The 141620-nt window shown below is 49.4% G+C and overlaps 4 protein-coding genes, 6 long non-coding RNA genes and 1 pseudogene across 26 annotated transcripts in view; 6 read left to right on the top strand and 5 right to left on the bottom strand.

The window, feature by feature from the left end:
- Positions 1 to 31306: 31306 nt before the first annotated feature.
- Positions 31307 to 100270, top strand: LOC308460283 (uncharacterized protein). The gene is made up of 29 exons (XM_080976425.1): positions 31307 to 32204; positions 66944 to 67069; positions 68252 to 68370; positions 69220 to 69278; positions 69751 to 69881; positions 70628 to 70687; positions 71125 to 71302; positions 71440 to 73865; positions 74325 to 75287; positions 75748 to 78852; positions 79424 to 79549; positions 80178 to 80296; positions 81146 to 81204; positions 81420 to 81550; positions 82297 to 82356; positions 83047 to 83224; positions 83374 to 83563; positions 84092 to 84122; positions 90741 to 90962; positions 91503 to 91628; positions 94458 to 94576; positions 95115 to 95173; positions 95384 to 95514; positions 96435 to 96491; positions 96830 to 97007; positions 97366 to 97539; positions 97702 to 97823; positions 98501 to 98598; positions 99198 to 100270. Exons 1-29 carry the CDS (start codon positions 31436 to 31438, stop codon positions 99231 to 99233), a joined length of 10152 nt encoding a protein of 3383 aa, XP_080832551.1. The 5' UTR covers positions 31307 to 31435; the 3' UTR covers positions 99234 to 100270.
- Positions 32968 to 38954, top strand: LOC308460284 (mucin-17-like). Its single transcript, XM_080976426.1, has 8 exons — positions 32968 to 33562; positions 34370 to 34428; positions 34648 to 34778; positions 35881 to 35940; positions 36410 to 36587; positions 37287 to 37460; positions 37922 to 38013; positions 38661 to 38954. The coding sequence occupies exons 1-8, from the start codon at positions 33506 to 33508 to the stop codon at positions 38777 to 38779; spliced, it is 870 nt and encodes a 289-aa protein (XP_080832552.1). The 5' UTR covers positions 32968 to 33505; the 3' UTR covers positions 38780 to 38954.
- Positions 51874 to 55376, bottom strand: LOC308460286. The gene is made up of 2 exons (XR_013978534.1): positions 55047 to 55376; positions 51874 to 54044 (listed from the first exon to the last, which is right to left on the bottom strand). It is a non-coding gene; the product is annotated as an uncharacterized lncRNA (long non-coding RNA).
- LOC308460289 lies at positions 53863 to 54937 on the top strand. The gene is made up of 2 exons (XR_013978538.1): positions 53863 to 53966; positions 54792 to 54937. It is a non-coding gene; the product is annotated as an uncharacterized lncRNA (long non-coding RNA).
- Positions 59431 to 66015, bottom strand: LOC308460285. 8 transcript variants are annotated; one of them, XR_013978526.1, is made up of 3 exons: positions 65940 to 66015; positions 64356 to 65411; positions 59431 to 63299 (listed from the first exon to the last, which is right to left on the bottom strand). It is a non-coding gene; the product is annotated as an uncharacterized lncRNA (long non-coding RNA). The 8 variants fall into 8 exon arrangements; XR_013978527.1 differs by lacking the exon at positions 65940 to 66015 and having other exon boundaries at positions 59431 to 60395; positions 60660 to 63299; positions 64356 to 65667; XR_013978528.1 differs by lacking the exon at positions 65940 to 66015 and having other exon boundaries at positions 59431 to 61093; positions 61358 to 63299; positions 64356 to 65667.
- LOC308460287 lies at positions 97807 to 111047 on the bottom strand. Of its 2 annotated transcripts, none has more exons than XR_013978535.1 (3): positions 110272 to 111047; positions 101857 to 101944; positions 97807 to 97940 (listed from the first exon to the last, which is right to left on the bottom strand). It is a non-coding gene; the product is annotated as an uncharacterized lncRNA (long non-coding RNA). The 2 variants fall into 2 exon arrangements; XR_013978536.1 differs by having other exon boundaries at positions 110332 to 111047.
- Positions 106328 to 108405, top strand: LOC308460288. Its single transcript, XR_013978537.1, has 2 exons — positions 106328 to 107386; positions 107485 to 108405. It is a non-coding gene; the product is annotated as an uncharacterized lncRNA (long non-coding RNA).
- A 1154-nt stretch (positions 111048 to 112201) lies between the features above and the next one.
- On the bottom strand, positions 112202 to 116523 carry LOC308461738. Its single transcript, XR_013978962.1, has 3 exons — positions 116474 to 116523; positions 113520 to 114528; positions 112202 to 113344 (listed from the first exon to the last, which is right to left on the bottom strand). It is a non-coding gene; the product is annotated as an uncharacterized lncRNA (long non-coding RNA).
- A 275-nt stretch (positions 116524 to 116798) lies between these two features.
- LOC308461737 (E3 ubiquitin-protein ligase TRIM56-like) lies at positions 116799 to 131235 on the top strand. Of its 4 annotated transcripts, none has more exons than XM_080978859.1 (3): positions 117699 to 117837; positions 119071 to 121267; positions 131130 to 131235. In XM_080978859.1, the coding sequence occupies exon 2, from the start codon at positions 119102 to 119104 to the stop codon at positions 121217 to 121219; it is 2118 nt and encodes a 705-aa protein (XP_080834985.1). In that variant the 5' UTR covers positions 117699 to 117837; positions 119071 to 119101; the 3' UTR covers positions 121220 to 121267; positions 131130 to 131235. The 4 variants fall into 4 exon arrangements, with proteins under 4 accessions (XP_080834984.1, XP_080834985.1, XP_080834986.1 ...); XM_080978860.1 differs by lacking the exon at positions 131130 to 131235 and adding an exon at positions 122524 to 122730 and having other exon boundaries at positions 119071 to 120989; XM_080978858.1 differs by lacking the exons at positions 117699 to 117837; positions 131130 to 131235 and adding an exon at positions 116799 to 116886 and having other exon boundaries at positions 119071 to 122190.
- Positions 127376 to 131132, top strand: LOC308461736 (E3 ubiquitin-protein ligase TRIM56 pseudogene; annotated as a pseudogene). The gene is made up of 2 exons (XR_013991530.1): positions 127376 to 127470; positions 128831 to 131132. The product of XR_013991530.1 is annotated as an E3 ubiquitin-protein ligase TRIM56 pseudogene (transcript).
- Positions 131236 to 137723: 6488 nt separating the features above from the next.
- LOC308460725 (E3 ubiquitin-protein ligase TRIM56-like) overlaps positions 137724 to 141620 on the bottom strand; it is a 6217-nt gene continuing 2320 nt past the window's right edge. For 3 of the 5 annotated variants that reach the window (XM_080977242.1, XM_080977239.1, XM_080977240.1), the window contains exon 2: positions 137724 to 140474. In XM_080977242.1, the coding sequence (XP_080833368.1) occupies positions 138281 to 140443 (2163 nt within the window). In that variant the 5' untranslated portion in view covers positions 140444 to 140474 and the 3' untranslated portion in view covers positions 137724 to 138280. The remainder of the gene's footprint in view (positions 140475 to 141620) is intronic. The other 2 variants (XM_080977241.1, XM_080977243.1) reach the window with 2 other exon arrangements.

Here is a 141620-nt window from a genome sequence, read left to right as displayed (position 1 = left end):
TATGTTAGGTCCGCAAGCTGCGCATATTCAATCAAAAATATTCAATTTTGCCATTCTTCTTTGATTGGGACCTCGCTTGTTTTCCATTTTGGGGCGAACGAAACACGGGCTGCCATAGTGGCATACATAAATAATCTTTTTTCACACCTTTCAATCTGAATTATCCCCATCTGGTTTTTAAAGAAAAGTACTTTTAAACATTTTTTTCAATTCATTATAAATTATTTCCCAGTACTCTTTTACCTTTTTACAGGTCCACCACCTATGAAAGAACGTGCCCTCGACCTCTTTGCATCTCCAGCACTTAAATGATTCAGTCTTATACATCTTAGCATGTCTAATCGCACTTAAATACCACCTATAAATCATTTTCAAGTAGTTCTCCTTCAGGAAATAACATGCTGTAAACTTTAGATCGCTCCTCCAGAGTTTTCCCTAGAGGTTAAAATCTATATCGTTGCATTTTTCTAAGACGCCCCCATGTATAAGACGTCTCCTATTTTGGGGGACTCATATTTTAAAAAATGGGGGAGGGAGATGTATCTGTGTATAAGACGCCCCCTAATTTTTGACTTTATTTCTTAGGGGGAAAACCTAGTCTTATACACGGAAAAATATGGTATGTCCTATATCTATTGCCCAGTGTGTCATAGAGGCTTTGACAAGCTCGTCTTTTGTTTCCCAGTCTAATAACAAATTTAGGCACCAGGTGGGCAAAAGCTGCTCCCTGCCCTCCACTGCCCCTTGCCAGCTTCCCAGCCCCACAAGAGCCCAGGTGAGGGCCATCCAGTTCTTTCTGCCAGTCATGCCATGTCAACAGCAGGAGGCGAGGAGGCAAACACATATGCCCACACTCTCCCCCTGTGCATGCCAGTTGCTACTGGCTCAGAGGAAAAGGGCCAGACCCGGAGGTCACAGGATGACTCAGCGGCACCGTTAGGAAGCCAAAGTGCTGACCTCACTCACTCAGTGCCACTCCCTGCCATCAAATTCCTTGAGAACCCAGGAGTCCTGGCTGGCACCCTGCCCTGTGAGGCCTGAGGCCCACTGCCAAGCCTGCCCTGCCCTCCACCTCTTCCCTGACTGCCCCCCTCCCAGCTCAATCACTCCATTGTGGCTCTCAGGGACCCAGGAGTCCTGTCCCCTTTCCAAACTCCTGAATGCCACTCCTCCCTTACTTTATTATTTTTTTTTAATGATATTTATTAAAGTTTCCGATAAAAAAAAGGACACATCAGTAAAAAAGAATTAAAAGTAAAAAGAAAAGTACACAATACAAAAATACACAATACAAAATACAAAAAAAAAACAACAAAAGAAAAAACAGTTAAAAACAATACCACCTTTTCATCACCACTTTTAAATTTACTTATTTTCTGGACTTCCTCATACCTCCCTCTTTTGTATTCCAGTTCAATTTGTTTGTCCAGCAATTTCTTTCCCTCTTTTTTAATCCCAATCCTTAATCTTAATATAATATAACATTAAATTTTTATCTATTAATAGCCAATTTTCCATTCTTTTAACCTTTTGATTCCTAATCCTTAATCTTAATCTGTATATAACTTTAAAGCCTGTGCAGCTAGAAACCATTTAATTTCAATCCAACATCACTCTAACATTCATTAATTTTGCAATATTTCTGTAAATAATCTTTGAATTTCTTCCAATCTTCTTCCACCAACTCTTCTCCCTGGTCACGGATTCTGCCAGTCATTTCCGCCAGTTCCATATAGTCCATCAGTTTCATCTGCCTTTCCTCCAGTGTGGGAAGCTCTTGTGTCTTCCAATACTTTGCAATGAGTATTCTTGCTGCTGTTGTTGCATACATAAAGAAAGTTCTATCCTTTTTAAACACCGTTTGGCCGACTATGCCCAGGAGAAAGGCCTCTGGTTTCTTCAGGAAGGTATATTTAAATACCTTTTTTAATTCATTATATATCATTTCCCAGAAAGCCTTAATCTTTGGGCACGTCCACCAAAGGTGAAAAAATGTACCTTCAGTTTCTTTACATTTCCAACATTTATTATCGGGCAAATGATAGATTTTAGCAAGCTTGACTGGGGTTATGTACCACCTGTATATCATTTTCATAATATTCTCTCTTAGGGCATTACATGCCGTAAATTTCATACCAGTGGTCCATAACTGTTCCCAGTCAGCGAACATAATGTTGTGTCCAACGTCTTGTGCCCATTTAATCTTTAACAATGGAGAAAGAGTCTCCTTTGCGCCCTAACTCACAACCTGGATCAATTTAAGGGCAGGTCCCTTCCCGACTCTGGCTGCTGTTCACCCCAAATGTCCTGCCCTTGGGGGGGGGGTGGACCGGCCTGCTGTGTGTCCCCTCCACTCTGCCTGGAGGACTCAGGCTGCCCCATCCCCATCTTTGTGACCCCCCCACCTTCTCCAGGCCAATACATACCCTCCAAAATCCCACTGATCAAAATTGGGTTGCTTGTTTTTTTTGGTCCTGAGCAATCTTGGTAACCAGCTGATTTGCATGAAAGCACGGTGTCAGAGTTGCTTCCAGATCCTAGCTCACAGAGGATCACGCTAGCCAGCGATCATTAAATAAAAGTCTTTATTGAGTTACAGTTTCCATTCTCAAGCTGCTGCGTGCAACCCTACGTCTAATGGTTAGATCGGCGAAGCTCCGTCTGAGTCTCCGCCCCTTGTACACCAACTTAATATCCTAGCCTTGCTCCACCTTTTCCGCCTGACTGTTCTTCTCTGGGTCCCTCTGCCCCCCGGGGTCTCTTCCTTCCGGGATTCCTCTGACGCTGACGCTGACCCCCCTGACTCTTCTCCCTCCTTTCGGCGGGCTTTAGGACCTGGCTCCCTTTCCGGGCTGCCTACTGCGCCACCTTCCTGTGCATTTGAACTTGGCGCGCGCGCCCAACCTTCCACCTTCCGTCTGACCGTTTCTTCGCTCCCCGATGGAGGTGTGGCCACTCCTGACTCGTGCCCTCCCCCCTGTTGTGAGCTGCCAGCGCTTGATCCCTGGCGCCCTTCTTCTTCCCTGCTCTCTGGCGGTGACGCTGGTCCCGATTTCCAACTGCTCCCCTCTGAGTCCCCTCTGGCTCTATCTTCCTGGGGTGTCCCCCTAGGCTCCCCCCTTGCCCTGGCCACTGGTGCTCCTTTCTGTGAATCTTCTGATTCACTGGAAAGACTCGGAGATCTCGGGTCGTCGTCATCACTCATCTTTTCTTCTGCCTCCTCCCCCTCGCTCTCTGTTTCCTCCCTTGCCCTTGCCTCTGCTCCTGAACCCCTGACATCCATCCCCCCCTCGAAGCCCCCTCTTCCCCCCTCCCCTCCTTCCGGTGCGGGATCTGGGTGCTGCCGTGTCAGGGGGACGAATGTCGGATACAGTTCGCTTCCCGTGGCGGGCCGCCATCTGAAGTCTTCCGGTTCTTCCTCCCTGCTCTCGTTGACGACGGTCACCTCCGCTTCCATCTCTGTGCCGCCGTGCTCGAAACCCGGGTCGTCCCCGAAAACGTCCATGTCCGTCTCTCCCTCGTTGCCTTCTGGAGACGTTGCTCGTCCTGGACCCTCCAGCCACCTTCTGCGGAACTGCTCCTCTGGTCGATCATCCCACCAATACGAGGGTTCTGAAGCAGATCCCGAGGGTGACCCCTCCGGGGAACGGGCGTCTCGTGTCGGTTCCTCGTCCGAGTCGAACCCCCGGAACGTGCTGGCTGAAAGCGTGGGCGTGAAAAGCCAGTCGTCGAAAAAGTCTGCTGGCATTGGCCTATGTGGGAAGAGGGCATGAAACTCTTCTTTGAGCAGAGGTTCGTCTAAAGCGTAGCCCGGCACCCAGCTGTTGGCACTGGCCGGGGTGCCCTCCTTGGCGAGAAGGTATTCTACCCCCTCTTCCCCCCATCTGGAGTCCAAAATCTCCGTGACTTCGTTGATGCGCTCCTCCCGTGCCACTCCCCCCTGCCCGGTTCTCTCTCGGCGCGGACCCGGTGCCGTTCCTGGTTCCTGAAACCTGTGAGGTGCCTTGTAGGGAGTGAGCACCGATCTGTGGAACACCGGATGCATTCTGGAACCCTCCGGAAGAGCCAGCCTGAAAGCCACCGGGTTGACCTGTTCTTCGACTTGGTAGGGCCCCAGTTGTTTATGCCCTAGTTTCTTCTTCGCCAACGACCTGGCCGGCACTGCGTGGGCTGCTAACCAGACCCAGTCTCCCACATGGATCTCTTCGCCAACCCTTCTGTGTTTGTCCGCTTGTACCTTGTATGCGTGTTTAGCCAGCTCCAGGTGCCGCCGCAGCTGATCGTGGACCTCCTGCAACTCCGACGCGAATGCATCTGCTGTCTGCGGCTCCCCCTCCCCCATTCTTTCCAGTCCCGGGAAGGTTCTGGGGTGCCTCCTGCGTGGTCCGGGGTCTCTCCCCCCTCGCAATTTCATCTTTAACCGAGCCGTGCAATCCCTCCCAAAACAGGTCTCTTACAGGAGCCGAATCTCTGTCCCATTCCAGAGCACTGACCAAAGCGAAAAAGCGGGCATGGTACTGCCTTACGCTGGCCCTCCCTTGCTTCAGTCCATGTATCTGCTGCCGAGCAAGATCCACGTCAATGCTTGATAAAAAGCACCCATCCATCGCTTTAATAAAGGCATCCGCATTTTGGAGCGCCGGATCCTTATCTCTCCACAAATTGCGCAGCCATGCTTTAGCATCTCCATGCAAATGGGACATGATGAATCCCACCTTCTCTTGCTCATCTCTAAAGTCTTTGTTCAGCAGTTGCAGTGCACACATTACATCTGCTCTAAAGTTGGGGTACTGTTGCAAATTCCCATCAAAGTGAGAGACCAGACCGCCTGTTCGTCTCCCCAACCCAATCCCCTCCGGTTTGGGTGTCAGTTGCCCTTGCTTCGTAAGCACTTCCAACCTGACCTGGAGATCCCTGTAGGCGGCAGCTGCGTCCTCCTCTCTCTTCCTGGATGCAAGAGCCTCGGCATTCAGTCGTGACACTGCTTCTCTGAGTTCCGCTATCTGCTGTTCGGCCGTCATTTTGTCTGCCGTTCGTGAGCTCGCTAGTAGGCACCCGCTTTCTCTCCTCTCCGTGAGGCTTGCCCTGGCCACTGGTGCTCCTTTCTGTGAATCTTCTGATTCACTGGAAAGACTCGGAGATCTCGGGTCGTCGTCATCACTCATCTTTTCTTCTGCCTCCTCCCCCTCGCTCTCTGTTTCCTCCCTTGCCCTTGCCTCTGCTCCTGAACCCCTGACACACGGCATCAAAAAACGAGCATCCTTTGGTCGGCGCTCTGGCATGAGTCAGCTTTCTTGCACCAGAGCACCAGACCAAAAAATGGGACATTCTAGGATCCAATCAAAAGCTGGGATGGCTTCTGCAATTCTGTCCCACTCAAATCGGGATGGTTGAGGGTTATGCTGCGTGGTCAGCTGGGTCTTCCTCTGGGGGAAAAGTGGCCTCAGAGGAAGAGTGTGAACATGGTAGGATGAGGTGTCTGCATTTCTGCTGATGCACAGAGGTGAGTGCAGGTGCGGTGGGTTCCCCCCCCCACCCCTCTCTGTAATGTCAGATGAAATGGCATTCCTGCTTGGCACAAAAGGCCCACATATTGAATTGATGGAAAGCAAGGAGTTTCATGCCTGCTGAGACCCCTGTGGCCACGATCAGGCCTTGCAAGGAGTCCCCCTTGCCACGCCCTGTGCAACCAATCTTGGCCCATCAATGTAATCTTAAATAAACAATTTGAAGAAAACCTGCTTAGAGTCTTATCTAGGGATTGGGGAGGGAACTGCAGAACAGTGCTGTGCTCATATACCCAGCAGTCCTCCTGCCACCCCAAAAGGGGATCTCAGACTTCCCGTGAAGGAAGACCTGCGCTTTCTCTCCTCTGTTATTAACCCCACCACCAACATGTCTGGTTTGGGTTGAATTTGCCCCATGGCTGAATCAAGTTTTGGCTGAATTTGCCCCGTGGCAAATTTGCCCTGCAGGTAACCTTCTACCATGCGCTGGGTCCCTGCACTTGGCACCCCTTGGGCTGTGTTGACCTAAACAAGGAATGCTATTTATAGCCCTTGTTTTGTGGCTGCTCCTCTTAGATAAACAGCTTCTTGGGGAGGTTGGTGCTCAGAGCCCTTTCACCTGGGCAGGTAACACACCCCACCTCAGAGTAGGCAAGCAGCCAAAATGGGCACTGCCTGACGACAACCTGAATTTATCAGGAAGCGATACAGCAGAGACAAACACACGCTTGCTCCTGGTACAAGGGGAACCAACACCTAGGGTCATGCCCCAGAGCTCCAAACCCCACAAATGAGTTTTGCTTTCGTTCCAGTGCAAACAGGGCACTAGAGAGATATTTGCAATAACACCTGGACTCAAACAGAGATTGCTTTCTTTTCCTGGGGCTCCAGAAACATAATCAGATAGGATTGTGGGAGCGTAAGAGCCTGCTGGATCAGGCCAGCGGCCTATCTGGTTCAGCATCCTGTTCACACAGTGGGCCTCCAGATGCCTCAGTGGGAACCCTTCAAGCAAGATTTGAGCAGGAGCCCTTTCCCCTCCTGTGGTTTCCAACAACTGGTATTCAGAAGCATTGATGCCTCCAACCGTGGAAGGCAGAGCAGAGCCATCACATTCACCCGGTGCTATACCAGCTGCACTGGCTCCCGGTGGAGTACAGAGTCAGGTTCGGCTTGGCAAATGAAAAAAAGACAAAAATTAAATACTATTACAAATTTAGAAGTGGAAGGAAAGAACATACACAACCCTGCTGAGATTAGAAACTGTTTCCAGAGGTACTTTAAACAATTATATACACAAGGGCCACAGAAAGAAATGGATATAGATCGATTTTTGAAGATAAATGGACTACAAAAAATCTCTCAAGAAAGCAAACTAATGTTGAACTATAAAATATCTGAACAGGAAGTAGAAGGTGCCATTCAAAACATGCAACTAGGCAAATCTCCAGGACCGGATGGGCTGACTTCTAGATACTATAGATCCTTGAAAGAGTGGTTAGTACAACCTTTAAAGGAAGTCTGCAATGAAATATTGGATGGGAAAAGGGCACCAGAGTCGTGGAAAGAAGCGTATATTACACTTATACCGAAAACAGAGACTGAAAAGACTCAGCTTAAGAACTACCGCCCCATATCATTACTTAATGTGGATTACAAAATTTTTGCAGATATTCTGGCCAAGAGATTGAAAAAAGTGTTGATGGAAGAGATTCATAAAGACCAAGCGGGCTTTCTCCCGGGAAGACACTTGTCTGACAATTTGAGGAATATAATTAATATTTTGGAAAAATTAGAAGTGAACATAAATACTAAAGCTGTTTTGATATTTGTGGACGCGGAGAAAGCTTTTGATAATATCTCTTGGAGCTTTATGAAGAAGAACCTACAGGGGATGGGGGTAGGCCAAGGCTTTGAAAACGGTATAAGTGCAATTTATTCAGAACAAAAGGCTAAACTATTTGTAAATAATGTGGTGACGGAAGAATTTAAAATAGAAAAAGGGACACGACAAGGTTGCCCAATCTCCCCATTGCTTTTTATATCGGTCCTGGAGGTTTTGCTGAATATGATTAGAAGGGACCAGTTGGTTAAAGGTATACAAGTCGGAGCCAAACAGTACAAATTGAGAGCATTTGCAGATGACTTAGTATTGACGTTACAGGAGCCAGAATCTAGTACCAAAAGGGTTTTAGAACTGATTCAAGAATTTGGTCAGGTTGCAGGATTTAAACTGAATAAGTTAAAAACCAAGGTTTTAGAGAAAAATTTAACACCGATTGAGAGAGAGAGGTTTCAGAATGAGACAGGTTTAACAGTGGTTAAGAAAGTTAAATACCTGGGGATTAACATGACAGCAAAAAATGGGAATTTATTTAAAGACAACTATGAAAAATGCTGGGCCGAAGTGAAAAAAGATTTAGAAATCTGGTCAAATTTGAAGCTTTCACTGCTGGGTCGTATTGCTGCGATAAAAATGAATGTATTGCCTAGAATGTTGTTTTTGTTTCAAACATTGCAAATTGTGGACAAAATGGACTGTTTCAAGAAGTGGCAGAGAGATATTTCTAGATTTGTCTGGCAGGGCAAGAAGCCTAGAATAAAATTTAAAATACTAACAGATGCAAAGGAAAGAGGTAGATTTGCCCTGCCAGACCTTAAACTTTACTATGAATCAGCAACTTTTTGCTGGTTGAAAGAATGGCTGCTTCTTGAAAACACAGACATTTTGGATTTAGAAGGTTTTAATAATGTATTTGGATGGCATGCATATCTGTGGTATGATAAGATCAAAGCACATAAAGCATTTAAGAACCATATTGTCAGGAAAGCATTGTTTAATGTCTGGATAAGATATAAGGATTTATTGGAAAATAAAACCCCAAGGTGGCTGTCACCGATGGAAGCGAAAGCATTGAAAAAGCTCAATATGGAGGCCAAATGGCCAAAATATTGGGAAATTCTGGAACAAGAGGGAGACAGATTGAAACTGCAGAGTTTTGAGAAACTAAAAAACAAAGTGCGAGATTGGCTTCATTATTATCAGATAATGGAGGCATATAATTCGGATAAGAAAATTGGCTTCCAAGTGGAAAAATCAAAATTAGAAACAGAACTGTTAGAACCCAAAACTAAGACTTTATCGAGGATGTATAACTTGCTGTTGAAATGGAATACTCAGGATGAAATGGTGAAATCCGCTATGATTAAATGGGCACAAGATGTTGGACATAACATAATGATGGCTGACTGGGAACAGTTATGGACCACAGGTATAAAATTTACGGCATGTAATGCCTTAAGAGAGAATATTATGAAAATGATTTACAGGTGGTACATGACACCAGTCAAGCTTGCAAAAATCTATCATTTGCCCGATAATAAATGTTGGAAATGTAAAGAAACTGAAGGTACATTCTTTCATCTTTGGTGGACGTGCCCAAGGATTAAGGCTTTCTGGGAGATGATCTATAATGAATTGAAAAAAGTATTTAAATACCTTCTTGAAGAAACCAGAGGCCTTTCTCCTGGGCATAGTCGGCCAATTGGTGCCAAAGAAGGATAGAACTTTTTTTATGTATGCCACAACAGCAGCAAGAATACTCATTGCAAAGTATTGGAAGACACAAGATCTACCCACTCTGGAAGAATGGCAGTTGAAGGTGATGGACTACATGGAATTGGTGGAAATGACTGGCAGAATCCAAGACCAGGGAGAAGAATCGGTGGAAGAAGATTGGAAGAAATTTAAAGACTATTTACAGAAATATTGTAAAATTAATGAATGTTAGAATGATGTTGGATAGAAATCAAATGGTTTTTAGCTGAAATATTATAAGGGAATATGAAAAATGGATTACTAACAGGTAAAAATTTAATATTACAATACTTTAAGATTAAAGATTAGGATAATCAAAGAGGGGAAGGATTTGCTGAACCAACAAACTGAACTGGAATACAAAAAAGGGAGGCGTGAGGAGGTCCGGGAAACAAGCTAATGAAAAATAAGTAATGGAAAGATTGACTTGTTTTTAACTATTTTTATTTTGTATTTTTCTTTTTTCTATTTTTATTTTGTAATATTTTGAAAACCTTAATAAATATCTTATAAAAAAAAAAACAGAGTCAGGTTCAAGGTGCTGGTTTTAACCTTTAAAGCCCACGTACCTGCGGACCGCCTAGGACCCACGTACCTGCGGGACCACCTCTCCTGGTATGTCCCACGGAGGACCTTACGGTCTTCAAACAAAAACATCTTGGAGGTCCCAGGCCACAGGGAGGTTAGGTTGGCCTCAACCAGAGCCAGGGCTTTTTCGGCTGTGGCCCCGATCTGGTGGAACGCTCTGTCACAAGAGACCAGGGCCCTGCGGGACTTGACATCTTTCCGCAGGGCCTGCAAGACAGAGCTGTTCCACCAGGCCTTTGGCCAAGGCACAGTCTGACCCCCTCTCTCCTTCTGTAATCCTCACAGAACTCTAACCCAATGGTTGCCATTAATGTGACTCTGAATTGATTTTAGAATGTATTTCAATTAATTGATTTTATGTAAACTGTGTTACTTTTACTGTTGTTAGTCGCTCTGAGCCCAGCTTCGGGATATAAATTATTAATAGTATTATTATTATTATTATTATTATTATTATTATTATTACTAGATTTTAAGGTGAAGCAACCAGATTTGTACACAGTATTCCAAATGCAATCACATCATAGATGTGTAGAATGGCTTTATTATATGAGCAGTTTTATTTTCAGTTCCTTTCCCAGTGATCCCAAGTGGAAATTGCCCTTTTCACGCTGGGTTGACGTCTTCATCAAGCAGTCTGTTATGACTCCTGGTCTATCACCTCCAGTTCAGACCCCGTGAGCGTATATGTGAAAGGAAGATTTCTTGCATCACCAGACATCACTTTATACTTAGAATCATGGAGTCATAGAGTTGGAAGGGACCCTGAGGATCATCTAGTCCAACCCCTGCAATGCATTTGTTTGCATTGAATTGCATTTGCCATTTTGCTGCCCACTCATCCCGTTTGGAAAGGTCCTTTGGAGGCTCTTGGCAATCTCTTTTTGTTTTAGGGGTACTGAACAATTTATTATCATCAGCAAACGTGGCCACCTCACAGCTCCCAATATGGATCCCTGGGGGACTCGACTTTCTACAGAGCTGTCCGCTTATTTCTGCTCTCCGCTTCCTACTACTTAACCAATTCCTGATCCGCAAGAGGTCCCCTAAACATCCTTGGCCCTGTATACCAGAAGAAGCGTCTCCACCCCCATCGTTCAGCCCGGACACTGAGGTCCAGCTACGAGGGCCTTCTGGCGGTTCCCTCACTGTGAGAAGCAAAGTTACAGGGAACAGGCAGAGGGCCTTCTTGGTGGTGGTGCCCGCCCTGTGGAACGCCCTCCCACCAGATAACAACGAAATGAATAACTATCTGACTTTTAGAAGACATCTGAAGACATCTCTGTTTCAGGAAGTTTTTTAATGACTCATGTTTTAATGTATTTTTAATCACCTGTTGGAAGCCGCCCAAAGTGGCTGGGGAAACCCAGCCAGATGGGCAGGGTATAAGTAATAAATTATTATTATTACTGTTATTATCTTACTCCATGTCAGCTAAGTTTACTCGACAGTCTTTATTAAAAGCTTTTTTGGAAGCCCAGGTGTACTATGTCAACTGGATCAGCTCCGTCAAGATGCTTGTTGACACACTCATAGAACCCTAATAGGTTCATGAGGCAGGACTTGTCCTTCCAGAAGCCATGCTGGCTTTTCTTCGGAATGGGCTTATCCACACTTACCTTTTGTCCCCTTTTTGAGCACAGGCCAACGCTTCCAAGTGCCCTTTTACCTGCTCCTGAGCTTTCTCCGCACTTAAAGCCAAGTGCAACAAATGACATTTCAGGTTTCCTGCAGATTGCAGTTTGCCCTGATTCAGCTGGGACACAGAGCTTTAAAGCACGGACAGCACCTAGAAAGCCCGGAGTAAAGGGAAGTGTGGACAAACCCCTATTTTGTGCCACATTTCTAGGCACAGGTCTGGGATTTCCAGGTCTGTATCTGAGCGGGTTCTTTCCACTCGAGATTTTACCACTGAATTTGAGGAAATGGCAATTGGGATTCCCAAATATTGCTGTTTGCTCTGATCCAGCAGTAAAATGCAGGTGTTCCCAGATAAAGCGTGAGAGTAAAAGTAATAATAAAATCACACACATACACATGGACCTGGAAATCCTGGGGCTGTGCTAGAAAGCAGGGCACGAAATGAAGGGTGGATGAGCCCTAAGTCTTGTTCTTCTACATGCCTGGTTATATTATCTTTAACAATACTTCCCACCAGGATTGCCCTTGGAAACACCTTTTCAAAAATTGGTGTTACGCAGGATACTTTCCCGTCCTCAGGTGTGGAGGCAGAGCTGAGGAACAAGTGACATAATTTTTGTTTGTTTGTTTATAAAAACATTTCTATACCACTGTATCATAAAAAAATATACCACAGTGGTTTACAACAATATAAAAACATAAAACCAAGCTAAAAAATCATAAAACGTTAAAAATGTTTGAAAAACCTAAATTAAAAACAAACATTCATAGGGCGTTGTGGGGGATGTATCCTTGATTGCCTGCTTGGGCCTTGCGGAATATAAAAGTTTTCAGCAGACGCTTAAAAGTTGGCACAGAAGGCCGTCTGGATCAGGCATCCCAATCCGGTGATTTGTCAGTTTTTATTTTGCCTACCAGGCTCAGAAACTCAGCTCCCAACACCACTATCTGGCCCAGTTCCTCCTGCAAAAGTTAGTTCAGGTGCTGAGCTCTGTTCTAGATCTTCCACGGCCAATAATTCATTCAGCTTCTCTGCCACATCTCCTTGACCTCCTGGAGCACACCTTGTCGCTGACGGGTCCAACCACCTCACAAGGCTGTTTCCTGCTACTCATATATTTAAAGAAGACAGAGGGAGAGAGGCGTGATCCCACGGTTGGAGCCACGTTTCACCCACTCACCCACAGGTTTCCCCAGCCATTCTGGGTGGCTTCCAACAAGAGTAAAAATACATTAAAACATCAATCATTAATAACCTCCCTAAATAGTGCTGCCTTCAGAAGTCTGTCTCTCTTTCAGCCTCTCTCTCATGTAGAGACACACACCTCAAGGGCCAAGCGGTGGGTTCTGGGGCTCAGATTGTTCTCCTCCAGCTTTCCATGGGGCAACTTTCCTAGGTGCCTTGCAGGATAACAAACCGCAGTAACATTGGATCTGCACTCAGCAGCAAGGTCTCTCACTGGAAGCTGCTCATGCTCACAAGTCCAGTTGTGTGCAGATACTGAAGCATCACTTGCACGGTGATTGTGGAAGGCGAACACGGAGGCCACAGGAGGTCTTGCAGACCAGAGGAGCATCAGAGCTGCAGCGAGGACCAGACTGGTCTGAGACGGAAGGCCAGATGTCCTCAGCCTCCTGAAGCCAGGGAGGCCAAAGTGGGTCACCCAAAATTCATTGCTGGATTTTTGTGGCCTCTGCATCACTGCTGCTGTTCTCTGCCTCTAATCTCCCCACACCCTAAACCTTTTATTTCTCCTCAGACTCCCCAGGCCTTCTTTCCTTTTCCTCATTCTCTCTTTCTGCCTGGATGCCTCTCCCTGAATGTGACTTGTCCCTGCCCTTATCAGAAGCATCTGGCAGGATGGTGTGGCTAGACGCCCCTTCCTCCTCCTCCCTCTAAAAGCTCTCTCTCTGGAGCTTTGAGCTTCAATCCAGCTTTGGTGCTGATCGGAGGAAGGTGCGCTCCTTGACCTCTGCCTGGAAAACCCTCTGGCACCTGCCCTCCCCTTTGCCAGCGGCCCCTGGTGCCTCAACCCATGAGACCCAATGACTGGAGAATGGGGGTGAGCCTCTTTGCTCTCTGCCTCTGGACGGGGCTGATCATGGCCTCCTCCACAGACGGTAAGTATTTGGGAGCACAGGAGCCTTCGGGATGCGGAGGGTGTGGCGGGGTGGGAACTCTGCCGCTTGGGCAACCAGCTGTGTGGTGGGTGCATCTGGGGAAGGGGTGGAGTCACAGGAGAGTCGCCAGCCCCCTTGCCAGGGCTCAACGCATGCCAAGGCTCCTGGCAGCCCAAGCCCAGAAGCTGTCGCTCATCCACAAAATACCTAAATCATTTTTTTAAAAAGAGACTTCCCTGGAGCATGTGCAGAGTCCCATTCCCTCCTCACAGAGAAACTTACTCTCAGTCAGACAAGGAACGTCAGGGGAGCCAGATTGCTCTTGGGTCAGACTAAAGTTCTCTCTAGTCCAGCTTTCCATTCCCCACAGTGGCTGACTAGACGCCCCAGTGAGAAGCCTGCAAGCCAGGACAGGAGAGCAGCAGCCCTCTCCTGCTGATTTTCTCCCCACTGATGATGAGCGTCCTGTGGCAGACTGCCTCTCATCCTCATACACGACCATTATGACTATTAGCTACGGAAAGGCATGATTTTGTCCAACCCTCTTCCAAAGCCTCTCATCCTCATACATGGCCATCGTGATTAGTATCCTCCCTCATGAAGCTATTTAATTCTCCTTAAAAGCTGTCTACATTGGAGGCCATCACTGCCTCCTGTGGGAGTGAGTTCCACAAGCACTGCATGAAGCTCAGTTGGCTACGCCATTAGGTCATCTGCAAAGAGCCCTAATTTATAGGTTCTGCCTTTTATTTCCACTCCCTTGATGTCTGTGGCTGCTCGGATGCGGATTGCTAGGGGTTCCAGAGCCAGGATAAATAAGAAGGGAGACAGTGGGCATCCTTGTTTCGTGCCTCTTTGGATAGCTATAGTGTTAGAATCCATATTGTTAGTTCTGCATTTTGCTGAGGCTTGGGAGTATATTTGTTTGAGGATTTGTAGGAAGTTGGGGCCAAATTTCATGTTAGTTAGTACTGCTAATATGTATTTCCACTCCAAGCAATCAAAGGCTTTGAGGATGTCTAGGGACATAATTGTCAATGGGAGTTTGGTTGCCTTGCTGTGTTCGATCAGGTTCAGTAGTTTCCTGATGGGGTCTGTTATATTGCGGCCAGGGACAAAGCCAGTCTGGTCTGGGGCTATTAACTTGTGTAGGAAGATTTTTAGGCGGTTGGCCAAGATTGATGTGAATATCTTGTAGTCTTGGTTTATTAATGAGATTGGGCGGTATGATTCTACTTTGAGGCTGTCTTTTAGTGGTTTTGGGATGGAGACTACTTTGGAGTGGGTCCAGGTTTGGGGGATGGGGCCCCCTTTTATGATGTCGTTGAATAGGCGGGTCATGTAGGGCATCAAGGGTTCTTTGAATTTCTTATAGAATTCTGCTGTGAAGCCGTCTGGGCCTGGGGCTTTGTGTGGTTTCAGGTTTTTGAGGACCGCATCTATTTCCTCTGGGGTGCTAGGGCTGTCCATGAATTCCTGTTCCTCATCAGTTAGGGTAGGCATGGTCAGTCCTGCTAGAAATGTTCTGATTTCCTTCTCTGGTGGGTTATGGGAGGTGTATAGGTTGGAGTAGAATTCTGCAAATTCTGAGGTTATTTCTTCGGGGGAGAATGTTATGTTGCCGTCTTTTTTGGTGATGCAGTGTATTCTTGTTTTGAGTGCTTTTTTCCTACATCTATTTGCTAGTGATCTGGAGTTTTTCCCTCCATGTTCGTAGAAACGTTGTTTAGAGTATAGAATGTTGATCATTGTTTTGTTAATTTCTAGGGAGTCTAGTTCTCTCCTTTTTTGTTCTATAAGTTTGAGGAGTTTTTTAGATCCTGTTTGTTTGTAGTGTGATGAGAGGGCTGTGATGTCTTGTTCTATTTTGCTAATTTTTGAGGAGGTTTGTTTTTTAAGGAATGTTTTCTCTTTTATGCAAGCTCCTCTGGTGACCGCTTTCATTGCGTCCCATAGGAGGGGGGTTGTTATATTGTTTACATCGTTTTCTTTGAAGTAGTTTTGGAGGGTTTTTGTGAGACTCTAATTTGTTTGTTTGTAGTTAGGATGGGACTGAAGGACCATGATGGGGTGGTTTGTGTTCCTTCTATTTTAACAATGACTTCTACTGGGGCGTGGTCTGTGATTTTAATGTTACCTATGTTTGTTGATTCTACTGAGGGGATCAGACCCTGTGTGAGTAGAATGCTGTCCAGTCTGGACACTGTATCATGGCGTCCTGATTGGAATGTATGGCTGATGTCTCCCGGGTTTTGCTCACCCCAAATGTCGTAGAGACCCCTGTTTTTTAGCATTTTTAGTAACTTGTAAGAGTTCCTGGTTGTTGGGGGTTTCCTTCGGAGGAAGGTTGCCCATGGGGTTGTGGGGTGGATATCTTTCAGGGATATACCTTTCATATTTAGATTGAGGTCCCCTCCTAGGATTGCTTCCCCTTCAGAGAAGGAGAGGAATTTGTTTAATGTCTTCTGGAAGAATTCTAATTGTTTCGTGTTTGGGGCATATATGGAGCCGATTGTCAGTTTGATTTTGCCATCTAGTGTCCCTTTAGCGAAAATGAATCTGCCTTTTTTGTCCTTGAGGACTGTTGTGGCAGTGAAGTTCAGGTCTCTACTGAGTATTATGGCTACACCACGAGCTTTCCCTGAGCCTTGTGCGACCCACTGTTGACTGAAGCGGGGGTCGCTCAGGAGTTTGCTGCCTTTGGGTAGGTTGTGTATTTCTTGTAGGAAGGTGATGTGTGGTTTCATGGTGTTTATGTATGAGGTGATGCGTTTTCTTTTGATGGGGTTTCCCAGCCCCCTCACGTTTAATGTAATTGCTTTTAGGTTAGCCATCTTGCTTATCTATTATGTGGGGTGATTCCCTGCCAACCCGTTCGGGTTGTCTTGTGTCTCTCTCTTCGTGTTGTTTAAAGAACCAGTGGGGTTGCGCTGACCTAGGGTGTGGTGGGTGGGGGGCTAATGGGATTAGAGTAAGATTTGGGTTAAAGAGTAGGGGGTAAGTTGTAGAGAGTTTCCTATATGTAGTCATATAGGTGTTTGTTTGGGGTATTTTGGGCCATCTGGCATTTAGCCAGTTGGTCCTAGGTCTCAGCTGGTGTGGAAGGCCGTGTTCAAGGACAGGCCATCCCCCCTGTTGTTTGCGATAGGGGGTGATCAATGAGACAGTGTGAAGTGACTTTGTAACGTCGCTGTCAGGTATAAGGTTCATAAGCAGTGTTGCCAATGTTATGAGCAACATTGTTGGTGTGTTGGGGTGGGGATGTGGGTGCTGGTACGCTCTGGTGCCACCATAGTGCTGGTTGGGTATCAGATTTTAGCCTGATTGTGGGTTGTGTTATTCAGGTTGGAGGAGTTGTTTTTCCCTAGTATGGAGTATGGGGGTGTTGAAGGTGTGGGTGATGGGGAATGTGGTTGAGGTCGTCTGGACTGGTGTTGGGGTGGGGATTCCTGTGGGGGTGCGGGGCTGGGGGGGATGTTGATGGTGTTAACTAAATCTATGTTTTGGGGGGGGGGAAAGGGGGGGAAATCACCAGTCCTTCAGTTTGTGGTTTTTTCCTGGTTGCTTCATTCAGCTGGGGTTGTTGTTGTTGTAGGGTTGTCCATCTGCGATGAGTTGGTTTGGTTAATCTTGGTCTGGTTTCTTGTGTCGTATGGCCGGCGGGACAGTTCTGAGCATGATGCTTGCCTGTATTGGTTTGCGTTGTTGTGCCGCTTCTGTTGTTTCTTTTTCTTCTGTACCGTTGTCCAGTTGTTTGCTGTTGTTTCCTCGTGGTTGGGGCTGTCACTTGGTGGGTTTGTCGGTTGCGATTCCGGTGGGAGGTCGAGTTCAATGTTCTTTAGTAGTTGCAGGGCCTCAGGTATGTTGGTAGCCATGTGTTGTGTTGTATTGGTTGTTACAATGAGGCGGAAGGGGAAGCCCCATCGGTATTTGATCCCTGCTTGTTGGAGACGCTGGGTGCATGGGCGCAGGTTTTTCCTCCAGTTTAGGGTATCCTGAGATAGGTCCTGTAAGGCCAGAATGGGGGTTTCTCCATATCGAAGGTTGGTTGAGTTTTTGAGGTGGTTCCATACCTCTTCCTTCTTTTTGTAGCGTGTGAAGCATACAATGATGTCTCTTGGGGGGGCGCTGGGTTTTGGCATCGGTTTTAGGGCTCTGTGAGCCCTCTCCAAGTCATCTGCCTCAAGTTTCAGGCTTGGGATTGTGTTTTTCAGCCAGCGTATAATTAGGTCTGCTGGGCTTTTCTCCTCTGTTTTTTCAGGAAAGTTGCGGAAGCGGATGTTACAACGTCTATTGCGGTCTTCAAGGTCGGCTTGCTTAATTTTCATCTCTCTGTGTTCTGCTTCCATTTGGTTTACCAGTTCGTCCAGTTTCTTGTTCACACGTGTGTTCTCCTCCCGGTATTGCTCCATTATTCTTTCTTGCATTTGGTTCTTGTTCTCTAGAGCTTCCACTTTGGAGGTTAGATTGTTGATTAGTACCTGCATGGGAGCCATTGTGGCCTTCAGTGTTTCTTCTAATCGTGCTTCTAATCTTGCTTCCATTTCCCTCAGATCTCGTTTCGTTATTGGGTGGTCATCATCTTGAAGGGGAGTTACCATCTTAGCATTGTTTACCATCTCCCTGGTTGGTGTCATCTCGGTCTCCCTGATGGTTTTGGTTTGAGGTTGGCTTGGCGTCCTCTTGGAGTAGGGCGTGTGGTGGTTAGATGTTGTGGCAGTGGTGATTCCTGGGTATTGTTGGGTTGCTGAGCTGATCAGGCTTTGTTGGCTGGTGGCTTTTACAGAGCGTTTGGATTAGGTGGTCATTTGTGTCACTTCTAGCCTGTGTTTTAAGAACTTCTCTAGGGCTTCTGTAGATGCCTCAGCGGTGCCGCCGAGGTGGGGGGGGCAGGTAAGCAGAGATGGGTAGACTAACGGACAGACAGTTCATATAAAGGGAGGGGGGTTAGCAGGTAGAGATGCAAGAGATTAGAGGGGTGGGGCCAGGGGAAATATGTGTTTAGGAGGGGGTTGTATATGCCCAAAAGGGGTATTGGGGTCCAGTTAAGGTGGAAGTTGGGGTTGGGAGTGCGCTCAGAAACAGAGACAGACAAATAGGCTATATGTAAAGGGTGGAGGGAGAAAAAAGGGAAGAAGAAGAAGAAAGAAAGAAGAAGGGGGGAGGCGGGGGGAGAGGGGAGATTGGAGTAAAAGAGAAGAGAGAGAGAGAGACAAAAAGAGAGTTGAAAGAGAGAGGAGAGATAGTACAGTAATATCAGCGGTATTAGAATGCAGCAGTAGTTTTAGCTATAGTATGAGGGGGGCAAATTATGATAGGGTGATATGAATGTGTGTATGTGTTTCCTTTAGGGGAAGGGGGGGATGGAGAGAGGGAGGAGGGAGAGAAAAGGAGAGGAGGAGGGGGAAGGGTGGGAAAAGGAAGGAGAAGAAAAGAGAGGGGGAGAGGGGAGGGAGGGTGAGCTGCTGCAATGGTATGGGGGAAAGTCTTATTTTTAAAGAGGGGGTGGGGGGGAAAGGGCTCCCCTCTCAAAAACAAACTGACGAACAGGCTAAAAAGGGGGGGTTGATTTTAAAAAATAAAAGGGATAGAAAACAAAATTGGGGATGGAAAATGAAAGGTGGGATAAAAGGAAAAAATGAGGAGGGGTGAAGAGAGAGAGGGGAGAGCAAAAAGGGAGAGAAAAATAAAAAAGGGGGGGAAGTTGAGGGGGAGAGTATCAATAGCAATAGCAGTGATATGGAGGAAATTTTTGTTTTAAAAGAGAGTGGTGGTCGTAGCTGGGGGTGAAAGATTCCCCCCTCAAGAACAAGCCAACAAATAGAAAAGAAAGGGCTTTAAAAAGAGAAAGAGGGAAAAAGAAGAAAAAAAAAATTGTATGGTTTTTTTTAATATATATATATATATAAATAATATTTCCCCCTAATTATTGTTATTATTTTTTGTTTGTAAAAAAGTAATTAAAAATGTACGGGTAAAAGATAAAAATGAGAATTAAAGGTAAAAAAAAAAGGGGGGTTGTCTTTAGATAGATAGATAGAGCTTTTTTTCTTTTTTTTAATGAGTAAAGTATAGGTAAAAGAGGATAGGTAAAAGAGAGTGGAAAGTCTGGGGCAAAGTGGCAGTCCCAGGAAATGGCCTGTGATGGTTCAGGGCTGTTTTCTGGGTACTGCCATTTTAATTGTTAAGAGGGGAGTTTGAGGTGGAAATAAAATGAGGTTTAAATTGAGGGTATGTGTGTGTGGAAAAGTGTGTCTTTAAATAGTGTGTAGAAAAGATAGAAATAAAAATAAAGATTCAAATGAAGGGTGGCTGCAGCAGCAGTGGCCCCTCTTTTAAAAAGAAAAGTGATAAAAGTAGGTATATGGGGGGGGGGAATAAAAAAGATTTTTTTTTTTTTAAAAGGGAGAGGGGGAGGAAGGGGTTAAAAAAAAGGATTATTATTTTTTTAAAAAAAGGAAAAAAGAAGGGGGTAGTTTCTTCCTTTCTGCGATAGATCTCCTTTGTCATGCGGCTTTCCTCTGTTTTCCTTGCCTTCCTCTGTTTTCCTTGCCGCTGGAGGCCACGTGTTTTTCCGGAGCCTCTTTTGCCTTCCCATGCTCACCTACCTCCCTTCTTCTTTCCCGTCGGCAGAGATGGGGGCAGCAGTGGTAAAGTTGGGGTTCCTTTTTCTTTCTTTTTCTTCTTCTTTCCCCCTTTTCTTTTTCTCCCTCTCTGCGTTAGCTCCACTGTCCTCCTGGTTTTGGAGCTCCTCTCGGCTGTTGGGGGTGGTGGTGGTCGGGTGCCTTTCCGGCTCAATCAAGGTCGTGGGGGGTGTGTGTTTTGGCTCCTTTGATAGGCGCCCCGGGCACCCCCGATTCCTCTCCGCTGGCAGTGCTGGCGGCAGCCTTTTACTCTGGCTGGCTTCAGGAGCTCTTTTCTGCTGTTGCAGCCGCCATGCTGCCTCGCCGGAAGTCCCATGACTTTCAGTTCTCATCCATGCCAGTGTAGTGGTCAAAATTTTGGGTAAGGAGCTGGGACACAAGAGTTCCATTCCATGCTCAGCGATGAACCTCACCGGGTGACCATGCACTGCCTCTCAGACAAACAGACCTCGCAGGGTTGTTGTGAGGTGGAAAGGGGGAGAGAACCATGTATACCATCTTGAGCTCCTTGGAGAAAACAGTGCTATATGGATACAGGAGAAAATAATAAGAGGAGAGACTCACTTTCCCAACCACTTTCACTGGTGTAAAGGTAAAGGGACCCCTGACCATTAGGTCCAGTCGTGGCCGACTCTGGGGTTGCGGCGCTCATCTCGCTTTACTGGCCGAGGGAGCCGGCGTACAGCTTCCAGGTCATGTGGCCAGCATGGCTAAGCCGCTTCTGGCGAACCAGAGCAGCGCACAGAAACTCCGTTTACCTTCCCGCTGGAGCGGTACCTATTTATCTGCTTGCACTTTGACGTGCTTTTGAACTGCTAGGTTGGCAGGAGCAGGGACCGAGCAACGGGAGCTCACCCCATCATTGCGGGGATTTGAACCGCCGACCTTCTGATCAGCAAGGCCCAGGCGCTGTAGCTTCAGGTCCATTTGACGATAGTCACTCCTTGAGGTGTTTTAATGCCAGAATATTAAGCACAAGCCAAAGAAAAATAGGCGCCCTGTTTAAATGCTAAAGGTGATGTGTTGAATGATCAAAATGCTTCCCCTTAAAGTTTGCGTTGTTGATGCTGCAGCAGCTGAAGCTTCAGAACTGAATCTGAAGATGTATGAGACCCAAAGAGGAGCCGCCCTGATCAGAATCACCTGGATCTAGAAAGGTTAAAGATGGCCAGGAAGGGAAAGCTGGCAAAGTAAAAATGGCTCACGGGTGTTTTATATATATATTATCATTAAAGCACTTATAAAATGCTTGCTGATTCTAAATCCCTAACTGGAATAAAAGGGCACAAAACTGCATGTTCTGAAAAATAAAAACTTATGATGATATTGTGTTTATTAAAAAATATATTGTTTATAGATTCATTGCTTGTTCTTTCTGTAACCGATTTGAATGTTTTGAAATTGCAGTCAAATCAACAGAAGCAAGCCCAACTACTATGACTAGTTCTTCCACTGCAACTGGACCCTCAATTCAGAGTACAGCAGAAGACACTGGTAGAACACAGGCAGTGACCTTCGCTTCTCCCACCGCTGAGCAACCATCCACCACAGGGACATCTCTGTCAACGTTGAGGACCTCTTCCAGTGTGACCACTGCAACTGAACCCTCAATTCAGAGTACAGCAGAAGACACTGGTACTACACCGGCAGGGACCTCCGCTTCTCCCACCTCTGAGCAACCATCCACCACAGGGACATCTTCTCTGCCAACGTTGGGGACCTTTTCCAGTGTGACCACTGCAACTGAACCCTCAATTCAGAGTACAGCAGGAGACACTAGTACAAAACATGCAATGACCTCCGCTTCTCCCACCTCTGAGCAACCATCCACCACAGGGACATCTTCTCTGCCAACGTTGGGGACCTCTTCCAGTGTGACCACTGCAACTGAACCCTCAATTCAGAGTACAGCAGAAGACACTGGTACTACACAGGCAGTGACCTTCGCTTCTCCCACCGCTGAGCAACCATCCACCACAGGGACATCTTCTCTGTCAACGTTGAGGACCTCTTCCAGTGTGACCACTGCAACTGAACCCTCAATTCAGAGTACAGCAGAAGACACTGGTACTACACCGGCAGCGACCTCCGCTTCTCCCACCTCTGAGCAACCATCCACCACAGGGACATCTCTATCAACGTTGGGGACCTCTTCCAGTGTGACCACTGCAACTGAACCCTCAATTCAGAGTACAGCAGAAGACACTGGTAGAACACAGGCAGTGACCTTCGCTTCTCCCACCGCTGAGCAACCATCCACCACAGGGACATCTTCTCTGTCAACGTTGAGGACCTCTTCCAGTGTGACCACTGCAACTGAACCCTCAATTCAGAGTACAGCAGAAGACACTGGTACTACACAGGCAGGGACCTCCGCTTCTCCCACCACTGAGCAACCATCCACCACAGGGACATCTTCTCTGTCAACGTTGAAGACCTCTTCCAGTGTGACCACTGCAACTGAACCCTCAATTCAGAGTACAGCAGAAGACACTGGTACTACACCGGCAGTGACCTCCGCTTCTCCCACCTCTGAGCAACCATCCACCACAGGGACATCTCTGTCAACGTTGGGGACCTCTTCCAGTGTGACCACTGCAACTGAACCCTCAATTCAGAGTACAGCAGAAGACACTGGTAGAACACCGGCAGCGACCTCCGCTTCTCCCACCTCTGAGCAACCATCCACCACAGGGACATCTCTATCAACGTTGGGGACCTCTTCCAGTGTGACCACTGCAACTGAACCCTCAATTCAGAGTACAGCAGAAGACACTGGTACTACACAGGCAGGGACCTCCGCTTCTCCCACCGCTGAGCAACCATCCACCACAGGGACATCTTCTCTGTCAACGTTGAGGACCTCTTCCAGTGTGACCACTGCAACTAAACCCTCAATTCAGAGTACAGCAGAAGACACTGGTACTACACCGGCAGCGACCTCCGCTTCTCCCACCTCTGAGCAACCATCCACCACAGGGACATCTCTGTCAACGTTGGGGACCTCTTCCAGTGTGACCACTGCAACTGAACCCTCAATTCAGAGTACAGCAGAAGACACTGGTAGAACACAGGCAGTGACCTTCGCTTCTCCCACCGCTGAGCAACCATCCACCACAGGGACATCTTCTCTGTCAACGTTGGGGACCTTTTCCAGTGTGACCACTGCAACTGAACCCTCAATTCAGAGTACAGCAGGAGACACTAGTACAAAACAGGTAGTGACCTCCGCTTCTCCCACCACTGAGCAACCATCCACCACAGGGACATCTTCTCTGTCAAAGTTGGGGACCTCTTCCAGTGTGACCACTGCAACTGAACCCTCAATTCAGAGTACAGCAGAAGACACTGGTACTACACAGGCAGGGACCTCCGCTTCTCCCACCTCTGAGCAACCATCCACCACAGGGACATCTCTGTCAACGTTGGGGACCTCTTCCAGTGTGACCACTGCAACTGAACCCTCAATTCAGAGTACAGCAGAAGACACTGGTACTACACAGGTAGTGACCTTCGCTTCTCCCACCTCTGAGCAACCATCCACCACAGGGACATCTTCTCTGTCAACGTTGGGGACCTCTTCCAGTGTGACCACTGCAACTGAACCCTCAATTCAGAATACAGCAGAAGACACTGGTACTACACAGGCAGGGACCTCCGCTTCTCCCACCTCTGAGCAACCATCCACCACAGGGACATCTCTGTCAACGTTGAGGACCTCTTCCAGTGTGACCACTGCAACTGAACCCTCAATTCAGAGTACAGCAGAAGACACTGGTACTACACCGGCAGCGACCTCCGCTTCTCCCACCTCTGAGCAACCATCCACCACAGGGACATCTCTGTCAACGTTGGGGACCTCTTCCAGTGTGACCACTGCAACTGAACCCTCAATTCAGAGTACAGAAGGAGACACTAGTACAAAACAGGCAGTGACCTTCGCTTCTCCCACCGCTGAGCAACCATCCACCACAGGGACATCTCTGCCAACGTTGGGGACCTTTTCCAGTGTGACCACTGCAACTGAACCCTCAATTCAGAGTACAGCAGGAGACACTAGTACAAAACAGGTAGTGACCTCCGCTTCTCCCACCACTGAGCAACCATCCACCACAGGGACATCTTCTCTGTCAACATTGGGGACCTCTTCCAGTGTGACCACTGCAACTGAACCCTCAATTCAGAGTACAGCAGAAGACACTGGTAGAACACAGGCAGGGACCTCCGCTTCTCCCACCTCTGAGCAACCATCCACCACAGGGACATCTTCTCTGTCAACGTTGGGGACCTCTTCCAGTGTGACCACTGCAACTGAACCCTCAATTCAGAGTACAGCAGAAGACACTGGTAGAACACAGGCAGTGACCTTCGCTTCTCCCACCGCTGAGCAACCATCCACCACAGGGACATCTTCTCTGTCAACGTTGGAGACCTCTTCCAGTGTGACCACTGCAACTGAACCCTCAATTCAGAGTACAGCAGAAGACACTGGTACTACACAGGCAGGGACCTCCGCTTCTCCCACCTCTGAGCAACCATCCACCACAGGGACATCTTCTCTGTCAACGTTGAGGACCTCTTCCAGTGTGACCACTCCAACTGAACCCTCAATTCAGAGTACAGCAGAAGACACTGGTACTACACCGGCAGCGACCTCCGCTTCTCCCACCTCTGAGCAACCATCCACCACAGGGACATCTCTGTCAACGTTGGGGACCTCTTCCAGTGTGACCACTGCAACTGAACCCTCAATTCAGAGTACAGCAGAAGACACTGGCACTACACCGGCAGGGACCTCCGCTTCTCCCACCTCTGAGCAACCATCCACCACAGGGACATCTCTGTCAACGTTGGGGACCTTTTCCAGTGTGACCACTGCAAATGAACCCTCAATTCAGAGTACAGCAGAAGACACTGGTACTACACAGGCAGGGACCTCCGCTTCTCCCACCTCTGAGCAACCATCCACCACAGGGACATCTCTGTCAACGTTAGGGACCTCTTCCAGTGTGACCACTGCAACTGAACCCTCAATTCAGAGTACAGAAGGCGACACTAGTACAAAACAGGCAGTGACCTTCACTTCTCCCACCGCTGAGCAACCATCCACCACAGGGACATCTTCTCTGCCAACGTTGGGGACCTCTTCCAGTGTGACCACTGCAACTGAACCCTCAATTCAGAGTACAGCAGAAGACACTGGAACTACACAGGAAGGGACCTCTGCTTCTCCCACCGCTGAGCAACCATCCACCACAGGGACATCTCTGTCAACGTTGGGGACCTCTTCCAGTGTGACCACTGCAACTGAACCCTCAATTCAGAGTACAGCAGAAGACACTGGTAGAACACCGGCAGCGACCTCCGCTTCTCCCACCTCTGAGCAACCATCCACCACAGGGACATCTCTATCAACGTTGGGGACCTCTTCCAGTGTGACCACTGCAACTGAACCCTCAATTCAGAGTACAGCAGAAGACACTGGTACTACACAGGCAGGGACCTCCGCTTCTCCCACCGCTGAGCAACCATCCACCACAGGGACATCTTCTCTGTCAACGTTGAGGACCTCTTCCAGTGTGACCACTGCAACTAAACCCTCAATTCAGAGTACAGCAGAAGACACTGGTACTACACCGGCAGCGACCTCCGCTTCTCCCACCTCTGAGCAACCATCCACCACAGGGACATCTCTGTCAACGTTGGGGACCTCTTCCAGTGTGACCACTGCAACTGAACCCTCAATTCAGAGTACAGCAGAAGACACTGGTAGAACACAGGCAGTGACCTTCGCTTCTCCCACCGCTGAGCAACCATCCACCACAGGGACATCTTCTCTGTCAACGTTGGGGACCTTTTCCAGTGTGACCACTGCAACTGAACCCTCAATTCAGAGTACAGCAGGAGACACTAGTACAAAACAGGTAGTGACCTCCGCTTCTCCCACCACTGAGCAACCATCCACCACAGGGACATCTTCTCTGTCAAAGTTGGGGACCTCTTCCAGTGTGACCACTGCAACTGAACCCTCAATTCAGAGTACAGCAGAAGACACTGGTACTACACAGGCAGGGACCTCCGCTTCTCCCACCTCTGAGCAACCATCCACCACAGGGACATCTCTGTCAACGTTGGGGACCTCTTCCAGTGTGACCACTGCAACTGAACCCTCAATTCAGAGTACAGCAGAAGACACTGGTACTACACAGGTAGTGACCTTCGCTTCTCCCACCTCTGAGCAACCATCCACCACAGGGACATCTTCTCTGTCAACGTTGGGGACCTCTTCCAGTGTGACCACTGCAACTGAACCCTCAATTCAGAATACAGCAGAAGACACTGGTACTACACAGGCAGGGACCTCCGCTTCTCCCACCTCTGAGCAACCATCCACCACAGGGACATCTCTGTCAACGTTGAGGACCTCTTCCAGTGTGACCACTGCAACTGAACCCTCAATTCAGAGTACAGCAGAAGACACTGGTACTACACCGGCAGCGACCTCCGCTTCTCCCACCTCTGAGCAACCATCCACCACAGGGACATCTCTGTCAACGTTGGGGACCTCTTCCAGTGTGACCACTGCAACTGAACCCTCAATTCAGAGTACAGAAGGAGACACTAGTACAAAACAGGCAGTGACCTTCGCTTCTCCCACCGCTGAGCAACCATCCACCACAGGGACATCTCTGCCAACGTTGGGGACCTTTTCCAGTGTGACCACTGCAACTGAACCCTCAATTCAGAGTACAGCAGGAGACACTAGTACAAAACAGGTAGTGACCTCCGCTTCTCCCACCACTGAGCAACCATCCACCACAGGGACATCTTCTCTGTCAACATTGGGGACCTCTTCCAGTGTGACCACTGCAACTGAACCCTCAATTCAGAGTACAGCAGAAGACACTGGTAGAACACAGGCAGGGACCTCCGCTTCTCCCACCTCTGAGCAACCATCCACCACAGGGACATCTTCTCTGTCAACGTTGGGGACCTCTTCCAGTGTGACCACTGCAACTGAACCCTCAATTCAGAGTACAGCAGAAGACACTGGTAGAACACAGGCAGTGACCTTCGCTTCTCCCACCGCTGAGCAACCATCCACCACAGGGACATCTTCTCTGTCAACGTTGGAGACCTCTTCCAGTGTGACCACTGCAACTGAACCCTCAATTCAGAGTACAGCAGAAGACACTGGTACTACACAGGCAGGGACCTCCGCTTCTCCCACCTCTGAGCAACCATCCACCACAGGGACATCTTCTCTGTCAACGTTGAGGACCTCTTCCAGTGTGACCACTCCAACTGAACCCTCAATTCAGAGTACAGCAGAAGACACTGGTACTACACCGGCAGCGACCTCCGCTTCTCCCACCTCTGAGCAACCATCCACCACAGGGACATCTCTGTCAACGTTGGGGACCTCTTCCAGTGTGACCACTGCAACTGAACCCTCAATTCAGAGTACAGCAGAAGACACTGGCACTACACCGGCAGGGACCTCCGCTTCTCCCACCTCTGAGCAACCATCCACCACAGGGACATCTCTGTCAACGTTGGGGACCTTTTCCAGTGTGACCACTGCAACTGAACCCTCAATTCAGAGTACAGCAGAAGACACTGGTACTACACAGGCAGGGACCTCCGCTTCTCCCACCTCTGAGCAACCATCCACCACAGGGACATCTCTGTCAACGTTAGGGACCTCTTCCAGTGTGACCACTGCAACTGAACCCTCAATTCAGAGTACAGAAGGCGACACTAGTACAAAACAGGCAGTGACCTTCACTTCTCCCACCGCTGAGCAACCATCCACCACAGGGACATCTTCTCTGCCAACGTTGGGGACCTCTTCCAGTGTGACCACTGCAACTGAACCCTCAATTCAGAGTACAGCAGAAGACACTGGAACTACACAGGAAGGGACCTCTGCTTCTCCCACCGCTGAGCAACCATCCACCACAGGGACATCTTCTCTGTCAACGTTGGGGACCTCTTCCAGTGTGACCACTGCAACTCAACCCTCAATTCAGAGTACAGCAGAAGACACTGGTACTACACCAGCAGCGACCTCCGCTTCTCCCACCTCTGAGCAACCATCCACCACAGGGACATCTCTGCCAACGTTGGGGACCTCTTCCAGTGTGACCACTGCAACTGAACCCTCAATTCAGAGTACAGCAGAAGACACTGGAACTACACAGGAAGGGACCTCCGCTTCTCCCACCGCTGAGCAACCATCCACCACAGGGACATCTTCTCTGTCAACGTTGGGGACCTCTTCCAGTGTGACCACTGCAACTGAACCCTCAATTCAGAGTACAGCAGAAGACACTGGTACTACACCGGCAGCGACCTCCGCTTCTCCCACCTCTGAGCAACCATCCACCACAGGGACATCTCTGTCAACGTTGGGGACCTCTTCCAGTGTGACCACTGCAACTGAACCCTCAATTCAGAGTACAGAAGGAGACACTAGTACAAAACAGGTAGTGACCTCCGCTTCTCCCACCACTGAGCAACCATCCACCACAGGGACATCTCTGTCAACGTTGGGGACCTCTTCCAGTGTGACCACTGCAACTGAACCCTCAATTCAGAGTACAGCAGAAGACACTGGTAGAACACAGGCAGTGACCTTCGCTTCTCCCACCGCTGAGCAACCATCCACCACAGGGACATCTTCTCTGTCAACGTTGGAGACCTCTTCCAGTGTGACCACTGCAACTGAACCCTCAATTCAGAGTACAGCAGAAGACACTGGTACTACACAGGCAGGGACCTCCGCTTCTCCCACCTCTGAGCAACCATCCACCACAGGGACATCTTCTCTGTCAACGTTGAGGACCTCTTCCAGTGTGACCACTCCAACTGAACCCTCAATTCAGAGTACAGCAGAAGACACTGGTACTACACCGGCAGGGACCTCCGCTTCTCCCACCTCTGAGCAACCATCCACCACAGGGACATCTCTGTCAACGTTGGGGACCTTTTCCAGTGTGACCACTGCAACTGAACCCTCAATTCAGAGTACAGCAGAAGACACTGGTACTACACAGGCAGGGACCTCCGCTTCTCCCACCTCTGAGCAACCATCCACCACAGGGACATCTCTGTCAACGTTAGGGACCTCTTCCAGTGTGACCACTGCAACTGAACCCTCAATTCAGAGTACAGAAGGCGACACTAGTACAAAACAGGCAGTGACCTTCACTTCTCCCACCTCTGAGCAACCATCCACCACAGGGACATCTTCTCTGTCAACGTTGAGGACCTCTTCCAGTGTGACCACTCCAACTGAACCCTCAATTCAGAGTACAGCAGAAGACACTGGTACTACACCGGCAGGGACCTCCGCTTCTCCCACCTCTGAGCAACCATCCACCACAGGGACATCTCTGTCAACGTTGGGGACCTTTTCCAGTGTGACCACTGCAACTGAACCCTCAATTCAGAGTACAGCAGAAGACACTGGAACTACACAGGAAGGGACCTCCGCTTCTCCCACCGCTGAGCAACCATCCACCACAGGGACATCTTCTCTGTCAACGTTGGGGACCTCTTCCAGTGTGACCACTGCAACTGAACCCTCAATTCAGAGTACAGCAGAAGACACTGGTACTACACCAGCAGCGACCTCCGCTTCTCCCACCTCTGAGCAACCATCCACCACAGGGACATCTCTGTCAACGTTGGGGACCTTTTCCAGTGTGACCACTGCAACTGAACCCTCAATTCAGAGTACAGCAGAAGACACTGGTACTACACAGGCAGGGACCTCCGCTTCTCCCACCTCTGAGCAACCATCCACCACAGGGACATCTCTGTCAACGTTAGGGACCTCTTCCAGTGTGACCACTGCAACTGAACCCTCAATTCAGAGTACAGAAGGCGACACTAGTACAAAACAGGCAGTGACCTTCACTTCTCCCACCGCTGAGCAACCATCCACCACAGGGACATCTTCTCTGCCAACGTTGGGGACCTTTCCCAGTATGACCACTGAAACTGAACCCTCAATTCAGAGTACAGCAGGAGACACTAGTACAAAACAGGTAGTGACCTCCGCTTCTCCCACCACTGAGCAACCATCCACCACAGAGACATCTTCTCTGTCAACATTGGGGACCTCTTCCAGTGTGACCACTGCAACTGAACCCTCAATTCAGAGTACAGCAGAAGACACTGGTAGAACACAGGCAGGGACCTCCGCTTCTCCCACCTCTGAGCAACCATCCACCACAGGGACATCTCTGCCAACGTTGGGGACCTCTTCCAGTGTGACCACTGCAACTGAACCCTCAATTCAGAGTACAGCAGAAGACACTGGAACTACACAGGAAGGGACCTCCGCTTCTCCCACCTCTGAGCAACCATCCACCACAGGGACATCTCTGTCAACGTTGGGGACCTTTTCCAGTGTGGCCACTGCAACTGAACCCTCAATTCAGAGTACAGAAGGAGACACTAGTACAAAACAGGCAGTGACCTTCGCTTCTCCCACCGCTGAGCAACCATCCACCACAGGGACATCTCTGCCAACGTTGGGGACCTTTTCCAGTGTGGCCACTGCAACTGAACCCTCAATTCAGAGTACAGCAGGAGACACTAGTACAAAACAGGTAGTGACCTCCGCTTCTCCCACCACTGAGCAACCATCCACCACAGGGACATCTTCTCTGTCAACGTTGGGGACCTCTTCCAGTGTGACCACTGCAACTGAACCCTCAATTCAGAGTACAGCAGAAGACACTGGTACTACACAGGCAGGGACCTCCGCTTCTCCCACCTCTGAGCAACCATCCACCACAGGGACATCTTCTCTGCCAACGTTGGGGACCTCTTCCAGTGTGACCACTGCAACTGAACCCTCAATTCAGAGTACAGCAGAAGACACTGGAACTACACAGGAAGGGACCTCTGCTTCTCCCACCGCTGAGCAACCATCCACCACAGGGACATCTTCTCTGTCAACGTTGGGGACCTCTTCCAGTGTGACCACTGCAACTGAACCCTCAATTCAGAGTACAGCAGAAGACACTGGTACTACACAGGCAGCGACCTCCGCTTTTCCCACCGCTGAGCAACCATCCACCACAGGGACATCTTCTCTGCTAAGGTTGGGGACCTCTTCCAGTGTAACCACTGCAACTGAACCCTCAATTCGGAGTACAGCAGAAGACACTGGTACTACACAGGCAGGGACCTCCGCTTCTCCCACCGCTGAGCAACCATCCACCACAGGGACATCTTCTCTGTCAACGTTGGGGACCTCTTCCAGTGTGACCACTGCAACTGAACCCTCAATTCAGAGTACAGCAGAAGACACTAGTAGTATGCAGGCAATGACCTCCGCTTCTCCCACCTCTGATCAACCATCCACCACAGGCACATCTTCTCTGTCAACATTGCCTGCCGCTCCCAGTGTGACCACTGCAACTGAACCCTCAACTCTGAGTACAGCAGGAGATACTACTACTCCGCAGGAAGTGACCTCCATTTCTTCCACCTCCTCAGAGGAACCATCCACTGCAGGGACACTTTCTCTGTCAACGTTGCCCGCCTCTTCCAGTGTGACCACTCCAACTGAACCCTTAACTCAGAGTACTGCAGGAGGCACTACTTCTCCTCGGGAAGTGACCTCCATTTCTTCCACATCATCGGAACCATCCACTCCAGGGACAACTTCTCTGTCAACGTTTCCGGCCTCTTCCAGTGATGGTACTACAGCGATCCTAAGCGCAACTAGTGTGACTGAAACGGTCAGTTCACCTACCACCTCTTCCAGTTCCACCGAACAGCGTTCTGAAACAGTTAAATCTATCTTATCCCCAAGCACCACCACTGCAGATGGACCCTCAACTCAGAGTACAGCAGGAGGCACTACTATTACGCTGGCAGTGACCTCTGCTTCTTCCACCTCGGAGGAACCATCCACTTCAAGGACATCTTCTCTGTCAACGTTGCCTGCCCCCTCCTTTGAGGGTACTACAGCAATCCTAAGTACAACTAGTGTGACTGATAAGCTGGGTCCATCTACCACCTCCTCCAGTTCCACAGAAGAGCGTCCTGAAACAAGCACATCAAAGGCATCTATGTCTACCGGTATGAAAATCTCCACCATTGGGGCCCCTTTCCCTTCCACTATTACCCGTTCACACACATTTACTCCTTCTGAACTGAAAAGTTCCTCTGTTAGGGGCCTATATTTTCATATGGAAATGATGTTTATTTCCTAGCACACGACTGCAGGGCTTAATGGTTTGCACTTGTCGCAATCATGCTTCTTGGCGCATTACAAAGTTCTTGCATCAGTTTACATGGCCCTTAATATACTTGAGTCCAGAATATCTTCAATACCTATTAATGTGTTATATCCCTGTTTGATCAGTGCTCTCTTTGTGGGAGCTGATCTACGTGGTCCCTCATGAGTCAAGGCACACGACGTATAGCCACCGTGTAACTCCTTCCTGGCTGAGAACCATTCTTTATTGAACTCCAGGCCCTTGGCTTAGGCTTTCTTGATTTCAGCAAGCAGCTAAAGTTCTGATTAATTCTAATTGATTTTATGTATTGCTCTTTCAGCCTCACTATACACTTAGAAATAATAGCATTAGGCTGTACAATATATAAATTATTATTGTCATCATCATCATCATATATGAGGGCTCTTTTGTCGGCTTGTTCTTAAATATTGTTAATGTTCTGTTCTGTTCTCTTCCTCTTCCTCAGCTTCTTCCACCACAGTTGTCCCTCTCGGGTGTCTTAATGGAGGAGTGCTTGTTGGGGGTCGTTGTCACTGCCCATCTCCCTATACTGGGCAGCGATGTGAAGAGGCAAGGAATGAAATCCAAGTGGGTAAGTCTTAGTACAAATTATTAGTACAAGGCTCCTGCCCTCTGGCTCTTCTTTTGAAAACAAAAGCTCAGGAATGTCCGGGTATGTGTAGTAATTTTCTAGGTGGGCAATATTTGTGGTCCTGCGGCCAACTTGCTTGATTCAAAGTGGTGTGTTGCTTCTGCGGCATCACCCTGCCACCTGCAGTTTAAAAAGCTTCTGATACCAGCAGGAGCAGCAGCAGCTGGACCAGAATGTCACCTGCCTCAGGACCTGGAGAGTTCCTGTCAGCAAGAGTAGACTACACTGAGCTGATACGCGCACATTCCCATGTATTTCACACCCTGTACCAGCGCCCTTTCTCTGCACACTTGGTGTGGATCCAGAAGTGATTCATGTTGTTTCCATGATCACTGTGACTCAATGGACACCGGAAGTGCTCATCCTCACATCTGAAACTGTGGCTGTACCTTCATGTTTAATGACTTCTGTGTTTTCTGATCACAGTGACTGTTGTGGCCATAATCCATGTCTCTGTAACAGTGAGGAATTGGGACTTTAGACCAGAGATGGCGATTTACGGCTCGCATGACTTCAAGAGATTCGTGAATGTCTTTGAGCAACAGGTGAGGGGTGGCTGGGAGTTCATAGAGGATGCCCACTCAGGAAAATGATCACTTCCAGGCAGACCTATTGTTACTTTTGAGTCTGGGTCCCATTAACATGCCATTCCTTTGTGGTAAACTTCATTAACAGAGATTTGTCTGCTTAGCACATCTGGAAACAGTCAGATTTCCATCGTTTGGAACACCTAGATATCCAGATGTGGAAATGGAGCTATCAGATGAGTATAGAAAGCTGTTTCTGTAATATGTAGCTCAGAGCTGATGGTTCATACCCTAATACACACATCAGGAACCGTCTTCCTAATTGTCACTTTTGAAAGACCAATCTTAAAGTGACAAAGGTCCTCTTCCCGCCTTTATAATCATCCCATCCCTTTGGCCAGGCTGCCTGCTGGGAACTGGAGTCCAAGAACAGCTGGGGGAGGGCCACTGACTAGCCATGCCCAGCGCAGGAGATACCCCAAAGGTGTGTTGGAAGGGTGGAGGAGGTAAAGGAGCACAGCAGGATAGAGAGGCCCTACTCAGCACACAGGAGGGACCCAGAATCTGCTGGGATGGGGGGTTTAGTATTTCTCAGATCAACAAACTTGTACATGTAGAGTATTTTGTTGTTTCTGATTTTTGGTGTTGCCTTTTTGGTAAGTTGTAAACATCAGCAGGATTGCTGACATGCACACCTTCTAAGCTGTTGATGCTGCCAAGTGGCAGTAACTCCTCCGCTCCTGGCCAGACCTGCTCTTGATTGCTGCTCCTCACATTCCGTTGTCACTGCAGCCGAGCTAAGATTCTCTCTCTCTCTCTGTGCAGATGAACATCTTCTATTCGGGCATTTTTGGGTACCAGGGCGTACATGTGATTAATCTGAGGTGAGGCACAGATAGATATGTTTGGCGACCAAGCATTGGAGAGAGTGTGGTTTTGGGTTCCAGCAAATTCCTTGGCGCCCAATGTAAAACACCACACTCCCTTGAACACGGAAGCCTGAACAGGCCATGTTGACCCCCCTCACAACAGGCCAACTGGGGGCACCTTCACAACTGGGGCTAAATGATTTATCCTTCTTGCTTCCTGCTTCTTGCTTCCAGGCGAGGCAGTGTCATCGTGGACCACGATGTGCGTCTGCGTGAGCCGTTCTCGAACTTCAGTGGTTCTTATGAGGCATCCATCAAGGACATCATCCAGGTCCTGAAAAATAATTGCACTTTCAACCAAACAGGTGAGGCAGCAGCTGCCACTGGCTGGCTGGCAGCTTCATGAACGAAAAGGTTTCCTTTGCTTGCATGCCACGGGGCACCTCTTGCCACTACATTCCTGCCCCGTATCTGGCTTGTGGAGTGCGAGGAAAAGGTTCCTTATAAGACGTCTCCAGATCAGATGCCACAAGGAAGCAGGGACCATCCAAGGGCAGCAATCCTGCCCCTTTTTATTTGGGAGTGCCGTATTTTTCGCTCTATAAGACTCACTTTTTCCCTCCTAAAAAGTAAGGGGAAATGTGTGTGCGTCTTATGGGGCGAATGCAGGCTGTGCAGCTATCCCAGGAGCCAGAACAGCAAGAGGGATTGCTACTTTCACTGTGCAGCGATCCCTCTTGCTGTTCTGGCTTCTGGGATAGCCACGCAAAGCCTCTTCAGGGCAGGGGGAGCCCTCCTCCTGCTGCCCTGAAGAGGCTTTGTGTTGCTTTCGCTGAAGCGATCCCTCTTGCTGTTCTGGCTTCTGGGATTCAGAATATTTTTTTCCTTGTTTTCCTCCTCCAAAAACTAGGTGCGTCTTGTGGTCTGGTGCGTCTTATAGAGCAAAAAATACGATAAATCCTGCCGCTATCAGTGGCACTTAAGAGCTTGTCCACTTCTCTACTTGTCAATCGGAGCAGTGAGACAGCCCGTGACCCACCTCTCTACAGAATCTGAGCAGCTTCACTGAGCCCAAGCCCAGCCCCCGCTCCCCTGATCCAAACAATCATGCTGTTTCTCTAGGAACAGAAGTACGGAAGCTTATTGGGGGAAAACGTAGTCTTCCTAGTGTGCCCATTTCACAGGCAGCAAGCTTCATCTATGCCAGATCTGAGGCCAGCTAGTGTTATCCATGCAAGCTGAGGGGATACCCAGTAACAGACCCCTTTCACATCAACAACCCCAGCAGAGATGGATGTCAGGGTGCTGGCTGAACATAGGAGGGATGGCAGAGGAAGTGTGTTTCCTTCAACTGGCAGGGAGACATGGGGAGTGGGTGGGGGAAGATGTCCCTCCCCTTGGATGCTCCCCCCTCTGTGATTTCTTCCTTTCAGAAGCCTCACCTTTGCTTTCCCCCCTCTCCTTTAGATCAGCTCTGCTTTGCTGAAGGAGCATCTCGTGTGACTCCAGTGCCCCTGAGCCCTGAAGGTGAGGACTGGGGTGTGAGAGGGGGTCAGTGTGTGCTTAACACACTCCTAATGTTGAAGAATTGCAGTGGGCTGTCTGGATGGGGGTGGTGGAGCCGTATGAGGAAGAAAACATGGCCACCACATGCAAACAAATGCATTGCTGGTGTGGACACTGCAGATGTTGCCAGGATTCTGCAAAGTGCAGTCACAACTGAGATGGCTTCAAAGAAGGATGAGAGGAAAGGGTTTTGTGGCTGTATACTACCTCCATATTCAGGGTCAGTCTAACTCTAAGTTGCTGGGAGAAGCTGGTGCCTTTCCCGGAGACAAGTGGCTGAGCATTCTGGGATGCTGAACCCTCGGGGCCTTGGACCTAATCCTGCAGCAGGCTCCTCTTCTGATCTCCTGGTCTCAAGCATGCGGTGGTTTTCTAAGAGGCACTTGCATTCTCCCGTTTCTGACTCTGCTTCCTTCCTTCCCCTTTCCAGATCTGTCAAAAGAATGCAAGAACACCTCTGTGGTGGCAAAAAACATCCAGCAATTTTACGTGGCACGAAATGTCAGTGGCAGCCTCCAGTGTGTCTCTAACTGCAGCGTTTGGCACCCCGACCCCTTCAGATGTGTGAACGGAAACTGCTATATCACCCCTGAGGGGCCCAGTTGCTAGTGAGTAGCATGCCAGGGGGTGAAGTGGGTGGTGCCCGCAGGCTGTTCCTACCAGCTGTGCTAGTTGTTGTTGTTTAGTTGTTTAGTGGTGTCCGCCTCTTTGTGACCCCCTGGACCAGAGCACGCCAGGCACTCCTGTCTTCCACTGCCTCCCGCAGTTTGGTCAAACTCATGCTGGTAGCTTCGAGAACACTGTCCCACCATCTTGCCCTCCGTCGTCCCCTTCTCCTTGTGCCCTCCATCTTTCCCAGCATCAGGGTCTTTTCCAGGGAGTCTTCTCTTCTCATGAGGTGGCCAAAGTCTTGGAGCCTCAGCTTCAGGATCTGTCCTTCCAGTGAGCACTCAGGGCTGATTTCTTTCAGAAAGGAGAGGTTTGATCTTCTTGCAGTCCATGGGACTCTCAAGAGTCTCCTCCAGCACCAGAATTCAAAAGCAGCTATGCTAGTAGGAACCATTTAAATGTCATTTTTAAGAAAACCGTGTCATTCATGTGCATGTTGTCTTTTGCTGCAATTCCCCGTGGGCACCAGTCACCACTGCTCCTGCCTTGGATTAAGGCCCTGGATGCCACTCAGCCCCCCCCCCCCGAATTGCAGCATCAGAAACACCCCCTGCTCCCCACCCCGTAAATAACCCAGGCATCCTGGGCCCCATTACCTGCCTCCTTGCCGGTTTTTGACGCCGCCTTTCCTCCCACAGCTGTGAGCAGTCGGACTCCTACTGGTTCGTGGGCCGGCGCTGTGAGCAGGGCATCAGCAAGGTGGGGGTGGCCGTGGGGGTGGCCCTGGGCCTGGCGGTGCTGCTGCTGATCATCCTGGTCTTGGTCGTGCTTCTCTGCTGGAGGCGCTGTTGCCCGAGGGAGAAGGGACACAGGTAGGAGGAGGGCTGGGCACTCAAACTCTCGTCAGCTTGGTCAGCTCCACGTCCCGGTCAGCCTCTGCTTTGCATCTTCTCTCAATGACCACTTTGAGGGGGGGGGAGTTCACTGGGACTGGAAAGGCATTCTCTGTGAATTGCCCTGGGAACTACGGATGAAGGGCATTATACTACTACAACTACTACTACTACTAATAATAACCACAATGCAGAAAGGATATCCAAGCTGCTTGTGTCTGGATGGAGCCTCTCAGAGGCCCGGCTCCTTCCTGTCTCATTCTCTGCCCTATTTCCAGCTGCTGGTGCTGGGGCTGCAGGTGCACGTTTTGGTCACCCCCCTCACCCGCCATAGGCCAGTCTCTGCTGTTTTAACTGGCGCTGACTCTGGAAGCTGCCCTAGAAATGGGCTGAAGGACAGATCTTTGCCCTGACGGCCTCTGTTGGTCTCTCTCTCCCAGGCTGACGCATTTGCCTCCTGATGAAGAGAAGCGGTATGAAAATGAGCCCGAGTGGGTGTTCCATCCCGAACACCCTGCAACTGCCACAGGAGGTATGTGGGGCAAGGTCTAGGCCAGGAAGGGGAGGCCATGGTGGGGGTGGCATGCCTTGGTGTCCATGTCAACTGCTGGCCCCCAAAGTATGCTTCTTCCCTTGCCCTGCAGGTTAATGCATGAAAGAAAATACGTCAGTGGAATTATAGATGGTCTGGGGTTGCAGAAGTTGCACAGAAACATTCCATCCCACATGCAGAAATAAGGAAATAAGAAAGGGAAGGGGAGAGCAACAGGGGAGGTCAAACACAGCCACGTCCCCAAACTGCAATCAGGCGGAAGGGCTTTCCATGCCCTGCCACCCCACCCTGCCCTGATCCAGGAGAAGGAAATAGAAATAAATAAATGAGATGTGGGGGTTCTCATGTACTCTGTGCTCTGGGGAGGGAGCGCTAGGCACCTGAGGGGGATGATGAGCCTCCGCCCTGATTACGGGTTGCATTATCACACCAGGGAAGACCACTTTGCTTGCCAGGGCTTAGAAGATGCGGTTTGTAAAAATAAAGCCGGTTCCAGCTGGCTCTGTAGGTCCCTCCCTATTTGGAAGAGGTCTGGGTGGGCAAGTGGAGAGGCTGGACTGGGGAGAAGGGAAGCCCAAATCTAAAAAATGACTGACATGCCCCCTCCTACTTCACCCTTTGCACAGAAGACCCTTTCGCTGGTGACAGAGACAGCTCCTTCCGACCACGCCTGGAAACAGTGGACACATCTTTGCCGGTACAAGAAACGAGGGCATCTGGGGTTCGGTGTGTGTGTCACAGCTGAGAGGCAGCAGGCAGGGATTAGAAGCGGCACAGAAAAGCACAGCCAGAACAATCCGGGGGCAGATCCAAGCCCTTTCCCAAAAAGGACAGTGACTTTTCGAATACAAAAAAAAAGTACACGATCGGTTTATAGCATTATGGGTGGTAAGCAGACAGTGGACAAGAGGAGGGTTATCGCTCATGATACGAGGTCATTCCACAAAGCCAAAGGGCAGGATCTGGCCAGAATCCGGACGCTGCTGCAGGTGGACTTAGCTCTGAGTAGTGGGGCACTTTCTGAAAGGTGCTTGTCATTTCCGCTGACCCTGCCTCACCCTCCTGCTTTCTCCTTCTCTCCCTGCGCCCTGCAGACACGGATCGCTCGGCCCCACTTGGCCCGGCTGTGAAGAAGCCCCGGGGCCATGGGAAGGACGCTGGGTCTGGATTTGCACAGGACATGCCGGTGATGCCTTCCTGCTTCCTCTCGCACTTCAGGAGTGGGGTGCTGCTGCCTCCTTGAATACCGGCGCCTCTTTGTTTTGATGCTGGAAGGAGGACGTGGGGGAGGAACAGGGCCCCCTTGGGGGTATTTGGGCTTCTGCCCCCCCAGGATTCGCGTTGCCCACAGAGGCAGAACTTGCACAATCACATCCCTCAGCAAGGGGCCTTTGACGACTGCCTGGATGCCAAGGCCAGCTGGTGCAAGAGGAGGCCGCCTTGCAAGGGTCTCACATGGTCTCTGCAGGTCGGGGGCCACGGCTAGCACTTTTGGTACCTTTCTGTACCAACCTATTTATTTCCCCTTTGCCTCTCTCCAGTTTGGCTCTGGATTCCTCCCTCTAGCCCCAACCTGCTCCCACTTGCCTTTTCCTTCTCTTGGTACAAACTTACCCATCCCCTTCCATCCCAGCCCCAGATACACCTGTAACATCACTGATGACCCACGATGCCACACACCGGTACCCACAGAGTTGCATCCTGAGATGCACCACAGGTTGGATGCACAGTGCAATTGGTGGGTTGATTTCCAAAGGGGTACCCCCCCAATGCACAGGTGAGGGGTTCACACCCCTTAATTCACCATGTAATTTGCATAGGATAAGTTATTTGTAGGTGTAGGCAAAGTCAAAAGGAAAAAAAGAACCTTTAGTACTTGTAGAACATCCTAATGCAATATAAAGCTCACCACAGCTGGGACGGACTTCCTTTATTCATCCCGTCTTCAACACCAATATCAGTCCAAATTGTAATCCAAATTTCTGATAGTTCCTTCGGCTTTTTTATATATTTTATGGAAAATTTGCTGCTTTATCCACTCAAAGCTTGAGGCTTCTCTTCCGAGGGAATCAAATAGATCCCAGTGCTTGCAACTCGATCCCACCTCTCCTCCGCTCTTTGTAGCACAGTTCGGGCTGGGAGAGCCTGCTGACAAGTGCAGCCAGATCCAGGTGCTCAAAATATCCTTTTGAGCCTTTTACAGGGGTACATAGCCCCCTTGCGTTTCCCCGGCCCATACCCTTCAGAAGATCGGGTCTTTCCTGGAGGACTATATCCATGCTACGATGCGGTCCGCGGCAAACCGGAAGTCATGAAATTTATTCTCAGTTCACCAAGTGAGAAACCAAAACTATCAGAATAAAGTGTCCTTAACCTGTTGTCTGTCTTCTTGGAGGGGTATTTAACTGAAGTTTAGATTACTATCTCTTGTTTGCGAGACTATTGCAGGGAAATAGGGACATTCTGGAATCACATCAGAAGCTGGGATGGGTTTCGTAATTCTGGGACTGTCCCTGGAAAATTGGGACACTTGGAGAGTGTGTGTCCATTTGTAGAATTAGAGGTGCTGGTTTGTTTAGATGCTTGTGGTGGTCATGTAAGGTAATAAAGGCTTTCTGGGAAATGATATATAATGCACTGAAAAAAATGTTTAAAATAACTTTTGTAAAAAACCCCAGAAGCCTTTCTATTCGGAATTATAGGTACTGACATTCCAAAGGAACAGAAAAGACTCTTTATGTATGTGACAATAGCAGCACGGATGCTACTAGCCCAGAGATGGAAAGAAGAAAGAGAGGAATGGCAAACCAAGCTGTTAGACTACGCCGGAATGGCAAAATTGACCCAAAAACTCAGAGACCAAGAAGACAAGAAATTCAAGAAAGAATGGGGAAAGTTTATAATTTATTTATGAGACCACTGTAAGAAGATGAAAACATTAGCAGGATTTTAATCTCACTTGTAATGTAACAAATACTATGGACACTATGGATAGATATAAAATACAGATTACGAAATAATATGCACTTGAAAATGTTGACGAGAGGACACATGGGGGGGGGGGGAGACCTGAGATTCAGAGTGATCTCTCTACATGGATGTGTATTTGGCATGGTTATAAATTCATATTTGTAAAATCAAATAAAAATGATTTGTGCTGTTTGTTTAGATGCCTGTTGACTTTCCCTGTTTTGTACTGTGGTCTTTCTCCATGGTTCCTCACCCCCCACATTTCCAATTCATTTACCTTTTAAAATGCAATGATAAGATTCAAGGGCCCCTGAGCAAGTGCAGAGTGCACTTCTCTCAGCACCCCTGAGAAGCCACAGCAAGAACCAGAGCAGGGGAAGAGCTTGCGGAGGAGATAGCTTTGTGTGAGCAGAATTGGGTCCCAGCTGCTCTTTTTTCTGGAAATGAAGCCTTGGCTAAGGGGGAGGCCAGGGAGGTTCTGCAAGGAGCTGCCCCCAAGCAGATTGTTTTGCTAATTAGCAGCACCAATCTGGAGGAAGGCTGAGGAAGGGCACCTAAGTTCCCATTTGCAAGTACTTTCCTCAAACTTAATCCCTCTTCCCCAAAAGGGAAAAAAAGACAGAGACTTTTTAACTGTTTGGCCCCCTTGCAGAATTTTTTTGGGGGGGATTTGGATCAGGAAAAGGACGTTGGAGGAAAGAGCAAAAACTTCTGTGTCTTCAAGGATGCTGCGCTGTGTGTGTGAAGCTGCTGGTCAGCAAAGCAAAATGGTGGGCGAATGGCCCTGACCAGGGTCTCATCTGGCCCCCGGGGAGGTAACTTGGGTGCTGCTAACCCAGCGGTTCGACTTCACCCCCAGAGGCACACTCCATTGTCTCTTGAGACAGACGGATGCCAACAACAACATTTCCCACTGAGGTCATGTCCTTTCAACCAGAAACTGCGCAAGGTATGCCTTAGAGTGGGTCTGTGCCTGCTCTTCTGGCTTTGGAGGCGGTTACGTAGGGATCCTGCTCAGACGTGTATGTACTTTGTGATTTGCTGCCAGCTTATATTGCAATTTTGCGGTTTGAGCCAGCAGCCATGTACTCCATCACTTTTATTTCAAGTTGTAAACCAATCTTCCTTTATTGCTCTTGTCTGGGAACTTATTGTGGGCACAAAGCCAAGGGTAGGTACACACAGCCATGACAGGTGCAGCTTTGAGCTCCAGTAGAAGAACCTGAAACTCTGGAGAGCGCACAGAGGGTGGGTTCAGACGACACCTCGCAACACCAGAGAATCACAAATGGTGTGGAGTTTGCTTTATAGTTGGAACTGATCCACCAGATGGTAACTCAGTACCACAATATGGTTACTAGTGAAAGCAGATTTAGAGGAGCATGACCGGTTCACCTGCACTGGGCACCAATCTGAGGGGGGGGGGCGACACAACAGTAATGCAGAATGGGAGGTGGGAGGCAGGTGGGGGTGTGTGATTAAATTTTGGCATCACACAGGGGTCTGCTGAAATTTGAAAGTCCCCCACTGGGTACCAGGGTCTGTGCGATGTTTGCCACTCATTGTGCCATTGCCAACAGGGTCCTATGTATTTGCTGCCTTTGGGTTGGAAGTGTAATCCCAACCATGGGGAGTCCAGATAAGCCACCATATTGAGTTCTGAAGTGTTAGGGAAGTGCTTTCTGGTACCAGACTCCTAATCTTGCTCTTCTCGAACTCGTTTTTAGATCTGAACGGCTTCACGCATAGCATCCATTTCCTATCCTTGGTGGGCATTGACATGCCTGCAGCATAAATCCATTTGTTTGTTGGGTGTGATGTTCTGCAGTCCTTGCGCATACATTGAGGAGGAAACTTGCAGTATGCTTCCCGTGAGATCCAGGACTCCTTTAACAAACACAAGTGCCGTGCATGCTTAACCATGTTTCCTTTATGAAAACTGCCATAAAGATGTTGGCGTTCCTGTACCGCAAACTGATGGCAACTGGGAAATGATATATAATGAATTAAAAAAGGTATTTAAGTATACCTTCCCTAAGAAACCAGAGGCCTTTCTCCTGGGCATAGTGGGCCAAATGGTGTTAAAAAAGGATAGAACTTTCTTTATGTATGCAACAACAGCAGCAAGAATACTCATCGCAAAGTATTGGAAGACACAAGAACTTCCCACGTTGGAGGAATGGCAGATGAAACTTATGGACTATATGGAATTGGCGGAAATGACTGGCAGAATCCGTGACCAGGGAGAAGAGTCGATGGAGGAAGACTGGAAGAAATTCAAAGACTATCTTCAGAAACACTGCAAAATTAAGGAATGTTAGAGTGATGTTGGACTGAAAATAAGTGGTTTCCAGCTGCATAGGTTAAAGTTAAGGATAGATTAAGATTAAAGATTAAGATTAAAGAAGTTTAAAGAAATGGAAATTTGATTTTAAAAGGGAAAACTTTAAAGTTACAGGATATTAAGATCAAGGATTAGGTTTAAAAGAGTTGAAGTTATATATTTTAACATTTTATTAAATTAAAGATTGGGATTAAAAAAGTGGAAAAGAAACTGCTGGATAAATAAATGTGGATTGGAATACAAAAGAGGGAGGTATGAGGAAGTCCAGAAAATAAGTAACTTAAAATTGGTAATGGAAAAGAGTTCGTTATTAATTGCTTTGTGTTTATATTGTTAAGTTTTGTATTGTTTTTTGTGTGTGTTGTTTTTCTTTTTTGTTTGTTTAAAAACTTAATAAAAAATTATTAAAACAACAACAACAACAACAACAAACTGATGGCAACTGACCTCGCCACAAGAATTGCCTCCAGGTGTTGAGGAGGAGGAGGACATGCAGCTTGCAGCAGAATCGCTGCTCTACCCGCCCCCCCCCCCGCCCACATTGTGCCAGATATGTGGTCAGGGGGAAAGAGCCATTCCGAAGGCCCTGCCTCAGTGCAGCTTGGCAAGTACTGCGGTGCAAGGCCCTTACATTTCTTTGTCACGTGTGGATGGAAAACGCCACGGATCCTTCAATTGCAACAAGGAAAGCTGACGACGAACGCACACTGAAGACTTAAGGTATGCTTTATGATGTGCCTGTTCAGTGAACAAGCAAGACTACAAGCAGCAAAGACGGTACGTCCGTGATCAGTGAATATTGTCATGGGAGGGGTGTTTCCAGCTACCCCACCCTTTGCCCTCAGAAGCCTTGCAAGTGGTTGCAGGAGAGGGACTGTGAGCAACATCCTGGAAGGTGTGTTTCCAGGAATAAGGTGAAACTGTGAAGCTCCCTTGTTATTGTTGCTCTTGGTTGCTGCATAGGGTTCAGGTAATCTTGTTATATTTCTAATATTGGAATGGTTGGGGTTTTTTTGGTATGTTGTTATATTTGCTATTGTTTTCCTATGTTATTATGAACTGGCTTTTGTAGTGTTTGTTTGAAATGCACCCCTGTTTCTTTGCTGTAAGCCACTTTGAGCATGGTTTTGTGTGTATGGAAAAGCAGCATACAAATGAAATGAGTGAAATTAAAAGATCAGTCAGGAATCAAACACAATCCATAATTGCTGTTCCAATGCAAACCACACCTGCTGAGGATGCCTCCAAGTACACAGCACAACAGCAGGAAGGAGTGTGTTCTACACGTCAGTGTGAGCGATGCATTGAGCATCTCATCCACTAGGAATGTAGCCTTCAAACATCAGGTGAACTTGCTTCCTGATGCAGCTCATAAAAGCCAAGCCCTAAGTTGTTCTTTCAACGTAAGGACTTTCAGCTGATGGAACATAGATGGAGCGGCTCCAAGACTTTGGCCTCCTCATGAGAAGAGAAGACTCCCTGGAAAAGACCCTGATGCTGGGAAAGATGGAGGGCACAAGGAGAAGGGGACGACAGAGGACGAGGTAATAATAATAATAATAATAATTTATTATTTATACCCCGCCCATCTGGCTGGGTTTCCCCAGCCACTCTGGGCGGCTTCCAAAAGAATATTAAAATACTATGATACATCAAACATTAAAAGCTTCCCTAAACAGGGCTGCCTTCAGATGTCTTCTAAAAGTCTGGTAGTTGTTGTTCTCTTTGACATCTGGTGGGAGGGCGTTCCACAGGGAGGGCGCCACTACCGAGAAGGCCCTCTGCCTGGTTCCCTGTAACTTGGCTTCTCGCAGTGAGGGAACCGCCAGAAGGCCCTCGGTGCTGGACCTCAGTGTCCGGGTAGAACGATGGAGGTGGAGACGCTCCTTCAGGTCTAATGGACCGAGGCCGTTGGACGGTGGTTGGACGGTGTTCTCAAAGCTACAAACATGAGTCTGACCAAACTGCGGGAGGCAGTGGAAGACAGGAGTGCCTGGCCTGCTCTGGTCCAGGGGGTCACAAAGAGTCGGACACGACTAAATAACTAAACAACAACACAACAACGAAAGTGAAAGAGAGTCTACCACCTGAGGCTGTCAGTTCCACGGCTGAACAGCTCCTCAGAAAGTTCTTCCTAATGTTTAGTCAGAATCTCCTTTCTTGCCATTTGAATCTGTTGTTCCGAGTCCTCCCCTCCAGAGCCGCAGAAAGCAAGCTCACCCCATCTTCCCTGTGATGGCACTTCAGATATTTGAAGACGGCTATCTTGTGCTCTCTCAATCTTTTCTTCTTAGAATCATAGAGTTGGAAGAGACCACAAGGGCCATCGAGTCCAACCCCCTGCCAAGCAGGAAACACCATCAGAGCACTCCTGACATATGGTTGTCAAGCCTCTGCTTAAAGACCTCCAAAGAAGGAGACTCCACCACACTCCTTGGCAGCAAATTCCACTATCGAACAGCTCTTACTGTCAGGAAGTTCTTCCTAATGTTTAGGTGGAATCTTCTTTCTTGTAGTTTGGATCCATTGCTCCGTGTCCGCTTCTCTGGAGCAGCAGAAAACAACCTTTCTCCCTCCTCTATGTGACATCCTTTTATATATTTGAACATGGCTATCATATCACCCCTTAACCTCCTCTTCTCCAGGCTAAACATGCCCAGCTCCCTTAGCCGTTCCTCATAAGGCATCGTTTCCAGGCCTTTGACCATTTTGGTTGCCCTCCTCTGGACACGTTCCAGTTTGTCAGTGTCCTTCTTGAACTGTGGTGCCCAGAACTGGACACAGTACTCCAGGTGAGGTCTGACCAGAGCAGAATACAGTGGCACTATTACTTCCCTTGATCTAGATGCTATACTCCTATTGATGCAGCCCAGAATTGCATTAGCTTTTTTAGCTGCCGCGTCACACTGTTGGCTCATGTCAAGTTTGTGGTCAACCAAGACTCCTAGATCCTTTTCACATGTACTGCTCTCAAGCCAGGTGTCCCCCATCTTGTATTTGTGCCTCTCATTTTTTTTGCCCAAGTGCAATACTTTACATTTCTCCCTGTTAAAATTCATCTTGTTTGTTTTGGCCCAGTTCTATAATCTGTCAAGGTTGTTTTGAAGTGTGATCCTGTCCTCTGGGGTGTTAGCCACCCCTCCCAGTTTGGTGTCATCTGCAAATTTGATCAGGATGCCCTTGAGTCCATCATCCAAGTCGTTGATAAAGATGTTGAATAAGACCGGGCCCAAGACAGAACCCTGTGGCACCCTTCTCCAGGATGAACCCTGTGGCACCCTTCTCCAGTCACTCTTCTCCAGGATGAAGAGGAACCATTGATGAGCACCCTTTGGGTTCGGTCAGTCAGCCAGTTACAAATCCACTGAGTGGTAGCATAGTCAAGACCGCATTTTACCAGCTTCTTTACAAGAATATCATGGGGCACCTTGTCAAATGCCTTGCTGAAATCAAGGTAGGCTACATCCACTGCGTTCCCTTCATCTACCAGGCTTGTAATTCTGTCAAAAAACGAGATCAGGTTAGTCTGACATGACTTATTTTTCAGAAATCCGTGCTGACTATTGGTGATCACAGCATTCCTTTCTAGGTGCTCACAGACTGTTTGCTTAATGATCTGCTCCAGAATCTTCCCTGGTATTGATGTCAGACTGACTGGGCGGTAATTATTTGGGTCCTCTCTTTTCCCCTTTTTGAAAATAGGGACAACATTTGCCCTCCTCCAGTCTGCCGGGACTTCGCCTGTTCTCCAGGAATTCTCAAAGATGACTGCCAGTGGTTCTGAGATCACATCTGCCAGTTCTTTTAATACTCTTGGATGCAGTTCATCTGGCCCTGGAGACTTGAATACATCTAAACTAGCCAAGTATTCTTGTACTGTCTCCTTAGTTATTCTGGGCTGTGTTTCCTTTGCTGAATCATTTGCTCCAAATTCTTCAGGTAGGGCATTGTTTTCTTTATCGGAGAAGACTGAGGCAAAGAAGGCATTGAGGAGTTCAGCCCTTTCTGTGTCCCCTGTTTGCATTTCACCATCTTCTCCTCTGAGTGACCCCACTGTTTCTTTGTTCTTCCTTTTGCTACGAACATACCCATGAAAGCCTTTTTTGTTGCTTTTAACCTCTCTAGCAAGCCTGAGTTCATTCTGTGCTTTAGCTTTTCTGACTTTGTGTCTACACGTGCTGGCTATTTGTTTGAATTCCTTTTTGGTGGTTTTCCCCCTTTTCCATTTTTTGTACACATCCTTTTTTAATCTTAACTCAGTTAAAAGTTCTTTAGATAGCCACCCTGGCTTCTTTAGGCACCTTCCATGTTTCCGTCTCATTGGTATTGCCTGGTATTGCTATTCTCCAGGCTAAGCATCCCAAACTCCCTCAAATGTTCCTCCTAAGGCTTGGTTTCCAGAACCTTGATCCTCTTTGTCAGCACCATTTCAGGCTTGCCAGCATCCTTCTTAAATTGGGGTCCCCAGAACTGGACATGGTAGGATGCTGCTTGCTGTTTTCTGAACCTTTCCCTTTGTGAGCTGAGCACAGCTCAGGGTGTGGCAAGAAGAAAGGCTCAGTGCATAGCAGGAGGCTATGTGCAGGGGAAATTGCTTGGATGCAATGGGGCAAATTCGGCCAACATTTGATAAAAGACTCAGTGGGGTGGGGTTATTAATAACAAAGGGGGAGAGAGAGAGGGGGGAAGGCTTCTGCCCAGACCAATCACAGGAAGCTTGAGATCCCTTTTTGGACGCCATAGGAGAACACATTTGGAGTGAGGAGCAGGAAAAGGAGTCAGGACTCCTGGGTTTCTGAAGGGCTCCTCCTGTGAAGTGATTTAGTCATGTGGGTGGCCAGGGTCTACTTGGCAGTGGGCCTCAGGCCTCACAGGGCAGGGTGCCTGCCAGGACTCCTGGGTTCTCAAGGAATTTGGTGGGGCTGGGTGGCTTACAGAGAGGGAGGGCCAGGCCAGCAGTCAGTCCTTCCCTGGGCAGGGAGAGGCACTGAAGTGAGTGGCGTCAGCACCTTGGCTTCCTAACGGTGCGGCTGAGTCATCCTGTGACCTCCGGATCGGGCCCTTTCCCTCTGAGCACCTAGCAACTGGCACACACAGAAGGCAGTGGTGTCACAGAACCCCTTCACATGGCTGGCAAAAAGAAGATGGGGAGCTCAGGACCCCTCAGGAGACTGGATAACCCCCACTTGGGTTTGGCATACAGATAGCTTGTGGCCCCCACCCTTTCCCTGCCCAGCTGTGGCACCCAACCCTCCTTTCTTTATTAGCGCAATTACTTATTGTTTATGGTCCCACAACCTCGAGGATGGGAAGTAATAAATGCCAGCCTTCTCCTCTGGCTGGGTAGGATCCTCTGCAGTGCTTGGCAGGCTGCCTGTCCCACAAAATGTAAGGGCCTTGTTGGGTCATGAGCCATGGTGAGTCTGGAAGCCTTCAGGTCAAATCCCACTCCCACCAGAAACTTAGTAGGGGTCCTGAGACACCCCACGCCCCCTCCCAACCTCAGTCGCCCTGTCTGCAGAGTGGGGATAATTCCACCAGCCTACCATATGGGATTGTTGTAAACATTAACTCTCTTTCTAAATTCCGATGCTAAACTCTTGTCAGTAATAATAGCAAGAACAGGAGGCATAGCTGAGTTTTCCTTTGGGAGAAAAGTGGCTCCAGCAGAAGAGTGTGAGCATGGCAGGGCGAGGTGTCTCTGCTCATGCACAGAGGGAGGTGGAGGTGGGGAGGAGGGGCTTTCCCGTCTCCCTGTAATCTCAGATATTCTGGCATTCCTACCTGGCAGAAAAGGTCCTTGGATTGGACTGGTGCAAAGCCATTTCAGGCCTCCAGTGCGCCCCCCCCCCCCAGCTGGTGTTTCCATGGTTGGGCCTTGCAAAGAGCCCCCCCCCATACTCCATGCAACTGACCATAACTGCTCAAGATAGCCTTAAATAAACAATTTGGAGTCCAGTAAAACCTGTTCAGAATCTTATCTTGGGGGAGGAAGGAACTGCGCAATAGTGCTGTGTTCAGATTTCTAACTGCCCACTCCTAAGTGGCAGTGATAGTAAAAAAGGGATCTCAACCTTTCTATGTATTTGGTGGAAAAACAAACAAGCAAATGCCAGTCATCCATCTGCAGCTTTCTTTGACTCAATCTTCAGAGAGAGACTGTGTGGCATGAACTTGAGGCCTCAATGGTGAATTGAAGTTTAAGGGGTAAGCTCCACAGAAGCACCAGCCCATAAATCAGGAGTAACCCGCTGGATCTTCTCTGCGACTCAGTGCGCTGGGTGTTTGGATGTGACACTAAGCCAAACTGTGTCTTAACTCCCAGTTGCACAGCAAGAGCTGGGGCAGAGCAAAATCGCCTTGAGTCCCGTAAGGGGAAAAGGCAGGATATAAACTGATTAATCAATTGATAATAAAGCAGCCACGTATTTCTCACTGTGCCCCCAAGCACACGTGCTCATTCTTGCTAATTCATAGTTTGCCTGAGCATTACATGCAAATGAGACCAGTGTGTGGAGGATGGCCGGGAAGATCACTAGGGAAGGGAAACTGTCAATATTGTAAGGCCTTTATGCAAATCTATTGTGTAACCGCACTTGAAATACTGTGTACAGTTCTGGTTGCCAGGCCTCTGAAAGGAGTGTTTTAGGGACAGGTTCAGAAAAGGCATCCGGAAGGATGAAGGGGCTTGAGCAACACTCCTAAGAAGACAGGATACACCACTGGGGGCTTTCTTTTGCTTAGGGGGAGAAAAGATGAGTAAGGGGAGATGTGACAGAGGTATGCAAAATTAGGCAAGGCATCGAGAAAGGGGACGGAGAGAAGCTTTCCTCTCTCACAACGCAAGAACCCATCTGGGATCATCTTATGAAGCTGAATGGCAAAGGAGACTCAGGGCAGACTTTTCGTTGTAAGTTACAATAACGATTACGAAAATCGTAAGTGACACAAAGATGCCTTAGTGAAATCACAATGCTACTGCAATATTCAACAGGATCCATTGCACTTGAAGAGGAAGGAGGTGCTTGTCCCCCAAATGCCACCACACTCCTATTGAGCGGGGGCTGCGGAAGCCCCCAAGTCCTGGCATCCTGCCAGCACCACTGATCTGACCCCCACCTTTTAGTTTCTGTGCTTTCAAGACTACAGGTTTGGAGCCCCCCTCCCGAACTCCAAGTTGGGCAAAGGTTGTGGAGCTGCTCTGATGGAGGAGGAGGAGGAGGAGGAGGAGGAGGAGGAGGAGAGATGGCCTAGGTGGAGTCTTGGCCAGGAGGTGTCTATTTGGGGCATTACTAAGAGGCATTTAAGTGACAAGGCAGAAACCCAAGGGATGCTATTTATAGTCCTTGTTCTGTGGCTGCTCCTATTAGATAAACAGCTTCTTGGGTAAGGTTGGTGCTCAGAGCCCTTTCACCTGGGCAGGTAGCACGTCCCACTTCAAGGCAGGCAAATGAGCCCAAATGGGCACTGCCTGACGTCAATCTGGATTTATCAGAAAGCGATACAGCCGAGATAAACACATGCTTGCTCCTGGCGCAAAGGCAAACCGACACCCGGGGTCGTGCCCCAGAGCTTTGTACCCCACACAAGTCTTAACAGGGCACTAGAGATATATTTGCAACAACGACGTCTGGACTCACACACAGCCTTCTTTCGTTCTCTTTTCCCAGGACTACAGAAATGTAATCAGATAGGGTTGTGACGCTGCTGAGATGCAGGCAACGGGCACCATTATTTTCATGCTTCACCCAACTACATTCACACCGTTGAACAACCTCAGGAGGGGAGAGAGAGGGAGAGAGACGTAAGCCCATGGAACCACGTCTCACCCACCCACAGCATTCTCACAGAACATGTACAGAGATAGGCAGTCTCTCTGTCTCTCTTTCAGTCTCTCTCTTGCACAGAGAAACACACTTCAAGGGCCAAACGGCGAGTTCTGGGGCTCAGATTGTTCTCCTCCAGCTTTCCATGGGGCAACTTTCCTAGGTGCCTTGCAGGATAACAAACCGCAGTAACATTGGATCTGCACTCAGCAGCAAGGTCTCTCACTGGAAGCTGCTCATGCTCACAAGTCCAGTTATGTGCAGATACTGAAGCATCACTTGCACGGTGATTGTGGAAGGTGAACACGGAGGCCACAGGAGGTCTTGCAGACCAGAGGAGCATCAGAGCTGCAGTGAGGACCAGACTGGTCTGAGACGGAAGGCCAGATGTCCTCAGCCTCCTGAAGCCAGGGAGGCCAAAGTGGGTCACCCAAAATTCATTGCTGGATTTTTCTGTCCATTGCATCAGCACAACTCAGGACTGCCTTTGTCATTTTCATTTAGCTTCTAGAATATGTCCTTTTCACACACACACACACACACACACACACACTTTTTGCTGTAATATTTGCCACCTTGGACAGTTTGAATTTTAAACCCATAGCAGCCCTTTTGCAAATTGTTAGATATTTCTTGCAAAGTAAACTTGCACGGGGTGGAGGGGGGAGCACTTTTCCCAAGCAGTGTGTTACAAAATAATGATGATGATGATTTTTATTGTTTTATAAGTAAAAATTACAGTTGTTAGGATTATCAAAAAATCTAAATGTTATCTCAAAACTCTCCCACCAAACTACCCCTCCCCCTTTGGCCCTGGTACAGCCTTAGTACGTTAAAGGATGTTTAAAAGTTCTCAAAATTCATCAGACTTGTTAAAAAGATTATCAAGGTTATCAGTGCTTTTTTTCTGCAAAAATGGATGCTGGTACTCAGTGTGAAGTTGTTCCAGTAAGTGCCACACGTTTTAACAACAACAAGAAGAAGTGCCAGTGCTGCGTACCCTTGAGGACCCCCTGAAAAAAGCACGGAGAGTTGTCAAAATTGATCAAAAGTATAAAAAAATACTGGGGAGGTATTATGAAGTATTTCGTGCATTCCACATTACACCATATTGGGGTGTGGGGTGGTAATACCACCCTAGATGTTTAACTGTGATTCTTGCATCGCAGGGGGGTTGCCTAGATGACTCCCTTGGGATTCCTTCCAGTCTATGATTCCATGCTGTTGGACAGCGGAACGGATTCCCCTGGAACATGGTGGACTCTCCTTCCCTGGAGGTTTTAAAGCAGAGGTTGGCTGGCCATTCACCAGGGATGCTTCAGCTGAGATTTGTGGGTAGCACTAGATGACCCTTGGGGTCCCTTCCAAATCAGCTCCCCCCCCTCTCTCCCCCTTTCTCTCCTCCGCAGTCTCACCATTGCCCTTTTTGCCTTTCCCTCATTCAATCCCTTCCTTACCTGCTCTAGGGAGGGGCCGGCCTGGCTCACAGCTTGCCCCCTGCAAATATTTGCCCAAGGTCCTTTGTCAAAGTCGCTATTTACACTGGGCGGGCTGAGCACCACACTTGGAACATACCTGCCAAGAAGGACTGCTCTCCCTCCTTGCCAGTGCCCTTTCCGTGCCAGTGGGTCAAATCCCCCCCCCATGCCCAACTGACCCACCACTTCCCAGGGTGTTTCCTCCATGAGACAACTCCTGCTGGACGCCTCTCCCTGAAGGTGACACATCCCTGCTCTTATCAGAAGAATTTTGAGGGATGGTGTGGCCAGCCACCTCCTCCTCCTCTTCCTCCTCCTCCTCCTCCTCCTCCCCTCCCCGCTAGAAATCTCTCTCTGGAGCTTTGAGCTTCAATCCAGCTTTGGTGCTGATAGGAGGAAGGTGCGCTCCTTGACCTCTGCCTGGAAAACCCTCTGGCACCTGCCCTCCCCTTTGCCAGCGGCCCCTGGTGCCTCAACCCATGAGACCCAATGACTGGAGAATGGGGGTGAGCCTCTTTGCTCTCTGCCTCTGGACGGGGCTGATCATGGCCTCCTCCACAGACGGTAAGTATTTGGGAGCACAGGAGCCTTCGGGATGCGGAGGGTGTGGCAGGGTGGGAACTCTGCCGCTTGGGCAACCAGCTGTGTGGTGGGTGCATTTGGGGAAGGGGTGGAGTCACAGGAGAGTCGCCAGCCCCCTTGCCAGGGCTCAACGCATGCCAAGGCTCCTGGCAGCCCAAGCCCAGAAGCTGTCGCTCATCCACGAAATACCTCAATTATTTTTTTAAAAAGAGACTTCCCTGGAGCATGTGCAGAGTCCCATTCCCTCCTCACAGAGAAACTTACTCTCAGTCAGACAAGGAACGTCAGGGGAGCCAGATTGCTCTTGGGTCAGACCAAAGTTCTCTCTAGTCCAGCATCCCATTCCCCACAGTGGCTGACTAGACGCCCCAGTGAGAAGCCCACAAGCCAGGACAGGAGAGCAGCAGCCCTCTCCTGCTGATTTTCTCCCCACTGATGATGAACGTCCTGTGGCAGACTGCCTCTCATCCTCATACACGACCATTATGACTATTAGCTACGGAAAGGCATGATTTTGTCCAACCCTCTTCCAAAGCCACCCACCTTCGTGGCTGTCACTACATCTTGTGGGAAGGAGTCCCATGGTTTAACCATGTGCTGTGTGAAGAAGGACTTTCTTTTCTTTCTCTCGCTCCTCAGCTTCATTTGATGGCCCCGGTTGGGTTCCAGGCAGCTTTCTGCCGATGGGTTTATGGAGCATTTCCCCTGATTTGTTTGCAGGGAGATTAGAAGGTGTTGGCTTTCTAAGGATTATAAAACAAGCGTTATCACCCCAGACTTTCCAGGGCATTTTCCTGCCACTTTCTTTTTCTAAAAGAATAAATAATTGTTTATTTCGTTTTAAAAAGTTTACCAACAACAATATGTTTAATTTATCAGTTGACGCCCCATCCCCTCTCCATGATGTTCAATGTTCATCCTTTAATGCTGCATATTTTAACTTATAACCACTCCATTTTTACATCCCAAATTATTAGCCTTAATGTATTTCTACTGTTGCTCATATTTCAAATCCTGCCCATGTTTCCATGCAATTTATAATAGTTCTTTAGATATTCTACAAAAGGTTTCTAATCCTCAAAGAATGTTTTGTCACATTTGTTCCCTGCCACTTTCCTTACTGCAAACATTCCCATCTGCTGGAGAAGAAGGTTTTCTGCACAGGCGCTATCAATGAACTGTAAATAGGCAAACTTGACTTGCTGGTGGACAGCTGAGGGATCGTCTGCACTTCCGCTTTTCCCACCACTCCCCCCCCCCCAACCTGGGAAAACTTGCTCTTTACTGCTCAGTTGGAACAAACGTCCATTGGGTTTTCCTCAGATTGATGTTTGCGCCGATTCAGCAGTAAGGAGAAGGAAATGGAAAACTGCTCAGACTCGTTCCTAGAAAACACAAAAGAAGCAGAAAACCTCTCGGACCCGTGCTTTGTAGGCATGGGGCAAGTGTGGGCAAGCCCCGAATTCTGCCTGAATGTGGGGGGGGGGGGAGGTCCCTGTGGGCCAAATTTGTGGGGGTGGCTGACAGTGCTGAGAGAGGGGGTGGGTGGAAACTAAGGCTCTCCCTCCCTGAGTCCATCCAGCCACAGCCACTGTCCTTCTGTTCTGCAAATGCCAATTTCCACCTGGTGGGCCTTCAAGTCCTGGAGTAACCACTGGAAAGAACAAGAACTTTCTTTGTTTATTTAAAGGTGGTTTCAGGTGATAAAAGACACGGGCGGCAAGGGACTCACGTTGCAGCGTCCATGCCCCCCTCCCCCTGCCTTTATAGGCAACTGGCAGGACCCAGATTGGGTGTTGTCACAAGTCACACCTAGTTTTATCCTCCACATATCTGACATTGAGGCAGAAAGAACGGCTGCAGGAGGCTGAAGGCTCAGGACCTCTCAGCCGGTGGCGGTGGAGGCAGTCAGGAAGCTGGGCTAGGGCCTGGGAGAGACCAGGATTCAAATTCCCACTCAGCCTTGTAGCCCACTGGGCGATCTTGGGCCAGCCACGTTCCCTCACAGCCTAACCTGCGTCAGAGTGTGTCTGTAAGGCCAAAAGGAGAGGAGGGAGGTGTGGGGTCATCACCTTGAGCTCCTTAGAGAAAAGACAGGGTGTAAAGGCAATAATAAAATGGAAATTTGCTGCTGCCCACCCCTCCCTCGCCTGCTCGCTGCTGCCCACCCCCCCTCCTCCCTGCCCCCTTGTACCTTCGTCTGGGGCCTCCTCCTCCTCCTCTGTTTTGGAAGAAGCTGTGCCCGCCTGCACAGCCTCCTCCACCAGTGCCACAAATATGCCACAAGTGGCGACGTGCGGGTCAAGTAAGTTTTCCTTCTGTTTTTTGGTCCCGTTCTCTGGTGTGGCCAGAGCACGGGAGCCAAAACAAGACATCCAGGATTGGAATTGGAAGCCAGTGAGGCTCCTGTCAGCCTGGGATGCCCCGCTGAACATGGGACAGTTGTGCAGTATGAATTTGGGTTTTTCATGGATTGCTGTCTGTTCCGATTTAGAGCTAAAGAGTGGGTTTTCTCTGGGAAAGGAGTGGGGCCTGTGCTTGTTCTTAACGAGGTCTTTAATTATTGGATTTGTATCTGGCACTTCCTCTGGAAAGAGGCCAGGGTGGCAAGAGACAGAGATCAAGCAGAGCGAGAGCTCCAGGAGGCGCTTGGGTCTGGAGGCACATTCTCAGAAACAGGCAGACAAGGCCATCGATTTCCACATTTGGTCTCCACAGGATATGTGACCAGAGTGTTCAGTTTCCCCCTCACACACTTTAAACAGTAGCTGTAAAGTGTTCATAGCTTCTTTTAGCTTGGCAATTGGAATAACAGAATTTTAGGATTGGAAGAGGTCATCTAGTGAAACCCTACAGAGGGAGACCTGCCATTCATGAGTCCTGAAGCAGTTGCTTTTTCCCTGACAAGGGGGCAGCCCCTTCTTTGCTTGATATCCCTCCAGTGACTGGGAGCCCACCATCACCACCTGAGGCACTCAATATTCCCCTGCCAAGCAGCTCATGCCATTGGGAAGCTCCTGCTCTTGTTCAACCAGAATCTGCCATTTCCCTGCCAATTCCACCCACTGGTACTAGTCCTGTCCTTCTGGAATGGCAGAAAACACGAGTCTGCGCCATCTTTTCTATGGCACCCCTGTAAGCATTACGAGACTGCTGTCACCATGAGTCCCTTTCACCTTCCCTTTGCCAGGGGCCAACCTAACCAGTTCTTCCAGTCAATCCCTGTAGAATCATAAATTCATAGGGTTGGAAGGGATCCTGAGAGCCATCCAGTCCACCCCCTGCGATGCAGGAATCCTTTGCCCAACGTGGGGCTTGAACCCATAACCCTGAGATGAAGAGTCTCATGCTCTACCGACTGAGCCATGGTCTTTGTTTCCATCCTGGTCACCTTCAACTTTGTCCTTCTTAAAAGGTGGCACCCAGAACCAGACACAGCCTGACAAGCATAGAATAGAGTGGATCTATTGCTTCTTCTGGTCTGGACTTGTTATGATATTGTGAGCGCCTGTTTATGTCGTCTTTGATTGTGTTAGCTTTTTACGCAGCTGTTTCACATTGCTGGCTTAGAGTTAGCTTGTGAGAAACCAATGAGACACCTAGATCCCTTTCACACGTTCTGCTGCCAAGCCAGGCCCACCCTCCATCCCATACTTGTGTCCTTGATTCAGAAGCGTTAGTGCTTCTGTATGTGGAGGCAGAGCCAAGCCATCTTGGCTAGTAGCCTTTGATAACCCTCTTCTTCATGAATTTGCCCTGTCCTCTTTCAAAGCCATCCAAGTTGGTGGCCATACCAGCCTCCTGTGGGAGGGAGTTCCACAGTTTAACTCCGTGCTGTGTAATAAAAAATAACAAAATTTATCTGTCCTAAATCTTCCAACATTCAGCTTCTTTGGATGTCCACGGTTCCAAGTATTAAGAGAGGTGGAGAAAAACTTCCCTCTATCCAATTTCTCTATGCCATGCATGATTCGTACAAACTTCTATTATGTTGCCTCTTACTCACCTTTTCTAAACTAAAAAGTCCCTTTCTTCATAGGGACTTTTCACTCCATCCCTTTGATTGTTTCAGTCGCATTTGTCTGAACCTTTTCCAGATCTACCATACCATATTTGAGGTGATAAGAACTGTACACAGTAGTCCAAAAGGGGTCAAATAATAAAAGAATTGGATGGGACCCTAGGACTCTGCAAGGCAGGAATCACAACGAAAGCGTCCATGACAGATGGCCACCCAACCTCTGCTTAAAAGCCTCTAAAGAAGGGGAGTCCACACCTCCCAATGGAGCCCGTTCCACTATCTTACCAACAGATAGTTTTTCCTAATGTTTGATTGGAATCTCCTTTTTTGTAACTTTAATCTATTGATTTGGGTCGTCCTCTCTGCAGCAGAAAACAAGCTTTAGGTATTTGAAGATGGCTACCATATCTGCTCCCAATCTCCTCTTTTCCAGAGTAAACATACATAACTCGTCTCCTCCTTCTGTAGGGAGTAGCAGGCTGCTTGGAGCGTCCTGGGGTCTGCTTCTGTTGTTCTTGTGTCTTTCCCTCTTGTTTATTGGAGCTTATTTTGAAATTGCTGGGATAAGTTACCAAGGCCAGAATCTTATGGTTTGAGTACTTCCTACTCCTTCCTCCCAGCTTGTCATCTCTAGGCTGCAAATCCCTTTCTCTACTGTCATCTCCACAGAAGGTAGCAAGGGCATTAGCATACTCATCCACGGTCAGTAGCCTTGGATCTGATGGGGTTAGATTAAGAATGGAAGAAGACTCCTACGAATCCATCTCCTCCTGTCTCTTTCTCCTCTGGGGGATGACAATAATCGTTCTGTGCGCTGTAGCTTTCACACCCACCTTCGTGTCTTCTGACAACTGCTGTCTTAGCTCTTCTGGCCCAGAATCAGTGTCCAAGGTGAGAGCATGGAAGCGATTTTGCAACTCTAAGACCAAGTGTGGTTTGTGACTGTCCTACTTCTGTGCGTCACATTCCTCCAGGGGTTAGACTCTTGCAATGGACAATCTTTTCCCACTTGGGGACACTGCATCTCTCTTGGTGCTCAATCTCAGTCAACTCAGATCTATCAAGTAACTCTGCATGTTGTCCTGTCGCTTGAGGTGTGGCTGGGCGGGCCTCAAGTTGCTGCAACTTCTCTTCCAGCCAGACAACCAGCTTGCACTTGCTACAAGTGTACTGTTTCTTGTTCTCTGGCAGAATGACAAACATGGCACAGGTGTAACAGGTCACTTCAGCAGCTCCCTTGCCCTCCATGTCTCTGGTCCTGCGTACATCAAGAGGCAGAACTCTGGGCCTCCCCCTTAACCTCCCCTGCTAAATGTCCTTGCAAACACCCCTGTTCGCGAGGTCTGGTCGCAAGCTCTGGTCACAAGCTCCTAGGATCTGCACTGGGCTAACTTTGACTGCTGCTGGTTGCTAGCTCCTACCTCAGCCTCCCTCCCTCGAGGCATAGTACACAAGAAGAGACCTCAAATGAGCCCACAGAGACATCCAGTTCTTCCACCAATGAGCAGCCATCCACAAATGAGATGTCTTCTCAGTCAACATTGTCTGTCACTTCCAGTAAGCTAACTACAGAGATTCCAAACACAACTGTTGAGACTGTGGGAAATTGCAGTTAAATATAACAAGCAGGTCTGGGCTACCTAATATTTAATACGACCACGGAATTGTATCCTTAGACTTGTTTGGGTCATGTCCCATTACCTCCGGAGAAGGAGGATATGAAACTTCTTTCTTCACTCGGTCTACTATGTGAGCTCAGGAACAAATGGAGGTCTGACCTGGTGCTCCATGCTCACACTGCGTCCTTATAAACATTTTTCTACATAGTGTAACTCAAGATGTTCTACCTGTGTTTACTTGTTCCTCCTTGGCTGAAGGCGTGAAGATGACCTTTGAAGTATTTCTAGGAAAGCTGTTTTAAACTTACTGTGGTCTGTTTATTACAAAAGGGGTAGAAATGGCGCAGTGCTATAAGCAAACTAAATGAGATACTGAAGTGGTATAGAAGCCTATATTCCGCTGCATGATTCTATGTTTTAAACTATGCTGGGGGCTATCTCCTACTGGGGAGTGAGTTAAGGCCTGAACGTTGGATATACTGATTTAGGCAATTCATTTATTAATTAATCCACAAAGAGAAGTAATTGATGGAACTATTTTACATCCACAGAGACAGTGTTTTCAGTCTCCAGTGTCTTGACTACAACCACAACAAGTAATACGACAACTAGCTCTCCACCTGCGACTCCTTTTACATCCAGTAATCAGCCTTCTGACACAACTACACCGACCCTATCCTCAATTACCAACACACCCACTGACCATTTCTCGCATGCTACACCAAAAGAAACTTCAACTGAGTCTCCATTGATGCCTAGTTCTTCCACCATTGAGCAACCATCCACAAAGGAGTTTTCACAGTCAAACATGTCAGTCTCCTCCAGTGACTTGAAGACAGAAAGTCCAAAAACAACAAATAAAACGACAACGGGTTCTTCACCTACGACTCCTTTTACATCCATTCATCAGCCTTCTCTAACAACTACACCCACCCTATCCTCAAGTAACAACATACACACTGACCATTTCTCGCATACTAAACCAATTGAGACTTCAATTGAGCCAACAGTGAAGTCTAGTTCTTCCACCACTGAACAACCATCCACAACAGAGGTGTCTTCTCAGTCCACATTCACTACCTCCTCCAGGGAGCATAGTACTGAAACTACAGTTACAACAAGTGAGATTACAACCCCAACCCCATCCAAGACGCCTTCTACACCCAGTCCTGAGCCTACTGAGACAACTGCACCCAGCCTATCCACAAGAACAAACACACCCGCTGAACACCTGAAGCAGACTACACCACACGGGACCTCATCTGAGTACACAGGGAAGTCTAGTTCTTCCACCACTGCACAACCATCCACAACAGAGGTGTCTTCTCAGTCAACATTCTCTGCCTCCTCCAGTGAGGTGACTTCTGAATCTCCAACCACAAATAGTGAGACTACAACACCTAATCCCTCCAAGAACCCTTCTACATCCAGTCCTGAGCCTACTGAGACAACTGCAACGAGCCTATCCACAAGAACAAACACACCCGCTGAACACCTGAAGCAGACTACACCACAAGGGACCTCATCTGAGTACACAGTGAAGTCTAGTTCTTCCACCACTGAACAGCCATCCAAAACAGAGGTGTCTTCTCAGAAAACACTCCCTGCAACCTCCAGTGAGATGACTTCTGAAACTCCAGTAACAACTAGTGAGACTACAACACCTACCCCATCCAAGACCCCTTCGACACCCAGTCCTGAGCCTACTGAGACAACTGCATCCAGCCTATCCACAAGCATAAACACACCCACTGAGCACGTGGAGCAGACTACACCACACGGGACCTCATCTGAGTACACAGGGAAGTCTAGTTCTTCCACCACTGAACAACCATCCACAACAGAGGTGTCTTCTCAGTCCACATTCACTACCTCCTCCAGGGAGCATAGTACTGAAACTAAAGTTACAACAAGTGAGATTACAACCCCAACCCCATCCAAGACCCCTTCTACAACCAGTCCTGAGCCTACTGAGACAACTGCACCTAGCCTATCCACAGGAACAAACACACCCGCTGGATACCTGAAGCAGACTTCACCACACGGGACCTCATCTGAGTACACAGTGAAGTCTAGTTCTTCCACCACTAAACAACCATCCACAACAGAGGTGTCTTCTCAGTCCACATTCACTACCTCCTCCAGGGAGCATAGTACTGAAACTACAGTTACAACAAGTGAGATTACAACACCTACTCCCTCCAAGACCGCTTCTACACCTAGTCCTGAGCCTACTGAGACAACTGCACCCAGCCAATCCACAAGAACAAACGCACCCGCTGAACACCTGAAGAAGACTACACCACACGGGACCTCATCTGACTACACAGTGATGTCTAGTTCTTCCACCACTGAACAACCATCCACAACAGAGGTGTCTTCTCAGTCCACATTCACTACCTCCTCCAGTGAGCATAGTACTGAAACTACAGTTACAAGAGGTGAGATTACAACCCCAACCCCATCCAAGACCCCTTCTACACCCAGTCCTGAGCCTACTGAGACAACAGCACCCAGCCTATCCACAAGCATAAACACACCCACTGAGCACGTGGAGCAGACTACACCACACGGGACCTCATCTGAGTACACAGGGAAGTCTAGTTCTTCCACCACTGAACAACCATCCACAACAGAGGTGTCTTCTCAGTCCACATTCACTACCTCCTCCAGGGAGCATAGTACTGAAACTAAAGTTACAACAAGTGAGATTACAACCCCAACACCATCCAAGACCCCTTCTACACCCAGTCCTGAGCCTACTGAGACAACTGCACCCAGCCTATCCACAAGCATAAACACACCCACTGAGCACGTGGAGCAGACTACACCACACGGGACCTCATCTGAGTACACAGTGAAGTCTAGTTCTTCCACCACTGAACAATCATCCACAACAGAGGTGTCTTCTCAGTCCACATTCACTACCTCCTCCAGGGAGCATAGTACTGAAACTACAGTTACAACAAGTGAGATTACAATACCTACTCCCTCCAAGACCCCTTCGACACCCAGTCCTGAGCCTACTGAGACAACTGCACCCAGCCTATCCACAAGAACAAACACACCCGCTGAACACCTGAAGCAGACTACACCACAAGGGACCTCATCTGAGTACACAGGGAAGTCTAGTTCTTCCACCACTGAACAACCATCCACAACAGAGGTGTCTTCTCAGTCCACATTCACTACCTCCTCCAGTGAGCATAGCACTGAAACTCCAGTAACAACTAGTGAGACTACAACCCCAACCCCATCCAAGACCCCTTCTACACCCAGTCCTGAGCCTACTGAGACAACTGCATCCAGCCTATCCACAAGCATAAACACACCCACTGAGCACGTGGAGCAGACTACACCACACGGGACCTCATCTGAGTACACAGGGAAGTCTAGTTCTTCCACCACTGAACAACCATCCACAACAGAGGTATCTTCTCAGTCCACATTCACTACCTCTTCCAGTGAGCATAGTACTGAAATTCCAGTAACAACTAGTGAGACTACAACACCAACCCCATCCAAGACCCCTTCTACACCCAGTCCTGAGCCTACTGAGACAACTGCACCCAGCCTATCCACAAGGATAAACACACCCACTGAGCATGTGGAGCAGACTACACCACACGGGACCTCATCTGAGTACACAGGGAAGTCTAGTTCTTCCACCACTGAACAACCATCCACGAAACAACTTTTTTCTCAGTCCACATTCACTACCTCCTCCAGGGAGCATAGTATTGAAACTACAGTTACAACAAGTGAGATTACAACACCTACTCCCTCCAAGACCGCTTCTGCGCCCAGTCCTGAGCCTACTGAGACAACTGCACCCAGCCTATCCACAAGAACAAACACACCCGCTGAGCACGTGGAGCAGACTACACCACAAGGGACCTCATCTGAGTACACAGTGAAGTCTAGTTCTTCCACCACTGAACAGCCATCCACAACAGAGGTGTCTTCTCAGTCCACATTCACTACCTCCTCCAGGGAGCATAGTACTGAAACTAAAGTTACAACAAGTGAGATTACAATACCTACTCCCTCCAAGACCGCTTCTACACCCAGTCCTGAGCCTACTGAGACAACTGCACCCAGCCTATCCACAAGAACAAACACACCCGCTGAACACCTGAAGCAGACTACACCACAAGGGACCTCATCTGAGTACACAGTGAAGTCTAGTTCTTCCACCACTGAACAGCCATCCAAAACAGAGGTGTCTTCTCAGAAAACACTCCCTGCAACCTCCAGTGAGATGACTTCTGAAACTCCAGTAACAACTAGTGAGACTACAACACCTACCCCATCCAAGACCGCTTCTACACCCAGTCCTGAGCCTACTGAGACAACTGCACCCAGCCTATCCACAAGAACAAACACACCCGCTGAACACCTGAAGCAGACTACACCACAAGGGACCTCATCTGAGTACACAGTGAAGTCTAGTTCTTCCACCACTGAACAGCCATCCAAAACAGAGGTGTCTTCTCAGAAAACACTCCCTGCAACCTCCAGTGAGATGACTTCTGAAACTCCAGTAACAACTAGTGAGACTACAACACCTACCCCATCCAAGACCCCTTCTACACCCAGTCCTGAGCCTACTGAGACAACTGCACCCAGCCTATCCACAGGAAAAAACACACCCGCTGAACACCTGAAGCAGACTACACCACACGGGACCTCATCTGAGTACACAGGGAAGTCTAGTTCTTCCACCACTGAACAACCATCCACAAAAGAGGTGTCTTCTCAGTCCACATTCACTACCTCCTCCAGTGAGCATAGCACTGAAACTCCAGTAACAACTAGTGAGACTACAACCCCAACCCCATCCAAGACCCCTTCTACACCCAGTCCTGAGCCTACTGAGACAACTGCATCCAGCCTATCCACAAGCATAAACACACCCACTGAGCACGTGGAGCAGACTACACCACACGGGACCTCATCTGAGTACACAGGGAAGTCTAGTTCTTCCACCACTGAACAACCATCCACAACAGAGGTATCTTCTCAGTCCACATTCACTACCTCTTCCAGTGAGCATAGTACTGAAATTCCAGTAACAACTAGTGAGACTACAACCCCAACCCCATCCAAGACCCCTTCTACACCCAGTCCTGAGCCTACTGAGACAACTGCATCCAGCCTATCCACAAGCATAAACACACCCATTGAGCATGTGGAGCAGACTACACCACACGGGACCTCATCTGAGTACACAGGGAAGTCTAGTTCTTCCACCACTGAACAACCATCCACGAAACAACTTTTTTCTCAGTCCACATTCACTACCTCCTCCAGGGAGCATAGTATTGAAACTACAGTTACAACAAGTGAGATTACAACACCTACTCCCTCCAAGACCGCTTCTACACCCAGTCCTGAGCCTACTGAGACAACTGCACCCAGCCTATCCACAGGAAAAAACACACCCGCTGAGCACCTGGAGCAGACTACAGCACGAGGGACCTCATCTGAGTACACAGTGAAGTCTAGTTCTTCCACCACTGAACAACCATCCACAACAGAGGTGTCTTCTCAGTCCACATTCACTACCTCCTCCAGGGAGCATAGTACTGAAACTCCAGTAACAACTAGTGAGACAACAACACCAACCCCATCCAAGACCCCTTCTACACCCAGTCCTGAGCCTACTGAGACAACTGCACCCAGCCTATCCACAAGCATAAACACACCCACTGAGCACGTGGAGCAGACTACACCACACGGGACCTCATCTGAGTACACAGGGAAGTCTAGTTCTTCCACCACTGAACAACCATCCACGAAACAACTTTTTTCTCAGTCCACATTCACTACCTCCTCCAGGGAGCATAGTACTGAAACTACAGTTACAACAAGTGAGATTACAATACCTACTCCCTCCAAGACCGCTTCTACACCCAGTCCTGAGCCTACTGAGACAACTGCACCCAGCCTATCCACAAGAACAAACACACCCGCTGAACACCTGAAGCAGACTACACCACAAGGGACCTCATCTGAGTACACAGTGAAGTCTAGTTCTTCCACCACTGAACAGCCATCCAAAACAGAGGTGTCTTCTCAGAAAACACTCCCTGCAACCTCCAGTGAGATGACTTCTGAAACTCCAGTAACAACTAGTGAGACTACAACACCTACCCCATCCAAGACCCCTTCGACACCCAGTCCTGAGCCTACTGAGACAACTGCACCCAGCCTATCCACAGGAAAAAACACACCCGCTGAACACCTGAAGCAGACTACACCACACGGGACCTCATCTGAGTACACAGTGAAGTCTAGTTCTTCCACCACTGAACAACCATCCACAACAGAGGTGTCTTCTCAGTCCACATTCACTACCTCCTCCAGGGAGCATAGTACTGAAACTCCAGTAACAACTAGTGAGACTACAACACCAACCCCATCCAAGACCCCTTCTACACCCAGTCCTGAGCCTACTGAGACAACTGCACCCAGCCTATCCACAAGCATAAACACACCCACTGAGCACGTGGAGCAGACTACACCACACGGGACCTCATCTGAGTACACAGGGAAGTCTAGTTCTTCCACCACTGAACAACCATCCACGAAACAACTTTTTTCTCAGTCCACATTCACTACCTCCTCCAGGGAGCATAGTATTGAAACTACAGTTACAACAAGTGAGATTACAACACCTACTCCCTCCAAGACCGCTTCTACGCCCAGTCCTGAGCCTACTGAGACAACTGCACCCAGCCTATTCACAAGAACAAACACACCCGCTGAGCACGTGGAGCAGACTACACCACAAGGGACCTCATCTGAGTACACAGTGAAGTCTAGTTCTTCCACCACTGAACAACCATCCACAAGAGAGGTGTCTTCTCAGTCCATATTCACTACCTCCTCCAGTGAGCATCGTACTGAAACTACTGTTACAACAAGTGAGATTACAACCGCAACCCCATCCATGACCCCTTCTACATCCAGTCCTGTGCCTACTGAGACAACTGCACCCAGCCAATCCACAGGAACAAACACACCCGCTGAACACCTGAAGCAGACTACACCACACGGGACCTCATCTGAGTACACAGTGAAGTCTAGTTCTTCCACCACTGAACAACCATCCACAACAGAGGTGTCTTCTCAGTCCATATTCACTACCTCCTCCAGTGAGCATAGTACTGAAACTCCAGTAACAACTAGTGAGACTACAACCCCAACCCCATCCAAGACCCCTTCTACACCCAGTCCTGAGCCTACTGAGACAACTGCATCCAGCCTATCCACAAGCATAAACACACCCACTGAGCACGTGGAGCAGACTACACCACACGGGACCTCATCTGATTACACAGTGAAGTCTAGTTCTTCCACAACTGAACAACCATCCACAAAGCACCTGTCTTCTCAGTCAACACTGTCATTTTCCACCAGCAAGGCATCTTCCCCTTCCACCACTACTCGTGTACACACATCGACTAATTCACAGCTTACAAGTTTGTCTGGTAGGTATCTGTGTATTCATATGGAAATGATGTTTATCTCACAGTACAGTATTCCAGTGTTTAACAGTTTACATATGCTGCCCATACTGGGCCAACTACAAAGTTATTGTATTAATTTACAAGGCCTTTAACAACTTGAGTCTAGGATTTCTTCAATACTGTTTGATGCGTTATATGCCTGTTAGGTCACTCCCGTCTTTATGGGAGTGGCTCTAACTGGTTCCCCATGACTCCGGGACACAGGTCACCCCCCAATGAGCTGTGTGTTCAGAACTGTGGCCCAATTCTGTGGAACTCCCTTTTGGCTGAGACCTCTTCTTGACTGAGGTTCAGGCACCTGCGAAAGCTTTGTTGTTTTCAGTAATTAATTTAGGCAACACTTTTTGGTTTTCTGATGAAATCTAATTGATTCTATCATTTGTATTTCTCTTGAACCCTCACTGGACACTTCTTAGAAATCATCGCTTTAAGCGGTACAGCATATATATTGTTGGATCCTGATATGAGGGCTCTTTTGTTGGCTTGTTCTTAAAAATTGTTAATATTCTGTTCTGTTCTTGTCCTCTTGCTCAGCCTCTTCCACCACAGTTGTCCCTCTCGGGTGCCTTAATGGTGGCGTGCTTGGCGAGGGTCTTTGTCACTGCCCGTCTCCCTATACTGGGCAGCGATGTGAAGAGGCAAAGAATGAAATCCAAGTAGGTAAGTCTGAGCATTATTAGTACAAGGCTCCTGCCCTCTGGTTCTACCTTTGAAAACAAAAGCTCAAAAATGTCTGGATATGTGTAGCAATTTTCTAGGTGGGCAATATTTGTGGTCCTGCTGATTCAAAGTGTGTGTTTCACATTGCTGGGAGTGATCTTGCTTCTTTGATGACCTGCGTGTTTCTCCGTTGAAGTCTTGAGACACGGGTGCCCAAGCCAGCCTTCCCTAACATTGTGCTCTCCAGACATGGCTGTCCTCCCATCTGCCTCAGTTAGCGTGGCCAATGGCCAGGGAGGATTTGAAGTTGTGGCCCATCAAGACCTGAAGGGCACCAAGTTGGGGGACCCCTCTGACCTCAACTTGCTTGCACTGTCACTCTTGTGAAGGGTAGTTGGCCCATGAAGAGACTGAAAATGTCTCTGAATACTGAGAAAGAAGTGAAAAATTCCAGCCACCCATGGACATGGTTTGATATAGAATGTTACCTTTTCTGGATGCAGATGACTTCGATACCAACCGTGTATAAAACTGGTTGTATCTTTAGGAGGTGTATATACAATCTGGGTCTGTGGGGTTTTCCGCTTGTCCTGTGCTTACTAGGCATGCTTACTAGGTCTGAGCAGTTCTGCCTTTGCTACACTGTTTTCCCCTGGGAGTCCTGCTCTTTAGCACTACATCAGAACAAACATCAATTTGAGGAAAAACCAATTGCCATTTCTTCCTATTCAGCATAAAACACTTTCCCCAGGAAAGTGCAGAGGCAAAGGGAAGTGTGGATGAGCCCTCAACTGGTTTGCAAGGAAAGATGGCCAACTTGCTTGATTCAAAGTGGTGTGTTAGTTCTGTGGCATCACCCTGACACCTGCAGTTTAAAAAGCTTCTGATACCAGCAGGAGCAGCAGCACCTGGACAAGAATGTCACCTGCCTCAGGACATGGAGAGTTCCTGTCAGCAAGAGTAGACTACACTGAGCTGATACGCGCACATGCCAGTGTATTTCACACCCTGTACCAGCGCCCTTTCTCTGCACACTTGGTGTGGATCCATAGGTGATTCATGTTGTTACCATGATCTCTGAAATTCTCCTGTGACTCAATGGACACCTCAAGTGCTTATCCTCACATCTGAAACTGTGGCTGTACCTTCATGTTTAATGACTCCTGTGCTTTCTGATCACAGTGACTGTTGTGGCCACAATCAATGTCTCTGTAACAGTGAAGACTTGGACGTTCAGCCCAGAGATGGCGAATTCCAGCTCTTCTGTCTTCAAGACATTTGTGAAGATCTTTGAGGAACAGGTGAGGGGTGGCTGGGAGTGCACAGAGAGATGACACCCCCCAAAATACCCACACCCAAACCCGAACCCTATGGCGACTTCTGAGTCCAGGCCCCATTCATACTCCATTCCTCAGTGGTGAAGTTCATTCACAGCAAGTCTGAAAACACGGTCAGGTTTCCCTCATTGGGAATACCTCGATATCCAGCTTCAGAAATGGAGCCATCAGATGAGTATAGAAAGCTGTTTCTGTAATTTGTAGCTCAGAACTGATGGTTCAAACCCTAATACACACATCAGGAACCGTCTTCCTAATTGAAAGACCAATGTTAAAGTGGCAAAGGTCATCTTCCAGCCTTTATAATCATCCCATCCCTTTGGCCAGGCTGCCTGCTGGGAACTGGAGTCCAAGAACAGCTGGGGGAGGGCCACCGACTAGCCATGCCCAGCACAGGAGATACCCCAAAGGTGTGTTGGAAGGGTGGAGGAGGTAAAGGAGCACAGCAGGATAGAGAGGCCCTACTCAGCACACAGGAGGGACCCAGAATCTGCTGGGATGGGGGGTTTAGTATTTCTCATATCAACAAACTAGTTTACATGTGGAGTTTTTTGTTGTTTCTTCTGCCGTGGAAATTCCTGCATTGCAGGGATTGGACCCAATAACCCTCAGGTCCCTTCCAACTCTACAGTTCTATGATTCTAGGGCTGCTGACCTGTACCTCAAAGAGGCACCCTGTCTGATATGATCGGGGTGGCGGTCATACTCGCAGTGGGCAGCTGCTCTGCTGTTTATGTGCAGACCCTGCTGTTGGCTGGTGCTTCCGACTGTTGTTGTCTATGCAGCTGAGATGAGACCTCTCTCTCTTTGCAGATGAACATCTTCTATGCGGACATTCCTGGGTACACGGGTGTAAAGGTGATTTGGCTGAGGTGAGTCACAGAAGAGATACAGCTGGGGACCAAGTATGGGAGGGAGGGTGCTGCTTGGTGCCACACAATCTCCTGGGCCCCCTGCTGTGAGTGGCCATGCCCTTTAAGCGACAGCCCCCACTACTAACATTGGAGTTTGGATTTGATATCCCGCTTTAGCACTACCCGAAGGAGTCTAAAAGCGGCTAACATTCTCCTTTCCCTTCCTCCCCCACAACAAACACTCTGTGAGGTGAGTGAGGCTGAGAGACTTCAGAGAAGTGTGAGTAGCCCAAGGTCACCCAGCAGCTGCATGTGAAGGAACAGGGAATCGAACCCGGTTCACCAGATTATGAATCTACCACTCTTAACCACTACACCACACTGGCTCTACATCACACTGGATCACTGACTCACATCAGGCTGGCTGAGGGCACCTTTGGGGTTGTGGCTAAGTGATTTCTCTCTCTTCCTTCCTGCTGCCTCTTCTCAGCAATGGTAGTGTTATCGTGGACCACGAGGTGCTCCTGCAGCTTCACTTCTCAGACTTCAATGCTTCTTACAATGCTTCCATGAAGAACCTCACACAGACCTTGCAAAAGAATTGCACTTCCAATGACAAAGGTGAGGAGGCGCCTGCCACTTCTCGTGGGAAGGTCTGGCTGGCATGAGAAAGCAGAAGTCATCCAATGGTTGTGATTCTGTCCCTCCTTATTTGGGAGTAAATTGCACCAGCATCACAAGTGCATGTACTCCTGAGTCAACATGCATAGGATGGGGTTACCAAGGTGGTAGTCAGGAGTTAAGCCTGGGGTTGCCAGCCACACTGGGAGCCCAAAGACAGGCTGTGAGGCGGCCGGTGAGCCACCTCTCTGCAGAACCTGAGCAGCTCCACTGTCCAAGGTCACCCCAACTCCCCTGGTCCAAAACAATTACGTTGTTTCACTAGGAACAGAGGTATCCCTTTGAGATTGAGCAAGACGAAACTGTACGAAAGCTTATTGTCCAAAATGGAATGAATTTCACTCCAAACAGGAATCAAGAATAGAATGAGCTTCAGTTAGGCTGTATCTGAGGCCACCTAGTGTTATCTATCCAGGCTGAGGAGTGAGGGTGCAAACCCTTCTCTGATACCCCAGCAGCAGTGCTGTAACATCAACTGACCCCAGCTGATTTTCCCATGCCCACATGGAGATGAATATCAGGTTGCTTCCTGTCAGAAGAGGTGTGCTTCCTTCAGCCTTGGTGGCAGGGAGTCATGACAAGTGGGGGCGGGAGTTGAAGAAGAGGTCCCTCCCCATGGATGTCCCCCCCCCCCTGTGATTTCTTCCTTTCAGAAGCCTCACCTTTGCTTTCCCTCTCTACTTTAGATAAGCTCTGCTTTACTGAAGGAGCATCTCGTGTGACCGCAGTGCCCCTGAGTCCTAAAGGTGAGGACTGGCGTGTGAGAGGGGATTAGTGTGTGGGATAAATATATATATATATATATAATGATGATGATGATCCAGCAGCCAAGCTCCTCTTTTGTTCTCCTAGTCCAGGGGTCAGCAAACTTTTTCAGCAGGGGGCCGGTCGACTGTCCCTCAGACCTTGTGGGGGGCCGGAGTATATTTTGAAAAAAATAATGAATGAATTTTATTCCCTCAAAATAACCCAGAGATGCATTTTAAATAAAAGCACACATTCTACTCATGTAAAAAAATGCTGATTCCCGGACCGTCCACGAGCCGGATTTAGAAGGTGATTGGGCCGGATCTGGCACCTGGGCCTTAGTTTGCCTACCCATGTCCTATTCCCATGCATGTGGTGTTGTGAGACATTTGCATTCTTCCTTTGCTGACCCTACTCTCTCCTTTTCCATTCCTAGATCTGTCAGATGAATGCAAGAATGCCTCAGTGGTGGCACAAAACCTCCAGCCATATTATGTGGCACGGATCATCAACAACACACTTCATTGTGTCTCTAATTGCAGTGATTGGAACCCACACCCATTCCACTGTGTGAATGGAAAGTGCTACATCACCTCTGAGGGGCCCAAATGCCAGTGAGTAGCATGCCAGGGGTTGAAGGAGGGAGAGGAGATGTGGGGTCAAATTTTCATCGCAGGTGGGTACCAGCGGTGAATAGTTACGTGTGTTTTTTAAAAATAGTCAAATACAATTTGTTACCTATCCGTTCTAGGGAGACGCCAAGCACAACAAGTGAAACATCAATTTCTACAAATTTGAAAACAACACCTTCTGCTTATACTACTACGAAAATATCCACCACTTCTGAAACTCCAACCACAACTAGTGGGACTACAACACCTACTCCATCCAGAACCACTTCTATATCCAGTCTAGAGCCTTCTGAGAAAACTGCACCCAGCCTATCTTCAAGCCCAAACACACCCACTGAGCACATGAAGCAGAGTACACCACAAGGGACCTCATCTGAGTACACAGTGATGTCTAGTTTTTCCACCACTGAGCAACCATCCACAAAACAGCTGTCTTCTCAGTCAACATTGTCTGTCTCCTCCAGTGAGGTGACTTCTGAAAATACAACCACAACTAGTGAGACTACAACATCTACTCCCTCCAAGACCCCTTTCACCTCCAGTCCTGAGCCTTCTGAGACAACTGCACCCAGCCTATCATCAAGCGCAAACACACCCACTGAGCACATGAAGCAGACTACCTCAGAAGGGACCTCATCTGAGTACACAGTGATGTCTAGTTCTTCCTCCACTGAACAACCATCCACAAAACAGCTGTCTTCTCAGTCCACATTCACTATCTCCTCCAGTGAGCATAGTACTGAAACTCCAACAACAACTAGTGAGACTAAAACACATACTCCATCCATGACCCCTTTTACATCCAGTCCTGAGCCTTCTGAGACAACTGCACCCTTCCTATCTTCAAGCAAAAACACACCCACTGAGCACATGAAGCAGAGTACACCACAAGGAACCTCATCTGAGTACACAGTGATGTCTAGTTCTTCCACCACTGAGCAACCATCCACAAAACAGCTTTCTTCTGAGTCAACATTGTCAGTTTCCTCCAGTGAGGTGACTTCTGAAAATACAGTTACAGCTAGTGAGACTACAACACCTATTCCATCTAATACCCCTTCTACATCCAGTTCTGAGCCTTCTGAGACAACTGCACACTTCCTATCATCAAGCGCAAACACACCCACTGAGCACATGAAGCAGACTACCTCAGAAGGGACCTCATCTGAGTACACAGTGATGTCTAGTTCTTCCACCACTGAGCAACCATACACAAAACAGCTATCTTCTCAGTCCACATTCACTACCTCCTCCAGTGAGTTGACCTCTGAAACTACAAGCACTACTAGTGAGAGTACAATGCCTACTCCTTCCATGACCCCTTTAACTTCTAGTTCTGAGCCTTCTGACACAACTGCACCTACCCTGTCTTCAAGCACAAACACACCCACTGAGCACTTGAGGCAGACTACACCACAAGGAACCTCATCTGAGTACACAGTGATGTCTAATTCTTCCACCAATGAACCACCATCCACAATAGAGATGTCTTCTCAGATAACGTTCTCTGCCTCCTCCATTGAGGTGACGTCTGAAACTCCAACCACAACTCATGAGAGTACAACACTTACTCCATCCATTATTCCTTTTACATCCAGTTCTGGGCCTTCTGGGACAACTGCGCCCACCCTTTCTTCCAGCACAAACACACCCACTGAGCAGGTGAAGCAGACTACACCACAAGGGACCTCATCTGAGTACACAGTGATGTCTGGTTCTTCCATCACTGAACAACCATCCATAACAGAGGTGTCTTCTCAGATAACATTGTCAGTCCCCTCTGGTGAGGTGACCTCTGAAACTCCAACCACAACTAGTGAGACCACAACATCTACTCCCTCCAAGACCCCTTTCACCTCCAGTCCTGAGCCTTCAGAGACAACTGCACCCAGCGTATCTTCAAGCACAAACACACCCACTGAGCACATGAAGCAGACTACCTTAGAAGGGACCTCATCTGAGTACACAATGATGTCTAGTTCTTCCACTACTGAGCAACCATCCACGAAACAGCTGTCTTCTCAGTCTACATTGTCCGTCACCTCCATTGAGGTGACTTCAGAAACTCCAGCCACAACTAGTGAGACCACAACACCTACTTCATCCACCACCCCTTTTACTTCCAGTTCTGAGCCTTCTGAGACAACTGCAGCCATCCTATCTGCTAGCACCAACAGCACCCGTACAACAGAACGGAGCTCACCACTGCTTACAACTTCCACAGCCTATCATGGATCTGCTAGCACTGAAATTGCCACTAGTGGAACATCTCATTCATCGACATCCCTTGAAACAAGTGGAGAGACTTTCACCACTATTGTAGCTCAAAGCACTTCCAATACAACATTATCATCTGCATCCATCGCTGAGTCCATAACCACACACTCTACTACTAGCATATCAGAAATGTCCCCAACACTGTTGCCCACTACATTAACGCCTTTTGCTTATACTACTATGAAAATATCGACCTCCGAGGCATCTTCACCTTCCACCACTACTCATGGACGCACATCGACTAATTCACAGCTTACAACTTCATCTGGTAGGTATCTGTGTAATCATATGGAAATGATGTTTATCTCACAGTACAGTATTCCAGTGTTTAACAGTTTACATATGCTGCCCATACTGGGCCAACTACAACGTTATTGTATTGCTTTACAAGGCCTTCAACAACTTGAGTCTCAGATATCTTCAATACTGTTTGATGCGTTATATCCCTGTTAGATCACTCCCGTCTTTGTGGGAGTGGCTCTAACTGGTTCCCCATGACTCAGGGACACAGGTCACCTCCCATGAGCTGTGTGTTCAGAATTGTGGCCCAATTCTGTGGAACTCCCTCTTGGTTGAGACCTCTTCCTGACTGAACTTCAGGCACCCATAGAGGCTTTGTTGTTTTCAGCAAGCAATTTAGGCAACACTTTTTGATTTTCTGATGAAATTTCCTTTGTTGGCATGTTCTTAAATGTTGTTAATATTCGTTTTTCTTCCTCTTATTCAGCTTACACACCCAGTCCTGAGCCTTCAGAGACAACTGCACCCAGCCTATCTTCAAGCACACCCACTGAGCACATGAAGCAGACTACACCACAAGGGACCTCACCTGAGTACACAGTGATGTCTAGTTCTTCCACCATTGAACAACCATCCACAACAGAGGTGTCTTCTCAGATAACATTCTCTGCCTCCTCCAGTGAGGTGACTTCTGAAACTCCAAGCACAACTAGTGAGATTACAACATCTACTCCATCCACGACCCCTTCTATATCCAGTCCTGAGCCTTCAGAGACAACTGCACCCAGCCTATCTTCAAGCACACCCACTGAGCACATGAAGCAGACTACACCACAAGGGACCTCACCTGAGTACACAGTGATGTCTAGTTCTTCCACCATTGAACAACCATCCACAACAGAGGTGTCTTCTCAGATAACATTGTCAGTCCCCTCAGGTGAGGTGACTTCTGAAACTACAAGCACTATTACAAGTACAGCAGGTACTACAAGTACAACACCTACTCCTTCCATGACTCCTTTTACTTCTCGTTCTGAGCCTTCTGAGACAACTGCAGCCATCCTATCTGCTAGCACCAACACCACCCGTACACCAGAACAGAGCTCCCCACTGCTTACAACTTCCACAGCCTATCATGGATCTGCTAGCACTGAAGTTGCCACTAGTGGAACATCTCATTCATCGACATCCCTTGAAACAAGTGGAGAGACTTTCACCACTATTGTAGCTCAAAGCACTTCCAACACAACATTATCATCTGCATCCATCGCTGAGTCCATAACCACACACTCTACTACTAGCATATCAGAAATGACCCCAACACTGTTGCCCACTACATTAACGCCTTTTGCTTATACTACTATGAAAATATCGACCTCCGAGGCATCTTCACCTTCCACCACTACTCATGGACCCACATTGACTAATTCACAGCTTACAACTTCATCTGGTAAGTATCTGTGTAATCATATGGAAATGATGTTTATCTCACAGTACAGTATTCCAGTGCTTAACAGTTTACACATGCTGCCCATACTGGGCCAACTACAACGTTATTGTATTGCTTTACAATGCCTTCAACAACTTGAGTCTAGGATATCTTCAATACTGTTTGATGCGTTATATCCCTGTTAGATCACTCCCGTCTTTGTGGGAGTGGCTCTAACTGGTTCTCCATGACTCAGGGACACAGGTCACCCCCCAATGAGCTGTGTGTTCAGAATTGTGGCCCAATTCTGTGGAACTCCCTCTTGGTTGAGACCTCTTTCTGACTGAACTTCAGGCACCCATAGAGGCTTTGTTGTTTTCAGCAAGCAATTTAGGCAACACTTTTTGATTTTCTGATGAAATTTCCTTTGTTGGCATGTTCTTAAATGTTGTTAATATTCGTTTTTCTTCCTCTTATTCAGCTTACACACCCAGTCCTGAGCCTTCAGAGACAACTGCACCCAGCCTATCTTCAAGCACAAACACACAAACTGAGCATGTGAAACAGACTACACCGCAAGGGAACTCATCTGAGTACACAGTGATGTCTAGTTCTTCCACCACTGAACAACCATATACAACAGAGGTGTCTTCTCAGATAACATTCTCTGCCTCCTCCAGTGAGGTGACTTCTGAAACTCCAAGCACAACTAGTGAGACTACAACACCTACTCCATCCAAGACCCCTTCTATATCTAGTCCGGAGCCTTCAGAGACAACTGCACCCAGCCTATCTTCAAGCACACCCACTGAGCACATGAAGCAGACCACATCGCAAGGGACCTCACCTGAGTACACAGTGATGTCTAGTTCTTCCACCACTGAACAACCATCCACGCTAGAGATGTCTTCTCAGATAACATTCTCTGCCTCCTCCATTGAGGTGACTTCTGAAACTCCAACCGCAACTCGTGAGACTACAACACCTACTCCATCAAAGACCTCTTCTATATCCAGTCCTGAGCATTCAGAGATAACTGCACCCAGCCTATACTCAAGCACAAACACACCCACTGAGCACTTGAAGCAGACTACCTCAGAAGGGACCTCATCTGAGTACACAGTGATGTCTACTTCTTCCACCAGTGGACCACCATCCACAACAGAGATGTCTTCTCAGTCAACAATGTCAGTCAACTCAAGTGAGGTGACTTCTGAAACTCCAACCATAACTCGTGAGACTACAGCACCTGCTCCATCCAACACCCCTTCTACACCCAGTCCTGAGCCTACTGAGACAACTGCACACAGCCTGTCCACAAGAACAAACACACCGACTGAGCACATGGAGCAGACTACCTCAGAAGAGACCTCATCTGAGTACACAGTGATGTCTAGTTCTTCCACTACTGAACAACCAACCACAATAGAGATGTCTTCTCAGATAACATTCTCTGCCTCCTCCATTGAGGTGACCTATGAAACTACAAGCACTATTAGTGAGAGTACAACACCTACTCCTTCCATGACTCCTTTTACTTCTCGTTCTGAACCTTCTCAGACAACTGCAGCCATCCTAACTGCTAGCACCAACACCACCCGTACAACTGCACCTACCCTGTATTCAAGCACAAACACACCCACTGAGCACATGGAGCAGACTACACCCCAAGGAACCTCTTCTGAGTACACGGTGATGTCTAGTTTTTCCAACACTGAGCAACTATCCACAAAACAGCTTTCTTCTCAGTCCACATTCACTACCTCCTCCAGTGAGCATAGTACTGAAACTTCAGCTACAGCTAGTGAGACTACAACACCTATTCCATCTAATACCCCTTCTACATACAGTCCTGAGCCTTCTGAGACAACTGCACCCTTCCTATCATCAAGCGCAAACACACCCACTGAGCACATGAAGCAGACTACACCACAAAGAACCTCATCTGAGTACACGGTGATGTCTAGTTCTTCCACCACTGATCAACCATCCACAAAACAGCTGTCTTCTCAGTCAACATTGTCTGTCTCCTCCAGTGAGTTGAACTCTGAAACTACAAGCCCTGCTAGTGAGAGTACAATGCCTACTCCTTCCATGACTCCTTTTACTTCCAGTTCTGAGACTTCTGAGACAACTGCACCCAGTCTATCATCAAGCTCAAACACACCCACTGAGCACTTGAAGCAGACTACACCACAGGGAATCTCATCTGAGTACACAGTGAAGTCTAGTTCATCCACCACTGAGGAACCACCCACGACACAGCTGTTTTCTCAGTCAACATTCTCTACCTCCTCCATTGAGGTGACCTCTGAAACTCCAACCACAACTAGTGAGACCACAACATCTTCTCCCTCCAAGACCCCTTTCACCTCCAGTCCTGAGCCTTCTGAGACAACTGCACCTACACTGTCTTCAAGCACAAACACACCCACTGAGCACATGGAGCAGACTACACCCCAAGGAACCTCATCTGAGTACACAGTGATGTCTAGTTCTTCCACCACTGAGCAACCATCCACAAAACAGCTGTCTTCTCAGTCCACATTCACTACCTCCTCCAGTGAGTTGACCTCTAAAACTACAAGCACTACTAGTGAGAGTACAACATCTACTCCTTCCATGACTCCTTTTACTTCTCCTTCTGAACCTTCTGAGACAACTGCAGCCATCCTGTCTGCTAGCACCAACACCACCCATACACCAGAACAGAGCTCACCACAAGGGACCTCATCTGAGTACACAGTGATATCTAGTTCTTCCACTACTGAACATCCATCCACAACAGAGATGTCGTCCCAGTTAACATTCTCTGCCTCCTCCAGTGAGTTGACTACTGCAACTACTACTACAACAAGTGAAACTACAACACCTACTCCATCCACAACCTCTTTTACATCCAGTCCTGAGCCTTCAGAGACAACTGCACCCAGCGTATCTTCAAGCACAAACACACCCACTGAGCACATGAAGCAGACTACCTTAGAAGGGACCTCATCTGAGTACACAATGATGTCTAGTTCTTCCACTACTGAGCAACCATCCACAAAACAGCTGTCTTCTCAGTCTACATTGTCCGTCACCTCCATTGAGGTGACTTCAGAAACTCCAGCCACAACTAGTGAGACCACAACACCTACTTCATCCACCACCCCTTTTACTTCCAGTTCTGAGCCTTCTGAGACAACTGCAGCCATCCTATCTGCTAGCACCAACAGCACCCGTACAACAGAACGGAGCTCACCACTGCTTACAACTTCCACAGCCTATCATGGATCTGCTAGCACTGAAATTGCCACTAGTGGAACATCTCATTCATCGACATCCCTTGAAACAAGTGGAGAGACTTTCACCACTATTGTAGCTCAAAGCACTTCCAATACAACATTATCATCTGCATCCATCGCTGAGTCCATAACCACACACTCTACTACTAGCATATCAGAAATGTCCCCAACACTGTTGCCCACTACATTAACGCCTTTTGCTTATACTACTATTAAAATATCGACCTCCGAGGCATCTTCACCTTCCACCACTACTCATGGGCCCACATCGACTAATTCACAGCTTACAACTTCATCTGGTAAGTATCTGTGTAATCATATGGAAATGATGTTTATCTCACAGTACAGTATTCCAATGTTTAACAGTTTACACATGCTGCCCATACTGGACCAACTACAAAGGTATTGTATTAATTTACAAGGACTTAAGTTGTTAAAGTCTCAGATATCTTCAATACTGTTTGATGCGTTATATCCCTGTTAGATCACTCCCGTCTTTGTAGGAGTGGCTCTAAGTGGTTCCCCATGACTCAGGGACACAGGTCACCCCCCAATGAGCTGTGTGTTCAGAATTGTGGCCCAATTCTGTGGAACTCCCTCTTGGCTGAGACCTCTTCCTGACTGAACTTCAGGCACCCATAGAGGCTTTGTTGTTTTCAGCAAGCAGTTTAGGCAACACTTTTTGGTTTTCTGATGAAATCTAATTGATTCTATCATTTGTATTTCTCTTGAACCCTCACTGGACACTTCTTAGAAATCATCGCTTTACAGCATATATATTGTTGGATCCTGATATGAGGGCTCTTTTATCGGCTTGTTCTTAAATATTGTTAATGTTCTGTTCTGTTCTGTTCTCTTCCTCTTCCTCAGCTTCTTTCACCACAGTTGTCCCTCTCGGGTGCCTTAATGGTGGAGTGCTTGTTGAGGGTTTTTGTCATTGCCCATCTCCCTATACTGGGCAGAATTGTGAAGAGGCAAAGAATGAAATCCAAGTGGGTAAGTCTGAGCATTATTAGTTCAAGTCTCCTGCTCTCTGGCTCTTCCTTTGAAAACAAAAGCTCAGGAATGTCAGGGTATGTGTAGTAATTTTCTAGGTGGGCAATATTTGTGGTCCTGCGGCTTCAAACTTTGTGTTTTGCATTGTTGGGAGTGATCTTGCTTCTTTGATGACATGAGTGTTTCTCTATTGAAGACTTGAGACACGAGTGCCCAAGCCAGCCTTCCATAATATTGTGCTCTCCAGACATGGCTGTCCTCCCATCTGACTCAGTGAGCATGGCCAATGGCCAGGGAGGATTTGTAATTGCAGCCCAATGACACCCGAAGGGCACCAATGTGAGGGACCACTCTGGCCTCAAGAATGTCACCTGCCTCAGGGCCTGGAGAGTTCGTGTCAGCAAGAGTAGACTACACTGAGCTGATACGCGCACATTCCAGTGTATTTCACACCCTGTACCAGCGCCCTTTCTCTGCACACTTGGTGTGCGTTCAGAAGTGATTCATGTTGTTTCCATGATCACTGCAATTCTTCTGTGACTCAATGGACACCTGAAGTGCTTATCCTCACATCTGAAACTGTGGCTGTACCTTCATGTTTAATGACTCCTGTGCTTTCTGATCACAGTGACTGTTGTGGCCACAATCAATGTCTCTGTAACAGTGAAGAATCGGAAGTTCAGCCCAGAGATGGCGAATTCCAGCTCTTCTGTCTTCAAGACATTCGTGAAGATCTTTGAGGAACAGGTGAGGGGTGGCTGGGAGTGCACAGAGAGATGACACCCCCCAAAATACCCACACCCAAACCCGAACCCTATGGCGACTTCTGAGTCCAGGCCCCATTCATACTCCATTCCTCAGTGGTGAAGTTCATTCACAGCAAGTCTGGAAACACAGTCAGGTTTCCCTCATTTGAAATACCTGGATATTCAGCTTCAGAAATGGAGCCATCAGATGAGTATAGAAAGCTGTTTCTGTAATTTGTAGCTCAGAACTGATGGTTCAAACCCTAATACACACATCAGGAACCGTCTTCCTAATTGAAAGACCAATGTTAAAGTGGCAAAGGTCATCTTCCAGCCTTTATAATCATCCCATCCCTTTGGCCAGGCTGCCTGCTGGGAACTGGAGTCCAAGAACAGCTGGGGGAGGGCCACCGACTAGCCATGCCCAGCACAGGAGATACCCCAAAGGTGTGTTGGAAGGGTGGAGGAGGTAAAGGAGCACAGCAGGATAGAGAGGCCCTACTCAGCACACAGGAGGGACCCAGAATCTGCTGGGATGGGGGGTTTAGTATTTCTCAGATCAACAAACTAGTTTACATGTGGAGTTTTTTGTTGTTTCTTCTGCCGTGGAAATTCCTGCATTGCAGGGATTGGACCCAATAACCCTCAGGTCCCCTCCAACTCTACAGTTCTATGATTCTAGGGCTGCTGACCTGTACCTCAAAGAGGCACCCTGTCTGATATGATCGGGGTGGCGGTCATACTCGCAGTGGGCAGCTGCTCTGCTGTTTATGTGCAGAACCTGCTGTTGGTTGGTGCTTCCGACTGTTGCTGTCTATGCAGCTGAGATGAGACCTCTCTCTCCTTGCAGATGGACATCTTCTATGCGGACATTCCTGGGTACACGGGTGTAAAGGTGATTCGGCTGAGGTGAGTCACAGAAGAGATACAGCTGGGGACCAAGTATGGGAGGGAGGGTGCTGCTTGGTGCCATGCAATCTCCTGGGTCGCTGCTGTGAGTGGCCACTCCCCTTTAAGCGACAGCCCCCACTACCATCATTCACCTCACATCAGGCTGGCTGAGGGCACCTTTGGGGTTGTGGCTAAGTGATTTCTCTCTCTTCCTTCCTGCTGCCTCTTCTCAGCAATGGTAGTGTTATTGTGGACCACGAGGTGCTCCTGCAGCTTCACTTCTCAGACTTCAATGCTTCTTACAATGCTTCCATGAAGAACCTCACACAGACCTTGCAAAAGAATTGCACTTCCAATGACAAAGGTGAGGAGGCGCCTGCCACTTCTCGTGGGAAGGTCTGGCTGGCATGAGAAAGCAGAAGTCATCCAATGGTTGTGATTCTGTCCCTCCTTATTTGGGAGTAAATTGCACCAGCATCACAAGTGCATGTACTCCTGAGTCAACATGCATAGGATGGGGCTCCCAAGGTGGTAGTCAGGAGTTAAGCCTGGGGTTGCCAGCCACACTGGGAGCCCAAAGACAGGCTGTGAGGCGGCCGGTGAGCCACCTCTCTGCAGAACCTGAGCAGCTCCACTGTCCAAGGTCACCCCAACTCCCCTGGTCCAAAACAATTACGTTGTTTCACTAGGAACAGAGGTATCCCTTTGAGATTGAGCAAGACGAAACTGTACGAAAGCTTATTGTCCAAAATGGAATGAATTTCACTCCAAACAGGAATCAAGAATAGAATGAGCTTCAGTTAGGCTGTATCTGAGGCCACCTAGTGTTATCTATCCAGGCTGAGGAGTGAGGGTGCAAACCCTTCTCTGATACCCCAGCAGCAGTGCTGTAACATCAACTGACCCCAGCTGATTTTCCCATGCCCACATGGAGATGAATATCAGGTTGCTTCCTGTCAGAAGAGGTGTGCTTCCTTCAGCCTTGGTGGCAGGGAGTCATGACAAGTGGGGGCGGGAGTTGAAGAAGAGGTCCCTCCCCATGGATGTCCCCCCCCCCCTGTGATTTCTTCCTTTCAGAAGCCTCACCTTTACTTTCCATCTCAACTTTAGATAAGCTCTGCTTTACTGAAGGAGCATCTCGTGTGACCGCAGTGCCCCTGAGTCCTAAAGGTGAGGACTGCCGTGTGAGAGGGGATTAGTGTGTGGGATAAATATATATCTGCTCCAGAGAAGCGGACACGGAGCAATGGATCCAAACTACAAGAAAGAAGATTCCACCTAAACATTAGGAAGAACTTCCTGACAGTAAGAGCTGTTCGACAGTGGAATTTGCTGCCAAGGAGTGTGGTGGAGTCTCCTTCTTTGGAGGTCTTTAAGCAGAGGCTTGACAACCATATGTCAGGAGTGCTCTGATGGTGTTTCCTGCTTGGCAGGGGGTTGGACTCGATGGCCCTTGTGGTCTCTTCCAACTCTATGATTCTATGATATATATATATATATATATATATATATATAATGGTGATGATGATCTAGCAGCCAAGCTCCTCTTTTGTTCTCCTAGTCCAGGGGTCAGCAAACTTTTTCAGCAGGGGGCCGGACTATATTTTGAAAAAAATAATGAATGAATTTTATTCTCTCAAAATAACCCAGAGATGCATTTTAAATAAAAGCACACATTCTACTCATATAAAAAAATGCTGATTCCGGGACCGTCCGCGAGCCGGATTTAGAAGGTGATTGGGCCGGATCTGGCACCTGGGCCTTAGTTTGCCTACCCATGTCCTATTCCCATGCATGTGGTGTTGTGAGACATTTGCATTCTTCCTTTGCTGACCCTACTCTCTCCTTTTCCATTCCTAGATCTGTCGGACGAATGCAAGAATGCCTCAGTGGTGGCACAAAACCTCCAGCCATATTATGTGGCACGGATCATCAACAACACACTTCATTGTGTCTCTAATTGCAGTGATTGGAACCCCCACCCATTCCACTGTGTGAATGGAAAGTGCCACATCACCTCTGAGGGGCCCAAATGCCGGTGAGTAGCATGCCAGGGGGTGAAGGAGGGAGAGGAGACATGCGGTCAACTCTTCCCCGTAGGCGGGTCCAATAAGTACTATCTGTGGTGAATAGTTATGTGTGTTTTTTAAAAATAGTCTAATACAATTTGTTACCTATCCGTTCTAGGGAGATGCCAAGCACAACAAGTGAAACATCCATTTCTACAAATTTGAAAACAACACCTTCTGCTTATACTACTACGAAAATATCCACCACTTCTGAAACTCCAAGCACAACTAGTGGGACTACAACACCTACTCCATCCAGAACCACTTCTATATCCAGTCCTGAGCCTTCTGAGACAACTGCACCCAGCCTATCTTCAAGCCCAAACACACCCACTGAGAACATGAAGCAGAGTACACCACAAGGGACCTCATCTGAATACACAATGATGTCTAGTTCTTCCACCACTGAACAACCATCCACAATAGAGATGTCTTCTCAGTCAACAATGTCAGTCAACTTCAGTGAGGTGACTTCTGAAACTCCAACCACAGCTAGTGAGACTACAACACCTACTCAATCCACAACCCCTTTTACATACAGTCCGGAGCCTTCAGAGGCAACTGCACCCAGCCTGTCTTCAAACACTAACACACCCACTGAGCATGTGAAGCAGACTACACCACAAGAAACCTCATCTGAGTATACAGTGATGTCTAGTTCTTCCACCACTGAACAACCATCCACAACAGAGGCGTCTTCTCAGATAACGTTCTCTGGCTCTTCCATTGAGGTGACCTCTGAAACTCCAACCACAACTCGTGAGACTACAACACCTACTCCATCCAAGACCCCTTCCACATCCAGTCCAGAGCCTACTGAGACAACTGCACCCAACCTATCTTCAACCACAAACACACCCACTGAGCACCTGAAGCAGACTACACCACAAGGGACCTCATCTAAGTACACAGTGATGTCTAATTCTTCCACCACTCGGGAACCACCCACAACACAGCTGTTTTCTCAGTCAACATTGTCTGTCTCCTCCACTGAGTTGAACTCTGAAACTACCAGCACTACTAGTGAGAGTACAATGCCTACTCCTTCCATGACTCCTTTAACTTCTAGTCCTGAGCCTTCGGAGACAACTGCAACCACCCTATCTTCAAGCACCAACACACCCACTGAGAACGTGAAGCAGAGTACACCACAAGGGACCGCATCTGAGTACACAGTAGTGGTGTCTAGTTCTTCCACCACTGAACAAGTATCCACGAAACAGCTTATTTCTCAGTCCACATTCACTACCTCCTCCAGTGAGTATAACACTGAAACTACAATTACAACTAGTGAGATTACAACATCTACTCCATCCACGACCCCTTCTATATCCAGTCCTGAGCCTTCAGAGACAACTGCACCCAGCCTATCTTCAAGCACACCCACTGAGCACATGAAGCAGACTACACCACAAGGGACCTCACCTGAGTACACAGTGATGTCTAGTTCTTCCACCATTGAACAACCATCCACAACAGAGGTGTCTTCTCAGATAACATTGTCAGTCCCCTCAGGTGAGGTGACTTCTGAAACTACGAGCACTATTACAAGTACAGCAAGTACTACAAGTACAACACCTACTCCTTCCATGACTCCTTTTACTTCTCGTTCTGAGCCTTCTGAGACAACTGCAACCATCCTATCTGCTAGCACCAACACCACCCGTACACCAGAACAGAGCTCCCCACTGCTTACAACTTCCACAGCCTATCATGGATCTGCTAGCACTGAAGTTGCCACTAGTGGAACATCTCATTCATCGACATCCCTTGAAACAAGTGGAGAGACTTTCACCACTATTGTAGCTCAAAGCACTTCCAACACAACATTATCATCTGCATCCATCGCTGAGTCCATAACCACACACTCTACTACTAGCATATCAGAAATGTCCCCAACACTGTTGCCCACTACATTAACGCCTTTTGCTTATACTACTATGAAAATATCGACCTCCGAGGCATCTTCACCTTCCACCACTACTCATGGGCCCACATCGACTAATTCACAGCTTACAACTTCATCTGGTAAGTATCTGTGTAAGCATATGGAAATGATGTTTATCTCCCAGTACAGTATTCCAGTGTTTAACAGTTTACACATGCTGCCCATACTGGGCCAACTACAACGTTATTGTATTGCTTTACAAGGCCTTCAACAACTTGAGTCTAGGATATCTTCAATACTGTTTGATGCGTTATATCCCTGTTAGATCACTCCCGTCTTTGTGGGAGTGGCTCTAACTGGTTCTCCATGACTCAGGGACACAGGTCACCCCCCAATGAGCTGTGTGTTCAGAATTGTGGCCCAATTCTGTGGAACTCCCTCTTGGTTGAGACCTCTTCCTGACTGAACTTCAGGCACCCATAGAGGCTTTGTTGTTTTCAGCAAGCAATTTAGGCAACACTTTTTGATTTTCTGATGAAATTTCCTTTGTTGGCATGTTCTTAAATGTTGTTAATATTCGTTTTTCTTCCTCTTATTCAGCTTACACACCCAGTCCTGAGCCTTCAGAGACAACTGCACCCAGCCTATCTTCAAGCACACCCACTGAGCACATGAAGCAGACCACATCGCAAGGGACCTCACCTGAGTACACAGTGATGTCTAGTTCTTCCACCACTGAACAACCATCCACAACAGAGGTGTCTTCTCAGATAACATTCTCTGCCTCCTCCAGTGAGGTGACTTCTGAAACTCCAAGCACAACTAGTGAGACTACAACACCTACTCCATCCAAGACCCCTTCTATATCTAGTCCTGAGCCTTCAGAGACAACTGCACCCAGCCTATCTTCAAGCACACCCACTGAGCACATGAAGCAGACCACATCGCAAGGGACCTCATCTGAGTACACAGTGATGTCTAGTTCTTCCACCACTGAACAACCATATACAGCAGAGGTGTCTTCTCAGATAACATTCTCTGCCTCCTCCAGTGAGGTGACTTCTGAAACTCCAAGCACAACTAGTGAGACTACAACACCTACTCCATCCAAGACCCCTTCTATATCTAGTCCTGAGCCTTCAGAGACAACTGCACCCAGCCTATCTTCAAGCACACCCACTGAGCACATGAAGCAGACCACATCGCAAGGGACCTCACCTGAGTACACAGTGATGTCTAATTCTTCCACCACTCGGGAACCACCCACAACACAGCTGTTTTCTCAGTCAACATTGTCTGTCTCCTCCAGTGAGTTGAACTCTGAAACTACCAGCACTACTAGTGAGAGTACAATGCCTACTCCTTCCATGACTCCTTTAACTTCTAGGCTTTGTTGTTTTCAGCAAGCAGTTTAGGCAACACTTTTTGATTTTCTGATGAAATCTAATTGATTCTATCATTTGTATTTCTCTTGCACCCTTACTGGACACTTCTTAGAAATATTCGCTTTAAGTGGTAAATGGACCCCTGACCTGGCCGACTCGGGGGTTGCGGCGCTCATCTCTCTTTATTGGCCGAGGGAGCCGGCGTACAGCTTCCAGGTCATGTTGCCAGCATGACTTAGCCACTTCTGGCGAACCAGAGCAGCGCACGGAAACGCCGTTCACCTTCCCGCCAGAGCGGTACCTATTTATCTACTTGCACTTTGACGTGCTTTCAAACTGCTAGGTGGGCAGGAGACTTACTGGACACTTCTTAGAAATAATCGCTTTAAGTGGTACAGCATATAAATTGTTGGATCCTGAGATATGAGGGCTCTTTTGCTGGCTTGTTCTTAAATATTGTTAATGTTCTGTTCTCTTCCTCTTCCTCAGCTTCTTCCACCACAGTTGTCCCTCTCGGGTGTCTTAATGGAGGAGTGCTTGTTGGGGGTCGTTGTCACTGCCCATCTCCCTATACTGGGCAGCGATGTGAAGAGGCAAAGAATGAAATCCAAGTGGGTAAGTCTGAGCATTATTAGTACAAGGCTCCTGCCCTCTGGTTCTTCCTTTGAAAACAAAAGCTCAGGAATGTCAGGGTATGTGTAGTAATTTTCTAGGTGGGCAATATTTGTGGTCCTGCGGCTTCAAACTTTGTGTTTTGCATTGTTGGGAGTGATCTTGCTTCTTTGATGACATGAGTGTTTCTCTATTGAAGACTTGAGACACGAGTGCCCAAGCCAGCCTTCCATAATATTGTGCTCTCCAGACATGGCTGTCCTCCCATCTGACTCAGTGAGCATGGCCAATGGCCAGGGAGGATTTGTAATTGCAGCCCAATGACACCCGAAGGGCACCAATGTGGGGGACCACTCTGGCCTCAAGAATGTCACCTGCCTCAGGGCCTGGAGAGTTCGTGTCAGCAAGAGTAGACTACACTGAGCTGATACGCGCACATTCCAGTGTATTTCACACCCTGTACCAGCGCCCTTTCTCTGCACACTTGGTGTGCGTTCAGAAGTGATTCATGTTGTTTCCATGATCACTGCAATTCTTCTGTGACTCAATGGACACCTGAAGTGCTTATCCTCACATCTGAAACTGTGGCTGTACCTTCATGTTTAATGACTCCTGTGCTTTCTGATCACAGTGACTGTTGTGGCCACAATCAATGTCTCTGTAACAGTGAAGAATCGGAAGTTCAGCCCAGAGATGGCGAATTCCAGCTCTTCTGTCTTCAAGACATTCGTGAAGATCTTTGAGGAACAGGTGAGGGGTGGCTGGGAGTGCACAGAGAGATGACACCCCCCAAAATACCCACACCCAAACCCGAACCCTATGGCGACTTCTGAGTCCAGGCCCCATTCATACTCCATTCCTCAGTGGTGAAGTTCATTCACAGCAAGTCTGGAAACACAGTCAGGTTTCCCTCATTTGAAATACCTGGATATTCAGCTTCAGAAATGGAGCCATCAGATGAGTATAGAAAGCTGTTTCTGTAATTTGTAGCTCAGAACTGATGGTTCAAACCCTAATACACACATCAGGAACCGTCTTCCTAATTGTCACTTTTGAAGGACCAATGTTAAAGTGGCAAAGGTCATCTTCCAGCCTTTATAATCATCCCATCCCTTTGGCCAGGCTGCCTGCTGGGAACTGGAGTCCAAGAACAGCTGGGGGAGGGCCACCGACTAGCCATGCCCAGCACAGGAGATACCCCAAAGGTGTGTTGGAAGGGTGGAGGAGGTAAAGGAGCACAGCAGGATAGAGAGGCCCTACTCAGCACACAGGAGGGACCCAGAATCTGCTGGGATGGGGGGTTTAGTATTTCTCAGATCAACAAACTAGTTTACATGTGGAGTTTTTTGTTGTTTCTTCTGCCGTGGAAATTCCTGCATTGCAGGGATTGGACCCAATAACCCTCAGGTCCCCTCCAACTCTACAGTTCTATGATTCTAGGGCTGCTGACCTGTACCTCAAAGAGGCACCCTGTCTGATATGATCGGGGTGGCGGTCATACTCGCAGTGGGCAGCTGCTCTGCTGTTTATGTGCAGAACCTGCTGTTGGTTGGTGCTTCCGACTGTTGCTGTCTATGCAGCTGAGATGAGACCTCTCTCTCCTTGCAGATGGACATCTTCTATGCGGACATTCCTGGGTACACGGGTGTAAAGGTGATTCGGCTGAGGTGAGTCACAGAAGAGATACAGCTGGGGACCAAGTATGGGAGGGAGGGTGCTGCTTGGTGCCATGCAATCTCCTGGGTCGCTGCTGTGAGTGGCCACTCCCCTTTAAGCGACAGCCCCCACTACCATCATTCACCTCACATCAGGCTGGCTGAGGGCACCTTTGGGGTTGTGGCTAAGTGATTTCTCTCTCTTCCTTCCTGCTGCCTCTTCTCAGCAATGGTAGTGTTATTGTGGACCACGAGGTGCTCCTGCAGCTTCACTTCTCAGACTTCAATGCTTCTTACAATGCTTCCATGAAGAACCTCACACAGACCTTGCAAAAGAATTGCACTTCCAATGACAAAGGTGAGGAGGCGCCTGCCACTTCTCGTGGGAAGGTCTGGCTGGCATGAGAAAGCAGAAGTCATCCAATGGTTGTGATTCTGTCCCTCCTTATTTGGGAGTAAATTGCACCAGCATCACAAGTGCATGTACTCCTGAGTCAACATGCATAGGATGGGGCTCCCAAGGTGGTAGTCAGGAGTTAAGCCTGGGGTTGCCAGCCACACTGGGAGCCCAAAGACAGGCTGTGAGGCGGCCGGTGAGCCACCTCTCTGCAGAACCTGAGCAGCTCCACTGTCCAAGGTCACCCCAACTCCCCTGGTCCAAACAATTACGTTGTTTCGCTAGGAACAGAGGTATCCCTTTGAGATTGAGCAAGACGAAACTGTACGAAAGCTTATTGTCCAAAATGGAATGAAATCAAGGTCTTCCCAGCATGCCAATTTCACTCCAGAGAAAAACAGGAATCAAGAATAGAAGGCGCCTCTGTTAGGCTGTATCTGAGGCCACCTAGTGTTATCTATCCAGGCTGAGGAGTGAGGGTGCAAACCCTTCTCTGATACCCCAGTAGCTCTCCTGCAACATCAACCGACCCCAGCTGAGTTTCCTATGCCAATATGGAGATGAATATCAGGTTGCTTCTTGCCAGAAGAGGTGTGCTTCCTTCAGCCTTGGTGGCAGGGACTCATGACAAGTGGGGGCGGGAGTTGAAGAAGAGGTCCCTCCCCATGGATGTCCTCCTCCCCTGTGATTTCTTCCTTTCAGAAGCCTCACCTTTGCTTTCCCTCTCTACTTTAGATAAGCTCTGCTTTACTGAAGGAGCATCTCGTGTGACCGCAGTGCCCCTGAGTCCTAAAGGTGAGGACTGGCGTGTGAGAGGGGATTAGTGTGTGGGATATATATATATATATATATATATATATATATAATGATGATGATGATCCAGCAGCCAAGCTCCTCTTTTGTTCTCCTAGTCCAGGGGTCAGCAAACTTTTTCAGCAGGGGGCCGGTCGACTGTCCCTCTGACCTTGTGGGGGGCCGGACTATATTTTGAAAAAAATAATGAATGAATTTTATTCCCTCAAAATAACCCAGAGATGCATTTTAAATAAAAGCACACATTCTACTCATGTAAAAAAATGCTGATTCCCGGACCGTCCGCGAGCCGGATTTAGAAGCTGATTGGGCCAGATCTGGCACCTGGGCCTTAGTTTGCCTACCCATGTCCTATTCCCATGCATGTGGTGTTGTGAGACATTTGCATTCTTCCTTTGCTGACCCTACTCTCTCCTTTTCCATTCCTAGATCTGTCGGACGAATGCAAGAATGCCTCAGTGGTGGCACAAAACCTCCAGCCATATTATGTGGCACGGATCATCAACAACACACTTCATTGTGTCTCTAATTGCAGTGATTGGAACCCCCACCCATTCCACTGTGTGAATGGAAAGTGCCACATCACCTCTGAGGGGCCCAAATGCCGGTGAGTAGCATGCCAGGGGGTGAAGGAGGGAGAGGAGACATGCGGTCAACTCTTCCCCGTAGGCGGGTCCAATAAGCACTATCTGTGGTGAATAGTTATGTGTGTTTTTTAAAAATACAATTTGTTACCTATCCGTTCTAGGGAGATGCCAAGCACAACAAGTGAAACATCCATTTCTACAAATTTGAAAACAACACCATCTACTTATGCAACCTCAGCAACTTCTGCTAATGCAACTACCACACCTTCTGCTTATACTGCTACGAAAATATCCACCCCAAAGACATCTTCCCCTTCCACCACTACTCATGGGCGTACATCGACTCATTCACAGATTACAAGCTCCTCTGGTAGGTATCTATATATTCATATGGAAATGATGTTTCTCTCCCAGCACAGTATTCCAGGGCTTAACAGTTTACATGTGCTGTGCATATGTTTCGGTGCCTTAACGCGAGTCCAGGATTTCTTCAACACCGCTTGATGTGTTGTTAGATCACTCCCGTCTTTGTAGGAGTGGCTCTAAGTGGTCCCCCGTGACTCAGGCACACAGCTCACCCCTCCCCCAGGAGCTGTGTGTTCAGAATTGTGGCCCAATTCTGTGGAACTCCATCTTGGCTGACACCTCTTCTTTAGTGAACTTCAGGCACCCGTGAAGGCTTTGTTGTTTTCAGCAAGCAGTTTAAGCAACACTTTTTGATTTTCTGATGAAATCTAATTGATCATTTGTATCGCTCTTGAACTGTCACTGGACACTTCTTAGAAATAATACCATTAAGCAGTACAGCATATAAACGGTTGGATCATCAACATCATCGCCATATATGAGGGCTCCTTTGTAAACTTGTACTTAAATTTTGGTTATGCTCTGTTTTCTTCCTCTTGCTCAGCTCCTTCCACCACAGCTGTCCCTCTTAAATGCCTTAATGGAGGAGTGCTTGTCGGGGGTCGTTGTCACTGCCCATCTCCCTATACTGGGCGACGTTGCGAAGAGGCAGAGAATGAAGTCCAAGTGGGTAAGTCTGAGCATTATTAGTACAAGACTCCCTGCTCACAGGTTTTTCCTTTGAAAAGAGTGGGCAGGATCTATGGCTCTGAAGCTGTAGACTTGGTTTTGTGTTGTTGGACGACTCAGTATCGTGCAGTGAAATTTTTCATAGGGGAACAGTTAGGGCCAGAGGCCCTAGCTTGTGAGGGGTGGGGGTGGGGGGTTGATGTAACACATGTGACATCCTGACACTGCGGACGTGAACATCACACCTCCCTCCCTAAGCCAGGCAGAATCTTCCCAGGCTTTGCCAAGGAGGTGCCAGGGCTCTGACAGGACACTGGAGCCTCTTGCCTCCTTCCAAAAGCCAGATGGGCTTTGGGAAGATGACAGGACAGATCTTGGACCCATCGGAGCCTTGCACCTCCCTCCCTAAGCTGGGCAGAAGCTTCCTGGGCTTTGCAAAGGAGGCTCCAGGGGACCATTTAGGGGACTAGGCTATCCCCCTTAGTCCAATGGCCACCTGCCACTCTTGGGAGTGATCTTGCTTCTCTGTCATGCTGACCATTTTTCCATGGAAGCCTAGGGCCAGGACAGCCTTCTGTAGCCTGGTGCCCTCCAGATGTTGTTCTCTTGGGCTTCCAGCTCCCCCAGCAAACATGGCCAATGGCAGGGGAGGATGAGTAGTTGTGGCCCAACATCTGGAGGACCTTGCCTGCACTCTCACTTTGCAAAGGGAATTCTGTCCATGGTAAGATTTAAAGTTTCTTTCAACACTGAGAAAGAAGGGAAAGGTTTGCAGCCCCCATGGATGTGGGAAGAGATAGAATGGCGGCTTTTCTGGATGCTGCTGTCTTGTGGGAGATCTTTGGAAGAAGAAAAGGTTAAGGAGTAAACCGTACGCAAACCCAGAGCGGAGTCCTTAAGAGGGTTGGATGGTGCCTCGTACGCCTCCTCCTGGCAACTCCTGCAGCCAAGCTATTGCAAAGCGTCTTGCTCCGCTTTCCTTTGGACTACATCAGTGAGGCTGAGGGGGGCGGGGCCTCTTGTCTTCTGGCCAACCCAGAGCCTCCATACATACTGCCCAGGCTTGCTTTGGTGCTGCTAATGCACAGTTAAACTTCACCCCAGAGGCACTTGCCATTGTCTCTGGAGACAAACAGAGGCCAACAAGCAGCAGCCAATAAGCAAGAGCCTCGTTTGCCTCAGGCCCTGGAGAGTAATTGCCACTCAGAGTAGACTACACTGAGTTGAGGTGCGCAGGTTCCAGTGCATTTCACACCTGTATTAGTACCCTTTCTCTGAACTCTTTGATGTGGATCCAAAGGCAATCCATGTTGTTCCCATTATCACTGCAAATTATCCTGCAACTGCACAGACATCTGACAGGTTCATCCAGCGGCGTAGCGTGGGTTGTCAGCACCCGGGGCAAGGCAAGTAATTTGCGCCCCCTAACCCGGGGCAAGGCAAGTAATTTGCGCCCCCTAACCCCTAACCTGCCGCCGCTGCCAGCTTCTTCTTGCTGCTGCCTGGTCTGGTCTGGTGTGGTTCTCTCCCGCGCTCAGCGCTGCGCTGGGCGGCCGCTGCACTGTCCCTCCCCCAGATAGTCCCTCGCTCTCTCTCCGCACCGCACGCCTGGCACCCACCCCCTCCACAGTGGGCGGCGACCCAGCGGCTCGGATCGGATTCGCACAGCCAGCACTGCAGTGAGAGAGAGTGAGCCAGGTAGGGGCAGAGAGCTGCGAGTGCGAGCGCGCCCCCCCCCAGATGTTGCGCCCGGTGCGGCCAGCCCCCCCCTGCACCCCCCACGCTACACCACTGGGTTCATCCTCACAAGGAGTCTTTTCACCCCAAAGAGACAGGAGGTGTCAATGGGAAGACACTTCCCAAGTGCTACCTGAGGCGGCAAACCTGTGCAAACTTAACTGGGAGAAGCATCCAGCTTGCAGGACTGGGGAGAAGAAAAGAATACTCTTGTGGATGGGTTTCTTGATGGGCTACCTAAGTGCTGCAACCCCTTTGGACAAGATCATGATGGGGGGCAGGAGACAGATAAAGGACATGGCAGCATTGTGCTCCCTTCACCATGCAACTGGGCTGTTGTGTAGTCGTGATTGTGAAAAATGCCTGATTTGAAAATTCCAGCCACCCATGGAAATGCTTTGATTTAGAACGTTACCTTTTCTGGATGCAGATGACTTCCATACCAACCGTGTATAAAACTGGTTGTATCTTTAGGAGGTGTATATACAATCTACTCAGGCTTGTCCACATGCCTAGGAAGTCTGGGTCTGTGGGGTTTTCTGCTTGTCCTGTGCTTACTAGGCATGCTTACTAGGTCTGAGCAGTTCTGCCTTTGCTACACTGTTTTCCCCTAGGAAACCTGCTCTTTGTGGAATACCCAATTGCCATTTGTTCCTATTCAGCACAAAACTGCTTTCCAAAGGAAAGTGCAGAGGCAAATGGAAGTGTGGATGAACCCTCAACTGGTTCTCAAGGAAAGATGGCCAACTTGCTGGCTTCAAAATGGTGTGTTGCTTCTGTGGCATCACCCTGACACCTGCAGTTTAAAAAGCTTCTGATAGCAGCAGCAGCTGGACAAGAATGTCACCTGCCTCAGGACCTGGAGAGTTCCTGTCAGCAAGAGTAGACTACACTGAGCTGATACACGCACATTCCCATGTATTTCATAACCTGTACCAATGCCCTTTCTCTGCACACTTGGTGTAGATCCATAGGTGATTCATGTTGTTTCCATGATCACTGTGACTCAATGGACACCTGAAGTGCTTATCCTCACATCTGAAACTGTAGCTGTACCTTCATGTTTAACGACTCCTGTGCTTTCTGATCACAGTGACTGTTGTGGCCACCATCAATGTCTCTGTAACAGTGAAGAATCGGGAGTTCAGCCCAGAGATGGCGATTTACAACTCGTCTGCCTTCAATTCATTCGTGAAGATCTTTGTGGAACAGGTGAGGGGTGGTTGGGAGTTCATAGAGGATGCCCACTCAGGAAAATGATCACTTCCAGGCAGACCTATTGTTAATTTTGAGTCTGGGTCCCATTAACATGCCATTCCTTTGTGGTAAACTTCATTAACAGAGATTTGTCCGCTTAGCACATCTGGAAACAGTCAGATTTCCTTTCTTTGGAACACCTAAATATCCAGATGTGGAAATGTAGCTATCAGATGAGTATATGCAATATGTAGCTTAGATCTGATGGTTCATACCCTACACAGAATATCTTCTTGTTTCTGCTGCTGTGGAAATGCATCTATGACAGGGATTGGACCAAATGACCTTCAGGTCCCTTCCAACTCTACAATTCTATGATTCTAGGACTGCTCACACACACCTCAAAGCCACGCTTTGTCTGGGTAGACACAGAGGGCTGGTGATGCTTGCAGACAGCAGCTGCTCTGCTGCCTCTGTGCAGACCCTGCTGTTGATTGGTGCTTCCGACTGTTGCTGTCTATGCAGCTGAGATGAGACCTCTCTCTCTTTGCAGATGAACATCTTCTATGCGGACATTCCTGGGTACACGGGTGTAAAGGTGTTTCGGCTGAGGTGAGTCGCAGAAGTGATACAGATGGGGGCCAAGTATGGGAGGGAGGGTGCTGCTTGGGGCCATGCCTGGCCCCCCTGCTGTGAGTGGCCACACCCCTTTAAGCGACAGCCCCCACTAACATCATTGACCTCACATCAGGCTGGCTGAGAGCACCTTTGGGGTTGTGGCTAAGTGATTTCTCCCTCTTCCCTCCTGCTGCCTCTTCTCAGCAATGGTAGTGTTATCGTGGACCACGAGGTGCTCCTGCAGCTTCACTTCTCAGACTTCAATGCTTCCTACGATGAATCCGTGAAGGACCTCAAACAGACCCTGGAAAAAAATTCCACTTCCAATGGCAACGGTGAGGAGGCACCTGCCACTTCTTGTGGGAAGGTCTGGCTGGCAGCTGAAGGAGCCAAAAGATGGCATGAATGTTGCAAACTTTTACGCTACATTCCCATCCATCTAATGGAGTAGGAGGAAAGGCTTCTTATTAAATGTCTTCAGATCGGCTGTCATGAGGAAGCAGAAGTCATCCAAGGGTTGTGATCCTGTCCCTCCTTAGTTGGGAGTAAATTGCACCAGCATCACAAGTGCATGTACCTCTGAGTCAACATGTATCAGATGGGGCTCCCAACGCAGTAACCCAAAAACAGGCTGTGAGACGGCCGGTGTACCAGCTCTCTGCATAAGTTGAGTGGCTCCACTGAGTCCAAGCCCACCCCCACTCTCCTGAACCAAACAATTACCGTACGCTGTTTTACTAGGGACAGAGCTACCCCTTTGAAATCACCCAGAGAAAAGCAGGCATCAAGAATAGAATGTACTTCATCTACGCCATATCTGAGGCCACCTACCGGGTTTGTCCTGTATGGTGAGGAACAGAGGAACCTTTTCCAAAAGGGAGCCAATCAATGTCTCCCTAGTCTTCCCATTTCACTGCCATATGGAACAGATCAATTTATTTATTCCTGATCAGAGGCAACCTGGTGTTATCCATCCATGCTGTGAGGTGAGGGTTCAGACCCATCTCTCTGTTACCAGCAGCTGCCCCTGTAACATCAACCAGCCCCAACTGCTTCACCCTTGCCCACACAGAGATGAGTGTCAGGTTGCTGGTTGGACATAGGAGGGATGGCAGAGGAAGTGTGTTTCCTTCAACTCTGGTGGCAGGGAGACATGGCTGGTGGGTGGGGGAACAGGTCCTTCCCCTTGGATGCTCCCCCTCCCATGATTTCTCCCTTGCATAAGCCTCACCATTACTTTCCCCCTCTCCTTCAGATTCGCTTTTGTTTACTGGAGAGCGTTATGTGACCGAAGTGCCCCTGAGCCCTGAAGGTGAGGACTGGGGTGTGAGAGGGGGTCAGTGTGTGCTTAACACACTCCTAATGTTGAAGAGTTGCAGTGGGCTGTCTGGATGGGGGTGGTGGAGCCGTATGAGGAAGAAAACATGGCCACCACATGCAAACAAATGCTATGAACCCCCGTACACCTTGTGGCACCGCTGGATGGTACAGATGTTGCCAGGATTCTGCATGTGCAGTCACATATGAGATGCACAGAGGCTAATCCTAGGGCCATCAGTCGCCATCACAGTTGGTGGGGAAGAAAGTAAGATAAGGAAGAAGAAGGGAGGAATTCAGGGCCACCAATGAGTCCTTCCTTTCCCTTTCCAGCTCTGTCAAAAGAATGCAAGAACACCTCCGTGGTGGCAAAAAACATCCAGCAATTTTACATGGCACGAAACATCAGTGGCAGCCTCCAGTGTGTCTCTAACTGCAGCGTTTGGCACCCCGACCCCTTCAGCTGTGTGAACGGAAACTGCTATGTCACCCCTGAGGGGCCCAGTTGCTAGTGAGTAGCATGCCAGGGGGTGAAGTGGGTGGTGGCAAAGGATCTGGGCCTGTGGCACAGGGGGACAAAATCATGCCCATAGGCTGTTCCTACCAGATGTGCTAGTAGGAACCATTTAAATGTCATTTTTAAGAAAACAGTGTCATTCATGTGCATGTTGTCTTTTGCTGCAATTCCCCGTGGGCACCAGTCACCACTGCTCCTGCCTTGGATTAAGGCCCTGGATGCCACTCAGCCCCCCCCCCCGAATTGCAGCATCAGAAACACCCCCTGCTCCCCACCCCGTAAATAACCCGGGCATCCTGGGCCCCATTACCTGCCTCCTTGCCGGTTTTTGACGCCGCCTTTCCTCCCACAGCTGTGAGCAGTCGGACTCCTACTGGTTCGTGGGCCGGCGCTGTGAGCAGGGCATCAGCAAGGTGGGGGTGGCCGTGGGGGTGGCCCTGGGCCTGGCGGTGCTGCTGCTGATCATCCTGGTCTTGGTCGTGCTTCTCTGCTGGAGGCGCTGTTGCCCGAGGGAGAAGGGACACAGGTAGGAGGAGGGCTGGGCACTCAAACTCTTGTCAGCTTGGTCAGCTCCACGTCCCGGTCAGTCTCTGCTGTTTTAACTGGCGCTGACTCTGGAAGCTGTCCTTGAAATGGGCTGAAGGACAGATCTTTGCCCTGATGGCCTCTGTTGGTCTCCCACCTCCAGGCTGACGCATTTGCCTCCCGATGAAGAGAGGTGGTACGAAAATGAGCCCGAGTGGGTGGCCCGTCCTGAAGGCCTCGATCCGAGTGCCCCAGCAATGGAAAGCAGCAGCGCTGCAGCAGGTGGTATGTGGCAGAAGGCCTAGGTCGGGAAGGGGAGGTCTTGGAGGTGGTGGTGGTGTTAAGCCCGGGTTTCCATGGCAGCTGCCAGACTCCATCCCAGAGGATGGGCCTTGCCTTGCCCTGGAAGGAAGCACAATGTTAATTGGATTACAGGTGGGCTGGGGTTGCAGGAGGGGTTCAAGTTGCACAGAAACATTCCACCCCACATGCAGAAATAAGGAAATAAGAAAGGGAAGGGGAGAGCAACAGGGGAGGTCAAACACAGCCACGTCCCCAAACTGCAATCAGGCGGAAGGGCTTTCCATGCCCTGCCACCCCACCCTGCCCTGATCCAGGAGAAGGAAATAGAAATAAATAAATGAGATGTGGGGGTTCTCATGTACTCTGTGCTCTGGGGAGGGAGCGCTAAGCACCTGAGGGGGATGATGAGCCTCAGCCCTGATTACGGGCTGCATTATCACACCAGGGAAGACCACTTTGCTTGCCAGAGCTTTGAAAATGCATTTTGTAAAAATAAAGCAGGTTCTAGCTGGCTCTGTGGATCCCTCCCTTCTTGGAAGACGTCTGGGTGGGCAAGTGGAGAGGCTGGACAGGGGCAAAAGGAAGCACTTTTGAAAGAGGGCACCAAATCTTTAAAAATGCCTGACATGCTCCCTCCCCCTCCTTCGCCCTTTGCACAGAAGACCATTACAGCAGCATGAGCAGCGAGCAAGACAGCTCCACCGCAGACCAGGGCTCCTTCCAGCCCCGCCTGGACAAAGTGGACACCTCCCTGCCGGTACAAGGAAAGAGGGTGCTTGGGGTGGGGTGCAAGAAAGCACAGCCAGAACAATCTGGCGGCTGAAAAGGCCTGTTCCAAGCAAGGACACATAACAAGATTGTGTGCCTTTCAGATTAGGGGGAGAAGCAACAGGCAGGGGGTTCTGGCGGGCACAGGATTGGTTTCTAGGTGGTGTGGGGAAATGGAGTGCATATAGGGTCATTCCACAAACCGAAAAGGCGGGAGGTTCAGAATAGAAGACAGGAAGTCTGTCTTCACAGTGGTGGCAAAATCAGTGTATGGAACTCCCTGCCACAAGAGGTGGTGGAGGCTGCTGGCTTAGAGGCACAGGTGGGTTAGCCAAATTCCTGGCACTGCAAATATCTGTCACTACTTTGGGTAGTGAAATGTGGCCTCCAGGGTCAGAAGCAGTCTACTGTTGGATGCCAGCTGCTCAGGGCTTTTCTTCTGGGCATCTGGCTGGAATCCGGATGCTGCTGCAGGTGGACTTAGCTCTGATCCAGAGCACGGCTGTTCCCAAAAAGTGCTTGTCGTTTGCACTGACCCTGCCTCACTCTTCTGCTTTCTCCTTCTCTCCCTGCGTACTGCGGCTGCAGAGACGGATCGCTCGGCCCCAGTTGAAGCGGCCATGAAGAAGCCTGGAAACGGGGCCACAGGAAGGACGCTGCATGCTGGATTTGCACAGGATGTGTCCCCAGGGGCCCAGATCCAGGAAGAGGCAGTGGAGCTGCAGTGACTTGCAGGGGGACTGCAGTGCTGCCATCTTCTTGCTTACTCTTGCACTTTAGGACTGGGGTGCTGCCGCCCCCTTGAACACTAGCGCCTCCCCTTGGTGACGTTGGGAGGAGGACGTGGAGGAGGAACAGGGCCCCATGGGGGTATTTGGGCTTCTGCCCCCGAGGACTCGCGTTGCCCACCAAGGCTGAACTTGCAGGAGCACATCCCTCAGCGAGGAGCCTTTGACCACTGCCTGGATGCCAAGGCCATCTGGTGCAAGAGGAGGCTGCCTTGCAGGGGTCTCACATGGTCTCTGCAGGTCGGGGACCACGGCTAGCACTTTTGGAGAAATCGCTTTCTCCCTTTCTGCACCAGCCCACAATCTGATCTCCAGCTCAGTCGGTAGAGCGTGAGACTCTTAATCTCGGGGCCAGGGGTTTGAGCCCCACGTTGGGCGAAATATTCCTGCATTGCAGAGGGTTCAACTAGATGACCCTCATGGTCCCATCCAACTCTGTGGTTCTGTTTGCCCCACTCTACAGACTGGCTGTGCTCCCCCCCTGCCCCTTCCAGGTCAGTCCCAGGTACACCTGTAGCAACACTGATTCCCCACGATGCCATGCATCTGAACCCACAGCAAGGCACCCTGGGCGCAAGCGACAGGAAACTGCCTTCAGTTTTTCCTTCCCGTGGGTCGCTCTGGCCCCACAGCCATGGTCTGCCCACGGGGAACCCTTTGGTCACTCGCATCCCCCTCCTCCCATCCAGCCTTTTACTTGATCAGATTTTCAGTGCAATATGGAAGGAAGCACAGCAACTGATCAGTTGCCAGAGAAATGATATAGGATGATGATGATGATGATGATGATGATGATGATGGATGACGAAGCGGTCAACATTGTGAACGATTCGTTGGGGTGGGAGAGAAAATAAAGCAACTGAGGAAAGTGTCCTCCTCCTTTTGTGGTGTCAATCAATGGGGCTTGGAGAAGAGAGGCTGGCGGGGGGAGAGTTGTTCCCCCTGGACAATGGTCTCCCTCCACCCCACATAAGAAGGGCCTGCTGGATCAACTCCCTTCTCTTGCGGGGGCCCAATTAGTGCCATTGCCTTCCGTTAAGAGTTTGGGTATAATCCTTGACGCCTCCCTTTCCATGGAGGCGCAGGTTACAGCAACAGCCAAGGCGACATTTTTCCACCTTCGCCGCATCAAGCAGTTGGTCCCTTACCTTTCCCGCCCCGACCTGGCCACAGTGATCCATGCGACGGTCATCTCCAGGCTTGACTACTGTAATTCGCTCTACGCGGGGCTGCCCTTGAAGCTGCCCCAGAAACTCCAGCGGGTGCAGAATGCTGCAGCGAGGCTCCTCACGGGGTCTCTGCCATGGGAGCATATTCACCCAGTGCTTTTCCAGCTGCACTGGCTCCCGGTGGAGTACAGGGTCAGGTTTAAGGTGCTGCTTTTGACCTTTCAAGCCCTTCACGGCCTAGGACCCTCGTACCTACGGGACCGCCTCTCCCGGTCTGCCCCACGGAGAGCCTCAAGGTCCATAAATAGCAACACCCTAGTGGTCCCGGGCCCTAAGGAAGTTAGATTGGCTTCAACCAGAGCCAGGGCCTTTTCAACGCTGGCTCCGGCCTGGTGGAACGCTCTGCCTCATGAGACCAGGGCCCTGCAGGATCTGATTTCTTTCCGCAGGGCCTGTAAGACAGAGTTGTTCCGCCTGGCCTTTGGCTTGGAATCAACTTGATTCCCTCCCCCCCTTTCTTTTTCCCTTTCTCCTCCTATGATGAGGCTGCATTTTAATGTTTTAATGTTGTATTTTAATCTTGTTTTTTAAGTTGTATTTCAATCAATTTGTTTTATTATTGGTTGTTAGCCACCCAGAGCCTGGTCTTGGCTGGGGAGGGTGGGGTATAAATAAAATTTATTTATTACAGTGGTACCTTGGGTTACATACACTTCAGGTTACATACGCTTCAGGTTAAAGACTCCGCTAACCCAGAAATAGTGCTTCAGGTTAAGAACTTGCTTCAGGATGAGAACAGAAATTGTGCTCCGGCGGCGTGGCGGCAGCGGGAGGCCCCATTAGCTCAAGTGGTGCTTCAGGTTAAGAACAGTTTCAGGTTAAGTACAGACCTCCAGAACGAATTAAGTACTTAACCGGAGGTACCACTGTATTTATTATTATTGGATCGGGGCAAAGGGGGCCCATCCAGCCCAGCCTCCTGCCCTCCAAGTGGCCAAATACCCCAAGTAACTTAGCAATCTAGATAGACTGCCCCTGGACCTGGAGGTGCCATCAGAACACAAGAAGGACCAAAGGGGGTCCATCTGGCCCAGCAACCTCTTCTCACAGTGGCCCACAGGATGCCTCTGTTGGGAAACCCTCAGGCAGGATCCGAGCACAAGAGCAGCTCTCCCCTTGCCTGCTCCATTGTTTTATTCTCTTTGCAAACCGGCCTTTGAGGGTTTCGTTCTGCTTTACCATCAAGCAGTGTGCAGATTTTACAAAATGAAATAAATGATAGTGGACTACCAGAAAGCTCAGGCTGCCGTTCCTCTCCATTGGGCAAGACCTCCTCCATCCTATTAAAGTCGTCTTCAAAACTTTCCAAGGGAGCTCTCTGCCAAAGAACATAATGAAGAAATTTTTATTATACTGTACATTTAAAGCTACATCTATTTAAGAGCAAACTGCCAAGATGTAGGCAGGAAAAAGCAGGTCGTATCTCCCCGCGCCTACAAGCCACAGCCCAGTAACACATACGGATGGCCACCTGTCATGGCTGCCTTATTTGAGATTCCTGCATTGCAGGGGGTTGGGCTGGATGACCCTGGGGGGTCCCTTCCAACTCTGGTTACATGAGATTGTACAGAAAATTAAACTCTAAGGGGCTCCTTAGGCCAATGAACTGGGCAACTGAGGGAGCAGAGAGGCAAATGTGATGTTTTCCAAGCTGAGGGAGAAGGCTTGTGAGACCAGGAAAACCAGAAGAAGCCCCTGATCTTTCTGTTTGAGGCCGGAGGGGAACCCCAAGGCATCCTCTGGCCAGGGACCCCCTAAAACTCCTCATGGGCGCCTGAGGGAATTAGTGTACTTTTCTGTGTATAAGGCTATGTAGCAGGAACCCCCCCACCCCAATCATTCTGCTTGTACAAACTTCATACACACACACACTCACACACTACATACGCCACATTTCTGTTATAAATTCATAGAAAATCAACCATACATTGGATTTGCACTGTTCCATTTTTATTTTACTCCATATGACAAGAACTAAGAAAAGGGGAGGGGGGTTTGACCCTGGTCAGCCAAAATCCCTTCACTGTCTCAGCACATCTGCAGGAGCCCTGCCCAGATGATCCCAGACAGAAGACAATCAAAATCACAAAGAACCTGCATATGGGAGTGGATTCAGCATGGACTGAAACAAAGGACAATGATCAGATCTTCCCTCAGGGGGCAGGAAACTGCAAACTCCCTTTTGTCTCCTGGAAGTGACTCGAGGGGTAGGGGGGAAGGGAGGAACCAGCCAGGTGACAAGACACTCAGGTTACCACCAACTCCTCCCTCAACCCCTCCTTTCTGTAATGTATGCATGATGTTACCACCACAACTCCACCCTCAACCCCTCCTGTCTGTAATGTATGCATGATGTTTCTGGGGGTGGGCTTGATCTAGAGGAGGGGAATTTCAAAAGTTTTTATAAGACCTGGCACACCATTTTTCTGGGTCCTTCCTCTCACCTGCGAGTGAGGGGAGCACCCTGTCGCGACAGTCTTTCTTCAATAAAGACCAGGCCTACAGGCTGCTGATTTGCTTCAATTTGCTCTGGTTGGTGTTTTATTTTTGTCCAAGGGAGCCCTCAGATTTTTCCTGCAACAGTTGGCGACCATTCTCAGGGACACTTGGTTCTCCTGCAAAGGTGAGAGGGGAGATAGAGGGGATCAGGCGCCACTGGGCAACCTTAGCCCAGGGATCCTTCTTCCTCTCCCTGCCTCCTCTTTGCGGGCGGTAATCAATCGTCACCAAAAGCCCAACCAGGGGAAGCAAAGGCGAGGTCAAGCCGGCTAAGGGGAAAGGATCCTGAAATCCGCAGGGGACATCTTCGAACGTGAGTATGGTTTGAAGTAAATACATTGGGAGGGGGGTGGAAAGTAACGTCCCCACGACAGCCAGACTTTCCTTCTTTCGTTTCTGACGTTACCCCTCGGAGTCGCCCGGGTACGTTTAAATTCTGTCCTTTTCTACCCCGATTCTCCCCTTTCGGAAAGTGGCCAGGGAAATCGCGGAGCTTTACTGTCTGGCGCTTACCTCTCGGAGTCGTCTGGGTACGCCAAAGCCTTTCTCTTCTCTCCCCTCAATTTCTTACGCGGAGTGCAGCCGGGGAAATTGTGGAACTTTACTGTTTTCCGGCGCTACCCCTCGGAGTCGTCCGGGTACGCCTTAATCTACCTATCCCTTTTCTCCCCCGTTTTCCGTCTTGGAATTGAGTCCGGGAAAGCGTGGCTCTTTTACTGTTTCTCTGATGTCTTCCCTCGGAGTCGTCCGGTGGCATCTTTTCAAAAGTATTTTAACACAAGGTCATTTGCTTCCTTTCAAACCTTGGTTGTTTTCTTGGACCCCGATCTGGCACTGCATTGCGCAGGCGTTCAGTAGGGGATTCCGAACTTAGTCTCAAAGGCTAGGCAGGAGGCTGTTGTGGGTGGTAGAGGGGGTTTAGTCTTGTAAACAGCGCTGAGGTAAAGGAATTCCGGGCAGAGAGACCCGTGGTTTGAGTTTTCGGGCAGAGGGACCCGTGGTTTTGAGTTTCAGGTTCAGGTTTGAGATCTCCAGAAATTAATTCGTGGTTTATAGATAAGTAGGAATTGTGTTAGTCAAGGGTACTTTGAGTACTGAAAGGATCTTTTATCTGTCCCCCCTTTCTTTCCCATTGCCCCTCCTCCCTTGTGTGTGTGTTTCCACTCTTTCTGTCTTTAGTGTACGTCGTTAACGAAAAAAGCCCAATAATGACATATGAGAGAATGGGAGCTCACTAAAACACCCTAGCTGGACTCCTCCTGGCAACAAAGCTTCCATGAAGCCTTTTTGCCCCAGAGAGGATTCTAATATGCCCCTCCAGCTTGTCATCTCCAATTGGAAAAAAAAATAAAAATAAAGGGGAAAAATGGTCTTTCAAGTACAAAGTATGAGACCGTTGTAACTTTTAGTGGGTGGCTTAGGCTCACCACCTGGAACCCAGGGCACAGCAGCCACCTCAGGGATCCTTCAACAAAATCAGGGTGTGAACCCTTAGGGAGAGCTGAAAACATCAAATTTGTGTTGTTAAACTATAACCTAAAGCTAGAACATGAAACCGTAAACTTAATGGTGCTCAGAAGGCAGTAGATATAATAACAGCCCAGCCTGAGAGCCCACGCATTATAGAGATCTTAGTTATTAAAAATAATAATAATAAATGAATAAGAGATGTACTCAAAGATTTAGAAATATTTCAAGGGTTTGTATTTACATTGGCCTCGGCATCCACAGACTGTTCTTAAAATGCACATAGTTTTAAATTGCAAACTTGCTTCAAAATTTTTAAAAACTAAGGAAGCCATGTTGGGCCTTGCCAATCTTAAACAAAACAAAATGGAGAATGAAGTGTGCAAATGTTTATTATTTGAGAAAAGCTCTAAAAGAGAGTTTTCCTCCCATGTGGTAAAATCCTGTATACATGCTACCTGTGTTCTGAAAGGGGGATTACCCCACCTCCTTCCTCTAATTTAAGAGAGGAGGGTGATTTTAAGTCTAGTGGTAAATGATGTTTTCTTGTAACTTTTGAGTTTGTGAGTCTACATCCGTTTTCCAGTCTTTTGTTCCAGTATTTTGAAATGTACTGTGAAAAAAAACAACAACTAATGTTTCTGCTGCAAAAGCCTAGTTGAGCCAACTGCTCTCTCAAGCTAAAATGCAGTGTATGTATTTCATTAAGCACATGCCTATGAAAGTGTGGTGTTCTTTCTAAGAAAATTGTTATTAAATGTAGAGGCTTCCATGGCCAGCAAAATTCTATGAGTCCAGTCCAAATATCAGTCTCTATAAGACTTCCTGGCTTCTTTCTTAGAAGATGCCCCCCCCTGTTTCATTCTGTCTCTTTCAGGTTTTTCCCCTCTCTCTCTTTCTTCTCCTTCTTACTTCTGTGCCAAGTGCATTTACTCCTGAGTAAGCTTCCTTTAAAGGAAACTGCAAGGGGGGGCTTACTATTCCCCTGCAAGTTCAGGAAAAATTGTTCACTCTTGTATTCCTTTTAAATCAAATCTATGGCTGTTTTAATTATTTGTGAGTGGTTATATCAATTGAATTAACTTTGCTTTATAAGAGATCCTCTCCCTATCTTAGGAAAAATGTTCACTTCAATCTTCCTTTAAAGATAATTTCTCTAAGAACTTGCATTCTTTAGTCTAAGGAAGCAAACTCACTCACACTATCTCAAGATCTGCAAAAAGGGTTCTGTGTAAAGTTGGGTACTTTTATTTTCCTCTTCCTTAGTACATGATAGGAGCATAGATGTTTCCTTTCCCAGTTGAAAATCTGTACTTAAATGTGTATGTCTCTTTGATAGTACAAATCCTGCTGTGAAATCTTGCTGTGAACTCTATATTTTGGAGGGTTGGACTAGATGACCCCAAGGTCTCTTTCAACTCTCCCAATTTGTGGCTGTGTGGAAGGAACATGTGTCTGCAAGCATTGGAGGGTAATTCCTAAATTCTGGTGTGCTGATGGAGTTGAAAATCAGCCTAGCTTTGCTCTTTAGTTTTAAAAGGTGAGAGGTGAAGCTGTGATGTTTTGAAGCACAACGGGTAATATCAAACATTTGAGTGATTACACTGTTTATCATTGGGGGGGGGATCAAACTTCAGAGTCGATTCAAAGTTTAAGCACATACAAATACATATGGGGGCCTTGACCAATCCTGTAAATAAAGGGCAGAGAAAAAAGTTTTTTTGTCTGCAAATGGTGAGGCTGAAATGACTGAGAATATTTATAATAATAATAATAATAATAATAATAATAATATCCTATGATTTGTGACTCTCTGGCCATTTTCCCCATATATAAGGGCGTGGCATTGTTCTGCGAATAGCCAGAGGGATATTAGCCCTTTCCTGTACATAAAGGAAGCAGTCCTTTGCTTGGGCTGCAATTGCTAGCTTTGGTGAATACTTGAATTGCTGAGTTTCTCCTTTTGTTTTAAAACCTAACCCTATTTTTAAAATCTACTCCTTACCCTTTCCTTCCCTTATTCAAATTCTAATTTAGCCAAAGGTGCAACATTTTCAATAGTATAAAAGGTTTGCTTAGACATGAACTCTGCACATACACAGAGGCTAGATCAGTCAAAAAAGAGAGAGAGAGAGAGAGAGAGAGGAAAGGGGGGAACTGTAGGGTGTAGAGAGGAGGTTTCCACAAGACCTGGGCTGCAGGGAGGAACTTATTCAAATTTCCTTATGTAAAAAAAACTTAGAACCATTGAGGGAAATCACCCTCAATGTGTCTTTGCTCCAGGGGCTACGTAAGACAAAAGGGTCAAAAAAAAAAAAAAACTAGCCCATCAAAAGTCAAGAGCTTTCCAGGTTCCAAATCTTAACATGCCAAAATTCTTTTCACAGGTAAATATCAAAGCATTCCCCCCCTCAATGGAATTTAAATCACAGACTTTGTTTGTGTGCATCTTAGGAACAGCATTTTCTGACAGGCTTCTCACATGAAATAATTTTCCCTTTTAACAGGATATGTGAACCCCAATAACAAAGTGTTTGTCCTTTTTTTCCTCCCACAGCAACTTTCTTTCTGATCTGTGAAACAAGTCTGAATCCCTGCTATATTAGTGACCTCCATCTCTTTGTGGCTTTGACACTTTTAAAGTTACAAATAATCTGTTTTCATGTATTTAATCTGTTTTTCCATGATGTCTATGAAGTTAATCGAAGCACAACCAAACATTGTTTGTGAAATGGTACTTGTTTACCTTTGCCTGAGCATCTCTTATTAATTCTGTCATTTTGGCTAGTTCAAGGTACTTGCACAATTTTAAATTGCCATTCATTTTTCTTGGTATTAAGTCATTTCCCAGCATTTTGCTATTAACATTCTAGCCGATGTTGTCACATCAAGAAACACTCTTTTATTTTCATTGTTACTTCAGATTACTTAAAATTGTGTGTCTTAGCATTTATTTATTTTTCGTTCCTCATAAGTCATTGTGTGTGTGTGTGTTTCATTATTTTAACCTTGTATTTTTTTTCAGTTCTCTTTCTCTCCAAAGTGAAGGAAAGCAAACGAACTTAGCAGATAATAACAGTAATTATATGGAAATGTGATAATAATATTAAAATGAGTAAAATGCTTAACATGCTAAGATTTTATTATTTGCAGCTGATAACTCAAGGAGATTATCTTGGGGAGGGGCCTTTTGCCCCTTCTTTTCCTAACTCTTGTCTTTTAAGTCTCCAAACCCCTGCCCCTTACAGGATGTCACTTCTACAGATGTGTTGCTACAGACCTATGATGAAAAAGCCACCGGCTGCACCAACAACAGACACCAACAGACACCAAAGGATATAAACTGACGGGGGAGTGGGGCTGACAAAGGGGGGTGGAGTTGAATTGCAAGGACATTTTCTCATTTTTGAACCTTAAAGACTGTGCTTCAGGATTGAGAAGATCACAATTATCTCAAGATATGCAACTGATATTTAATTAGTTTGTTTTGTATTATGTGTTATTACGTAGGAATGTTGAAATGTGTCTGACAGTGTGTTATTTCCACAAAGGGGGGGGGGGGCTATTTGTGTGTGTAATTGTTTTTATGTTTAACGTCTTATTCCTTACACCCCAGTGGAAGATTCTCATACATTTTATGCGTTCTAAAAGGGGGGGGGGCTATTTTGGGGGCTATTTTTCTGTATAATTGTTTTTATGTTTAATGTCTTATTCCTTACAACCCAGTGGAGGATTCTCATACATTTTATGCCTTTTAAGAGACCAGGCTATTATGTAGTCCAATGTTTAGAATTAGATAAATTTATAACCATATTTCGTTGTTCCACCTGGCACTATGCCAATCATCCCTACCCATTTTAAAAATGTGCTAAAACTCGCTTTACTAAGGAGAAGCTTCTAAGATACATGAAGGTGGATATGCTTTGGTTTAGCAGGAATAATCCCTTATAGAGTTAAATTGACTTATTTGGACAAATGCCCTCTAAGAATGGTTTTGTTTTAACAGATTGGTTTGAGAAGTTGGGAACCATGGGGCAAGATAAATTCAAATTGGACTCAGTTTGAATTGGGCAAGTGTATCCAGGCTGCAATTAGCTTTTGGTCCTTAAAGTGCAAGTGAGCAACTTCCCATGACTGCAAGACCAGAGCCTATAATAATAATCCCATAGAGCGGCCAAGGCAAAGACACTTCTCTCATGACGTGCCCAAACCTGTGCCAGCTATGGTGGGTGCCATACAACATGGTTAATATGAAAGCCCTAAGTGGATTCACCAGGGATTGCCACTGCTGTGACACCATGCCAGTGTGAGACCATAGAAGAGCTACCTTGACACCTGAGAACACAAAAATGGCGGGGGACAAAGCGAACTGCATTTTTCAGTCATTAGTGGACCTTCCTGCTAAATGTAAAGCATACGCCACTATTGAGAAAATATCTCTTCCAAGGTACTAGAATGCCACAAGTAACTGAGCAACAAAATATTAATTTTGCATGATATCCTATGTCTAACTATGTGCACTGTTACACCATTATATTTCTATGCAAATATCCTTAAGAAGCATGACATCCAAGTCCCTTTCACGTTCACATGGACACACGGAGAATAGCAGGTTAATATTTACCACCTTAAATTGTGCGGAGAAAAGGATTGCAAAGTAGCCACCTTTGCAATCTTATCTCCGAAGGGGGGAACTGTAGCAGGAACCCCCCCACCCCAATCATTCTGCTTGTACAAACTTCATACACACACACACTCACACACTACATACGCCACATTTCTGTTATAAATTCATAGAAAATCAACCATACATTGGATTTGCACTGTTCCATTTTTATTTTACTCCATATGACAAGAACTAAGAAAAGGGGAGGGGGGTTTGACCCTGGTCAGCCAAAATCCCTTCACTGTCTCAGCACATCTGCAGGAGCCCTGCCCAGATGATCCCAGACAGAAGACAATCAAAATCACAAAGAACCTGCATATGGGAGTGGATTCAGCATGGACTGAAACAAAGGACAATGATCAGATCTTCCCTCTGGGGGCAGGAAACTGCAAACTCCCTTTTGTCTCCTGGAAGTGACTCGAGGGGTAGGGGGGAAGGGAGGAACCAGCCAGGTGACAAGACACTCAGGTTACCACCAACTCCTCCCTCAACCCCTCCTTTCTGTAATGTATGCATGATGTTACCACCACAACTCCACCCTCAACCCCTCCTGTCTGTAATGTATGCATGATGTTTCTGGGGGTGGGCTTGATCTAGAGGAGGGGAATTTCAAAAGTTTTTATAAGACCTGGCACACCATTTTTCTGGGTCCTTCCTCTCACCTGCGAGTGAGGGGAGCACCCTGTCGCGACAGTCTTTCTTCAATAAAGACCAGGCCTACAGGCTGCTGATTTGCTTCAATTTGCTCTGGTTGGTGTTTTATTTTTGTCCAAGGGAGCCCTCAGATTTTTCCTGCAACAGCTAGGTTTAAAATAAGGTTAAAGATCTGGGGGCATCTTATACACGGATAGTGCCTATGCCCATTTTCTAAATGTGGGGTCCCCAAAATTAGGGGGCGTCTTATACACGGAAAAATCCAGTACATGAATTAATGGATTTCAAACTGTGGCTGTTTAGGAGGCCTCCGGATATGAGGGCCTAGCTTTCTTTTTCCCAAACTGCCACACACACACCTCACAATCAGGAGCATATAAATGTTAGGAAATAAATAAGTTGCCCCTGAGGAAGAGAACCTTTGGAATCCCCATTACGGAAAGAAAATCCTCCTGAGGGAGCAAGGGATGTCGCCTCCATTGCCTGAGGAGAGAGGGGGAGGGGCCGCTCTTCTGGCACTTTCTGAGGGGAAGAAAAAGGCGGGAAAAGGCCTCAGGCGGAGGGAGGAGGGAGGAGGGAGGCCGGCTCCTCCTTGGCCTCTGCTCCGTCTCTTCATATCCCGGCCTCTTCTGAGGAGGAAAAGGGTCCCCGTTCTGAGGAAAGAGTCTCATTTCCGAGGAGGAAAAGCATCTCCTCAGGAACAACCCATTTATTTTATTCATTTATACCTACACACCGCTTGATTGCAAAAAATAACAAGAACCCTCGAAGCAGTTTACAAAGGAGAAAGCAGTAAAACTGAGAGAGATTCACAAGTGTACTTTGAAACATACAAAAGTTGAAATGCTGAAATAGATTAAGATTTCCTCAGCTTCCAGTCCTGGCGCTCCTTAGGTTTACTCTTACTCAGCTGTTTTGAGGACGGGGTATAATAATGTACAAAAGTCATAGCATAAATTGGTAATTGTACGGGGAGAAAGGATGAGTGGATTTCGAAACCAAAGTTGGAAAAGTTATTGTACTGAGAGCAGCGAAGAAGGAAGGAAAACAGAGGGAATGTCTGAGGGGTGGGAAGTCAGCTTTTAAATCAGTAAATAATAATAATAATAATAATAATAATAATAATAATAATTTGTACCCTGCCCACCTGACTGGGTTGCCCCAACCACTCTGGGTGGCTTCCAGCATATATAAAAACATAGTAAAACATTAAACCTTAAAAAGCTTCCCTATACAGGGCTACCTTCAGACGTTTCCTAAATGTTATATAATTGCTCATCTCCTTAACATCTGATGGAAGGGAAGGGCGCCACTACCGAGAAGGCCCTCTGCCAATCCATTTGTATTGATTTGGTGAAAAATGGTTACAAATAATGGGAAATCAATTTTTAAGAATTGGCAAAAAAGAACTTAAGGGGAGGGGAACAGTACTTTTTAAAAAACCAGTTAAACATTGTGTGACTTTCTAGGGAGAGCAAAGAACCACCAGGTGATGCCATTGAGCAACTTACTTGCCTAGTTAGGGCTTTGTGTGATTATGTGATTATGTCTTCCTGTCTTTCTCTCTCAGCCTACCTTTATCCAGGCGGCCTTGAAAAATGATCCAATGCCTTGAAAAGTGATCTGTGGGGAACAGGGCTTTATTTACCATTTATTTTACTTTCCCCATACATAGCCTACCTACCTACCCCAGGAGCTCAAGGTGGCCCACATATAATAATTGGTTGGCATCTGTCTGTCTTGTGAGGAGGAAAGCACCCCTGGGAGTCGGCTCCTCTGCCTTCAAGGGGTGAAGTCAAACTGCCGGAAGGTTGCAGCACCTATATCTGTGGCTAGGGAGACATGTTTTATTGCAGCTGGGGAAGAGGAAGGTGTCCAGTTGATGTAGGAGTGCAAATATCCAGAGTGTGGGGATCAGGTGGGATTACTATGAGGAATTATAAAACATGCATCAAGCCGTTGTGTCCGCCATGAAAGCATGGCGTTGACTGGGTTCCATTCATGGACAATAATTTCTGATCAAATCCCACTGCATTTCTCTCTGCTTGACAAGTCACGTACACAGCCCAGCTGCCAGTTGCTTCATCAGGCATCCAGAGCCATAAAATATAGTAGGTAGCTTCTTTGATGTACCATATTTTTTGCTCTATAAGACTCAATTTTCCCTCCTAAAAAGTAAGGGGAAATGTGTGTGCGTCTTTTGGAGTGAATGCAGGCTGCGCAGCTATCCCAGAAGCCAGAACAGCAAGAGGGATCCCTCTTGTTGTTCTGGCTTCTGAGATTCAGAATATTTTTTTTCTTGTTTTCCTCCTCCAAAAACTAGGTGCGTCTTGTGGTCTGGTCCGTCTTATAGAGCGAAAAATACGGTAGTTTGTTAATCTTTAGATAGATCTTAAGGGCCAGGAAGAGTGTTCACAAAGAGATGGTAAATACTACCCATCCTTCCTTCCTTTATTGCTGTTTATGACCTCCGGAGTTTCCTTTTATTTACTCTGAATTACATATCATGCTCAAGTAGGAAATTAGTTCTTTGTAGTTTGAATCTTTAACTTTGTCCCACGTGGGGGTTTTGAAATGCTCAGAAGAAATCTGACTGGTTCTTACAAACACTGTGTAAAAAGCTCTTTTGTGAATAAAATGACCTGGACCGAGGGGTGGACAGGAATTATTATTATACGTACCCCGCCCAGAGTCTTGCTGGTCAAGCCTTTGTGTATATTCTATTAAGGTAAAGGTAAAGGGACCCCTGACCGTTAGGTCCAGTCGTGGCCGACTCTGGGGTTGCAGCGCTCATCTCGCTTTATTGGCTGAGGGAGCCGGCATACAGCTTCCGGGTCATGTGACCAGCAGGACTAAGCCGCTTCTGGCGAACCAGAGCAGCGCACGGAAACGCTGTTTACCTTCCCGCCGGAGCAGTACCTGTTTATCTACTTGCACTTTGACGTGCTTTTGAACTGCTAGGTGGGCAGGAGCAGGGACCGAGCAACGGGAGCTCACCCCGTCATGGGGATTCGAACCGCCGACCTTCTGATGGGCAAGCCCTAGGCTCTCTGGTTTAATTCACAGCGCTACCCGCATCCCTTATATTCTATTAATCAGAGTCTAATCCTTCCTTTGCTTTGGGAGCGCCACAGTTGAGCTGCTGCAGATGCACCATGCCATTTCTTCTCTCTGCGCTCCTCCCGGTGGTCATTTCTTCTCTATTCGTTGCTATGGACTTGGCTGCCCGTCTCCAGGCACTGAGATCTTCTGAAAGGGATTCCCACACGGCGGGGTTGATGTTGCCAGTCTTCATGTCACATTTACAGACAGCTTTGTAATGCAGAGTTGGGCTTCCAGTGATGCCTGGTGCTGGGACCCAGCTCACCATGGAGCACATCCTTGGAGATCCTGCCATCTTCCATTCTGTTGTCCAAGCCAGCATGGATGTTGCTGAGACAGGAGTGCACACTAATAAGACCATGCATGGTTCTCACCCCTCTCCTCAATTAACCCCCGCAAGGACCCTGTGAGGGTAGGCTGAGAGGCAGCGATCAGCCCCCAAGGTCACCCAGTGAGTTTATTGTATCAGGAGGGAATTAGCTTACTAAAGGTAGTGCAGTGGTACCTTGGTTCTCAAACTTAATCCATTCCGGAAGTCTGTTCCAAAACTAAAGTGTTCCAAAACCAAGGCGCTCTTTCCCATAGAAAGTAATGCAGTACGGATTAATACATTCCAGACTTTTAAAAACAAGCCCTAAAACAGAAATTTAACATGAATTTTACTATCTAACGAGACCATTTATCCATAAAATGAAAGCAATAAACAATGTACTGCAGTCACACAATCAATCAGTATCTGAACTGGGTTCCACATAGTCATAAAAAAAAAGAGCCACAAAAACACAAAATAAATAGCAGAAAAGACCTCAGCGCAACATTCAAAATGGAGCATGTTCGGCTTCTGGAAAAAGTTCACAAATTGGAACACTTACTTCCGGGTTTGCAGTGTTTGGGTTCCAAGTTGTTTGAGTACCAAGGCATTTGAGAACCAAGGGACTACTGTAAATAGAATTAATAAGAGAGTTTAAACAGGGAGAAGAGTTAAAAGCTGTGGCTGAGCCCCAGCACCTGCACTCAGCTATGTGGAGCTTGCGGCCGTGTGGTGAAGAACGATGCACCTCTGAGCCCACACAGCACACCAGGAATACGCTCTCCTCCAGGCCGTGCTTCAGCTCCAGAGTTCAGCCTTAGGGCAGGTGATGCAGCAGCAGAGAATGCCTCTGAGCATACCTAGAATGCCTTTCCCTCAGCCTTGCCCAGTGTGGCATGCTTGGTGTGCTTTGAGGCTTGCAGGTTCCTTCTCTGGGTTTCACTTCCGCCTTCGAAGGTGACAGCTCTCTTGCAAGGCAGGAGTGGTGCTATGAATGTTTGGGTGTGGGCATTTCCAGCTCTGCCGGCCTGGCTGTGTGCACTGCCTGGGCGTGTGGCAAGGGAGGGGAGGCCTGTGGGTGCTCCTTGCATTTTTAAGTGGGGCTGGAGGGTCCCAATCCCGAGGGGTGAAGACCAGGAGCCTCTCGTCACTGCTGCATTATCTCACACATGATGAAGCGGCCCCTGAGCCACGAAACCTCCTCCTGCAAAAACAAACATGTTAAGTGGCCACCGCGACACTCCCGTCTCTTTCTCCTGGAGCAGGATAACCCGGAAGTTGCTCCTCCTGAAATTATTAAACAAGTGGAACTGGCTGCAGGCAAGATATATCCGCTGCTGGATATTGCTCAAGGCAGCCTTTCCAGTTTGCAAAACGCTCCACGCCATCTAATTCGCTATTGACCCTGCAGGCCATTGTTTTACGGATATATGGAAATTTCAGCTCAAAGAACATAGAACTGCTACACAGGGGGAACGAACTAATCAGCTGAGAGTCCTTAGGGGCCAAAGCTCCAAAGGGGATGATTTAATACCTGTTTGGTCTTTTTTTCCCCCCATTTGTAAGCAAGAAGGAACACAGTCGAGGACCACCCCCTTCAACCTATGAACAAATCTGGCTTTGGGCATTTGGATACTTTTACCGTGGTACCTCAGGTTAAGAACTTAATTTGTTCTAGAGGTTTGTTCCTAACCTGAAACTGTTCTTAACCTGAAGCACCACTTTAGCTAACGGGGTCTCCCACTGCCGCTGCTCCGCCGCTGCACGATTTCTGTTCTTATCCTGAAGCAAATTTCTTAACCTGGGATAGCAGAGTCTGTAACCTGAAGCGTATGTAACCCAAGGTACCACTGTATTGCCATTCCCTTGGTATAACAGGCTACCTTGCCTTGTAACCATGTCTTGTTTAATCATTATGCCTATGCTATACATAGTTCCAGTCGCTACTTTCCACACAATCACACGCCTGTGGTTTATTCCCCCCCCCCATTTTATTTCATGCCTGCTTTTGCAGATGTGGGAAGCTGATTTTGGGCACCCATCTGTCTCGGGAGACAATGGAGGAGTGCGCCTTCACCGGGGATGAAGCCAAACTGTTGGAAGGTTGCAGCATTTACTGGGGCTGTAGACACCGATACATGAGACGAGTTTTTATTGCAGCAGGGGCAGATGAAGTTGCCCAGTTACACTGCTGCAGAGGGACCACCGCCTTTCTTCTCTCTGCGCTCCCCTTAAGTCATCATTCCCACTCCCCCACCCCAAAAAATATTGCTGCTAAAATGCCTTTTTATTTAAGCTTTGCACATATATTAAAAAAAGCAGAGACATCACCTTGCCAACAAAGGTCCGTCTAGTTCAAGCTATGGTTTTTCCATTAGCGATGTATGGAAATGAGAGCTGGACCATAAAGAAGGCTGATCGCCAAAGAATGGATGCTTTGAATTGTGGTGCTGGAGGAGACTCTTGAGTGTCCCATGGACTGCAAGAAGATCAAACCTCTCCATTCTTAAGGAAATCAGCCCTGAGTGCTCACTGGAAGGACAGATCCTGAAGCTGAGGCTCCAATACTTTGGACACCTCATGAGCAGAGAAGACTCCCTGGAAAAGACCCTGATGTTGGGAAAGATGGAGGGCGCAAGGAGAAGGGGACGACAGAGGATGAGATGGTGGGACAGTGTTCTCAAAGCTACCAGCATGAGTTTGAGCAAACTGCGGGAGGCAGTGGAAGACAGGAGTGCCTGGCGTGCTCTGGTCCAGGGGGTCACGAAGAGTCGGACACGACTAAACGACTAAACAACACATATATATTTATATACATGCAGGAGCAAATAAGACTGTTGGTGCACATTTTTTTTTTAAAAAGGTAACTGCCTCCCCATACGGCAAGCCGCCTTGAGCATTGTTTTAACTGTGGAAAGGCGCATACAAATAAAATGATGATGCTAAAATGGTGCCCACCAGAAAAACGTGCTGCTGTGCCAAAGTGAAGAACCCAGCCATGTTGCCTGAAACATCCCTGCGTGCAGGTCAGGATTAGGCCTCCAAGGCCTTGTGTGACACACACCTGCGGAGGTTGTCTCTTGGTTGGCACACAGTCACGTGCTGGACAAGAACCATAGAATTGCAGTAACCTAAGCAAGACCACCTACCTCTCACCTTCGTTCGAGCTTCAGCAAGACTAACGCCATCTTGTTGCTGGCCGACACCATGGTCACATGTTATTCTCACTGTAATCGCGCTGAAACGCAGGCTGAAAAGGGGACAGAGAAAGAGCAAACCACAAAGGGTAAAGGAAAGTTTTGTGAGCATGCAAGGGCACAGCATACACAAAGGGGAAGAAAGAGGAAATGCCGAGGTTAGCTGAGGCATGCAAACATCTACCTTTGTGGTTAAAGCTGGAGGTAGGACTGTGTGTAAACAATACGATGACTATAAAAACAGTGTACAACAAAGATCGGGGTTCAGCCTCTGACTGCTTTCTTGGTCGCTTGCTGTAACCTTTCCTGCTCCTGCAAGAAATAAAACTTTGCGTTTTATTCTTGGGTGATGTTCTTCGGAGCTGGTGAGTAAAGGACTAGGCTGTGCAGGGGACCTTAAGGTAAAGGTAAAGGGACCCCTGACCATTAGGTCCAGTCATGGCTGACTCTGGGGTTGCGTCACTCATCTCGCTTTACCAGCCGAGGGAGCCGGCATACAGCTTCCGGGTCATGTGGCCAGCAGGACTAAGCCGCTTCTGGTGAACCAGAGCAGCCATGGAAACGCCGTTTACCTTCCCGCCGGAGTGGTACCTATTTATCTACTTGCACTTTGAGGTGCTTTCAAACTGCTAGGTCGGCAGGAGCAGGGACCGAGCAATGGGAGCTCACCCCGTCGTGTCGATTCGAACTGCTGACCTTCTGATCGGCAAATCCTAGGCTCTGTGGTTTAACCCACAGCGCCACCCGTGTCCCTGCAGGGGATCTTAGGGGAGGCAAAAGGGAACCTGGGGGTCATCTAGTCCAACCCCTGCAATGCATGAATCACATCTGGACGGGTCCCTCTTTTGGCCTGACCCAGCTGCTGTCCTCCGTTCTTGCGTCCACGAAGGAAACAGGGAGCTCTCCAACAGGGGGGCGGGAAGCGGGGCGGCCCCAGGAGGGCACACTTTGCCAAGGCCCGCTTGCGCTAACTCCTCGGGGGGTGGTCCAGCCTGGATACCCAAGAGGAGACGGGCTGCGAGGCTCAAAGGGAGCGAGGAGAGCCGAGGGGAGCGGGCGGGCCGAACGCCCCCTCTCCGGCCCTTCGTTGCGCCCCAGCGGAACCAGCCCCGAGCCCCCCCCCCGCCACCCCCTTGTCGCAACCTCCCAGCCCCGCGGCGCCTCGCCTTGCGGGAATCCTCCGCCCCCTGGGGGCCGGGCCAGGCGTCAGATTCGCTTTCGCTTTCGTGCAGTGACGCTCCCCGCCCCACATCTCGGGGGCGACCTCCGGGGGAAGGGCAAGCGGGGAGGACCCTCAGCCCAGCTGCCGCTCCGAGGTAGGGGCTTCTTCGCGGGCGGGCGGCAAGCTGCCAGCCAGTCGGGAGTCGCCCCCCAGATATGGGGTTCGGGCGGCGGCCTTTGGCGCTGAGACCTTCGGAGGGTTAGGGGCGGGCGGAGTGGGTCGGGGGGCGGTCCTTCTCTCCCTGGATCCCGGGGAAGGGGAGGTCATGCTGGTCGCAAGGGCCTCGATGAGAGCTGGGCAAGGGCGTCCCCGCCGGCGCCAGGAGTCTCCTGGGGACCCAGAAGTCCTGCCCCCTAACCCCCACTCCCGTTGGAAAGAGCCGCCCTCCCCCCCACTTCTGGCTCGCACCCATCGCTTCATGGGCGTTGTAAAAACCGGGGGTCGCCTGTGAGGCTCATCCCACGGAGAGTGGCGCTTTCAACGCCGTGTGTGGGTTTCCCCGTGGTTGTGGCTGTGCGCTCCTGTGCGCGCCTTCCTACCTAGCGCACTTACGGACGTGCGCTTCTTGTACAGAGCCTCGGTTTCCTTACATCAGGCGCAAGGGCTCCTTCTCCTGCCTCCTGGGGACACCCCGATCCGGGGAGCCCCCTCTCACCCCAGCCTCCTAGCGGGAGGAAAGGGGGGAGCCCCAGCAGGGCTCTCCAGGTGTTGCTGGACTGCCGCTCCCTCCCTTGCAGGGAATTCAAAGGTCCAGCCATATCTGGTGTTTGCAGAACTTTTGTCCCGAGAGGACTGGGCAAAGTCAGGGAGGGGGGAGGGTGTCATTGGATCCGAGCCACAATACAGACTCTGCTGTGCCTTAGTGAATGGTGATCCGCTCCACTGTCAAACTGCTCTTACTGTCAGAAAGTTCTTCCTGATGTTTACGCTGCAATTGCCTTTCTTGTAACTGAAGTCAGGCTTGCTTCATTTCCCATTTGGCAGCCCTTGAGATGTTTGAAGATGGCTACCATATCTCCTCTCAGTCTCCTCTTTTCCAGGCTAAACATACCCAGGTCCCTCAACCGCTTCTCATCAGGCTTGGTTTCTAGACCTTTGATCATCTTGGCAGCCCTTCTCTGCATACCTTCCACCTTGTCAACATCCTCCTTAAATTGTGCTGCCCTGGACTTCTGATGATGCAGCCTAGAATCACATTCGTCTTTTTTTGCTGCTGCATCACAGCGTTGACTCATATTGAGCTTGTGGTTTACTAAAACCCCTGCATCCTTTTCACAGTGCTCTCTCTCTCTCTCTCTCTCTCTCTCTCTCTCTCTCTCCCTTCAAGGCAACCTCCCTGCAGCAGGGACCACCCCTCCATGGCTGCCAAGGCCCCGTCCCTCTCCGAAGCCCTCACCAGCGGCTTCCTGACCTGCACCATCTGCCTGGAGCGCCTCCGCCGCCCCAAGATCCTGCCCTGCCTGCACAGCTACTGCCAGGAGTGCCTGCGGAAGTTGGCAGGAGGCCGGAAGGAGCTTCAGTGCCCCGAGTGCCGTGAGCGGGTGGCCCTCCCACAGGGGGGCGTGGGTGCTCTCCGGACCAACTTCTTCATCAACGGCCTGCTGGACCTGGTCCACCCCACAGGGGAGGCAGAGCTCACCTGCAGCCTCTGCCCGCTCATCGGCCAGGAGGCCGGCCGGCCGGCCGTCTCCCGCTGCCTGGACTGCGCCGATGACATGTGCCGGGACTGCGCCAGCGGGCACCGCTGCTCCCGCCTCACCCACCTCCACCGCGTGGTGGCCATGAAGGACTACCTCTCCGGAGAGCACGACGAGGAGATCCGGAAGCGCCAGGCGCTGCAGTGCAAGGAGCACACCGGCGAGGAGCTGCGCTTCTTCTGCACGCCTTGTGCCGTCGTCCTCTGCCGGGAGTGCCGGCTGGGGGCCCACCTCCAGCACCCTTGCCTGCCCCTGGCTGAGGCGGCCCAGGCCCGCCGGCCGGTCATCGTGGAGCTCCTGGCCGGGGTGGAGGAGACGGTGCAGGTCATCCGGGCGGGGAGGGCCAGCCTGGAGAGGGAGGCTGCGCAGCTGCAGGTGCGCGAGGCTAGCATCCGGGATGCGGTGGAGCAGGCATGCTCGCGGGCGGTGCAGCGGCTGCTGGCGCAGCAGGAGGAGGTCCTGGCCCAGCTGGCGGACTACGTGAAGGAGCGGCAGAAGGCCTGCCAGGCCCTCTGCTCCGATCTGGAGTTCCAAGAGCAGGTGGCCTCCAGCACCGTGGCCTTTGCCCAGAAGGTGCTGAGTCTGGGGAGGGAGGTGGAGATCGTCTCCCTGGAGCAGGTCATCTGTGAGCGTCTCAGGCATCTGCAGGGCTTCTCCTGGGAGCCACTGGCCACCCGCCTGCCCTGCCTGGAGGTCGACGCTGAGATCGAGGGCAGCGGCCCCCGCCTGTTCCACCTGGAGTTCCGGGAGGAGAGCCCCACTGGAGTGCCGGAGGGCCCCAAGGAGGAGGCCACAATAGGGGCGAAGAAGAAGACCCACCTGCCCTGCCTGGAGGTCAACGCTGAGATCCCCACTGGAGTACCGGAGGGCCCCAAGGAGGAGGCCACAAAAGGGGCAAAGAAGAAGAGGAGGAAGCAACAGCAGCAAGTGCCGCCTGCCAAGGAGGGATCCCAGAAGACTGCGCCTCCTCCCAAGGTCCCGGAAGCCCCCCTTCTGACACCCAAGCCTCTCTTCTCGTGTAGCTTCTGGGTCAAGACCCCCAGCGACAAGAAGCGTCCTCAGGTCACAGGGCTCTGCCCCTTTGGCTCTGGAGAGCTTCTGGTGGCCGATGAGCAAAACCAGAAGCTGAAGCGCTTCTCCCTGCAAGGGGAGTTCAAGGGCACTGTCCCCATCCCCAGTGGCGTGGCCCCGGTCAGCGTGGCCACCGTGGGCAGCAAGGTGGCCTTCACAGCCGGCTCCTGCCTCTACCTCCTGAACGGCGAAGGTGGCCTGGTGTGGCAGAAGGCCCTGCGAAGGGGGCAGGCCAGCCATGCCGTGGTGGGGCTGGGGGGAGACCGTATGGCAGTGTGCGTGGCTGGGCAGTTGGAGGTGTACGACCTGGAGGGGCGGCTGCTGGAGAAGATTGTGCCCGAGGGAAGTGGGGAGAGATGCCTCGTCTTCCTGGCCAACCACAAGGGCGGCTTTGTGGGCTCGGACTGGTACCGCCGCAGCGTGATCCTGTTCACCAGGACGGGGCAGCTGGTGGCCGAGTGCTCTGAGGAGCAGCTGGGTGAGTGCCAGCCGGGGGCCGTTTGTGCCGATGCCACGGGCATCATCTACGTGGTCTTGAGGGAGCTGAACAAGGTGGTGGCCTTCTCCCCCAGCGGGGAGGAGTTGGGGGCGTTCCTCACTGCCGAGAACAGCATCGACCGACCGCGGGTGGTCACGGTGGCTAGGGACGGGCGCTTTGCCGTGGCTCTCAGCAACGGCACTGTCCACATCTTCCGGATCAGGTATTAGGGCAAGTGAGACAGAGGAAGGGCAGGGTGTGTGTGTGTGTTGAAAGCTGTATGTCCCAGAGTTAATGACCCAAGGCAGACTGGTGTGACCAAGGTGAGCTATGGTGTGTGTAGGAGAGTAAAAGCAACACTTCCTCCCGCCTGCCCATCTGTCTGGATTGGGTCAGCTCCCAGAGTTGTGCTTTACTTACCTGGGGTTGTTGTTCCCAAGGGCGGCCACCAGAGGGCAATGTGGAAATGATAGAACCTGGCATAGATCGCCTAACTGCCAAAGTTTACCTTCCTTTTGTTCTCCCGGGTAAATCAGGGCATTAAAATGTCCAGAGGATGTGAGGAATGATAATGCTGCTTTTTTCACCAAAAATCCAAAAGACTGCAACAGCTAGATATCGGCAGGCAGCAGCAGAGACCTGCTTACACTTAGATTTAGACCAGCTTGCGGTCAGGATGCTCGTAAATGGGACGGCTTGCGGCTGGAATACGGTTTTTTGTATACTTCAGCAGGTATAGAACTTGTTTAGTCAGGATGTGGCTTTGTCTCTTGAGTCAATGTGTAAAAGCATAGAAGTAAAGGCAAAGGGACCCCTGACCATTAGGTCCAGTCGTGGCCGACTCGGGTTGCGGCGCTCATCTCGCTTTATTGGTGGTTTAACCCACAGGGCCACCCGCGTCCCTAAAAGCATAGAAAGCATGGACCAAATAAGGAGAAAGGTAAACAGGAGGGGTGGTCCTCGAAATCAGAGTGATGGGAGATGTCGACAAAGGCGGGGATTTTAGTAGGGAAATTAGGCGGTCGTGATGGGCTGTAAACCTTGCAGTACCCAGCCAGTGGGGAGACAAGGGAGGGAACCTGCGCTTCAGGTATAGGGAATATAAGCTTATGCTTTGTCAATTTTGGGTGTGCCTGCTTTGGACACCCGCTCTTGCAAGGACATACTGTATTCAATAAACTCTCTGCTTTTTCACCAATTTTATTCAGATTATGGGATTAAGGGTTTTAGGAGCCACTTTTTAAAAACTTCTGACAGAGGAGGACCCCTCTGACAAGATGGTGGGCATCATAACCTTTCCAAAGTGCCTTTTCTGCTCTCAGGAGGAAACTCGGGGCTTGGCCAGGTGTTTTGCAAAAGGGTGGCAGAATCCATTACGCAGGAGGGCTCTCGGATTTGGTCTGCTGGTGTGGCCAGCTTCCAGCTGCTAAATGAGGCATAACACAACACAACAGTGTGTGTGTAATTGGAGCGCGAATCTGAGAGTGTGGGGCACGATATTAAGCCTGAACGTTATATTTATTTGCACCCCAAGGAGACCATCACTGAGTGGGGATCCCGTCTGTGCCTTCCGCAACAATCTGACAGAAGAACATGCTTTGTGATCACCATCCATCTCTCTTTTTCTATGAATATCATTCAATAATAAAACAAACGTGTATATTTGCATCTTTGCAAGAGAGGACAATTGTATATGAGCTGAAATAAAAGAGTCTGGATAAAAAACTTCCTGCAGTTCTGATATTTTTGTCCTGGGATGCTTTCAGGTGGGAACTTAATATGTAAAAGGGCCACAGAAAAATCCTGTATGAGAGGCATAAACTCCACAGCAAACAGCTGCCTGGGAACCCCCCCCCCCCCCCATTTTTGAACATGCAGAAACTCCACTGGGAGCAGCCAGAGAGTCTGGGAGCAGGAGCTCACCTGTTCAGAAATGGGGCAGAATCTCACCATACAGCATATTGGAAACAACAATGAGCAGATATTTGTTTCATTCATTAATTTAGCACCCCAAAGCGATTTACAATATAACAACTAAAAGAATTGCAAATATGGAAGCTCTTCATATATATATATATATATATATATATATATATATATGAACAGTTTCAAACAACAATGTCTAAAATCAGTCTGATTCCAATGCTGATACCGGCTGGAATTGTTGCAGGAATTTATGTATAGGTTGGGGTGGGGGTTGCCCCTCCAGCAGATATCATGCACTATCAAAATCAGCACAATCACTTTTGTGACTTGTCCCCACAAAACACTTCATCAAAGTTTCTTTCTGCAGGAATCGTAGCCAGGATCCTGGAGGAGACTGCGGCCCCTGAAAGAAATATTCTGCCCCAACCCAAGTGGGAGTCTTTAAGCCGCCCCCAGGAGACTCTGGGCTGATGTTGCTTCGATACAGCCTGAGGAGAAGGCTGTTGACGGCTCCTAGTGTTGCAGGAATTTATGTATAGGTTGGGGGGGTTGCCCCTCCAGCAGATATCCTGCACCTGCAGCCCACTACCAAAACCAGCACAATCGCTTTTGTGACTTTTGTGACTTGTCCCCACAAAACACTTCATCACAGTTTCTTCCTGTCTATTCAAAGGGCCTCTGCTGCACGATACCAAATGTAAGAATTCACTGATAAATGTCTCTATGTACTGGCTCACTGGGAAAACTTCAGAAATTCCTATAGACAGGTGAGCTCAGCCTCTCAGCAGCCCCTCTGCCTGAGTTATAATTCCTGGCCTCCTGATACCTGAGTGCCAGACAGGTAGCCATTCCAGAAATAACAAACCCAGATGAAGACAAAAGGGTGGGATGAACTGGGCTGGAAAACAGGGAAATGTGAATATCTCTTTTCTTACACTTGATGGGTGTTTGGTAGAGGGCAAGGAGAATCATGGGGCAGGGTCCAGGATGCTCAGATTCCTGCCACCAGACCTCCCTTTCATGATGTAACCGTGATGTATGAGTGATGTATTAGTATGTTTCCAAGCACAATTCAAAGTGTTGGTGTTGACCTTTAAAGCCCTAAATGGCCCAGTATACCTGAAGGAGCTTCTCCACCCACATCGTTCTGCTCGGACACTGAGGTCCAGCGCCGAGGGCCTTCTGGCGGTTCCCTCATTGTGAGAAGCAAAGCTACAGGGAACCAGGCAGAGGGCCTTCTCAGTAGTGGCGCCTGCCCTGTGGAACGCCCTCTCACCAGATGCCAAAGAGATAAATAACTGCCAAACTTTTAGAAGACATCTGAAAGCAGCCCTGTTTAGGGAAGCGTTTAACGTTTAATAGGTTATTGTATTCCCAGGGGAACTGAAGGAGGCAGTGGTGCGCCCGCTCTTAAAGAAAACATCATTAGATCCCTTAGATCTATCCAATTACCACCCGGTTTCGAATCTTCCATTCCTGGGTAAGGTGATTGAGAGAGCGGTTGCTGAACAGCTTGGTAGGTTTCTGGATGAAACATCGGCTCTGGATCCATTCCAGTCCGGCTTCCGCGCTGGTCATGGGACCGAGACGGCTCTGGTCGCCCTAACAGATGATCTCCGCAGGCAGCTGGATCGAGGCGGGTCGGGGCTGCTGATTCTTCTAGACCTGTCAGCAGCCTTCGACATGGTCGATCACGAACTCCTGGACCACCGCCTTGCCGACGTGGGGATCCAGGGCACAGTCCTTCAATGGCTGCACTCGTTTCTCTCTGGTCAGGAACAGAGGGTGGCGCTTGGGGGGGAATTGTCATCGTGCCACTCCTTGGTGTGTGGAGTGCCTCAGGGTGCGATTCTCTCCCCGATGCTTTTTAACATCTTTATGTGCCCCCTCGCCCAGCTTGTCCGGAGTTTTGGGCTGGGCTGCCCATCAGTATGCTGATGACACCCAACTCTATCTGTTGATGGATGGCCATCCTGACTCGGCCCCAGACACACTGACCAGATGTTTGGAAGCTGTGGCTGGATGGTTACACAGGAGCCGGTTGAAGTTAAATCCTTCGAAGACAGAGGTCCTCTGGCTGGGACGGGACAATATGGGATTGAGGAGGCAACTCCCATCTCTTGCGGGGGCGCAATTAGTGCCAGCACCGTCCGTTAAGAGTTTGGGTGTAATCTTCAATACCTCCCTCTCTATGGAGGCGCAGATTACAGCTATAACAAAGGCGGCATTTTTTCATCTCCGCCAAGCTAAGCAGTTGGCTCCTTACCTCTCTCGCCCTGACCTAGCCACTGTGATCCTCGCAACGGTCACCTCCAGACTGGATTATTGTAACTCGCTCTCCGTGGGGCTGCCCTTGAGACTGACCCAGAAACTCCAGCGGGTGCAGAATGCCGTGGCGAGACTCCTTATGGGGTCTTCGCTGCGAGATCACATTCATCCGGTACTATACCAGCTGCACTGGCTCCCGGTGGAGTACAGGATCAGGTTTAAGGTGCTGGTTTTAACCTTTAAAGCCCTATACGGCCTAGGACCCTCGTACCTACGGGACGGCCTCTCCTGGTATGCCCCACAGAAGAACTTACGGTCTGCAAATAAAAACATCCTGAAGATCCCAGGCCACAGAGAGGTTAGGTTGGCCTCAACTAGAGCCAGGGCTTTCTCGGCTGCGGCTCCAATCTGGTGGAACGCTCTGTCACAAGAGACTAGGGCCCTGCGGGACTTGACATCTTTCTGCAGGGCTTGCAAGACAGAGCTGTTCCACCAGGCCTTTGGTCAGGGCGCAGCCTGACTCCCTCCTCTGGCAACCTGCACAGAATTTTGCTTAATGGTTGCCATCAATTTGATTTTAATTAATTTTTATAATGAAAGGTTTTTAGAATGTTGGATTATTTTGATTGTTGTTAGCCGCCCTGAGCCCAGCTTCGGCTGGGGAGGGCGGGGTATAAATGAAAATTATTATTATTATTTATTATTAGTGTTTTGTTGGAAGCCACCCAGAGTGGCTGGGGAAACCCAGCCAGATGGGCGGGGTATAAATATATTATTATTATTATTATTATTATTATTATTATTTATTCATTTGTAAGCAAGAAGGAACACAGTCGAGGACCCCCCCCTCCTTCAACCTAGGAACAAATCTGGCTTTGGGCATTTGGATGTTTTTATTGACATTCCTTTGGAATAACAGGCTACCTTGCCTTGTAACCATGTCTTGTTTAATTATTATGTCTATGCTATACATAGTTCCAGTCGCTACTTTCCACACAATCACATGCCTGTGGTTTATCTCCCCCCCGCCCCAATTTTATTTCATGCCTGCTTTTGAAGATGTGGGAAGCTGATTTGGGGATGAAGCCAAACTGTTGGAAGGTTGCAGCATTTACTGGGTCTGTAGACACTGATACATGAGATGAGTTTTATTGCAGCAGGGGCAGATGAGGGCGTCCAGTTACGCTGCTGCAGAGGGACCACCGCCTTTCTTCTCTCTGCGCTCCCCTTAGGTCGTCATTTCCACTCCCCACCCCCAAAAATATTGCTGCTAAAATGCCTTTTTATTTATGCTTTGCGCATATATATTTATGTACAGGCAGGGGCAAATAAGACTGTTGGTGTACATTACAAAAATAATAATTGGTAACTGCCTCCCCATACGGTTAGCCACCTTGAGCATTGTTTTAAGTCTTCATTTCCACTCCACCACCCCCAAAAATATTGTGGCTAAAATGTCTTTTTATTTAAGCTGTGCACATATATATATATAAAAAGCAGAGACATCACCTTGCCAACAAAGGTCCGTATAGTTCAAGCTCTGGTTTTCCCAGTAGTGATGTATGGAAGTGAGAGCTGGACCATAGAGAAGGCAGATGGCCGAAGAATTGATGCTTTTGAATTCTGGTGCTGGAGGAGACTCTTGAGAGTCCCATGGACTGCAAGAAGATCAAACCTCTCCATTCTGAAGGAAATGAGCCCTGAGTGCTCACTGGAAGGAGATAACTTAGATAACTCCGCGGGCGGGGTGGTCCAGCCTGGATGCCCCAAGAGGAGACGGGCTGCGAGGCTCAAAGGGAGCGAGGAGAGCCGAGGGGAGCGGGCGGGCAGGACGCCCCCTCTCAGCCCTTTGGCCCCCCAGCGGAGCCATCCCCGAGGCCTCCCGCGACCCCCTTGTCACAACCTTCCAGTCCCGCAGCACCTTGCGCAGAGGTGCCCAAACGTTTTTTCAAAGAGAGCCAGATTTGATGAAGTGCACATGCGTGAGGGCCGACCAAAGCTTTCTTTACGGTTTTACCCCAATGTTGTTGAACTTTTTTGTTGATTCAAGTTGTTGAGCTTTTAGGCGGGGTTTTACCCCAGTAAATAAACTAGGCGCCGTATTAAACCTTTGGACTTTGAACATACCTGCCCTTGCGGAATCCTCCGCCCCCTGGGAGCCGAACCTAGCACCAGATTCGCTTTCGCTTTCGCTTTCGTGCAGTGACGCTCCACGCCCCACGTCTCGGGGGCGACCTCCGGGGGAAGGACAAGCGGGGAGGACCCTCAGCCCAGCTGCCGCTCCGAGGTAGGGGCTCCTTCGCGGGCAGGCGGGCAAGCTGCCAGCCAGTCGGGAGTCGCCCCCCAGATATGGGGTTCGGGGGGCGAACTTTGGCCCGGAGACCTTCGGAGGGTTAGGGTCCGCCGGGGTGGGTCGGGGGGCGGTCCTTCTCTCCCTGGATCCCGGGGAAGGGGAGGTCATGCTGGTCGCAAGGGCCTCGATGAGAGCTGGGCAAGGGCGTCCCCGCCGGCGCCAGGAGTCTCCTGGGGATCCAGATGTCCTGCCCCCTAACCCCCACTCCCGTTGGACGTGTTGTAAAAACCGGGGGTCGCCTGTGAGGCTCAACCCACGGAGAGTGGCGCTTTCAACCCCGTGTGTGGGTTTCCCCGTGTTTGTGGCTGTGCGCTCCTGTGCGCGCCTTCCTACCTAGCGCACTTACGGATGTGCGCTTCTTGTACAGAGCCTCGGTTTCCTTACATCAGGCGCAAGGGCTCCTTCTCCTGCCTCCTGGGGACACCCCGATCCGGGGAGCCCCCTCTCACTCCAGGTGTTGCTGGACTGCCGCTCCCTCCCTTGCAGGGAATTCAAAAGTCCAGCCATATCTGGTGTTTGCAGAACTTTTGTCCCGAGAGGACTGGGCAAAGTCAGGGAGGGGGGAGGGTGTCCTTGGCTCCGAGCCACAATATAGACTCTGCTGTGCCTTAGTGAATGGTGATCTGCTCCACTGTCAAACTGCTCTTACTGTCAGAAAGTTCTTGCTGATGTTTACGCTGCAATGTCCTTTCTTGTAACTGAGGTCAGGCTTGCTTCATTTCCCATGTGGCAGCCCTTGAGATGTTTGAAGATAGCTACCATATCTCCTCTCAGTCTCCTCTTTTCCAGGCTAAACATACCCAGGTACCCCAACCGCTTCTCATCAGGCTTAGTTTCCAGACCCTTGATCATCTTGGCAGCCCTTCTCTGCATACCTTCCACCTTGTCAATACATTGGTACCTGGGGTTACAGACGCTTCAGGTTACAAACTCCGCTAACCCAGAAATATTACCTCCGGTTAAGAACTTAGCTTCAGGATGAGAACAGAAATTGTGCTCTGGTGGCACAGCAGCAGTGGGAGGCCCCATTAGCTAAAGTGGTGCTTCAGGTTAAGAACAGTTTCAGGTTAAGTACAGACCTCCAGAACGAATTAAGTACTTAACCCGAGGTACCACTTTATCCTCCTTAAATTGTGCTGCCCTGGACTTCTGATGATGCAGCCTAGAATCACAGTCGTCTTTTTTTGCTGCTGCATCACAGCGTTGACTCATATTGAGCTTGTGGTTTACTAAAACCCCTGCATCCTTTTCACAGTGCTCTCTCTCTCTCTCTCTCTCTCTCTCTCCCTTCAAGGCAACCTCCCTGCAGCAGGGACCACCCCACCATGGCTGCCAAGGCCCCGTCCCTCTCCGAAGCCCTCACCAGCGGCTTCCTGACCTGCACCATCTGCCTGGAGCGCCTCCGCCGCCCCAAGATCCTGCCCTGCCTGCACAGCTACTGCCAGGAGTGCCTGCGGAAGTTGGCAGGAGGCCGGAAGGAGCTTCAGTGCCCCGAGTGCCGTGAGCGGGTGGCCCTCCCACAGGGGGGCGTGGGTGCTCTCCGGACCAACTTCTTCATCAACGGCCTGCTGGACCTGGTCCACCCCACAGGGGAGGCAGAGCCCACCTGCAGCCTCTGCCCGCTCATCGGCCAGGAGCCTGGCCGGCCGGCCGTCTCCCACTGCCTGGACTGCGCCGACGACATGTGCCGGGACTGCGCCCGTGGGCACCGCTGCTCCCGCCTCACTCACCTCCACCACGTGGTGGCCATGGAGGACTACCTCTCCGGGGAGCACGACGAGGAGATCCGGAAGCGCCAGGCGCTGCAGTGCAAGGAGCACACCGGCGAGGAGCTGCGCTTCTTCTGCACGCCTTGTGCCGTCGTCCTCTGCCGGGAGTGCCGGCTGGGGGCCCACCTCCAGCACCCTTGCCTGCCCCTGGCTGAGGCGGCCCAGGCCCGCCGGCCGGTCATCGTGGAGCTCCTGGCCGGGGTGGAGGAGACGGTGCAGGTCATCCGGGCGGGGAGGGCCAGCCTGGAGAGGGAGGCTGCGCAGCTGCAGGTGCGCGAGGCTAGCATCCGGGATGCGGTGGAGCAGGCGTGCTCGCGGGCGGTGCAGCGGCTGCTGGCGCAGCAGGAGGAGGTCCTGGCCCAGCTGGCGGACTACGTGAAGGAGCGGCAGAAGGCCTGCCAGGCCCTCTGCTCCGATCTGGAGTTCCAAGAGCAGGTGGCCTCCAGCACCGTGGCCTTTGCCCAGAAGGTGCTGGGCCTGGGGAGGGAGGTGGAGATCGTCTCCCTGGAGCAGGTCATCTGTGAGCGTCTCAGGCATCTGCAGGGCTTCTCCTGGGAGCCGCTGGCCACCCGCCTGCCTTGCCTGGAGGTCAACGCTGAGATCGAGGGCAGCTGCCCCCGCCTGTTCCACCTGGAGTTCCGGGAGGAGAGCCCCACTGGAGTGCCTGAGGGCCCCAAGGAGGAGGCCACAAATGGGGCCAAGAAGAAGACCCACCTGCCAGAGGGCCCCAAGGAGGAGGCCACAAATGGGGCCAAGAACAAGACCCACCTGCCAGAGGGCCCCAAGGAGGAGGCCACAAATGGGGCCAAGAAGAAGACCCACCTGCCAGAGGGCCCCCAGGAGGCAGCCACAAAAGGGGCGAAGAAGAAGAGGAGGAAGCAACAGCAGCAAGTGCCGCCTGCCAAGGAGGGATCCCAGATAACCACCCTCATCCTCAGGGGCTGCCAGCAAGCCGTAGCCCCTGTGCCTCCTCCCAAGGTCCCAGAAACCCCCCTTCTGACACCCAAGCCTCTCTTCTCGTGTAGCTTCTGCGTCACGATCCCCAGCGACCAGAAGTGCCCCTTGGTCACAGGGCTCTGCCCCTTTGGCTCTGGAGAGCTGCTGGTGGCCGACAATCAAAACCAGAATCTGAAGCGCTTCTCCCTGCAGGGGGAGTTCAAGGGTACTGTCCCCGTCCCCAGTGGCGTGGCCCCAGTCAGCTTGGCCACCGTGGGCAGCAAGGTGGCCTTCACGGCTGGCTCCTGCCTCTACCTCCTGAACGGTGAAGGTGGCCTGGTATGGCAGAAGGCCCTGGGGCAGGGGCAGGCCAACCATGCAGTGGCAGCACTGGGGGGAGACCGTGTGGCAGTGTGTGTGGCTGGGCAGTTGGAGGTGTACGACCTGGAGGGGCGACTGCTGGAGAAGATTGTGCCTGAGGACAGTGCAGAGAGGTGCCTTGTCTTCCTGGCCAACCACAAGGACGGCTTTGTAGGCTCCGACTGGTACCGCCGCAGTGTGGTCCTGTTCACCAGGACGGGGCAGCTGGTGGCCGAGTGCTCTGAGGAGCAGCTGGGCGAGTGCCAGCCGGGGGCCGTTTGTGCCGACATCATGGGCATCATTTACGTGGTCTTGCGGGAGCTGAACGAGGTGGTGGCCTTCTCCCCCAGTGGGAAGAAGTTGGGGGCGTTCCTCACTGCCGAGAACAGCATCGACCGACCGCGAGTGGTCACAGTGGCTAGGGAGGGGCGCTTTGCCGTGGCTCTGAGCGACGGCACCATCCACATCTTCCGGATCAGGTATCAGGGCAAGTGAGACAGAGGAAGGGCAAGGGAGGGGGGTTAAAAGCTGTATGTCCCAGTGTTAATGACCCAAGGCAGACTGGTGTTCCCATGGTCACACAGGGTGAGCAATGGTGTGTGTAGGAGACTAAAAGCATGGCTTTACTTTGTATCTCTTTTGTGATCACCATTCCTCTCTTTCCCCCCTATAAATATCATTCAATAATAAAACAAACGTGTATATTTGCATCTTTGCAAGAGAGGACAATTGTATATGAGCTGAAATAAAGAGTCTGGATAAAAAACTTCCTGCAGTTCTGATATTTTTGTCCTGGGATGCTTTCAGATGGGAACTTAATATGTAAAAGGGCCACAGAAACATCCTGTATGAGAAGCATAAACTCCACAGCAAACAGCTGCCTGGGAATCCCCCCCCCCTTTCTGAACATGCAGAAACTGCACTGGGAGCAGCCAGAGAGTCTAGGAGCAGGAGCTCACCTGTTCAGAAATGGGGCAGAATCTCACCATAGAGCATATTGGAAACAACAATGAGCAGATATTTGTTTCATTCATTTGGCACCCCAAAGCGATTTACAATGTATTATAACAACTAAATGAATTGCAAATATGGAAACTCTTCTTATATATATGAGAACAGCTTCAAACAACAATGTCTAAAATCAGTCGGATTCCAATGCTGATACTGGCTGGAATTGTTGCAGGAATATATGGATAGGTGGGGGGGGGGTTGCCCCTCCAGCAGATATCCTGGGGTCAGCCTCTTTTCTTTTTGGCCTTACGCCTGCCCCCGGCCGGCCGGCCATTGTCCTCCCTGGCTGAGGGCAGGTCAAAGGCTAGCTCAAGCAGGTGGGTGGCACCTGCCCAGGTGAGCCTTGCTCGGTGCCGCAAACCGGGCCCACCTGTGGGGAAGGGAGGGCGGATATTGCGGGCACACGCGCTAAACCCTGTCTGTGGTGCCTATCCCTTTCCCCAAATGATGAGACAAGAGACAGGAGTATGAGTTCAAATTGGCCACAACTTTGTTGAGCTTCAGAAGCGGGGAACTTGGCACAGGCCTTGGCAGGGAACCCTCTCAGCCCGCCTGGCTGAGGATATGCAGGCAGTTGAGGCCCAGTGAGAGGGGACTGCAAAGCGCAAACTTACACAGCATGCCCTTCCACTGACCTTGTCCAGGGAGTTTGACCTATATGCCGCTGCTCTAGGGCCAGGGACTCCCGGTTTGCCCTTTAACGGGCCCTGCACGCGCCGCCGCATGGGGAGGGAGCATGAATGCATCCCCCTGACTTGATGTTAGACTAAAGGCTACCTTGCCAAGGCCTAAAAACCGCCACTTGAGGCCCCAAGGGGCCTCGCCGCCAAGTCCCACAACCGAGGACCAATCAAACCCCGCAATCTATCCGGTCCCCAAGGGCTCATCGCAAGTCGTGGAGCCGGAAGTCATTGCCCAGTGGGGTCAGTGCACCCCGTCCCCACGGAATAGGTCTACTCTATCTGCTGTGATGGTTGGATGTGGGATAGAGAACCCACCAATTTGCCGTATGGTGTTGCGCATGGCCCTGCTAATTTTACTCACCGCATAATTGAGGCGAGAGGGATTGGAAGCCCCCCTCCAGTGAAGACGGGGTAGGAGATTGGACCAGCCGATGGTCATTGATGGGTACAAGGCATGCAGGCTTTTTAGATCTGCCCTTGCAGCAAGGGCAAGGGCAATGCCTTTTTGCTCCACTAGATCGTTCTCCCTTGCATGTATAATCAAGACCCTTGGAGGGCCATGGGTCGCTGTGGCACTACACAGCATGCGCATCAAGCTCCGCCAATGCATGTCCCGCTGGCCATCCAACAAAAGCGTACCTTGGGGTGGATGTTATGCTTATGGCCATGATTTTGAGACTGTGCATAATCTGCTGCCCAATGGACAATGCTGTGGCCTATCACCCATATCTTCATGGTGGGCAAACCTGTACGACAATTAAATTGCAAGTGATAAGGAGGAGGAGCCGGGACAAATGTAACTTTTGTAGGCTGCTGAACGCCAGCGCCCCAGTGTCTTGATGTGTGCGGGGTCCCAACCCTGTATCACCGCTGTATCGTTCCCTGATATGGAACGAGTGCCCGGAATATTCCTGGGGACTAACACTGCAAGCAGATGAGGCTTTGCGTAAAACCACTGTGAATTGTGATCGCGTCAACGGGCGCGTGTTTGAGTGAATGAAGAAAAGGCCCTTGGACTGTGGCCACTCCCCAATGCACATGGCACCCAAAAAGGCTAGGGAGAATGCTGTCCGATAGAGACAAGTTTCAAAATTTGACCAGCAGATCTCTGGTAGTTTTTTCCAAATTAGATAAAGTATATCTATGGTGATAGGCTTCCATCCTGACGTGGGGGAATGACATGCCGCCACCCAGCCAGCAACTTCTTGACATGGAAGCTGTCACAGGGGTCTGGCCAATGATGGAATTTACAAAAGAAAGAAATAGCCGCCCTGTAACGAATTAAAGTTTTTATGGCAAGGCCCTTGCACTTTAGGAGCACCAAGAACTGAAGCACCTCCTCCTCGGATGTGTGTCGTGTTGCAGAGCCACAAAAGCGCCCAAAGGCATCCCAGGCCCTGGAATAAGAATGTCTAGTGGAGGGTGCTATTGCTGCCAACACTCCCTGGTTTACTTCTCGCTTCCAATCTCCCACAGATCGTCTGGGAAGGCGTCCGGGGACTGGGCTGCTTCTGGTGCCATCGCGCGGAAATACTCCATCTGGAAACGAGACAGTGCGTCAGCAATGTTATTGATAAGGCCAGGTATGAAGCGGGCACAAACAGGCGCAGGACCCTTATGACCCTCTGGGACTTTGCTGACTGCCTAGATATAACTCTTACCACCGCTTGATTGTCGGACCAGAAACAGACCCTGGAATTTGAGAAGAGGGTTCCCCAGATGTGAATGGCAACTAGAATAGAAAAGAACTCCAGAAAGGTTAAATCCCGAATAATGCCTGCTGCGTGCGAAGAAGATGGCCATGGCTGGGCGCACCAATGTCCAATTCAATACCCAAGTAGGAAAGGATAGTCGAAGGGCCCTCGGTCTTGTCAGTAGCCAGAGGTATGCCAAAGTCAGCTGCAAGGCGTATGAATGTAGCTAGGGATAGAGCACAGTCAGGGGAGTCTGTGGCTGCCATGATAAGAAAGTCATCTAAGTAATGGATGACGAAAGGGGAACCAGATATGGTTTGGAAGGCCCATGCAATGAATGTGCTGAAGGTTTCAAAGGCTGCGCAGGCCACAGAGCAACCCATGGGCATAGCCTTCTCAAAAGACCAGCTATCCCTGAATTTGAGTCCTAGAAGCCAAAAATCTTCAGGATGAACCGGGAGCAGGCGGAAGGCTGACTCAATGTCGCATTTTGCCATTCATCCTGGAAGGAAGAACAGCAAAAGAGGCTTGAGCCGAGGGGTCAGCCTCTTTTCTCTTGGCCTTAGGCCCACCCCCGGCCGGCCGTCCATTGTCCTCACTGGCCAAGGGCGGGTCAAAGGCCAGCTTAAGCAGGTGGGTGGCACCCGCCCAGGTAAGCCCCACTCGGTGCCGCAAACCCCGCCCACCTGTGGGGAAGGGAGGACAGATATTATCTCTTTGACATCTGCTGGGAGGGCGTTCCACAGGGCAGGCGCCACTACTGAGAAGGCCCTCTGCCTGGTTCCCTGTAACCTCACTTCTCGCAATGAGGGAACCGCCAGAAGGCCCTCAGCGCTGGACCTCAGAGTCCTGGCAGAACGATGGGGGTGGAGACGTTCCTTCAGGTATACCGGGCCAAGGCCATTTAGGGCTTTAAAGGTCAACACCAACACTTTGAATTGTGCTCGGAAATGTACTAATACATCACTCATACAACACGGTTATAACATGAAAGGGGAAGTCTGGTGGCAGGAATCTGAGCATCCTGGACCCTGCCCCATGGTTCCCCTTGCCCTCCACCAAACACCCATCGAGTGTAAGAAAAGAGATCTTTACATTTCCCTGTTTCCCAGCCCAGTTAATCCCACCCTTTTGTCTTCATCTGAGTTTGTTATTTCTGGAATGGCTACCTGTCTGGCACTCAGGTATCAGGAGGCCAGGGATGATCACTCAGGCAGAGGGGCTGCTGGGCAGCTGAGCTCACAGGTCTAGATGAATTTCTGGAGTTTTCCCAGTGAGCCAGTACAGAGATACATTGATCAGTGAATTCTTACATTTGGTATTGTGCAGCAGAGGCCCTTTGAATAGATAGGAAGAAACTGTGACCAAGTGTTTTGTGGGGACAAATCACAAAAGCCACAAAAGTGATTGTGCTGATTTTGGTAGTGGGCTGCATGTGCATGGTATCTGCTGGAGGGGCAACCCCCCCAACCTTTACATAAATTCCTGCAACACTAGGAGCCATCAACAGCCTTCTCCTCAGGCTGTATCAAAGCAACAGCAGCCCAGAGTCTCCTGGGGGCGGCTTAAAGACTCCCACTTGTGTTGGGGCAGAATATTTATTTTAGGGGCTGCAGTCTCCTCCAGGATCCTGGCTATGATTCCTGCATTGCAGGGGCCTGGGCTGGGTGGCCCTGGGGGTCCTCTCCAAATCTACGATTCTATGATTCTGCCATCATCACCACCTGCATAGAGAGAGATCCCAAATTGCACGTATGTTTATGCGTGTGAGAATACACACAAACGCACATGCATGGTCCGTGTGGGTGTTCCACAGAGGTGGAATTGAAATCATCAAAGGTCAGAAGGAAATGAAACTGCTGGGGGTTTGCCAGGTGACTCTCAGGCTCCTTTCCAATGATTCTACAATCTTTATTCCAGCCTTTATCAGCATTGGAATCCGACTGATTTTAGGCATTGTTGTTTGAAGCTGTTCATATATATATATATATATATATATATATATATATATGAAGAGCTTCCATATTTGCAATTCTTTTAGTTGTTATAATATATTGTAAATTGCTTTGGGGTGCCAAATGAATGAAACAAATATCTGCTCATTGTTGTTGCCAATATGCTGTATGGTGAGATTCTGCCCCATTTCTGAACAGGTGAGCTCCTGCTCCCAGACTCTCTGGCTGCTCCCAGTGGAGTTTCTGCATGTTCAAAAATGGGGGGGGGGGGTTTCCCAGGCAGCTGTTTGCTGTGGAGTTTCTGTGGCCCATTTACATATTAAGTTTCCATCTGAAAGCATCCCAGGACAAAAATATCAGAACAAAAATATCCCAGGACAAAAATACCAGAAGTTTTTTATCCAGACTCTTTTATTTCAGCTCGTATACAATTGTCCTCTCTTGCAAAGATGCAAATATACACGTTTGTTTTATTATTGAATGATATTTATAGAAAAAAGAGAGAGGAATGGTGACCACAGCAGAGTTACAAATCATGTTCTTCTGTCAGATTGTTCCGGAAGGCACAGATGGGATCCCCACTCAGTGATGGTCTCCTTGGGGTGCAAATGAATATAACGTTCAGGCTTAATATTGTGCTCCACACTCTCAGAATCGTGCTCCAATTACGCACACTCTGTTGTGTTGCGTTATGCCCCATTTAGCAGCTGGAAGCTGGCCACACCAGCAGACCCTTAATCCCTTAATCTGAATAAAATTGGTGAAAAAGCAGAGAGTTTATTGAATACAATATGTCCTTGCAAGAGCGGGTGTCCAAAGCAGGCACACCCAAAACTGACAAAGCATAAGCTTATATTCCCTATACCTGAAGCGCAGGTTCCCTCCCTTGTCTCCCCACTGGCTGGGTACTGCAAGGTTTACAGTCCATCACGACTGCCTAATTTCCCTACTAAAATCCCCGCCTTTGTCGACATCTCTCATCACTCTGATTTCGAGGACCACACCTCCTGTTTACCTTTCTCCTTATTTGGTCCATGCTTTTTATGCTTTTAGGGACGCGGGTGGCGCTGTGGGTTAAACCACCAATAAAGCGAGATGAGCGCCGCAACCCCAGAGTCGGCCACGACTGGACCTAATGGTCAGGGGTCCCTTTGCCTTTACTTCTATGCTTTTACACATTGACTCAAGAGACAAAGCCACATCCTGACTAAACAAGTAAACAAGTTCTATACCTGTTGAAGTATTGTGATAGGAACTTTGAGGTCTTAGGTATATGTTAAATGTTCCTAAGTGTACCAACCAAGCACGTACATAGATCAGCACAGGAAGACCGTCCTGAAACCATTTTGATTCCCAAACTGAGCAAATTATTTCTCTGCAAGGTCAAAGTGGGAAACCTCCCCATTGTTTCTTTCCTCACAAATCCTTTCTCAAGGGCACACTTAAGATATGAATAGGATGTGAGTCTGTGACCTGGCTCAGGAACTAAGTATTTATCATTACAAAAGACTGGCCAGGCTCCCCAGGCAATCCAATCCAGTGACCATTAAACAGGTAACCTGGCAGACAGGAGGTAAACAAAGCACTCAGATTTCTACTGTAAAGTGCCCTTTCTGTGATGTAGGTATGATGTGTCTGGGGGTGGTCTTGATCTACAGGGTGGCAATTTCAAAAGTCTATATAAGGCCTTGCATACCATTTTTCTGGGTTCCTCCTCCTTCTCCTGCGTGTGAGGGGAACACCCTGTTGCAACAGATCAATAAAGATCAGGCTTTAGCCTCTGTTATTTTCTCCTACCAATAGGGAACCTATGTAAGGACTCTGTATGGGCTCTTGGATACCCCCATAAGGGAAAAGGGCAGATTTTTTTGTATACAAACAAACCGTCCCATTTACGAGCATCCTGACCGCAAGCTGGTCTAAATCTAAGTGTAAGCAGGTCTCTGCTGCTGCCTGCCGATATCTAGCTGTTGCAGCCTTTTGGATTTTTGGTGAAAAAAGCAGCATTATCATTCCTCCCATCCTCTGGACTTTGTCGTGCCCCTGATTTACACGGGAGAACAAAAGGAAGGTAAACTTTGGCAGTTAGGCGATCTATGCCAGGTTCTATCATTTCCACATTGCCCTCTGGTGGCCGCCCTTGGGAACAACAACCCCAGGTAAGTAAAGCACAACTCTGGGAGCTGACCCAATCCAGACAGGAGGGCAGGCGGGAGGAAGTGTTGCTTTTACTCTCCTACACACACCATAGCTCACCTTGGTCACACCAGTCTGCCTTGGGTCATTAACTCTGGGACATACAGCTTTTAACCCCCCTCCCTTGCCCTTTCTCTGTCTCACTTGCCCTGATACCTGATCCGGAAGATGTGGACGGTGCCGTTGCTGAGAGCCACGGCAAAGCGCCGCTTCCCAGCCACCGTGACCACCCGCGGCCGGTTGATGCTGTTCTTGGCAGTGAGGAACGCCCCCAACTCCTTCCCACTGGGGGAGAAGGCCACCACCTTGTTCAGCTCCCGCAAGACCACGTAAATGATGCCCGTGGCATCGGCACAAACGGCCCCCGGCTGGCACTCGCCCAGCTGCTCCTCAGAGCACTCGGCCACCAGCTGCCCCGTCCTGGTGAACAGGATCACGCTGCGGCGGTACCAGTCCGAGCCTACAAAGCCGTCCTTGTGGTTGGCCAGGAAGACGAGGCACCTCTCTGCACTGCCCTCAGGCACAATCTTCTCCAGCAGCCGCCCCTCCAGGTCGTACACCTCCAACTGCCCAGCCACGCACACTGCCATACGGTCACCTCCCAGTGCTGCCACTGCATGGCTGGCCTGCCCCTGCCCCAGAGCCTTCTGCCACACCAGGTCACCCTCACCATTCAGGAGGTAGAGGCAGGAGCCGGCTGTGAAGGCCACCTTGCTGCCCACGGTGGCCACGCTGACCGGGGCCACACCACTGGGGACAGGGACAGTGCCCTTGAACTCCCCTTGCAGGGAGAAGCGCTTCAGATTCTGGTTTTGCTTGTCGGCCACCAGCAGCTCTCCAGAGCCAAAGGGGCAGAGCCCTGTGACCAAGGGGCACTTCTGGTCGCTGGGGATCGTGACGCAGAAGCTACATGTGAAGGACGGCTTGGGTGTCAGAAAGGGGGTTCCTGGGACCTTGGGAGGAGGCACAGGGGCTACGGCTTGCTGGCAGCCCCTGAGGATGAGGGTGGTCATGTGGAATCCCTCCTTGGCAGGCGGCACTTTCTGCTGTTGCTTCCTCTTCTTCTTTGCCCCTTTTGTGGCCTCCTCCTTGGGGCCCTCCGGTACTCCAGTGGGGATCTCAGCGTTGACCTCCAGGCAGGGCAGGTGGGTCTTCTTCTTCGCCCCTATTGTGGCCTCCTCCTTGGGGCCCTCCGGCACTCCAGTGGGGCTCTCCTCCCGGAACTCCAGGTGGAACAGGCAAGGGCCGCTGCCCCCGATCTCAGCGTCGACCTCCAGGCAGGGCAGGCGGGTGGCCAGCGGCTCCCAGGAGAAGCCCTGCAGATGCCTGAGACGCTCACAGATGACCTGCTCCAGGGAGACGATCTCCACCTCCCTCCCCAGGCCCAGCACCTTCTGGGCAAAGGCCACGGTGCTGGAGGCCACCTGCTCTTGGAACTCCAGATCGGAGCAGAGGGCCTGGCAGGCCTTCTGCCGCTCCTTCACGTAGTCCGCCAGCTGGGCCAGGACCTCCTCCTGCTGCGCCAGCAGCCGCTGCACCGCCCGCGAGCATGCCTGCTCCACCGCATCCCGGATGCTAGCCTCGCGCACCTGCAGCTGCGCAGCCTCCCTCTCCAGGCTGGCCCTCCCCGCCCGGATGACCTGCACCGTCTCCTCCACCCCGGCCAGGAGCTCCACGATGACCGGCCGGCGGGCCTGGGCCGCCTCAGCCAGGGGCAGGCAAGGGTGCTGGAGGTGGGCCCCCAGCCGGCACTCCCGGCAGAGGACGACGGCACAAGGCGTGCAGAAGAAGCGCAGCTCCTCGCCGGTGTGCTCCTTGCACTGCAGCGCCTGGCGCTTCCGGATCTCCTCGTCGTGCTCTCCGGAGAGGTAGTCCTTCATGGCCACCACGCGGTGGAGGTGGGTGAGGCGGGAGCAGCGGTGCCCACAGGCGCAGTCCCGGCACATGTCGTCGGCGCAGTCCAGGCAGCGGGAGACGGCTGGCCGGCCAGCCTCCTGGCCGATGAGCGGGCAGAGGCTGCAGGTGAGCTCTGCCTCCCCTGTGGGGTGGACCAGGTCCAGCAGGCCGTTGATGAAGAAGTTGGTCCGGAGAGCACCCACGCCCCCCTGTGGGAGGGCCACCCGCTCACGGCACTCGGGGCACTGAAGCTCCTTCCGGCCTCCTGCCAACTTCCGCAGGCACTCCTGGCAGTAGCTGTGCAGGCAGGGCAGGATCTTGGGGCGGCGGAGGCGCTCCAGGCAGATGGTGCAGGTCAGGAAGCCGCTGGTGAGGGCTTCGGAGAGGGACGGGGCCTTGGCCGCCATGGTGGGGTGGTCCCTGCTGCAGGGAGGTTGCCTTGAAGGGAGAGAGAGAGAGAGAGAGAGAGAGAGAGAGAGAGAGAGAGAGAGAGCACTGTGAAAAGGATCCAGCGGTTTTAGTAAACCACAAGCTCAATATGAGTCAACGCTGTGATGCAGCAGCAAAAAAAGACGAATGTGATTCTAGGCGGCACCATCAGAAGTCCAGGGCAGCACAATTTAAGGAGGATAAAGTGGTACCTCGGGTTAAGTACTTAATTCGTTCTGGAGCTCTGTACTTAACCTGAAACTGTTCTTAACCTGAAGCACCACTTTAGCTAATGGGGCCTCCCACTGCTGCTGTGCCACCAGAGCACAATTTCTGTTCTCATCCTGAAGCTAAGTTCTTAACCCGAGGTAATATTTCTGGGTTAGCGGAGTTTGTAACCTGAAGCGTCTGTAACCCCAGGTACCAATGTATTGACAAGCTGGAAGGTATGCAGAGAAGGGCTGCCAAGATGATCAAAGGTCTAGAAACCAAGCCTGATGAGAAGCGGTTGAGGGACCTGGGTATGTTTAGCCTGGAAAAGAGGAGACTGAGAGGAGATATGGTAGCTATCTTCAAACATCTCAAGGGCTGCCACATGGGAAATGAAGCAAGCCTGACTTCAGTTACAAGAAAGGAAATTGCAGCGTAAACATCAGGAAGAACTTTCTGACAGTAAGAGCAGTTTGACAGTGGAGCGGATCACCATTCACTAAGGCACAGCAGAGTCTGTATTGTGGCTCGGAGCCAAGGACACCCTCCCCCCTCCCTGACTTTGCCCAGTCCTCTCGGGACAAAAGTTCTGCAAACACCAGATATGGCTGGACCTTTGAATTCCCTGCAAGGGAGGGAGCGGCAGTCCAGCAACACCTGGAGTGAGAGGGGGCTCCCCGGATCGGGGTGTCCCCAGGAGGCAGGAGAAGGAGCCCTTGCGCCTGATGTAAGGAAACCGAGGCTCTGTACAAGAAGCGCACGTCCGTAAGTGCGCTAGGTAGGAAGGCGTGCACAGGAGCGCACAGCCACAAACACGGGGAAACCCACACACGGGGTGGAAAGCGCCACTCTCCGTGGGTTGAGCCTCACAGGCGACCCCTGGTTTTCACAACACGTCCAACGGGAGTGGGGGTTAGGGGGCAGGACTTCTGGGTCCCCAGGAGA

Source organism: Podarcis pityusensis, assembly GCF_964106645.2.
Source record: "Podarcis pityusensis genome assembly, chromosome: 13".
Taxonomy (NCBI): domain Eukaryota; kingdom Metazoa; phylum Chordata; class Lepidosauria; order Squamata; family Lacertidae; genus Podarcis; species Podarcis pityusensis.
This window is presented reverse-complemented; position numbering and strand designations above follow the sequence as displayed.

Excerpts from the sequence above, each read along its gene's own strand:
- LOC308460283 (XM_080976425.1), top strand. The coding sequence starts at position 31,436 with ATGCAGGCAATGACCTCCGCTTCTCCCACCTCTGATCAACCATCCACC. Across the intron at positions 32,205-66,943 it reads AAAGGCATCTATGTCTACCG|CCTCTTCCACCACAGTTGTC; the intron begins GTATGAAAATCT and ends CCTCTTGCTCAG. Across the intron at positions 73,866-74,324 it reads ACAGCTTACAACTTCATCTG|CTTACACACCCAGTCCTGAG; the intron begins GTAGGTATCTGT and ends CCTCTTATTCAG.
- LOC308461737 (XM_080978859.1), top strand. The coding sequence starts at position 119,102 with ATGGCTGCCAAGGCCCCGTCCCTCTCCGAAGCCCTCACCAGCGGCTTC.
- LOC308460284 (XM_080976426.1), top strand. The coding sequence starts at position 33,506 with ATGGCGATTTACGGCTCGCATGACTTCAAGAGATTCGTGAATGTCTTT. Across the intron at positions 35,941-36,409 it reads AGTGCCCCTGAGCCCTGAAG|ATCTGTCAAAAGAATGCAAG; the intron begins GTGAGGACTGGG and ends TCCCCTTTCCAG. Across the intron at positions 37,461-37,921 it reads CCGAGGGAGAAGGGACACAG|GCTGACGCATTTGCCTCCTG; the intron begins GTAGGAGGAGGG and ends TCTCTCTCCCAG.